Source organism: Hoplias malabaricus, chromosome 12 (assembly GCF_029633855.1).
Source record: "Hoplias malabaricus isolate fHopMal1 chromosome 12, fHopMal1.hap1, whole genome shotgun sequence".
Classification (NCBI taxonomy): domain Eukaryota; kingdom Metazoa; phylum Chordata; class Actinopteri; order Characiformes; family Erythrinidae; genus Hoplias; species Hoplias malabaricus.
The window spans coordinates 15,244,262-15,366,157 of record NC_089811.1 but is presented as its reverse complement, the minus strand read 5'-3'; the positions used below and the strand labels follow the sequence as shown (position 1 = coordinate 15,366,157).

Genomic DNA, 121,896 nt, shown 5'->3' with positions numbered 1-121,896 from the left:
CTTATCCAAAACAACTGATCTAGCATGATATTATACATAGTGAGCTGGATCAACTATCTTGGAAATGAGGATTATTGAAAGTGTGCAAGTCAGAAGATCTCCAGAATTGGAGGCTAGAACAAGTGGTTTAAACTGAACTGAAACACAGTATATACTTTCAGTTTGTAAAAATAATACAAGTAAAATGTGCAATACTATATATCGTATAATAACTACATTTATCAAAATATTGTTGCCCTGTCATGAGGTCTCTAAGCATAAAGAAAATCGATATTTTACATACCTTCGTATTATATTGCACTGTACTCAGAGTTTTTCCTTATGGTTCACAAAGTTTGCCATTCAATCAACAATCAACCGTGTTCATGTGAATTTCAGTAATGTCTTCTAGCAATCTAAAAGGAAGATCCACTAAATCAGCCATAGATCCTTAGCAGGTATAGCTTGAAGATGCTCTGCTGATGTTAATTATTGGATTCTGGACTAGTCTCTCCATCATCAATTAGAGCCTCTTTGTTCATGAATGTATTTGCCATTGAGGGTCCAATCCTTGGTTTAACAGGGGCCATCTCTGCAAGGATAATATTGTCACTTCCAACAAGGGTTGTCTTGTCCATTATTTCTTTGCTATGCTTTGAAACTACAGCATCCAAGAAGTCATATTTAGGAGAAAGCGTGCCACTCTCAAAAAGATATTTAGCCAAGTAGGAGAATGCTGCATTGCTCAGGAGTGAGGCCAACATGGCAACTGTCTTAAAGGGAAACTTCTGCACCACAATATGCTCCACTTCTTTTGTCACATAGTGCACCTTCTCTTCCTGTTTCCAGCCTGGGTAGTAGATGAAAGGTGGCAGCTTAAGATAGGGTTCCCCTCCACCGATGCGCAGAAGCAGTCCAAAGACATAGGCAGCTACTGAGCCGTAAGTGTTGGTACCCTTGATGAAGAGCACACTAATTAGCTGGGGGAAGATGATGACATAGACCAGGTCAGAGCTCAGGTACCACAGACCATACACAGTTCCTGTGAGGAGAGCCATGGCAGTTGCCATAGCACCAAACACAAAGATGGTGATCCTCATCACCCAGACAATCTCTCGATCAGATGCCTGCCAAGAACAACACAAAACAAAGACAGTTGTAATATACTGTTGTATCAACGTTTATAAATTAAAGGAGCAAAGATTGCTCTTCAGTTGATTAATCACATTATAATACTGACACTTAATAAATTATATGAGATTATACACGAATCAACCATAACATTAAGACCACCTCCTTATATACACCACTTATACTAGTGCAGGAGTCGGCAACCTTTACCACTCAAAGAGCCATTTGGACCTGTTTCACACAGTAAAGAAAACACTGGGAGCCACAAAACCCTTTTGAAATTCTAAATGAAATAACACTGCATATAACAGGTTTTGTCACGCCCTCGTCCTGCCATGCCTGTTTTCCCCGCCATGTGCTCTCTCGGCACATGGCTCTGTCTGTTGTTGTCCTTGTCTCCTCCCATGTCCCACCTTTGTTCCACCTCCTTGTCTGTGTCTCATTTGTTACCCTGCCCCCTCGTTATCTGTCTCAGGTGCGTCTCGTCTGTGTTTTGCATTTAAGTCCCCTTCTCTCACTTCCTCTTGTCGGACATTTCACCTTTGTTTTGTGCTCTCCGGTCTGTCTGTCTTGCCTATTTCTCATGCCCTCCAAGTCAGTCTTTGTATCTCTTTTGTCTCTTTGTGTGTTTACTCTGTTTATGTCTATGTTCAAGTTTAGTCTGTTTAGCTTTCTTTGTCTGTTTAGTTCTAGCTGTTCCGGTGTCCATTTAGCTCTGTCTAAGATTAGTCTGTTTCTCTCTCTGTATGTTTAGCCCCCTCTACCTAGGTTTCTCTGTCCAGTTCTCTGTCAGTCCAGTTCCCTTTTTTCTCTGTTTCTCTGTCTCAGTCTTTCTTTAAGTATTCTCTCTAGTTATCTTAGTCTGTCTTTGTATGGTTATCTTGTATTGTAAATAAAAGTTACTGTGTTTTAGCAAGTGCGTCCGCCTCCGTCAGTCCACCCCGTGATCCTGACAGGTTTTTTGTTGCCTTTGTGCTATGTATAAACAAACTATACTGTGTTACATTTTATGAAATCAATGAACGACTGCAGAGAATATGAAATAACTTTTCTGCATGCAACAACATTTTTAACTCTGAAAAAAAGACGTTGGGTTGAAGGTTAAGTAAAATACTTAATGTCTATTTGAGTCCTTATAGTAATGGAAAAAAATGCTGAACTTAAATTATCCACTGTCAGCAAACAAAAATGCTGTCCTCTCTCTGTGTGCCGTCATCCTTTTACTGGCGCTGTGCAGTCAACTGTCAAAAAGTTCAAGAAACCGCACAGTGACGGGTATCGCACATTGGAAGTTGTGACGTGTATTAAGGGTGACAAAAATATTTTAAATATTAAAATATTTTAGATGTTACAAGATCACCATCATCTTCATAGAATTACATTTTGAAAATGAATGCACTAAAATAAAATACATTTTAATTAAATACTAATTAATAATTAATTAATTATTTTCAAAAGCTGAGCCGCATCAGAGGGATCAAAGAGCTGCATGCGGCGGGTTGCCGACCCCTGTACTAGTGCAACACACACTAACACAACACCACCACGTCAGTGTCACTGTAGCACTGAGAATTATCCCCCATCCAAATGGTCCTGATCATTGGAGAACAGGGTGAAAGGGCACAAATGAAGTATGTAAAGCAAGACATGAACTACAATATAATGTAATTGTAAAACTTCAAAATGCTCCTCTTTGTTTACTGGAGCTGAGGAAATGAACTGTGAGTGTTCAAACAAGAGGTGGCCATAATGTTATGGTTGATGGGTGTATGTTATACTTATTTTAAATATTACCATATAGGTGAACTGCTTTATGGAGCATAAAGTAGATCTCTCAAGAACTACATGGAAAACTGATTTCTAACATCATGTGGGTTACATTTTATTGGTAAAATTCAGATTAGTAAATAATTTTCACAAATTTGTTTTTGCTACATTGTAGTGCTAAAATGATTTATTACTTGTGTGTTTTGCTTTTTGGTAGCACTTCAAAGCTAATAGTGTGGTTTCTGAACCATGAATATATAGCAGTGCTCTTTTTTTCAGCTAGGTAATGAACAGGACTGGGCCTCATTAAAGTGCCACAATTAAAGTGAACAATGATGTGAGCACATTCTTTTTTCATATAGAAATTACTGCCTTACACTTCCACTTTTCCACCGGATTCCACCGGATTCCAAAAAAGTTGGGACACTAAACAAATTGTGAATAAAAGCTGAATGCAATGATGCGGAGATGGCAAATGTTAATATTTTATTCATAATAGAACATTGATGACAGATCAAAAGTTTAATCTGAGTAAATTTAACAATTTAAAGGTAAAATATGTTGATTCAAAATTTCACAGTGTCAACAAATCCCAAAAAAGTTGGGACAAGTAGCAATAAGTGGCTGGAAAAAGGAAATTGAGCATATAACGAACAGCTGGAGGACCAATTAACACTAATTAGGTCAATAGACAACATGATTGGGTATAAAAAGAGCTTCTCAGAGTGTCCGTGTCTCTCTGAAGCCAAGAAGGTAAGAGGATCACCAATTCCACCATTGTTGCGCAGAAAGATAGTGCAGCAATACCAGAATGGTGTTACCCAGCATAAAATAGCAAAAAAACTTTTAAATTATCATCATCAACCGTGCATAACATCATCAAAAGATTCAGAGAATCTGGAACAATTGCTGTGTGTAAGGGTCAAGGCCGTAGAACTCTACTGGATGCTTGTGATGTCCGGGCCCTTAAACATCACTGCACCTCAAACAAGAATGCCACTGTCAAGGACATGGGCTCAGGAATACTTCCAGAAAGCACTGTCAGTGAACACAATCCACTGTGCCATCTGCCATTGCCAGCTAAAACTCTACAGTGCAAAGAGGAAGCCATTTCTAAGCAAGTTCAACAAGCTCAGATGTTTGCACTGGGCCAGGGGTCTTTTAAAATGGAGTGTGGCAAAATGGAAGACTGTTCTGTGGTCAGGGTCACGATGAGTCGCGATTTGAAGTTCTTTATGGAACACTGGGACGCCATGTCATCCGGACCAGAGAGGACAAGGATAACCCAAGTTGTATGGGGTTGCATGAGTGCTTGTGGCATGGGCAGCTTGCATGTCTAGAAAGGCACCATTAATGCAGAGAACTATGTTCAGGTTCTAGAACAACATATGCTCCCATCTAGCATATATCTCTTTCGGGGAAGAGATGCATTTTTCAACAAGATAATGCCAGACCACATTCTGCAGCAATCACAACATCATGGCTACATAGGAGAAGGATTCGGGTACTGAAATGGCCAGCCTGCAGTCCAGATCTTTCACCTATAGAGAACATTTGGCGCATCATAAAGAGGAAGGTGCAACAAAGAAGTCCCAAGACGATTGAACAATTAGAGGCATGTATTAGACATGAATGGGAGAGCATTCCTATTTCTAAACTTGAGAAACTGGTCTCCTCTGTCCCCAGACGTCTGTTGAGTGTTGTAAGAAGAAGGGGGGATGCCACACAGTGGTAAAAAAATGGCATTCTCCCAACTTTTTTTGGCATTTGATGACACCATGAAATTTTGAAACAACATATTTTCCCCTTAAAATGATACATTCTCTCAGTTTAAACTTTTGATCAGTGATTTGTGTTCTATTCTGAATATAATATTAGATGTTGGTACCTCCACATCATTACATTCAATTTTTAGTCACAATTTGTTTAGTGTCCCAACTTTTTTGGAATCCGGTTTGTACAATTAATTATTTGAAGCTCCATATATACACACTAGCATAATGCTACTATACAGTGCCAATATTTTGCTAAGAACGGTCCACCATCCAAATAATATTAGGTCAGCCCTAGAATTCACACTTCAGCTAACTCTAAAACAAACCTGATCACCAACTAATGACTACTCTAGGCTAGACCTGTGGCAAGAATACCTACACTATATGACAAGCACTGCAACATTCATTCATTCATTATCTGTAACCGCTTATCCAGTTCAGGGTCGTGGGGGTCCAGAGCCTACCTGGAATCATTGGGCGCAAGGCGGGAATACACCCTGAAGGGGGCGCCAGTCCTTCACAGGGCAACACACACACACACACACACACACATTCACACCTACACACCTACGGACACTTTTGAGTCGCCAATCCACCTACCAATGTGTGTTTTTGGACTGTGGGAGGAAACCGGAGCACCCGGAGGAAACCCACGGGGATACACAGCACTGCAACATGATAAAAAAAAAAAATTAAAAAAAAAGTGAAAGTTGCTCTCATTAGGATTGTCTGCAAAATGCTGCAAATTTAAAACGTATATGATCATGCTGTGTTATTTCACATCACTGTACACCAAGGCTATCTAATGTACTTTGTCACATTGTCTGTTATTCTCACTTCCTACACTTGGCATACTGAGCCACCAGAGAAAATAACTCAGCATTTTTAGACATAAAAGAATAGTAGCTGCTTAAAGGGTCAATTAGTCATTTTACCATCAAAACTAAATGTATTAATGTGATTATCTATAATCTTTTACTACATTAAAAACTAACCTTATCTTAAATCAGTGCCTGTTGTTACGACCCAGTCTAGGGTTGAGCCGTAACAGAAGGAGGTGTGTTTTGAAATGAATATATGTGAAGGGATTGACTGTAACAGATGTAAATGGTTAAACAAAAGGACACAAACAGAAACACAGAATGGATAATGAATAGAATATATATTGTAAGTGTGATATGTACAATGAAACCAAACACCAGTGAACTTCAGGATGGCCTTAAGCCGACAAAAAAAACAACAAACAAACACCCCTCCTAACTGACCCACAAACAACTCTAACTTACCTAAGTGTAAACAAAAGGAAACAAAAGACAACACCTTACCTTACTCCCTATCTATCCACAAAAACACACACAAAACCCACTCCCAAAACAAACGGCAGCCAAACCTACTCTGGTGAAATATATACAGTGTTTACAACAATTTTCAAAAGATAGATCTAGCGTCAGTATTCAAAAAGGGCAAAAACAAACTCGTAGTCGAAGTAGGAATGGATCAAAGTCAAAACATGGTAAATAGAATTCAATATACACAACACAAATCACAGAGCACAAAACAAAAGCTCTCTAACAGCGTACACAGACACGTTTTTATGACTCCCGCCGAGATGACGTAGACGGAAATGGTGACAGACACAACACATGGACTGGATGGTGGACCGGACTCATGACGACGAACAAATACACGAATTGGAATATGGAATGAACTCTAGACGGGTGAATCAACATGGACTGGAACAGATTGCAGAACCTATAAATTTACAGAGATAGTGAGAGAGAGAGAGAGAAAACACACACATACACAGCGCAGCGTAACAATGTTCCATAGGGGACCATATGGAGATAGTCACAATATAATATAGGTTTGGAATAGGTAATATAGTCTTAGTGTAACCATAAACTGGTTTAGAAAATGAAAAAGGGGAGGAAATTACTTTCAAAACAAATCATTCAATAAAGGACTACTCATGTTTTGTGTCTCCACATGCTCGTTTTTTTCACACTCTTTCTAAAGCCAGTGCTCTAAACCCATTTGGGTCATTCTATCATCCTCAACAGTATGTAGTTCACAATGAAGGTCATAATTTTGTTTTCTGCACTCAAATATGCATTGTATGCCAGATAATTAAATCATTTATATTGAGTGATAGGTTTCACTGCTGCCTGTCTAACATTTACTGCACTGTCAAGGTGTAGTTTAATAATCTGTGAAGTGGCGGCACGGCGGCCGGTTTCCTCCCATGGTCCAAAAACACATGTTGGTAGGTGGACTGCCGATTCTAAAAAAGTGTCCATAGGTGTGAATGTGCATGTATGTGTGTTGCTCTGTGCAGGACTGGTGCCCCATCGAGGGTGTGTTCCTGTCTTGTGCCCAATGATTCCGGGTAGGCTCCGGACACCCCTGACCCGGAACTGGATATGCGGTTAAAAATAATGAATGAAAGAATAATCTGTGAAGTGCAGTATGTAAGGAGTAGGGCGCTATTTGGGACAGAGTGTATTTTACAGGCAGTGTCAGAAGGAAAGGAACAAATACAATGCTGGGACATTTAATTTTTATAGTCCTATATAGGAAAATAACCTTTTTATTTATGTCATCAGAGCATTTATTTTGGTATCTGGAGTTAAAGTGTATTTCAAGAAAAAGAAAAGAAATATAAAGACACTATTTTACAGTGTGAAAAGTGTATACTGATCAACAACATAACATTTTGCGGTTCGTGAATATTCCTTACAGACTGACGAAAAGCTAGCTGGTAGATGTTCCGTGCAAACATGGAGCTAGCTGAAAGGATGGAGGAATCTGCTGATGACATCACAGCAGCTGACACTGCTCCCAAGCCAAAGAAGGAGACAAAGGGTGGGCAAAGGTGTTGGAGTACAATGGGCAGAATCATGTCTGATTCATCCTTCTCCATCGGTGGTACAGACCCATAGGACGTCTGGTTCCAATCTGCCTCAAACAAGATACAAATACAAATTTGACCTATGGAATGACTTATGATATGATTCATTGTTAAAAACACCTACACCACAGTGAAAATATTTAACTTTATTGAAGCCATTCACTGTCCATTTTTAATGACCACCCATGGAGGTCCATTCACTACCCATTTATTTCTCACATGTCATTGTTTTGCTCCACTCACTGGCCTAAAGTCTAATCATTGAATTAAAAAAGTCTCAGAATTTGAAATTTCCTTACAACCACAATTTAAAAATAGGGGCATTTTGTAAATTGCAATAAAAACAAAAAAAATCTGGGACAGTGGAAAATAAGAGTGAAAAGTATTTACAAGATTCAAGTTAAAACATAAAACTATGCATATGACTATAAAAGTTACACAGCGCATTCACAACAATTTAAAGAATACATTTCTCAGCACAAAAGATAGGTATTTCAGAATATATTTACAAGTATATAATATTGTGAAAAAATACAGATAATGCAAATAAATCTCAGCCTGTGTACAAACCGGATTCCAAAAAAGGGACACTAAACAAATTGTGAATAAAACTGAATGCAATTATGTGGAGATGACAAATGTCAATATTTTATTCGTAATAGAACATTGATGACAGATCAAAAGTTTAATGTGAGTAAATGTAACATTTTGAAGGAAAAATATGTCGATTCAAAATTTCAGTGTCCCAAAAACGTTGGGACAAGTAGCAATGAGTGGCTGGAAAAAGGAAATTGAGCATATAACGAACAGCTGGAAGACCAATTAACACTAATTAGATCAATTGACAACATGATTGGGTATAAATAGAGGTTCTCAGAGTGTCAGTGTCTCTCTGAAGCCAAGATGGTAAGAGGATCACCAATTCCACCATTGTTGCACAGAAAGATAGTGCAGCAATAGCAGAATGGTGTTATCCAGCATAAAATAGCAAAGACTTTTAAGTTATCATCATCAACCGTGCATAACATCATCAAAAGATTCAGAGAATCTGGAACAATTGCTGTGCGTAAGGGTCAAGGCCGTAAAACTCTACTGGATGCTCGTGATCTCCGGGCCCTTAAACGTCACTGCACCTCAAACAGGAATGCCACTGTCAAGGAAATAACAGATTGGGCTCAGGAATACTTCCAGAAAGCACTGTCAGTGAACACAATCCACCGTGCCATCCGCCGTTGCCAGCTAAAACTCTACAGTGCAAAAAGGAAGCCATTTCTAAGCAAGCTCCACAAGCTCAGACGTTTGCACTGGGCCAGGGGTCTTTTAAAATGGAGTGTGGCAAAATGGAAGACTGTTCTGTGGTCAGATGAGTCACAATTTGAAGTTCTTTATGGAACACCGGGACGCCATGTCATCCGGACCAGAGAGGACAAGGATAACCCAAGTTGTTATCAACGCTCCGTTCAGAAGCCTGCATCACTGATGGTATGGGGCTGCATGAGTGCTTGTGGCATGGGCAGCTTGCATATCTGGAAAGGCACCATTAATGCAGAGAACTATATTCAGGTTCTAGAACAACATATGCTCCCATCTAGACGTCATCTCTTTCAGGGAAGACCCTACAGTTTTCAACAAGATAATGCCAGACCACATTCTGCCGTAATCACAACATCATGGCTACGTAGGAGAAGGATCCGGGTACTGAAATGGCCAGCCTGCAGTCCAGATCTTTTGTTCAGTCTCCGAACTTTTTTGTGTGTATATAATTATATATATACTTTTTATAAAATTCTAAGGATTCCTCACTATTTGCTAGCTCTCCTCGCTATACCTCCACTGCCGGTGCAGCCTCAAGCCTCCCATTTCCTCTTTCTCCAGCAAAAACTACAATGGGACTATTTTGTGCTTGGGGAACGCAACTGCTACCACTGCTAAAAGCTTTGAAGCGTACCTGCTCCTGCAAAGACACTTTTCCTGCTGCGACTGAAGCTTCCTTTTTCCTCCTCTCCAGCTGAACAGCCATGGTGTTTCAGTAAAGTGCTCTGAATCTATACTGTCCTCTTTGCTCATTCAGCTAATGAGGGGAACCTTCTCCTTGTCTCTCACCTCCACTGCCATATAGAGCCCCTGCACAGTGATGCAATGATGTTGTGGGGGCTAATGGGCCATTATCTTTGACAGTGGGGAGGGGATATCTCACCAGTGTTTCACACCTATCCTATGAATAGTCAAAGTGTGAGCCACAGGTATGGAGAAAAACAGTGTAGCATCAGATTCATAGCAAAATAAAATACCATGTGTAGCCAGCACCCATCTCTGCCATCCTTGAGTCAACTTTCTACCCTGCCACCATGATTGAGCTCCTCAGCTCCATTCAGATTCTGTATATCTTTCAGGGTTCGCTCTCATGTGATGAGCTGCCTCCTCTCTATCTCTGTGTTCCTGCAGTGCTGACGGTCAGCTCCCCTTTTGGGGCTTCTTATTTTGCCTCACCCGTCATCCCTCTATATCATACTTCTTTCTCTCACTTCCTCTTTTAGTACTCAATGATTTTCTAGTCATTTTCCACTTTTAGTATTCAATGACTTATAGTCATCAGAGTTGATCTTAGGACAGCTATTGCATTGCTGTGCTGCACACTTGAGGACTGCAATGACCAGTCACACCATCCCCCTTCATTCTAAAATTTCTGTCATTATAATCAATAAAGGATATTCAATTTACTCAACCTAATGCTATTCTAACCCCTATTCACTCACCTACTCACAATCCAGGACACCAACCAAACCTTCGACCAAACTACCTCTCAACCTTGCCATTCTGTAGCACTAGCTTTCCTGCAATGTTTGGGGTATGGCTATATATATATATATATATATATATATATATATATATAAATATATATATATATACTAAACCTCATGGAATACTCTGAGGCAAATTAGAGAAATTCCCAAAGTGAACTGATTCATTTTAAAGCACTTGCTTTCATTATCTTACCCGTAGATGCCCCTATGGCTCCAATTAGAATGGAAGGAACAGCCATAATGATGCAGCCGAATGCAGCCAGGAAGGAGAGAACTTGGGCATATGTTGCTGAAGAGGCAGAAAGAACACGCTGAAAATATACCTGCCAGGGAATGCCCCCCAACATCTACAAAACACAAAATCACAACAGAGATACAAATAACTCAGAAAAGCACACAGTGGGGAAGAATATAATTAATATTTGGACATCATATAAAGGTCATCCAGAGTTTCCAGATTATTAAATAAATACTTACATACTGCACATGGATTTATATCAAATCAAATCAAATTTATTTGTATAGTGCGTTTTACAACTGATGTAAAAAAAAAAGATTTGACATGAAATGTAAAAAAATGTAAAAAACCCCTAAGTGAGCAAGCCAGGGGCAACAGTGGCAAGGAAAAACTCCCTCAGCTGAGGAAGAAACCTTGGGAGGAACCAAGGCTCACAAGGGGTGACCTATCCTCCTCTGGTCAATCTACTGGTAATAATAGTTAGGAGTTTGTGAGAACTTCAGTGTAGGGGCAGCTTTATACAAACCATAGGAAAGAAGAGAAAGAAATCACCTTAATATATCCTCACTTTCTTCTACTTTGCTCCACTATAGTTGAGGTCAGATAGAAATTTCTTCACTTCTTTTGAGGTTCTCTCCACCATTATTACAAATCCAGTCACAAAAAAGGACACATTTTTATTATGTAACGTTTACAGAACACTGGGGCCTTACTCAGAATTTCTTACAGAATTCAGTGATTTCACTGCAAACCTAGCTGTGCGCAATAGAGTAAGTTCATAAAGTTATAATTGTAGGAGATTTCAATATCCATTTTGAGAAGGCAGATGACCCACTAAAAAAGGCATTTACTTAAATCCTAGACTCTATTGGTATTATTCAAAATGTAACAGGGCCTACTCACTACTGTAGTCACACTTTAGACTTAGTTTTGACACTTGGTCTTAACATAGACAACATTAATCTCTTACCACAAACCTCAGCAATCTCCGACCATTACCTAATTTCATAAGAACTACGTCTTAGCCATAATATATGTACGTCCCCTCCCTATTCTACAAAGCGTATAATAAAACCATCTACCATCCTATAATTTATAGATAACCTCCCAGAACTACCAACCCAAGTTCCCACTCCATGAGACCCAACAAAGCTAGATGTACTAACTGACTATTTAGAAAATACCTGTCGATCTACTTTAGAAAATGTGGCAACACTTAAAAGAGAAAATTATGAGACAGAAAAAGCTCGTCGCATGGTACAATGATAAAAGCCAAACCTTAAAACAAACATCACGGAAACTAGAGCAGAAATGGCGATCAACCAAGCTGGAAGTGTTCCACTCTGCCTGGAAGGACACCCTTATAAAGTATAGAAATGCCCTCACTAAAGCTCGCTCAGCTTATCTGGCCTCGCTGATCTCCAATAATAAAAATAATCCTAGAGTACTGTTTAGTGGGTTTTCCAGAATTTAAAAAAATCAGGTAGGTTCTGATAAACAAATTCCGGCAACTCTCACCAGTAAAGTCTTTATGGACTTTTTTAATAATAGAATTGAGAATATTAGACAACAAACTCAACCCATGGTATTAAATTCGACCTGGCTGCCTCCCGATGTGGCTAATATAAAACAAAACGTAATCATAAAAGTAAGACTTGAAACCTTTTACCCACTCCCGCAGTTAGAACTAGGGAAGATTATCATCTCCGCAAACTGTATAAATGGCACACTTGATGCAATTCCCACAAAATTACTTAAAGATATACTACCAGCTATTATCAATCCTCTTTTATCTATAGTGAACTCATCCCTTATCCTGGGCTATGTACCCAGAGCTTTTAAACTAGCAATTATTAAACCCCTGATCAAGAAACCAAACCTTGATGCTAGCACATTGTCTAATTACAGGCCTATTTCTAATCTGCCATATTTATCCAAGATCTTAGAAAAAGCTGTGGCCCAACAACTTAGTTCATATCTACATAAGAACCATATATATGAATAATTCCATTCTGGATTCAGGCCACATCATAGCACTGAGACAGCTCTAGTCAAGATAACAAACAATCTTCTTCTTGCCTTTGATCAAGGCCACGTATCCCTGTTGGTGCTTCTTGACCTCAGCACAGCTTTCGATATGATAGACCACAATATTCTCCTAGAAACTTTAGAAAACATGGTTGGAATTACAGGGACAGCCCTATTATGGTTCAAATCTTACTTAACGGAACGTTATCAATTTGTAAAAGAAACGATTTATCTTCAAATGATTCTAAAGTAAGATTTGGAATACCGCAAGGCTCTATTTTAGGACCATTGTTATGTACATTATACATGTTACCGCTAGGCACAGTTATAAGAAGCCATGATATTAATTTTCACTAACGACACGCAATTGTATATTTCAGCCAAGCCCGATGACAAACCAAGATTAAAGAAAATAGAGGACTGTGTAAATGATGTGAAAGGCTGGATGTTGCATAACTTCCTCATTCTAAACAGCAACAAAACAGAGGTTCTACTTTTGGGTCCAAAGGTGGCACAAAATAAATTATCAGATTTAATTTTAAATCATGCAGATTTTCCAGTTAAACCTGGTTCAGCAGCAAAACATCTTGGCATCATAATTGACCAAGATTTATCATTTGATCAGCACATAGGCAGTAATCACTAGGACAGCTTTTTTACATCTTTGCAACATCGCCAAGTTAAGAAATGCCTTTTCCCTGCAGGACTCATGCAGAAACATTAGTACATGCCTTTATTACTTCAAGGCTTGACTATTGTAATGCACTACTGTCAGTATGCACAAGCAGAAATGTAAGTAAACTTCAACTAGTTCAAAATGCTGCAGCCAGGGTCCTCACTAAAACTAGAAAATTTGAACATATCAGTCCAGTTCATCACTTCATTGGCTGCCTATTAAATTCCACATCGATTACAAAATTCTGTTATTAATGTATAAAGCCCGCCCTACATGGGCTCGCTCCTGAATACCTTCAAGATACTATTTCCTATTATGAGCCTCCACGATTACTCAGATCACAGAGTACTGAATTTTTAATTGTTCTCAGAATTCGGGACTCAGACACAGTCACGGTCTTCAAATCTAGGCTAAAAACTCATTTGTTTAGTTTAGCTTTTGGTAATTAATGCTCCCCAATAGATAAAGGTGGCAGATCCAGGGGGTCCATGGACACAGAGAACTATAGTAAACTGAGTGGTGGTGTCATCCTGCCGTTTCACTCGATCACTCAGATTTGTTGACGGTGGAGCGGAGGAATGCCAGTGCTTCAGGAAGCTCCCGCGTCTGTGTGTCCTTCTGGTTCTCTCCTTTTAGTTAAAGCTGTCAAAGTCAGATCTGCCAGAGTCATTAGCCACACTCTGGAAATGTTCACATTATCTGCTTTACAAACACCAGATTACAACTAATTCCATCCCTTTACTTTTTTCAGAGTAAACGACTGCCCACCTGTCCGGCTGGACACTGATGGATGACTGTCGAGCTCCTGCTCCAGACTTCAGACCAGCTGCCTATGCTCCAGCCACCACCAAGTGCCTCGGACCTGCCCCTACACTGAAGTTTTCACAGACTCCTAACTATTCTTACCAGTAGATTGACCAGAGGATAGGTCACCCCTTGTGAGCATTGGTTCCTCCCAAGGTTTCTTCCTCAGCTGAGGGAGTTTTTCCTTGCCACTGCCATCTTTACATTTTTACATTTAATGTCAAAACTCTGTCTTACCAGAATTCTGTGAAGCTGCTTTGTGAAAACATCAGTTGTAAAAAGCGCTATACAAATAAATTTGATTTGATTTGATTTGATAAATCAGATCAAGCAGAATTATGTTGGACTATAGTCAGAGAGAATATTGCTGGACAACAGACATGCCCAGACAGAATCTTGCTGAACTACACTTAAGTTCAGATGTAAACCAAATGAAGTTCAAGGGAGATCTTGAAATCTCAGTAAAATTCACACTGTTCTTATGGCTGACTTATGAATATACCTATAGATCATTTTGGAAGTGAGCTTATTGTTTGTTTCACTTTTGGAATTTGGAAAGTGGATATTTTTGCCCATTCTTACTTGATATAATTCTTCAGCTGCTTAACAATCCATGGTCACCACTGAATGAGTGTCTTTAAGATGTTTCAAAAGAGACAGACATGGACTGCAGAAAGGACAATCTTGCACATTTACTTTATGTCTACAAAGCCAACCTGTTGTAGCACATATAGAATGAGGCTGAAATAACCAAGGACTTGCAAGAAAAATGTGTCACCATGATGCCAGCATATGCTTTAATAAAATCCCAATATATGCCTGCGACCCACAAAAATAGCAGGACAGAAAATTAACAAAAGTAATAAACTTATAGAATTCAAGAGTTAAACCATTCCACAATAAGCAGGTGAATTAGTAACTAGTAAGGGTATTATAACTCAATATAAATAGGGCAGGTGGACAGCCGGTAGTGTCACAGTAACACAGGTCCAGGGACATGAAGGTTATGTGTTCAAGTCCCACTCCAGGTGACTGTCTGTGAGGAGTTTAGTGTGTTCTCCCCGTGTCTGCGTGGGTTTTCTCTGGATGCTCGGGTTTCCTCCCACGGTCCAAAAACACACATTGTTGGGTGGATTGGCAACTCAAGAGTGTCCCTAGGTGTGAGTGTGTCACGCCTTCGTCCTGTCAGTCTGTTGTCCCCGCCATGTGCTTTATTTGCACATGGCTATGTTTTGTTTATATCCTTGTCTCCGCCCTCGTCCCGCCTCCTCGTCCGTGTCATGTGTTAGACCGTCCTCGTTATCTGTCCAGGTGTGTCTCGTTTGTGTCTGTATTTAAGCCCTCTTGTGTCACGTCCTGTTTGTCGTTCATTTCATTCACATTTCTCGTTTCTCCGCTGTCATGTCGGTCATGTTATTTGTCTGTCTCCGTAGTTTCCCTCGTCGTCGTTTCGTTCCCCAGTCTAGTCTGTCTCTGTGATAGTTTCGTTTCATTTCTTGTGTTATGGTTTCCTTTGTAGCTTGTCTTTGTTTTGTCATACATTTTGTTATTAAATACCCTCCGTGTTGTAGCAAATGCGTCCGCCTCAGTCAGTCCGCTCCGTGATTCCTGACAGAATGAACGACCGCAAGGACGCAGCTAGCGCGGATTATTATTTCAAAGGGTGTGCCGTTCGCCGGACTCCATTCCGCACAGGCCCCAAAGATCCTGTGGGGGAGGCTTTGAAAGCGGCCTCGGAATGGAGTCGCCGACTCCAGCTCCTGCCTGGCACTGTTCCGGATCCTATAGCGGAGGAGTCGACTCGGGAATCGAGTAGTTGCGCCAGTGGGAGTCGAAAGAGTCGGCGGAAGAACCGTGCTGGAGTTCCCCCCTCGCTGGAGGATTACCCCCTCAGGTCCGGGGAAATTTTTGGGGGGGCGTTAAGGGTAGGGGCTGTTAGCCTCACCTCCGTAGCTCTGAGGTCTGAGGCTAACAGGGGCGCACCTCGAGGGGATCTAATGGGTGCGCCTGTGAAACCCCCTAAACCCTTTACAGCTCCAGCGCGAGCCCGGCGAGCAGCACAAACCCCTGTCCTCGAGAGCGCGGCGCGCGCCTCTCCTGTCTTCGTGAGCGCGACGCGCGCCTCTCCTGTCTTCATGGACGACGTCGCAGATTCATCTGCCTCCGTGGACGTCGTCGCACATTCTTCAGTCTCCGTGGACGACGTCGCAGGTTCCCCTGCCCCCGTGGACGACGTCGCAGGTTCCCCTGCCCCCGTGGACAACGTCGCAGGTTCCCCTGCCCCCATGGATGACGTTGCAGGTTCCCCTGCCCCCGTGGACGACGTCGCAGGTTCCCCTGTCTCCGTGGACGTCGTCGCAGGTTCCCCTGTCTCCGTGGACGTCGTCGCAGGTTCCCCTGTCTCCGTGGATGTCGTCGCAGGTTCCCCTGTCTCCTTGGACGTCGTCGCAGGTTCCCCTGTCTCCTTGGACGTTGTCGCAGGTTCCCCTGCCTCCGTGGACGTCGCTGCAGGGCTTCCTGTCTCGGTAATGGTGGCACCCGCCGCTCCTGTCTCGGTAATGGCGGCACCCGCCGCTCCTGTCTCGGTAATGGCGGTACCCGCCGCTCCTGTCCCCGTGACTGTGGCTACGGCCTCTCCTGTCCCCGTGACTGTGGCTACGGCCTCTCCTGTCCCCGTGACTGTGGCTACGGCCTCTCCTGTCCATGTCCATAGGTCGGCCCGAAGGACTTCAGGGCCGATCCCCAGAACTGTGCCCAGGCTGGTTCCTCAGACTGCCCCACAGACATTAGCCAGTCCTGGGCACCCCCCTGTTATATTGGTTCCCTTGTCTGTCCCAGTCTTGGTTCCTGTCTCTGTCCTTGTCCCTGTGCCCGTGTCAGCCTTTGTCTCTGTCCCTGTCCTGGTCACTGTGTTTGTGTCAGTCCCTGTGAATGTATTGGTCCCTGTTCCCCTGTCAAGTCCTGTCCAGTCTCCGTTTCAACCCCCTGTTCAGTCCCCTGCTAGTCATGTCCAGTCTCCGTATCCGTCCAATGTCCAGTCACCCGTCTTGTCTCCGGTCCAGTCTCTGTTTCAAATCCCTTTCCAGTCTCAAGCCCCGTCTCCGTTTTAACCCTCTGTCTTGTCTCCTGTCCAGTCCCCGTTTCAACCCTCTGTCTTGTCTCATGTCCAGTCCCCTGTTAGTCCTGTCCAGTCCCCGTTTCCACCCTCTGTCTTGTCTCACGTCCAGTTCCCGTATCCGTCCAATGTCCAGTCACCTGTCTTGTCTCCGGTCCAGTTTCCCTTTCAATCCCCTGTCCAGTCTCCAGTCCCGTCTCCGTTTCAGTCTAGTGTCATGTCACCTGTCCAGTCACGTACCCCTGTCCAGTCTAACGTTCCTATCCTGTCCAGTGTCTTGTCACCAGTCTCTGCTCCCGTCCAGTCCCAGCACCAAGTCCTGTCACCTGTCCCGTCTTCTGTCCAGTCCCTGTTTCCATCCAGTGTCATGTCCAATGTCAACAACCCTGTCAAGTCCCATGTGTCCACTCCTGTCCTGTCCAGTCCGTTCTCGTCTCTTGTTGCCCCCCTTTGTCAGTCTCCTGTCATGTCCCATGTCCCGTCTCGTATATTCGGTCCTGTCGTGTCCCCAGCTCCTGTGTCTGTTCCCGTCCTGTCCTGAGTCCTGTCACCCGTTGGTTTGTTGTCCTGTCTTGTTTTCCGTGCCCTCTCCTGTGCCAGCTCCTGGGGGGTTTAGGAGTACGCGCCCGGGAGTTGCGCGTTCTTGGGGGGGGGCATCTGTCACGCCTTCGTCCTATCAGTCTGTTGTCCCCGCCATGTGCTTTAGTTGCACATGGCTATGTTTTGTTTATATCCTTGTCTCCGCCCTCGTCCCGCCTCCTCGTCCGTGTCATGTGTTAGCCCGTCCTCGTTATCTGTCCAGGTGTGTCTCGTTTGTGTCTGTATTTAAGCCCTCTTGTGTCACGTCCTGTTTGTCGTTCATTTCATTCACATTTCTCGTTTCTCCGCTGTCATGTCGGTCATGTTATTTGTCTGTCTCCGTAGTTTCCCTCGTCGTCGTTTCGTTCCCCAGTCTAGTCTGTCTCTGTGATAGTTTCGTTTCATTTCTTGTGTTATGGTTTCCTTTGTAGCTTGTCTTTGTTTTGTCATACATTTTGTTATTAAATACCCTCCGTGTTTTAGCAAATGCGTCCGCCTCAGTCAGTCCGCTCCGTGATTCCTGACAGAGTGTGTGTCGCCCTATGAGGGACTGGTTCCCCCTCCAGGGTGTGTTCCTGCCTCGTGCCTGGTGGTTCTGGGTGGGCTCTGAACCCACCGCGACCCTGAATTGGATAAGCAATTTCAGACAATTAATTAATAATTTGGGCATCCACCAAAGGTTCAGTCTTTGCAATCACAGTTTGTGCCAAACTTTGTGAAAGAATTGATAACTGACACAAAAGAAATCTCAATGCACAATTGTGAAGAATTTAGGTCTTTCACTCTAAATTCAGAGTGATCTGGAGAAATCATAGCTTTATAAAATTTTATACAAAGCATATTAAGCTGCATCTTAATTTATAAAAGGTGATATATAAATAATAAATTAAGTTACCCTAATTATACTGTAATGTATATAGGTGCTGGTCATAAAATTAGAATATAATGAAAAAGTTTATTTATTTCAGTAATTCCATTCAAAAAGTAAAACTTGTGTATTAAACTCATTCATTAAAAACAGACTGATATATTTCAAGTATTTCTTTTAATTTGATTATTATAACTGACAACTAATAAAAACCTCAAATTCAGAATCTCAGAAAATTACAATATTGTGAAAAACTTCAATACTGAAGACACCTAGTGCCACACTCTAATCAGATAATTAACTGAAAACTGCTGACTTGACAGTTGTCCAAAAGATGACCATTGACACCTTACACAAGCAGGGCAAGACACAAAAGGTCATTGCTAAAGAGGCTGGCTGTTTACAGAGTTCTATGTCCAAGCTCATTAATAGGGAGGCGAAGGGAAGGAAAAGATGTGGTAGAAAAAAGTGTACAAGCAATAACCATACCCTGGAGAGGATTGTGAAACAAAACCCATTCAAAAATGTGGGGGGGATTTACAAAGACTGGACTACAGCTGGAGTCAGTGCTTCAAGAACCAACATGCACAGACGTATGCAAGACATGGGTTTCAGCTGTCGCATTCCTTGTGTCAAGCCACTCTTGAACAAGAGACAGCGTCAAAAGCATCTTGACTGGGCAAAGAAAAAAGGACTGGACTGCAGCTGAGTGATCCAAAGTTATGTTCTCTGATGAAAGTAAATTTTGCATTTTACAGTGCAAAACCTACCAGTACCTGGTTTAAGGACCATGGTATCCCTGTTCTTAATTGGCCAGCAAACTCGCCTGACCATAACCCCTTATAAAATCTATGGGGTATTGTGAAAAGGAAGATGCAATACACCAGACCCAACAATGCAGAAGGCCACTATCAGAGCAACCTGGGCTCTCACCGGAGCAGTGTCACAGACTGATCGACTCCATGCCACGCCGCATTGCTGGAGTAATTCAGGCAAAAGGAGCCCCAACTAAGTATTGAGTGCTGTACATGCTCATATTTACCATGTTCATACTTTTTAGTTGGCCAGCATTTCTAAAAATCCTTTTTTTGTATTGGTCTTAAGTAATATTCTAATTTTCTGAGATACTGAATTTGGGATTTTCATTATTTGGAAGTTATAATCATCAAATTAAAAGAAATAACCACTTGAAATATATCAGTCTGTGTGTATTGAATGAGTATAATATACAAGTTTCACTTTTTGAATGGAATTACTGAAATAAATCAACTTTTTCATGATATTCTAATTTTATGAAGAGTACCGTACATTTCTGTTATTACAGTGCATCAGTGCCCTTGAGCAGGAGTAAAGCAGCATCGTTTTTTCACAGGGTAGTCTTTATTCAGGCAAGACAATGCCAGTTATCATTTTGAACATGCTGCAAGGTGGCTTCGTGGAAACAGAGAGCATGTGCTCATTTTGCCTGCCTGCAGTCCAGATCTGGCTTCTATTGAATATGTATGGCACATCATGAAGAAGTGACTCCGGAAACTCCAACCACAGACTGCTGAGCATGTGATGTCTTGTATTAAGCAAAAATGGATAAAAATTCCACTTTTTTTTAACTGTAACAATTAGTATTCTCAGTGATTAAAGAGTATAACTAAAAGATGAACTGTATCCAAACCAATGTCAAAAGTAGAGGGCGCAAAAACACCAGGCACAAAATATAAACCTGAAAGTCTTAATATTTTGCGTGTGTAAATAATCCCATTCGCAAGTGCAAATGTGAAACTCACAAGCACAGAGAGAGGAATTGCCCATGCACTGGTCGTAATCTCACATTCAAGCAGTCTTTTCAAGGTTCCATCTTGCGCCAAGCTCTTTTCACTCTAGCTTTCACAGGACAAAGGGAATTGTGGTAAACTGAGTAGCTGGTGCTGTCGTCCTCCTGTTTGCATGCAGTCACTCAGATTTGTGTTACCTTCCAGTTCTCTCCTTTTCAGTTATGCTTTTATAGTCAGAATTGCTGGCGTTATGAACCACACTCTGATCATTTTCACATTCTCTGTACTCCAAATAAATCCAGATTTTCTTTTCAAAGTTTATAACTGCCCACTTGTCTGAACTATCAATAATGGAAGACCTACCACTGGGCTCTCTTGCTACCCAAGTTACCTACAAGACTAACCGTTGGACACTTGCCAGGTCTGATGCCAGAACCTCTGAGCTTTCCCACCGTCTTGTGCCCAGACCAGCTTTCCTGCATTTTCAGGATACATTACCATATCTCTACTTTACTAGGATCTTTGATGGGACTGATTTAACTTTTGCTAATTTAGGATTATTTATTATTATTATTTATAATAAATAATATAAAATATATAAAAAATAATTTTTTATACCAGAGAATATACCAGAGAGACCAGAGAATATTAAACATACTTTCATTAAGCTGTTAGCAGTGCATCTGTTGACTAGAAGTAAGACATCATCACCATCATCATCATCATCATCATCATCATCACCATCATCATCTTTTCCACTTGTCCATTCAGGGTCGCGGTTAAGACAGCATCTTTAGAGTTAATTTATCATTAATAAATTTATCACCAGACTCTCAGTTTAATTTATTTAAGCACTCATTTTGTCTCTTCATTATAGACTACATTGACATATTTGTAGGCATTCAGTTGACAGTAAGTAAAATGTAAAAGACAAAGTTTAGTCATCTAGTTATCATCAAAGACTATCATAGACTATCATCAAACTCTGTGTAAATTCTGTAGCTGTGCTACAATAGTAGCATACCTGTTAATATTTCAGTAGAATATTTATTAATGTTTCAGTAGAATGCATGTAGGCAATTCAGTAGAATCAATGTAGAAATTCCCGAGCTGTCAGTGTTATCTCTGTAGATGTGTTACAAACTATCTACAGACTGTCAGTAGCATACAAGTATACATGGTAAAATCATGCAAGTGGAAATGTGAGTGGTAAACGTAGCAATTCTCAACACGTCATCATTATTCCTGTATATGTGTCTCAAACTACCAATAGACTGTCTGCAGCATACACATTGATATTTTAATAGGAGACCTATTAATTATTTAGCAGAATGCATATAGATATTTCAGTAGAATTAGTGTGAGAATAATGATGCTTACTAATGGAATGTCACTAGAAGCACACTGGGTCTGGCTCAAGTAAGCATCTGTAGACATGAATTAGGACCATCGAAATAAAGTGAAAGACTGTCTAATTAAGTATACATAATTTGTGCCATTCTTAAGGTTCTAAAGACAAACTAATAAACATTGTAGATTTACAGATACATAGTTGGCCATCAATGAGGTTTCAACTGATGTTTAGAGACTGTGATAAAAATAATTATGTATTATTTTCAGTTCACTAAAATCTGCTAACACTGAACTCTTAATGTAATAACTAATACAGCAGTATTTTTAGCCAATACGTATTTAAATACATTTTAAGATAAGACTTTATTGATCTCGCAAGTAGTGTCACAGTACTGTACATAGTGCACAAGGGAAGACATACAGAAAGAAATAACAATAATAGTGCAGGATATACTTGTAGAAGCGGGTTACAGAGGTAAAAAAAAAAAAACTAAGGTGTGGTACAGTCCTATGGACCTTAATATATTAGAGTTGAGAAAGGTCTATATACATATCTGTTCTGTACATGACAAAAGAGCAGTCTTAGCAGGTATTGCACTAAGAAACATAAATGATAATATTACAACAAGTAAAAAATATCTATGTACATAAAGAGAATGCACATGTCTAAAACAGAGCAGCATAATCATTATTGCACTAGTGGTGTTCAGACTCAGTAAAGTTGTCAGTAAATATATTCTTAGTACTAGAATACAGAGAGAAAAATGGTCAGTCCAGAGAGCAGAATAATAATGTGGACTAGTAGCAAATCAGAAAAAAGCAGTGACAGTGAGTGCATCATGATAGATAGTATGAACTGAAACTGTAAGAGAATGGTGTAGTTCAGCACAGTTCAGACAGTAGAAGATCAGTCATGTCCCTGCAGAAAGGAGACTTGTTGTAAAGCCTTATTGCTGTGGGAAGAAACGGACAGACAGACGGACGGACAAAGTTTACAATTAAACCAGTAAGAAGAAAGAAGAGGGCTTGCTGTGTTTGTGAACAGCAGGTGGTGTAACCCTGGTCACATCACAGTGAAAGAAGGGATCTGTCAAATGGACATTGAACACTGTAGTGGGAATGTGTCAGTACTATTTGGCAAGAGAATTCACAAAAGTAGTACTGTGTATATTCCACCTTCTGCCACTGCAGACACAGCATGTGAAGTCATCCACACTACCATGACAAGAGCGCAGAACCAGAATCCCAGTGCATTTATAGCAGTGTCTGGAGACTTTAACCATGTTTCTCTTTCATTGTGTCTGTCCACTTTCAGCCAGTTTGTGAAGTGCAGGACCAGAGAAAACAGGACCCTGGACTTGTTGTATGCTAATGCTAAAGGAGTATACAACTCCACAGCTCTCCCTCCACTGGGCTGATCTGAACACAACCTTGTACTTCTCAAAACACAGTATAAGCCCTTGGTCCAAGGACAGTAAGCATCCACCAGAACAGTGAGGAAATGGTCACCTGAGGTAATGGAATCACTGCAGGCATGTTTTGAGGTCACACAGTGGGATGTTCTCTGTGAACAACACCATCAGGACATTGATGAAATTTCAACATGTGTTATGGACTACATTAACTTCGGTGTGGACTCTGTTGTACCCTCTAAAACCATCCAATAACCCGTCCTTTAAAACCTTTGGTCACAAGCAGCCTAAAATCACAGCTGAACCAGAAGAAGAGAGCCTTTAGATCAGGGGACAAGGAAGAGCTGAAGAGTGTACAAGCAGAACGCAGAATAAGGATAAAGGAGGCCAAGCACTAACTAACTAACTAACTAACTAACTAAATAAATAAATAAATAAATAAATAAATAGGGTAAGCTGGAGAACAAATTGGAGCAGAACAAGGCATGTGATGTGTGTAAAGGCCTGAATGGCATCACTGGCTTCAATCCATGCAGCTCTAGAAAAACAACAGAGGGCAGCCATGAATGATTAATGAGTTTTTTCTAAACAAGTTTTTCTAATGTTTGACTGACTCTCCTCATGCCCCATTGTCTACTCTGTCTCCAGTGGTCTTGTGTAGTGGAGTATGGACCAAAGATAGAAATGGACAGAATATAAATGAAGAAATGAAAAGTTTTAATTAAAACTTTTCCATTCTGAAGAGGACCTTTCATCTGGTCCCGAAGTCAGCATTCCACGAACCACAGGGAGCAAAGGCCTTGCAGCCCCCACACACACGCACCCACCTAAGAACACTTTCAAGTGACACATGGCCAGGAACTGTCGAGATAACCAATTTTTATAATGCTCTTAAGAGACAGGAACCTCAAACAAAAGGAAGGGTTATAATCCCGTTTATGACGAAGTGGCACCTCAATGTCTCTCGTTATCTCCCACGGGAATCAGATGTTCAGAAGGGGTGACCTCGAGTTGAACCCCATTGACTCATCTAAACGACAACCTACACATGGACCAACAGCGACCCCAAATGGACACTGGCGAAACTACGCCTCGCTCGGGGTCGCCTAAAACAATAGCGGAAAATTGTTTCTATCATGACAAGAAGTTCTACCTCTGAATAAGAGAAAACGGATTAATATTTTTTTTTCCAGCGTATCATCATGAATTGGACGTAAAACAACGTACTAAAGATGAAACCTTATGTAACTGTTTGATATTAATAACCCAGTATACTCATTGTTGTATGTTACTAATACGAATAGGAAATTTCGATACGGGAAATGTCTTATTACTTATTGTTTAAAAGATCTTTGATCCAGCCTTCCCTCTTTTCTGTCTCATAAAGTCAGTCACGTGAGCCTGAACTTGTGCCAATCAGGAAAGGACGCCTCCCATTAGGGCGTGATCGCGCTGACTTTGAAAAACAGCAGCTCGACTGCTCAGTAAGCAGTAAGAAGAAGCAGTAAGCAGTTAGCAGAGAAGAAGAATCACGAGAGCTCGACAGAACAGAAGTAACAGTTCACGGAGAAGAGAAGACGACAACAACAGCGAGAGAATCCGAGAAACTTTGAAACAACAAAGAAACGCTTTCTTCTCCACGCCGACAACGAAACAAAGAAAAATCTCAGACTTCAGAAAAAGCTCACAAGAGACGTCTTGAATTAGCTGATCGTATGAAGTTTTAATAATGCGTTGAGCGTTTTGAATATCTCTTTTCTTTTAATCTTGTTTATGTTTTATTACCCATCGAAGTGTGATCTCACGAGTGATCAAAGTAGGCGAAACTTATTCGTGGCCAGAATAAGATATCAACCTTTTGATTAGTCGATAGCAGATATATTAACGTTATAAGCTGATTTCTGAAGACATTACTCCTGGAAAACTGAACAACGAGACGAGCTAATACTCTGAAAAAGCCGCTCCACTCCGGTGGAAAACTAGCCACGCCTGTGAAAATCCAAAGAGGGGAAATCTTGATCGACGCGGCTCAGCCTGAAGCCGAGAGTTTTCAACTCAACCGGAAAGAGATCTCCTCCATAAGTGGGCCAGTCTCTCACCACGTGGACGAGAAACACCCCAGAACACGAAGATTAAACAGCAGGACGCGACGGCTCGGTGAAACGGCAAACGAGTAAGCTAGCGTATTTCACACTTTTCCAGGAGCTGATGTCTAAGTAAATCCCTTTATAATTTACCATTTATTAAACCTTAGTTAGCAACAATTTAATCACAAGCCAGCAGCGCCTAGCCCACCTTAAGGTCAAAATCGGTTTTCCCTGTGGTGATACCGTGAGATTGCAAGGCTACGCTATGTTAATTAAATATCTTCTCTTTATTAATAAAACTCTCATTATTTGAAATCACAGTGTTTGCAATTTGTTCATTATTTTCCTGAAAATCCTGACGTACTCATTTAGCATGATTATTATTCATTCATTATTCATTCAATGTTTTAATTGCCTAAGCCAATTATAAATTTTAATTAAGATCATTAAGTCAAATATCAGAGATTGGAGGAGTTTGAATAAGGTCAACGCTATAAAAACAAATTATAAATCTATATATATATGTTACACTACACTTGCCTCTTAACACCTCAGGAAGACAACAGCTACCCCCATTCTCAGCCCATTCCTCCTCCACACCAAGCATTTACACCTTATCTGATTTCATCATTTCTCTTCAATTTACATACTGTGATGGCATTGGAGTGGATGATGCGGTGATCAACCTGCTGGACAAGGTGTACTCCCATCTGGACACAATGGGCAGCACTGTGAGGATCATGTTCTTAGATTACTCCAGTGCATTTAACACTCTACATGCTGTGTTACTCTGCGAGAAACTGCAACAGATGGCATTGGAGTGGATGATGCGGTGATCAACCTGCTGGACAAGGTGTACTCCCATCTGGACACAATGGGCAGCACTGTGAGGATCATGTTCTTAGATCACTCCAGTGCATTTAACACTCTACATGCTGTGTTACTCTGCGAGAAACTGCAACAGATGCATGTAGACAAATCCATCATCTCATAGATGATGGACAACCTGACTGGTCATCTTCAGTACCTGTGGCTGCAGGGCTGTGTTTCAGAAACTGACATGGACAGCATGGTGGCCCCCAGGGGATTGTTTTAGCTCCATTCCTGTTCAATATCTACACTTCTGACTTCAGATACAACTCCAGCACATGCCATCTGCAGAAATTCTCAGATTTTCATTATGGGGTGTATCAGGAAAGGACAGGAAGCTGAATACAGGGAGCTGGTGTCAGATTTTATCAGCTGATGTGAGCTGAATCGTCTGCAGCTCAATATCAGTAAGACGAAGGAAATGGTGGTAGACTTAGGATACTTAGACTTGTCCCGTCACCAGTTACCATTGATGGAGTGGAAGTGGAGGTGGTTGGTAGTTACAAATACCTGGGCGTGCACTTGGACTACAGACTGGACTGGAGCTCTAATACCTGTGCAGGGTTCAAGAAAGGATAGGAACGTCCACTAAACTCCTTTGGACATCCTACCAGTCTGTTATTGCTAGTGCTATATTCTATGCTGTTGTGTGCTGGGGCAACAGCATCAATAAAAGTGCACTGAACAAACTGAACAAATTAATCAAGAAGGCAGGGTCTGTTGGACCTGAACTGGACACTCTGGAGGTGGTGGCAGAAAACGGACTCTTAACAAGTTGCTAGCCATATTTCACAATACTTCACACCCCTTGCACACAGTCTTCCACTGAATGTGCTTCTCTGTTTGTCCACTGTATCCTGATAAGAGCATAAAGTTTGTCAGTTTTATTAGTCAGTAACCACACAGTCATTTCCCATGATGATAGAAGGGAGGCAGGGTTTGAATCCCCTAATCCTGTCCCGCCGGTTGTTTCCCGCAACCACAGTACGGCCGCCTCAGCTCCGGCAGAGAGGTAGCAAAGCCGGCGCCATCCGCAGCGCAAGCAGCCGATCCCGCGAGTAAACAATTCTACGATTCACAGCATGACCAAAGTCCGAAAGCTCTGTAAAACTAGTCATTCCATCCTGCAAAAGTGTAAAAACTTCTAGTAAATATCAATATAGATGGGAAATGTTCAAGGTAAGACAAAATCACTAGAAACAAACAAAAAGACACTAAAACACGGAGCAAATGTGACTGGCAGCTATCTAATTCTTAATATTTAGGTACCATGTTTACAAGTATTATGCAACTACTCATTAAAAGGATACAATGTTACTATCTTGGATTTAAATATTATATTACTTTATTTATTTATTGCTCTATATATCTCTATTTGATAATTTATTTATATATCTTTTGTTATAACCTGTTTATTGATGTGCAGATCAAGCTATTAACATGAAGCATTTTATTTAGCTGTAACAAACACTCTGTAACCACATTTGGATTCATGGCACATTAATGGTTATTGATATCACTGAGCTGAATGGTATTTTATTATATTTATTTATTTATATTTTTAATGTGAGTTAAATGTTAGCTTGAAAGACTATTTTTTGCCTTTTGTTGTCTTAAATTATGGTTCTGAATTTATTTAAATACAACTTGGCTAAAAATACTGCTGCATTATTCATTACATTAAGAGTTCAATATTAGCAGATTTTGGTGAACTGACAATAATTATTTTCAACACAGTCTCTAAACAACAGTTGAAATCACACTGAAGGTCAAGAGTGTATCTGTAATATACAGAATATACAAAATGTTTATTAGTTTGTCTGTAGAATCTTAAGAATGGCACACATGTTGTATATAATCTACTTAACTAGACTGTCTTTCACTTTATTTGGATGGTCCAAATTCACATCTACAGATGCTTACTTGAACCACAACCCTGAAATGGATTAAGTGGCAAAGAAGATGATGATCATGATGCTTACTTGAGAGACCCAATATACCTCTAATGACATTCCATTATTATTGTATTATAAGCCTCATTATTTCCACATTAATTCTACGGACATATTTATATGCATTCTACTGAAGAATTAATAGGTACATTGAAATAAAATATACGGTCACGTTTTTGGCAATCATAAATTTTACATTTAAGAACTGTTTTGTTTGCAGTAGTTTCCTGTTAAAAAAAAACACACCATAAAAATAACAAAGAAACATTGTTTTGCCATAAAATTAACATGCAAATTGTGTGACAAATAAGAGAATGGTGTTTGAGATAAAGCCATATTTAGATATTGTCAAACCACATCCTACACTCAGCTACACTAAAGGAGACATTGCCGAAAGGACCAAAGAAATGTGCAGTATCTGGGTGCCACACTACAGCACTCGGAACACAGGCTTTCCTGACCAACACACATTTCATTATATCATGCACACAAACACAAACACATACACAAATACACAAAAAAAATCAACCTAATACAACTCAAAATTAAAAGGTTTCAAAAACAGAAAAAAACAAAGAAACTCTGAAAATCACAGAAAATATGGAGAAGCAAGGCATGCTGGGTGCTCCCTATTGAGTCTCAGCTCCTCCCAGTACTTGGACACTGGTACTGCCCCTAATGGGTTGGCGTTTAATGGTGAAATAATGTATTTTTTACAGTAAAGAGATGTAAAAATGTGTATTTTGGCTGATAAAAGTATCTACAGTATTTCACTGTTACAGAAACGTTTTTTCAACCTTTTTAGTGTTTAGTCATTTACTGTCATGATTTTCCACCATAAAATTCACAGATATATTTTACAGTCTATCCTACTGAAATACCAATGTGTATGCTACTGACAGTCAATTGGTAGTTTGTAACACATCTACAGGAATAACGCTGACAGCTCGGGAATTTCTAAATTCATTCTACTGAATTGTCTACATGCATTCTACAGAAACATTAATAAGTATTCTACTGAAATATCAACAGGTATGCAGATGCCTGTTTGTTGATAGTTTGTAGCACAGATTCAGAAATTACACTGATAATGTGACGATAGTTTAGTGATGATAACTAGATGACTAAAGTTTGTGTTTTACATTGTACTGACTGTCACGCCCTGTTCCTGTCATGTCTGTTTTCCTGGCCATATGCTCTTGCACATGGTTCTGTTTGTTATTGTTCCTGTCTCCGCCCTAGTCCCACCTTGGCTCCGCCCTCTCGTCAGTGTCCCCACATGTGTCTCATTTGTAATCCTGCCCCCTCATTATCGGTCTCAGGTGTACTTGTGCGTATAAGTCACTTTGTGTCTGTGCCTGTTTGTTGGACATTCGTTTTGCCACACTCCAGTCTATCTCATCTGATGCTTGATCCCTTTCCTTGTTTCGTCTTGTTCTCGCTCCACATTCACTTGTCTGTCTCTGGTCTGTTTGTCTCGTCTGTTCCTCATTCCCGTTCCTCTTCAAGTCAGTTTGTGTCTCTCTCCTCTTTCCTGTAACCTCTACTTTCGCTCATCTGTTTGTCTTGTATGTTCCTCGCTTCGATTTGCTTCCCTTTGTATGTCAGTCTGGTCTGTCTGTTCCTTCCTTGTGCTTTGTGTTCTCGTTTGGTTTACCTGTTTGTATTTCTTTTGTCTGTTTGTGTCATAACTCAGTGTAGTTCTCTTTGTATCTGTCCCTCCATGTCTAGGTCTCTGTTTAGCTTTCTCTGTATGTTTAGTTCTCTCAGTCCAGGTTTGTCTGTATCTGTATCTCAGTTTAGTTCTCTCTGTATCAGTCCTCTGTCCAAGTCTTACTCTGTCTAAGTATCCTGTTATCCAAATCTGTCTTTGTTTTGTTATCTTGTGTATAAATAAAAAGTATCCTGTGTTATAGCATGTGGGTCCGCCTTCATCAGTCTGCCCAGTCCTGACAGTCAACTGAATACCTACAAATATATCTTACTATATAATAAAGCAACAAAATGAGTGCTTAAATAAATTAAACTGACAATCTGCGGATGTATTTATTAATGATAAATTAACTCTCTATTGATGCTGTTTTACATCTAGTCAACAGATGCACTGTTAACAGCTTACTGAAAGTATGCTGAATAGCTACAGGGGGACCATCAAAATGAAGTGTTACCCATTTTGGGTGTGGAGGCATTTCTGTGAACTAGGAGCCTGTCTTTTTCTGCTCTACATTTAACAAAACTGAAACTTCCTCTGTCCCTATGACCCCACAAATACATGTACAAAACTGAGTGTTACTGACTTTCTGACCGGTCATACCTATAAATGAAATGTAAATATTTATGCATAAATGTTTGAATTCCAGTGATGCCCTATGCGTTTATCAAGCATTACTTCTGGCTAATAAAACACGGTGCTTGATTTTAGTAACATTAAAAAATAACATAGTTAAAGTTTTCTAGTTTAAACAACTCGATCGTCATTTCAATACAGGGTCTGAGTTATGTATCTTTGGTATGAACAAAAAAAACAAGCTTTCTGTGATCATACACTTTCAGGAACTGTATAATAGTTTATTTATTATTATTGTTTATGGCCAAATGTTTAGTGGAAAAGAAATTTTGCCATAAAGTCGTTTGTTAGTTATTTTGTTAAAGAGCATCCCTTTAAGTTAAATTTATCAACTTTTACATTCAACACTGGCCCCATGATGCCAACATGCCACAGTTGCCCATTTTTTGAAAACCAAAATTACATGCGCACTGCAACTCAAAATGTTCTTGTTAATTAAATAATTTGTTGAATCTGTTGTGTTGGGATAAATGAAAACAATAAATGTGCAGAGCAGTGTGCCTCCAGGACCAGGATTGAGAAACACCGGCCTAATAAACACACTAACACTTCACAGGTGCCATGGGAATGAGGGAATGGTATTCACGACAACTATCAATGGTTTTAATGTTGTTGCTGATCAGTGTATAGGAATTAATATAAAACCATTTGATTTGACAAACCAAACAAAAAAGGTTATCAGAGCACTCACTAGGAGACAAAAGTTGTCTGCCCACATCCAGCCATCAGAAGACTGGATTTTTCCAAGCCATGGAGTCTGAAATACCTTCTTCACTGCCGTGATTCTGATATCTGACACTGCAGGATTGGCTAATGCAAAGGGCACACTGATCCACTGAGAAGAAAAGAAAGAAAGAATAGATATTATTATATTTTTTAGCATCTAAGACCTTCTAAGAGAATTCACCAGTATTAAATCAACACTATTAGTGTTAAATTTAAACTGTGAGTGGTACCATGTAACATCCGTCAACACACTGATTGTTAATTTAACACTAATAGACTTTTCTCATTAAATAAGCAAGCAGACATTTTCTGAGCTAAGTCTATTTAAGGCTGTAAGTATCAATATTAGTCCACCCCCACCACACACACACACTGTCACGGCTGATGGGAGGACTAGGGAGGCGGACATACACGCAAGGAATCTCTTTAATAGCATAAACAAAAGCTAACACAAAATTACACAAACTACAATACACAGAAACAAACAGAAAACAACCATGAACGGGTGTGGATGCACTCAAAAGCACATATCGACACACACAAGACTAGACAAGGGAGCACTGAAACCAAAGGGGTATATATAAGGAGCACAGACAAGAAACACCTGGGAAGGACAAAGAGAGAGCAGGACCACAAAGGAGACATAGGTGGGAACACTAATTGCAGGAGCTATGCGAGGAGACTGGAACAAAACCAAAATGGAGCCATGTAATGACAAGGCAGAAAGAATAACAGTAACCCCCACCAGAAAACAGGCTAATGGTACTTTTCCACTGCATGGGTCTGGCTCTACACGACTTGACACAGCTTGCTTAAAGTTGTTGCTTTTCCACTGTCAGGGCTCCACCACAAAACAGAGCCAGTGGCGTTGAAAAACCCTGTCTCTAACAGAAATCGCTGGCTTTGAAAACCACAACAATAGGGGGTTGGTAAAGCTAGGCACTGTAAACTCATCATGTATTCGCATGTCATTTTTATTCTTTGGATTTTGGATCTGCGCCTCAGTTCTTATATATCAGTTTTACTTGTTGCACATTTAGATTTCACTGCAAATTTTCATCAGCTATCGGCTCAAGGAGCATTAAAACTTCTACAAAACACCTTGAGGTAAAGTTACGAGCTGCAGTTGCCAGTCCGATAAAAATAAAAGTGAAAGCCACTGTAACTTAAGAGATTTTATAAGCGGTGGGTTTGTGCTGGATTTGAATAAGCTCTGCATTTTGTGGCGATTGACATGGCTCTAGCCAATCAGCAGTCTGCAGGGTTTACACGTCACCATTTAGTACCTACTCAGCACGTTTAGAACCCGGAGTGAGCTGGGACTGAAAACTTACCCGGTTCCAGGGACCAGGTACCAAATTAGGCCAGTGGAAAAGCGGTGCTGAGTCGAGTAGGGTTGTGTAGGTTCCATGCAGTGGAAAAGTGCCATAACAGAACAAGGGACAAACAGGACAAAGCAGAAGCTGGGACAGGCAACTGAAAATGTGATTGGTCTCTAAATAAGACACTGGACTGGAACAGACTTCACAGGAGAGGAAACAGGTGAGAGGACTTGGGTCAAGACACAGTACTTAAGTGGTGACTGGAATGGAGACTGGACTTGAGGTATAACAGGAACAGATACAAGAGACTGAAGACAAAACAGACAAGAAATACCTGGGAAGGATAACGAGAGGACAGGACCACAAAGGAGGCACAGGTGGGAACACTAATGAAAGGGCAGGGCTAAGGCGGGGCTAGGGCAGAGCTAAAGGGGGATAATGGAACAAAACAAAAACAGTTACGTGCACCTAAGCACATGGAAGACAAAGGAAACAAGGGACAAGGCAGAAAGTGTGACACACACTAGGCGGGACCTGCTGTATGGAAAATAACCTGGTATAATCTTTCATTCTTTTAATAGGTAATCATATTTTATGCTACCTTTTGGTATTAAAAATGAATTATAGCCACTTAAATATGACATGCATTTAGTATGTCTATTGACACTCACCAGACCTACAAAAATGCAGAAGAGTTGAACCACATCTGTGTAAGCCACAGAGTACAGCCCACCAACCAGTGTGTAGAAGATAGCGATAAGGGCTGATATCATGACAGACATGCTGATGTTGATATCGACAATTACACTTAAGGTGGCACCTGTTGAGAAATTAAAAAAATGGAATTATGATGGGGAAAAACAACATCAAGGACATTTCAATGGTCTTTTTAGGTAAGTGTATGTTCATAAGGCTACATGAGAGCTGAATGTAGAAAACAAAATGTAATTGTTCTACTTGGCTTTCAACACCTGTTATAACAATAAGCACCCATTCCTTCCAATAAAACATTTCTATTTCTTTGTTTAATGTGAGAATAATCCTATTATCAGAAGCTGAATAAAAACATTTATTTCCGCCTCGTTTGTGCTGTTAAAAGAAATATTATATTTTAATTCTTGAGTTATTAAACAATTTATATTAAAAGCATGATGTTGCCAGACCCTCATGGATGTTTCTCTTAACTGCACAAACCTGTACAAATGCTGCACTAACGAATGAGAGGTGCAAATAAATGTTTCTTAGCCTACAACACAAGAAGTAAATGAGCACAAATATTCCTTTTAATGGCACGAACCAGCTCAAACACAGCACTGAATGACTAATGAATGACACCCCTTTGGCTCGATTTGGCTACTAATTAGGGGTTGAGTTCCATAAAAAGTAATAAAATTAAAGATTAATGATTTGTCTTTTGTGACTTTACCCATTTGAATACTATGCACTTTAAATATTAAAAACGGGATTTTATTTCCCCATATGTAAATGACATACCTAAAGCTGACAGAATGGCTGCTGACCAGAAGATCTCTCCCATTAAGGCTGGAATGAACAGAAGACCACCCATCCTCTTCCCATAGAGCTGCTGGAAAGGGTCCAGCATCGTCACATATCCCCTAGTGCGCATTGGCTTTGCGAAGAACAGACCACCTACAGAAAATGAAGGGAAAGTATGAGAAGAGACGTGATGGGAATGGAAGAGAATTCTTAGTGTCCGTCATACATATTTTTCATATTTTAAGACTGAATTTAGGGTAGCACTGTGGCATAACAGGTAGTGTCACTATTATGCTCCTAAATTCTTGGGTTGTCGGTTCAAGCCCCAGCTCAGGCCATTGTCTTTAAGGATGTATTCTATAAATATACATGTCAGTAGGTGGATAGGCCTTTTGGGAGTGTCCATAAGTTATAAGAGAGAATATATGAGGCACTATTTGTAACTTCGTGTTGACAGGTCATTTGGGTCAATCAAGCCCTGCCCCCTTTTGAGAGGGAAGTCCCGCCCCCTTTTGGGAGGGATGTCCCGCCCCCTTGTCCAATCAGAAGCGTCAATTCGACAGGAAGTCCCGCCCTCTAGTCCAATAAGAAGCGTCTATTTGATCGAAGTCCCGCCCTGGCATCGACCAATCATAAGCGTGTATTTTCCCGCCCTTGCTCAAAAGTCTCGCCTTCGCTTCGTCCAATCACAAGCGTGTATTTTACCCCGGAATTCCCGCCCTTCCCTCAACCAATCATAAACGTGTAATTTAACCGTAATTACCGCCCTTTCTCTACACACGCGCGCACACGCTCTGTTTTATTACAGGTATCTACGATCTACGACCCCCCACGATGAACCCCTTTATCGCGCACACACGCGTGCACAGGCTCTGTTTTATCACAGGTATCAAGTCACGAGCTACGCTTTATCAGGCGCACACGTGCTACCGTAATCGCTAACGATCAACCACCCCCCACACCCTTTTATCGAGCATGCGCGGTTTCATTACAGGAAACGCCCAACGGTCTCCCAACCCCCACCAAACGGTCATGACACAAACATACCCACACACACAGGAGGGGTATACGTAAGTAAAATTTAAATTGTCTAACTTCAAGTTCTAAATGAATAATGGTGTTTTAGTGATTAAAGATTGTTTTAAAATCGTTCATTTTCTCCCCCGTTCAAAAAACGATCTATGACCCTTGCCCCAAAAACATACTGTTTTCATACGATAAAAATGACATCTGAAGATGTCTTAATGCTGCCCCCTCCTAAACCCTCCTCCTCGCTGTACATCAGATAGTTTACATAAGTGACTCAGTATATATAGGAGCTCATTAACTGTCAAAAATCTACACATTACACGCTGACATACAGCTTTGTCTGACATACAGCTCAGACTGGAACCAAAATCTTCAGGTAAGATCTGACATTCTGTTATTTATCACGGAAAATAAGATTAATTTAAGAATATTATTTTATATTTGATTTAAAAATATGTTATTTATTTATATATTTATTTATTTTTTTGTATTTTTGTTTAGATTAAGAACAAAGAAGAACAGACACGATGGCTAATATTTTACAAGCTCCAAGACTAAGTCCTTAGGGTATGTAAAAAAAAAAAAAAAAAAAAATATATATATATATATATATATATATATGGCGTCCCCTCCAGGGTGTATTCTCGCCTTGCGCCCAATGATTCCAGGTAGGCTCTGGACCCCCCACGACCCTAAATTGGATAAGCGGTTACAGAAAATGGATGGATGGATATATATATATATATATATATATATATATATATATATATATATATATATAAGTGTATAATATGTATTTTATAATGTTATTCATGAAAATTTTCGTATCTCTTTAGTCAAGCGTCCTAAACAGTTATGAACTGGAGACACCTCCTTGAACACATCCACTTATGATGAAGCTCTTCCCTGTAAGTAAAGTAAAATATGTTATTTATAATTTTGTGTGTATTTCCTAGTCCTAATTGAAACTTTTTTTTTTTTTCATCTTTAGATTTCAGTAAAAACAATCTGACACTATTATGATGCTACTTTCTACAAATGCTGTTATCTGTGAAGAGCCATCGACTGCTAACTCAAGAATGTAATACTTATTTTATTTGAATGTTTATTTATTCATTTTGCGTTATGGTATTAGTCAAATGGCGCAAAAACGCCCTAACAATGAAGTTTTAAACAATGAAGCTAAGAAGTCTAACATCAGTCCTTTTTCACATGATTTAAATTGTGAAATTGTTTATGACCCGCTTTGACTTTCCTGAGCGCATAAAACCACGAGATGCTCTGTTCGGTGGTCGAACAAACGCATTGCATCTCCATTATGTAGCACAGCCCGGTGAAAGGATTGATTACTATGATTTCACGTCCCTCTATCCTTATGTAAATAAAACAAAGAGGTACCCCGTGGGTCACCCTACTGGGTTGGGTCATATTCCGTGATTTTCAACCGTTGGAAAAATATTTCGGGCTCATTAGAGCAAAAGTTCTCTCCCCTAAATGCTTGTGGGCCCCTGTTCTCCCTTATAGGGTGAAAAGCAAACTCTTGTTTCCTTTGTGTCGAACGTGTGCTGAACAACAAATGCATAATTGTAAACACACGGATGAGGAGAGGGCCCTGACAGGTAGTTGGTTTAGCGTTGAGGTGATGAAAGCCATCAAGAAGGGGTACAGAGTGTTGAAGGTGATTGAAATATGGCACTTCCCTAATCATTCGAAATATTTGTTTACAGAATACATCGACAGGTTTCTACAGACAAAACAGGAAAGTTTAGGTTATCCCTCCTGGGTGGTTGATGAGGTCGATAAAAAAGAGTACATTCAAAAGTATGAGGAGAATGAAGGGATTAAACTAGAACAATCACGCATTGAAGTTAATCCTGCACAGAGATCTGTGGCTAAACTAGCGTTGAATTCTTTATGGGGAAAAATGTGTCAAAGAACTGACAGGACAAACACTACACTGATCAAAGACCCTAGTGAGTTTTTACAATTCATATTCTCGGATATGTATAATGTAAGTCATTTCTCCTTTCTGAATCAGGAGGTGGCATTGGTGCAGTGGCGTTACGCAGATGATAGGTGTCTCAAACCGGGTAATGCTAATGTATTTATCGGTATTTTCACCACAGCCTATGCTAGACTTGAATTATACAATGTGATAGATCGACTACAGCAGAGATGCTTATACACGGATATATGACAGCGTCATTTTCAAAAGTAAAGAAGGTGACTGGATGCCTCCTCTAAGTGATTACTTAGGAGGCCTTACAAGCGAACTGGACACAGGTGATCAAATAGTAGAATTTGTCAGCGGGGGGTCCGAAAACCTATGGTTACCGCACTCTCAAAGGTAAAACTACGATGAAAGTTAAGGGTATTACTTTAAACTACACTAATGGTGAAATTGTTAACTTGAAATCCTTGACAGACCTGGTTAATGAACATGTGAAAAATCCTAATTCTGATGTGGAAATTATGACTACCCACAACCAAATTGAGAGAGATAAAAGAGGCTTTCACTTAAAAAACAAATCACTGATGAAAAGATTCAGAGTTGTGTACGATTAACGTGTTCTCTTACCTGATTTCACAACATTACCATACGGATATTAAATAACTAACTAAATTAACTAAAAATGATTAATCCAATTCTAGACTTCAGCTTCCCTTTTCTTGTATAGTGTGTGGACCAAGCAGTAGTGGAAAATCTTTTTTTTCAAAATGTTTTTGTAAAACTTGTACGGATTCCATGTCAAAAATCCCGGATCAAATTGTATGGTGTTATACATGCTGGCAACCTCTCTATGATGAACTGCTGAACAAAATAAACATACGTTTTGTTCAAGGAATATTCGACTCTTTGTGTGATGATGAACTATTTCCACCACACAAAACAAATTTATTGGTAATTGATGATCTGATGGAAACAGCTAGCAAGATCGAGGAGGTAGAGAAGGCCTTTACAAAATATACACACCACAGAAACCTGAGTGTCATCTATTTGGTTCAAAATCTGTTTTTTCAAGGAAAAAGTAGCAGAACCATCAACCTAAACACCAACTATATGGTGCTTTTTAAAAATCCTAGAGATAAGCTACAGATAAGCATACTGGCACGTCAAATGTATCCGGGAAACAACAAGTTCTTTTTAGAATGTTACCAAGAAGCAACTGCTAGACCTTATGGGTATTTATTTGTAGATTTAAAAGCATCAACGCCAGATGAACTTCGTCTTAGGTCAGGTTTGTTTGCATGGGAGAATCCTGCAGTGTATATTCCAAAGAAAAAAAAAGTACTGAAAAATGTCTGCGCGTCTAAAGAGAAATTTTCAGATGTTGACATCTCTATATCATGCTACCCCTGGAGAAAGGAAGGTTATATTATGTAAAGCTTCCTCAGATCTCATATTAGCCATCTGTGAATTAGCCCTAAAATCTATTGAGAGGAAACATTCCTTTAACGTCTCGTCAATATCATCAGTTTAAAAGACAGAAAAAATTAATTAAACTATTTGCTAATAAAAGAACATCTGTGGAGGATAAAAGAAAATCTGTTAATCAATCCGGAGGTTTTCTTCTGCCTTTATTAAGTGTCGCAGTCCCCTTCTTCAGCAGTTTAATAACATCTGGTCAGAGATAACATAAGAGATAAGCTGTATTTGGTGCCTCAACACCAATTGCATAAACTTAAAAACATGACGAGTGGAAAAGTAACTGTTAGAAAAATGGTGGAAAATGATATAGACGATGTGATGCGTCATATATTGAACAGATCTTATTTGATACCTTATGAAAAGGCTAAACTTTATGCATCAGCCTTGCAAAGATTTTTAAACATTGTCAAACAGGGAGAAGAGGAAACGTCTCAAATAACCCTTTCCCTACCTGCTGAAAATAAGCCTATGACGGAGGCGACTGAAAATAAACCTTTGACGGAGGATTTACAAACAACCAAAGATGAAATTATTAAAGAGGTTATAGCAAATGTTCCAGCCAGAACCCGAAAAAATGCTTCTTACATTATGGAGAATATATATATGGAGAAAGTAGATGATGTAGCTTCATGGAATGATGAAGGATAATTTATTTTCAATGGTCAGACAGTCAAAGGATCACACATGTTGGATTTGATTGAAAATCTCACAGCTCCTCAAAAAGTATCTGATGACCGGAGACCGTTAGGCTGGGCTGAACTGTTACAAACTGTCGCTAACTTAACCATTTCATTTTCAACCATTCCTAATGCAGGGGTTAGATGAAAAATATCTGATGTTAAAAAATCAAAACGTTGTATTCTCACCCTGCTTCCTCCCCTAAAAGTTATGATTCCTCTCATCTTGAACCTGCTTTTAAATCTCCTAGAGTTACCGCTTCAAACTGATTGAATTTTTAATTAATCATATTGTAATTTTATTTAATAAATGATGAAACTTTGTAACAATTAATCATGTAATGTTTTTCTTCTAGGGTACATTTTTTTAACAAAAGCTCCAACCATATCATCATTTCTTTTTAAATCATCACTATACATAGACATAATTTCATTTAAAGTATAAACTTTAGGTTTATGATATAAAAAGAATACACAATGTTGTCCGCAACAAATAGATTCGAACCTCTGAACTTGTTTAGAGTTATGTATTATTTCCAGACAGTTCCTTTTTAAAAAATAATAAATAGATTCAGGAAAGATGGGGTAATTTGGATGATTTCCGTATGAATCAAAAAAATATCCTGTGGCTTCATCGGGTGTCAGATATAAAGCCAACCAGTGTCCCCCGGGCATGTGATTCGGATCAGTATTTGCGATGAATAACGCAGGAAACTGCGTCAATATGTTCTCGGGTAACTCATCACTAGCAAAAACACCGTAAAAGACTTTTCTTAGAGACGGACAACTTCTCATCAACTCTGTAAGATCTCCGGTATCCATGGTTATTGATAATCTATGAGAATGTTTCGATGACTATTGATTTCCAAAATTGAATCAAAACTGGCATACACAATTAGATTCACAGTCCTCGGAAGAGGGTTTCGAAATCTGAGTTCCAATCTCATATTATCCGACTTTAATAAAGATAGATGCTAGATAGTCATCATCGGGTGTCAGGTTGAATGCGACCAAAGTGTAACCTTGGGTGTAGTCTTGTCTGTTTATAGACAACCCCTGATCTTTAAGTTGTTTTCCTGAAGCTAAAATAAACGAATGAAACTCAAGGACCACATTCCCGTTTTGAAAATCCGGCTGGAATGGCTTTGCAGGGTGTTGTGTTCCGTCTACATAGAGAACTATAAACTCTGTATCGTAATGTTTAAAATTAAACTGATTTTTATTCTATACCCCGCTGAAAGCGTCATTATCGACCATTCCGAAAATTAATGTTTTAGGAAGGGGTCAGAGGAACAGGTTCTCTTGGGTACAGATACGACTGCCTGCGGGTAGACTGAAGGTTTTCATAGAGACCCTCTCTAGCGGATATTTAGCTGTAGCGTTAAGTAACGCCTGCGCATGACCCAGTTTCACAGCCAGAGAAACTGTTAATTTTTTCACAAACAGTGATGCTGAGATTAATTTCAGTTTGTAATCCCTCGGTCCATCTTTCATTAGACAAAATTCCTCTTTACTTTGAACCATTTTAATTTTTAAATGAACTCCGTTTAGTAAAAGTTTATCTTGAAAAAATATATTAGAGTGGATGTGCCCGATCAAATCAAAGGTTTTACTTTCTGAGCTAAAAAGAGCCCTGTTTTTTAATCCATTATTACGACCTTGAGGGTCAGTTACATCCATCTGACCGGCTGTATCTTTGTAAAACAACCCGGTTGAAAATTGCGTTTGCAAGACGTCTGCGCCATAATTCATAATACACTCCTTTATTGATCTGATAGGGTAAGTATTGCTTGATTGACTGATGAGGAGATCCCCGAGCATAACATCTACTTGTGAAAATAGAGATGGTATAGGGTAGTTAATAATTCCGACCTTGGCATCGTTAGCAATATTTGACCCGTCAGGATTTGTAATCTTACATCTTAGATGTAAAAAGGTGTTGTTGAAGTCCAGGTAGTCTTCCCCATTTCCTGCTACGTAAAACTCCAAGGGTCCGTTATCCGTCAAGGCGGAAAGTGGCGGTATTTCGACATAAGTATATTTTTCAATACTTGTTTGAGTGTAAGGTGTAAGAGGCCTCTTAACATTCTTGCACGCAATTGCAGCAATTCCTGATCCATCCTGTTTTTGATTCCTGCTAATAATATTGCTTATGACGTCACTTACTATGCCTTGCACAGCTGTTTTAAAATGTGGTTTTACAATCAATATACCCCTTTTAATAACAGGCACAGCTATCCTAAAAAGCGCTTTGAAGATTCCGCCTAACCCGGAACCATACATAGTCGGTGTTCCTTGATACCCCGGCAGACCACTTCCTGCTTGGTTTGTATAATATTCTATAAGATTTCTGGGGTCTGTGTAGCTTATACCGGTCATTTTCAAACGCGAAATGAAAGTTTTGCGGGTCTAAATTGAAGTTTAGCAATGAATTTTCCGTAGAGAAAAGGAATATGTTGATTTAATTTCAATAACTATATCGTTTAGAAAACTCTTGCTCACAGGTACGTAGTGTGGCTTGTCATAAGTTATTGTGACAATTTCGTTGTTCTCACCGGTTATATGTACACATCTCAACAATGGTACAAAACTATCCCCTACCCTTTGATAATGAATAATGTCTGTATACACGTACAGGGTATAAAATCCTGCACGGACGTCTACCGGATAGGGAGCCTCAGGTTCATCACGTGTAAGATTTTTTTTTGGTTCCAGACCTAATATAATTGATAGAATCCCGTGAGCCCCCAGCGAATAACTTTTATCAGTTACCATACGTATTTTGTATGTATTAACATTATATTGGATTTTTATTTCAAGAGCTAACTTTTTTATCACTCTATTCATTTCCTGAACCAGAGCATCTATGTGGCTGCAATACCCCATGTATCTGACATGTATCATGACTCATCTGGCAGGTATAAAAATCTTTTTTTTATTCCGTCATCGAAATGGACAAAAAATATGCTTTCCCATGAATGAGGATATTGTACTTCAGTGAGAGCCACCTCCCAGTCTCCTGTCAATTCAATAGGTTTGGCAAATTTGGTGGTGTAACATGAATTCTTGTTTTCAGGATAGATGTCTTTGGATGCGTTGCTCGGGAGAGTCACGTAGAACCCTGTCTCTTCCATGACTATATGATTATGATTTTCAAGGCGTTCCTATTAAATCTTTTTAAACTTTGATGTCAATCATGTCCTTTGCAGGAATCCAAGAGTTAAACTTTTCAGGCCACCCCATCCATTTCACTAAACACATCTTTCTCCTATTTTGTATTTTTTCATCTAAAATTTTCTCAATTTTATAGGTTTTATTTTTTCCGACTATAATTTTTTGTAGCTCCTGTTCATAAAATGCCCCATCAAGGTTTTCACCATCCATATCTTGCAGCTTGTAAACCGGAGGATCTCTCGGTATCTGTTCCGAAACCATGAAATTTTCATTCATATAATTTTGTTCATATCCTTTTTCAAAATGTCTTTTCACACGTGAAATCTTTACAATGTCCCCGATCTTAAACTTAAAACGTAGTTTCTTGGTTCTTGAAGGTATCAACCCGTACAAGTTTTTAAAAGCTTTGAATGAATTTGATTCATTAACATCAACGGGTTTCATTTTGATAGAGCTGTGTTAATTATTATTGTAAGCAAGGACCATATCCCACATCAACGTATTTTCTCGTGTTAACAGCTGTGAAATATTTCCACATTTTATTTCTAAGCGTCTTGTTAAAACGTTCACAGACCGAAGCTTTCTGCCCTGCGTCTGTTGCAAAATGTACGATATTATACCTGTTCATTAATCCTCGAAAGCTTTTATTAAAAAATTATTTTCCTTGGTCAGTTTGCAGATTTTTAGGAACTTTCGTTTCGCAAATCACACACAATCGTTTCAAACGACCCCAACAATTTTTCTAAAGATGGGAGATGAATGTACCCACAGAGATGCAACACTCTCGCTAAGAGAAATTTAAGACACGGGCGATAGAGTTTCTTGAGAAGCCTTTTAGCGTTGACGTGTAGGTAAAATTCTTCCGGATCGTAGAGGCATGAATGTTGGTGTTGCGACGGATGGTCAACGACACAGCTGTTGCAGTTTTCAACCATATCCTTCTGAATCACCTTCTCAAGGAGGTCCGCTGTGAAAGCCCGAATGACGGAGAGCATAGACGGGGTCACAAACTCGTCATCCTGAGCCGTGGTTTTGAAAGATTCTGAAGTTCCATCCTCACCCGTAGTTTGAAAAAGTTCTGAAGTGGCGTTGTCACAGTTTTGAGCGTAGTACAGGTTGACATATTCCTGAGTCATTTTCAGCAGATGTTGCGTTGTCACTTTCTGAGACACAAGTGTCTTGTTGAGAGAGAGAGAGAGAGAGAGAGAGAGAGAGAGAGAGAGAGAGAGAGAGTGTAGCTTGTTTTTATCTCTCAAGAGTTTTGGGTGTGTACTTTGGCACCTCCCCCAACACCCCATACAAGGAAAGCTGGTATCGGATTCAAAAATGGTCGTCTAATCTTATTTTTAATCTCTGAAGACATTTAATCAATTTGGTTTCTTCAAACAATTGTTCAATGTTTTCAAACCATTCTTTATATATTTTTTTCCAATCTTCCCATTCTATTTTCATGCAGGAATCACGATGTGAAGAAAATCCTGTATCAGGTGCATTTCATTTGTGACTGTATAACATCGACAAGCAGACAAAACATGTTCCTCTAACATTCTTTACAATTTGGAGAGCAAAAGTGTGCAATGTCACAGCTCTTGTTGAATTCCAAGGTTTGATGAGGATCTTGAATTGTTGCGAAGAATACAAATTACCGGACATAATTTTAGTGTTGAGCTCGTAGCAATGGTTAGTGAACCTGTCCCAATCATTCAGATGAAGCGTAAAAACTTCTGTGGCATCTTTGCAACTCTCTGTTGAGCTGTTGAAAAATGATACGCTGTCTCTCTCATGATCAAAATTAAATCCTAAGTACAATCCATTTCTTAATTGAAATGTTTTATCCTTGTCTGATTCAGAGATCCGTGAAGAAGTACGATTAAGAGATGATGAGGGTAACTTTTTTGGAGCTTGTAAATTATTAGCCATCGTGTCTGTTCTTCTTTGTTCTTAATCTAAAAATAAAAAAAAATTAAAAAATAACATATTTTTAAATCAAATATAAAATAATATTAATCTTATTTTCCGTGATAAATAACAGAATCTCAGTTATTGTCAATGTCTTACCTGTAGATTTTGGCTCCAGTCCGAGCTGTATGTCAGCCAAAGCTGTATGTCAGCGTGTAATGTGTAGATTTTTGACAGTTAATGAGCTCCTAGATATACTGAGTCACTTATCGTAAACTATCTGGCGTACAGTGAGAAGGAGGGTTTAGGAGGGGGCAGCATTAAGACATCTTCAAATGTCATTTTTATCATATGAAAACAGTATGTTTTTGGGGCAAGGGTCATAGCTCGTTTTTTTGAACGGGGAGAAAATTAACGATTTTAAAACAATCTTTAATCACTAAAACACCATTATTCATTTAGAACTTGAAGTTAGAAAATTTAAATTTTACTTATGTATAACCCTTGTGTGTGGGTATGTGCGTGTGTCATGACCGTTTGGTGGGGGTGAGAGACCGTTGGGCGTTTCCTGTAATGAAACCGCGCGTGCGCGATAAAGGGGTGGGGGGTTCGCATATGTGTGTGCGAGATAAAGGGGTGGGGGCTTCGCATATGTGTGTGCGCGATAAAGGGGTGGGGGGTGGTTGATCGTTAGCGATTATGGTAGCACATGTGCGCCTGATAAAGCGTAGCTCGTGACTTGATACCTATGATAAAACAGATCCTGTGCGCGTGTGTGCGCGATAAAGGGGTGGGGGGTTCGCGTATGTGTGCGCGATAAAGGGGTTCATCGTGGGGGGTCGTAGATCGTAGATACCTGTAATAAAACAGAGCGTGTGCGCGTGTGTAGAGAAAGGGCGGGAATTACGGTTAAATTACACGTTTATGATTGGTTGAGGGGAGGGCGGGAATTCCGGGGTAAAATACACGCTTGTGATTGGACAAAGCGAGGGCGGGACTTTTGAGCAAGGGCGGGAAAATACACGCTTATGATTGGTACTTCCTGTCAAATAGACGCTTCTGATTGGACAAGGGGCGGGACTTCCCTCCCAAAAGGGGCGGGGCTTGATGACACGCTCTGATTGGCCCAAATGACCTGTCAAAACGAAGTTACAAATAGTGCCTCATATATTTTCTCTCTGTTATAGGTTAAGCGGTTACAGAAATTCAATGAATGCATTAATTAATGAATATCCAATCCCATAACTGCACAATGTATTTTTTAGTAAATTGATTCCCAATGTGCAGAAAAATCCAATCTAATTGTTCATAACAATAAAGGGTTTAAAACAGATGAAGAAAACAATTAATAAATTTGTATTAAAATTAGGTTTCCCAAAACTCATTTGCCAATTACAAAACACGTACATAGAAAACACAAATAGAAAACCAGAAAAGTTGGCACATTTTTTGAAATGCTGTATGAGAATTAGATTCACAAGGATCCCTTGAACATTTATTTAACTGAAAACAATGACAAAGGATTAAGTTACAATGTTTTTACCAATGAAGAAATTTGTATTTCATTAAATATAAACCCATTTTGAATTTGATTTCTTTAAATCAGAAACATGTTTACCACTGTATTTCCAAACATGTCTAGAACCATTGTAGTTTGAACTATGGTGGTTCAGGATAAGGGATGAGTTTACTAGTGTTAAAAGAGGACTGATAATAGCTGGTAGTACTTTTGTGGGAATTGCATCGTGTGCAAGTTGTACAGTTTGCAGAGGTGATAATCTTCTCTAGCTCTAACTGTGGGAGTGGGTAAAAAGTGTCAAGTCTTTCTTTTACAATTATGTGTTATATATTTAGATATTCGTGGATAGTCGTCCATGTAGGGGCCAATAATATTCGTCTGCAGCAGTCTGAGTTAACTAAAGGTAATGTACAGAGGTGATTAAACTGGCCCAAATGATGTCTGATGCCATAATCTGCTCTGGTCCCATCCCACATTCTACAAAGTGTCCAGTAAAACCAATTAAAGTAAAACCCTACAATTTATAGAAAACCTCTCAGAACTATCAACCTCACTTCCCACGCTATCAAACCCAATGGAACTAGATGAACTAACTGACTACATAGAAATTATGTTTCTATCTATTTTAGAAAATGTGGCACCACTTAAAAGAAAAAGGATAAATTAGAAAAACTTGCCCCATGGTACAATGATAAAACTTTTTTATGCCCACAGTGTCACGGATCACGGGGCGGACTGACAGAAGCGGACGCACTTGCTAAAACATAGGATTTTTAATATAGAAATATAACAAAACAAAGAGACTTAAACAGAACGAAAACAAACAGGGAGCCAAGCAGGCTAAATTAAACACGGGGAGCTAAACAAGGCAGACGGGACTGACAGACTAAAGAGTTAACAAAATAACGACAAAGGAAAAGAAACTACGACATGAAACAAGGACTAGGAAAACAATCACGGAGAAACTGTGGAGACAGACGGACGGACTATATAACACGACCAACTAGACATAGGACAAAGGAGAAATGTTCGACAAGAGGATGTGAGACAAGAGGGCTTAAATACTAGACATAAACGAGACACACCTGGACAGATAACGAGGGGACAGGTTAACAAATGACAGACGAGGAGGCGGGACAAAGGCGGGACTAGAATAATAACAAACATAGCCATGTGCTAAAAGAGCACATGACCGGGGAAAACAGACATGACGAGACGAGGGCGTGACACACAGCTACAACAAGAGAAGATCATCACCTCTGCAAATTGTACGACTTGCACACTTGATGCTATTCCCTCAAAATTACTCAAAGAAGTTATTATCAATCCTCTTGTATCCATAGTAAAGCCATTGCTTAGCCTGGTTTATGTACCAAAGGCTTTTAAACTAGCAGTTATTAAACCTCTGATCAAGAAACCAAATCTTGATGCTAGCGTACTGTCTAATTACAGGCCTATTTCAAATCTACCATTTATATTTAAGATCTTAGAAAAAGCTGTGGCCCAACAACTCATTTCATATCTACATAAGAATCATATATATGAAAAAAAAATTCAATCTGGATTCAGGCCACATCATAGCACTGAGACAGTTAAGATATCTTCTTCTTGCCTCTGATCAAGGGCACATATTCCTACTTGACCTTAGCAGAGCTTTCGATATGATAGACCACAATATTCTCCTAGAAAGGTTAGAAAACATGGTTGGAATCACAGATAAAGCCCTATCTTGGTACAAATCTTACTTAACGGAACGTTATCAGTTCATAAAAGTAAACGATTTATCTTCCAATTATTTTAAAGTATGATTTGCAATTCCACAAGGCTCTATTTTAGGACCATTACTACTTACTTTATACATGTTACCATTAGGCACAGTTATAAGAAGATCATATCAGTCCAGTTCTATCATCACTTCATTGGCTGCTTGTTAAATTCCGTTTAGATAACAAAATCCAATTATTGACATATAAGGCTGTACATGGGCTTGTTCCTGAATAACTGCAAGACCTTTTTTCTATTACAAGCCAAAACAATTACTCAGATCACAGAGTACTGGCTTTTTAATAGTTCCCAGAATTCAGAAGGATTTAGCTGGTGGAAGAGCCTTTTCTTATAAAGTCCATAAACTCTGGATTGATCTTCCAGAAAATGTTCAAGGCAGGAGTGGAGGGATGCCAAAGTTTCTGGAAGCTCCTGTGTCTGTGTGTCTGTCTGGTTCTCTCCTTTTAGTTATAGCTGTTATAGTCAGATCTGCTGGAGTCATTAGCCTCATTTTAGAAATGTACACATTCTCTGTTTTACATACACCCAAACAGATCAAAACTAATTCCATCCCTCTACCTGCTCTCTGCCTTCCATTAACTCCATCTACAATTCTCGCTGTCTCAGTAGGGCCAGGAACATTCTGAAGGATAACACCCACCCTGGCTTCCACCTCCTTAACCTGTTGCCTTCTGGTAGGCGCTACAGGTCCATACCAGCCAAAACTAACAGACTCAGGGACAGCTTCTTTCCCAAAGCCATCACGCTACTAAATGGGTATCTGCACTAACTGACATTTACAGTGTGTCATCTGGTTTGTCTGTCCTACTTGTTTATAGGGTACTTATACAGAACTTTGTTCTAACTTTCTATTTAAATATTGCACTGTGTGCACTTTTTTTAAGGAGCAGCTTCCAATTTCGTTGTACTATGTATACTGTGTATGCTGTGTATAATGACAATAAAAGCTTTCTATTCTATTCTATTCTATTCTATTCTATTTTTCCAAGTGGACGATCACCCGCATGTCTGGCTGGATGTTGTTTGGATGACTGTCGAGCTCTCCTGCTACCTGCTTCAGTCCAGCTGCCCATGCTCTAGCTACCGCCACTTGCCTCGGACTACCTGCACACCCTACATTGAAATTTTCATGGACTCCTAACTATTTCTTCTACTAATACTATTAATAAGAGTAATAATAACATATTCATCATCATTGCTTACATTATATATACTATGATTGTATCAGTACACACAAACAGCAGACCTATGTGATATATAGGATCCTTATTTTTGTCAGTAATTTGCAGGTAGATCAGACCAGAGGATAGATCCCTCTTTGTGACCTTTGGTTTGTCCCAAGATTTGTTCCTCAGCTCTGAGGGAGATTTTCCCCTGGCTTGCTCTCCTGGGGCTTTTTACCTTGCATGTTAAAGCTTCTGTCTTTACTGGAATTCTGTTAAGCTGCTTTGTGACAACATCAGTTGTAAAAAGAGCTATATAAATAATTTTGATTTGATAGTTCATCCTCTGCCTTGTGTGGATATTCTTATCATCCTACTATGTAAGGCATGCTTTGTGAGTATACTTGAGTTCATCAAGTTGTACTGGCATGAGGCCTTCTCCTACAAGGCCCACCTGAGGACAGCATTTTCCACACCTACTGGTAATTCACATGGTGCTCCAGCCACTTCCCCACCTCACCAAGCTTTTACCATTGCCTACGTGAATCATTATCCACTCAGGTACAGAACACATGGTCCATCTGAGGAGTGACTTCCAAAAAGCTGGACTCATGGATAACCCTATGCCATTTTTGGCTTATTGAAGGCCACTACCCAGAGTACTGGGCTGAGTGGTGATTGTGGTGGCCCAAAAAAGAAAAGTGGAAGCAGTCCTCAACTGCACATGGTCATGTACTAAGAACATGGTATGTACTTTTGTGGGGTTGGCAGGGTATTACCAGCTGTTTATTTCCAGCCTTTCAGATCTCACCAAGAAAGGCAAGCCAAGAACGTTAACATGGACCAAATGCAGAGACAACCTTCACTCATCTAAATTTTACTATGGACCTGGTTTTCAAAAGGCCCTTAAAGGTGCAGATAAATGTGTTGGAGTAATGTCAAGGAGACAGTTTGGAAAATCTGGTGTTGTATATCAGCCACAGGAATCCTGCATATCTATGTGCTATGATGATAGCAAATCATAGAACCTAGACCTTCTCAACCCAGCTGACCTACACACCAACCCACATGAACTTCAGCTGGGTGAGTGATGTCAAACACTCCGTTACAGAGAAAAATATTGTGTTTTTTGTTTACTTCTGTCCTGGCTTCTGTTTTCTCTCACACTCTCTTTTTCTCAGAGGACTGAGCCATGCTTCGCTAAACCCAAAAGGCTGGAAGGCATTGCAACTCCCCTTCACCGGCTCCCAAACAACCTCTCCCAGACTGAATCACACATTCCTCTGAAGGAAAAACATTTTGAAGATTTTCATATTATATTCTGCTTCAGGATTTCTTTTCTCTTGTGTGAAAAGCTGAGAGTCATATTTGAACATAAAACCTTTTAATTTCATGCACACTGTACATATGATATACCTGTACACTGATTCGTGCTATGAAACAAACTGTTCAAAAATACAATGTTAGAATTTGGTGTTACTGTGTTTGCAATACATCTTCTGGCCTACGTATTTGGTTAGAAAGTGTAACAGCAGACATCCAACAATTTATTCCAACTCCCGTGGTGTGGAGAAATTTGACAATGAGAATTTTGGAAAGATTCTGTGGTCTCTAAAAGCAATGAATGTGTGAATATATAAACATAAAATCACAATGTAATTATCAATTAATTAAATATATAGCATTTCTATGTGAAAATCAATATAAAGAATACAGAGAACACCGATGATGGACACAAATAAAGATTGTTTACCCTACCCAAAAAATGTTTACTAGAGCCTATCCCTAGAGCTAGGCCTCAGGGTAGTTCAATCTGGGCATTGGACTCTGTCAGGATTATGCTCTGTCTCCACTCTTTTTCATGATATTCATGGATAGTGTAGCAAAGCAATGTCTGGGACAGACTATGCATTCTGCCCATTTTAATTTAGGAGGGCATGAAGCTTTTCAAGAAGAAATAAACCTTTATAGGCAAATTGCACGTTATGTACAGTCCAACTTAGTACAACTTGCAACATTTCACACAATAACGCAGATTGCTAAATTTCATGCTGAATCCAATGAGACCTCTATATTTCTGTAAATACTTTGTCTAACAGGGTGTTAGAATCTCATATCGAAATCTTATTTTTCTTTACAAAGTGTCCAGCTGCTAAAAGAAGGGGGTGAACTGTGTCTACTGGCAGCTCTTCTGATGTGTTAGATAATCACCCATTTAAATTAGCCCCAGAGATGTGTCAAGTAAAGCACCCAGTTCCTCAGGGAAACTGTCTAACTGCTGTCCTTATAGAAGAGATTTCTGCCTCTGTGCACACTTTGGAAAATATAGTCCTACAAAGCTCTTAATGGTGCACATCAATTATAGTATAGAAAAAGTCCAAAGACCAAAATACTAGAACAGGAATGCATGGTCTTCTGTTGGATGCAGACAAGTATGAGGCAGGGAAAAAAATCAACATTATGGATGAAGCTATGGCTGGTAAAAAGTAGATGTTCTTTTTATATTTTGCAAGAGGAGCTGGAAGAATGTGTCACAGTTGGCCAAAGGGACAAGGAGGTGGTACTTTATTAAAATAAATAACAAAACCAAAAACAACACATAATCTGAAAATAAACAAGAGCAGGACACAGTATATAACTTAAACAGACTTTTCAATACTAGTCATAAACAAACAAAAAACAATCATGAACTGATGGGAAGAGAAGCAAACATTCACAAACATACAATACTAGACCAAGGAACACTGAAACACTGTTATGGGCTGAAGTGTATCCACTCACTGACTGTGTCATAGTTAATCTCACATTAGAGGACTTGCCCATGGTTTCAGACAGAAAAATGAAACAAGATTTAGAATATTCTGATCTCCTGACAAAGAATTTTTTTTCTATGGAAAAATGTGTTGGAATGGCAAAACTGGGCTTAAAATCAGGCTAAACATCTCATAGTGTGCACTAGACCTTTGCATCAAAATCATTCATTCATTCATTATCTGTAACCCTTATCCAGTTCAGGGTCATGGTGGGTCCAGAGCCTACCTGGAATCATTGGGCGCAAGGCAGGAATTCACCCTGGAGGTGGCTCCAATCCTTCACAGGGCAACACACACACACTTTTGAGTAGCCAATCCACCTACCAACATGTGTTTTTGGACCGTGGGAGGAAACCAGAGCACACGGAGAAAACGCACAAGGACACAGGGAGAACACACCAAACTCCTCACAGGAGTCACCCGGAGTGGGACTTGAACCCACAACTTCCAGGTCCCTGGAGCTGTGTGACTGCAACACTACCTGCTGCACCACCGTGATGCCCTTGCATCAAAATCAACATAAAATGTCCCTACCTAATCATGAATCTCAGCAATTTGGGTAACTATAAATACTTGTACTGATGAGTTTATATGCAGGCCAGAATGGTGGAAGTGTCTTAACACATTCAGAGTTCAAAATTGTAACCATTTTTGCTACTGTTAGTTATACACATACAAGGAAGAGAAACACTCTTTGGGTGCAACAAGAGATCAGGCCATAACAAATTATACCTGAACATGGTGATCATAATACTCCATACATAGGTAGGCCACAGGTGAATAAGCTCTTTCTTAAGCATCTCAGAAGATGTGGAAATCAGCTGCAACTGCAAGGGAATCATCCCCAAATGGAACAGAGCACCAAGGATCATTGACTCTCTGGAAATCAAGTAACTCACTTTCCCAGGCTCACCATAGTGGGAGAAATTCAGAGATAGGCTCCTCACATCCTCTTCCCTTTCTCTACAGAGCTTGAAACAAACTATTTGCCTTAATGGTAAATGTGTTTATATATCCCAACAAATCAAATCAAATTCATATGTATAGTACTTTTTACAAAGTAGCCTCACAGAAATCCAGTAAAGACAAAAGTTGTAACATGAAATGTAAACAAGAGCCAGCCAGTGGCAACGGTGGCAAGAAAAAACTCAATTAGGTCAAATTATTGACAAATGGTCACTATGCCACCACATAAGTCTACTGTTATGCTCATTGTTAACATATAATAATAGTATATATAATAAATAACAAAAGCAATGATACTGGTGGTAATAATAATAATAATAATAATAATAGTAGTAGTAGTAGTAGTAGTGGTATGTTCCCCATGGTATGCTCATAATTAGCCAGCTGCCAAAGTTTGTAACTCAATGTGTCCAATGGACAATGCCAGTAAAGGATTTCTAAGGGTGAACTTTATCTGTTGCCAACCACAATTCTTATAAGGCCAAACTTGCTTTAGACAGCAGATGGAAAAGAACTTCAGGAACATTACTTGCACACTATCTTGCATCAAAATCACATTTGGAAAGCAAGATTCTCATTTTATTTATAAGCTCTTTAACAAAATGAGGCAACAGGAGGCAACTGTACTTATAGCTTGATGCACCAACTCATCTATGTCGTCACTGGTTTTTGAATGGATATGTTGCACAGCATATGTTTATGTGGTCTCAAAGAGCAACACTGACCAGTGAAATATGACTTGGATCAATTTTTTTCAACATCCTGCCAGAGAAAATGAAAAAATCACTCAACATCCAGTAGGAATCTCACTTTATCGCACATCATTGATATGTCTCCACTGATGTAATATCATTCTCCTCAAACTTAAGCAGCATTCTCAGCTGTTAGAACCTTAGGCCCTAGAACCAGTCCTGGCATCAGGTTATCATTTAAGGTAATATGTTTATAGTACTTGAAACAGTTTAGACCCAGGTCTAGAAGTACCTTATACTTACAATATTCTGTCTTTGCCTGAAGGGAATGTGATTAGATTTGGTTTTTAAATATCAAATGAGAAATGTGAGAAATTTGAGTTATACATACCAAAGACAAATAAAGTACCATCTGGTAATTTTATCAGCAAAAAAAACAAAAAAAAAACGGGTGCATTAGTGACCATGGTATGTGTGAATGTACCACAGATGTGGCATATATTGAAATATTAGAGACATATGCTGCTATCAAGGGAATGCCATTTCCTTGTAGAGCCATGTCCAGATCTTGTTCTGCATTTACTACAACAGCGTGCTTTCAAAGATGAATAAAGTGCTTTCAAAAATGGGCACACACCCCACATTGCTAGTACAGACCACGCTCTTTAAGGATGAAATGGGGAGGAGTTCAGGGTGGCTTATGAAGCTGTACCCCAAAAATGACAGGAATGCTAGTCATTAAGTGCTGCAGAACGGACAGGTTACCAGTACCAGTACTTTGGTGAAGGGTTTAGTTGGTGTCGTGGATCATGCATAGGTGAGTGAAAGGATTTAGTGAGTCCACAAAACACCTACCTTTAATAAACTGGTACATGACTGAGCACTGTGTGTGACGCTTGAGGAATAGAATTAAGTTGAGTAAACTAAACGTCCTTTATTGATTATGATGACAGAATATTCAAGTGTGAAGGGGATGGCGTGACTGGTAATTTGAGTCCTCAAAGTGCAGCAGCAATAAAGGGGTAGTGGTTGCACAATATGATGGAGATGTGTAATGCGAGATGTGCAATGCGATTCAGGTTTTAAGACAGCTAATATCTTAAAGAAGAAGCCTCAAAATGGGAGCTGACCGTCAACACCGCAGGAACAGTAAGACAGGAGAGCAAACTCTGAAAGAGACAAATCCAAAAGATGCTGAGGAGCTCAAGCATGATGAAGAGGTAGAAACCTGACTCAAGGATGGCAGAAATGCCTAGATGGTGAAAAGCAGATGCCAGAGGAGAGGCAGCATGTGAGAGGGTGAACTGAATTTGAGGTGGCACTGGGTGCCTGGGGTGCCGGGCAGGGGGCTGTGTCCAAGGCATCACCTGAGGAAAGAGCATGAGCTGGTATTTAGGGGCCAGAAGCAGTGCGACTGCAAAAGGTCAAGTTGAAGGCCCACAGCAGCTGGAGGAGACAGTGTGAACTGTACTATAGGAGTCTGGGTGCGGTGCAGTCGCTAGAGTGGAGATACAGACGAAGGTCGTAAGTGGCACAAGCTGGAAAGTTAGAAGCTGAGAGCAGTGTGGCAGCTGAGAGGAGAGGATGGGACAAAGGTCCACAGCAGTACATGAGGACAGAGTGAGGGCCAAAAAAGTACAGGTAGCCGGAAAGAGAAAGGGTGAGCAGAAGGTCTGTGGTAGGAGAAAGTGCAAGCTGCAAAGCAAAGGCTGGGAGCAGCGTAACTGTGAGCAAAGAGGCAGGAAATAAAATAGCAGGAGAGAATGCAAGCTGATCAACGGATGCAGGGCGCTGCTTGTTTGGAAGCGGGACGGCATAGGGACGAGGGTCCACCACAGTCTGGCGCGCAAGCTGCAAAGACAGAGACGGGGGGCGGTGTGGCCGCAAAAGCGAGGGATCGGGATGAAGGTCCATAGCATGAGAGAGGATGGGCTGTAAAGAAAGAGGCAGGGTGAAGCGCAGCAGCAGAAGGGCCTGGACGAAAGCCTGCAGAATCACCTGAAAAGATAAAGTGATAGTTGTAAAGTTAGAGGCTGGGTATGTCATGACCGCAAAGGGAAGGAGTTGGGACAAATGCCCCCAAAGTACAAAAGCTGTCAAGTTAGAAGCTGGGAGGATAAGGGGAGGGTGGGCTGATAAGAGTGCAGAGCAGGCCCACAAAAGCACCTGGGTGGTATGATAACGGGAGAGGTGGTATGATGTGTAGAGACAGAAGGAGAGAGGGGCTGCATCTAAATGAGTGCAATGCTGTCAATAAAGGCAGTGTTTCGAGGGAAGAAGATGCCAGTTTAGAATGAATGCTGAAATGTGCTGCCTGCTTTTTGTGCCAATATTTTCAAAATTCAGTCAGTTTAGTGAGCACTGTAGGTGAACTAGTGCCTTGGTAACGTGCAGAAGTATTACAGATTACAAGCCTTTTTCTAATGCAGCTTAGGTAAAGAATATTAGTTTCAAAAGCAGCCCTTTAATGCACAGACGTGTAAGACAGCAAGGACAATAAGACATTGAGGCTAAAGCTATCCAGCTCAGACACAACCAGGAAGAGTAATAGGAAGATGAGGAACACTCCAACAGGGGGAGTTGAGTTGGGAAAGAACAGGTAGTGACATCATCATATTGCAGTGCAGGGGCTCCGTACGCTAGCAGTAGAGGCGAGAGACAAGGAGGGTTCCTCTCATCAGCTGAATGAGTGAAGGGGACACCATTGTTTCAGAGTATGTTACTGGAACACAGAGGCTGTTCAGCCAAAGAGGAGGAAACGGGAGGCTGAAGGCCACGTGGGCAGATGTAGATGCAGGTTTCACGCAAATCACAGCTGGAGGAGAACAGTCTGTGCTAGAGCAGGTGCGCTAAAAAGTTTTAACGGTAGGACTCATCAAACACAAGGCCATAGCTTAGGGTGAACAGACATCTTTTTTTTTGGGACCTAAAAATGCGTCCAGCTGGGATTTCAAAATCGCCAAAATGTCCGGAATTTGCTGTCTGCAGGCTTTCCTTTGTCACATTTCTTACTATAAACCATAATTCCTTTCTTGAAGTGTTCACTGTGATGACGTTGTTGAAAGGTGAGCAGAAGGCACAAGGATTGAAATGTTCAAGTGTTAAAGAGTTGAATCGGGACACACTCATGACACATAAGCGCTGTAGATCCACTGTCCACCACAGTGAGCACCTCAATGTTTTACTGGAGCCTTGAACAGAAATGTGTTGAACGTTGTTGGGGTAATATTTATTATAGTCTCTTCTTTATGTTTGTTGAATGTTTCTGTGACCCAGCCTTTTGTTTTCTACTACATATTTAACAAATATCCATACATACATTTCTAGTTCCTTTATCAAATATTACTTGGTTAATAAAATGTTATGGTTGGTTTTAGAAATGTTCAAAAACTTGTTTGTTTCTGGTAAACTAGTTGCTGTAATGTTATCTCAACACTGTTTCAGTTTTGTAGAATGGTATGAAAAAAACTTTACAGGTTTTATTATTTTTTACAGGCTGAAATAACTGTGAGCAACTGAAATATGTTTATTATATATATATATATATATATATATATATATATATATATATATATATATATATATATTCAACCTGAATATTTATAACAAATAACTACAATATATATATATATATATATATATATATATATATATATATATATATATATATATATATATATATATATATATATATATATTGTAGTTATTTGTTATAAATATTCAGGTTGAATGGAAAGGAATATTATCTTTCTGTAAAGGCATGTGTTTGTCGGCCCCAAGTGTTCTCTTTTTTGGAATCCAAAATATGGTCACCCTACCATAGCTGTTATTGCTGAAGAATAAGGAGATGGAAGGTTCAAGGCTGAGCCGGTGACGGAGGCAGAGAAGCCAGAATTGCGCTGCAGAACTTGTAGCAGGTGGAGCAGTGGGGTAGCAGCCATGAGAATGGCAGTTTCGCATTCCCCAAACACGAGGCAGTCCTAGGGTGACCCTATATGAGTTTACTTATTTGATGAGTTTACTTTTTAAGTGCACCCTAAAAAATAAAGCATTGGGTCAACAACAAAAAAATTAAAAAATTTTTTTTTACAAAAATTTGCGTACAAAAGTTGCGTCTTTTTGAGTTGTTTCGACTTCTGGTAAAATTACATTGATCCAACAAAGTGTTTTTAGTACAGTGAGTTACTTTGACAGACGTAGTAAAAAGCATTTTTATATAACATGAACTTACATGTCACCATCAACAGATATTTAGCAGTATGATTACTTTTATTCCGTACTGTGATCACATCTCACATCTTTCACACTTCAAACAGTAAAAAAATAAGTATTTTATGTATACTGTATAAATGTCAAAGTTATAAGGCTTCATTTCTGTCAATTGAGTGTGAGACAATTAAACAATGATGCAAGAACATGAGAACATTCATGTACAGTTATAGAAACTTAACTTCTCTCCCTCTCCGTCTAAGTTGTTGCGCCTTAAGTCTCAAAGCGAATAAATAAATTACAAAAGCACCTGAGGGTCATAAAAGTGTTCTTAGCAGTTGTAACACTGTCTCTTTCAGAGTTAAGGAAAGCTAGCTGGCTAATTCTGCCTATATCCACCAAACACAGACCATCAACACAACAGAAAAATGGGCAAACCTAAACATACCATTAAAATAAACCACCTATTTGGGTCATGAAAATCCCACCCTCACCCTGGTAGATTTTTGTGCCTTATCCACAATAAGGTGTGTCTGGAGCAAACTGAAGCAGCCTTCTCAGGTAAAATTCATCTTGTCCGAGTGGGCGGGAGAAAGCAAATAAATGAGAAAATGGCGTCCAATACAAATAAATAATGATTTTTGCTTTTTAACATTTAATGGAGTATACTGAGTTTTGGTTAGTCAGGAAAGTGAAACAACATTTATATTATTTATGTTACCAAAACTCAATAAAACACCATATTAATATAACAACTCTACCAAAATCCACCGGACCACTTTTGGCCCCCTGAGGGCATAGTTAGAGGTCCACTAGTGTTTTGCACAGTGTTTACTGGGCGGACCACTGGTAATTAAACAGAATTTTAGACAAAATGCCACATTTTAGCACTTTTCCATTCACAGTCTAATTTACATTGTTTTCCTTCATTAGGTTCTTTTGTTATTCTTTATAAATAAGATTAGTAAATAATTTTAAGTTTTAGTGTCAACATTTTTAGCATTTAATCATTTTATATCAGGCTTATACTCATTATTATATCTCTCACAGTTGTTGGTAATATTTGTTTAAAAGTTTGTTTTCCAGAATGAAAGTCTCTGTGAATTTAAAATCGGTTAAAAAAATTAATTATTAAAAATGAGCTATATCCTGTACAGGACAGTAATCTGAGTGGTCCGATGATGGACCAGCAGTGGTCTACAGCAGTGGTGTTCCAGCCTTTTTATGCCAGTGGACCGATATATGCTCGTGTCTGTAATAGCTATAATTCAATCTCTCCCCTGTTCCGGTTTAATGATCCTGGCAGTTGGCCTGTTTTATTCTAAAGTTAATGTTACACAGAAAAACTGTGCAGATGTAACTTGAGTCTGTTGAGTCTGAAGCCATCATTAGCAAAGCTGACCTTATAGCCTCATTAGCTGAGCATAGGTCTGCGCTAATCTCCGAGCTGAAAACATCGTTTAAAGAGGTTAACGACAAACTGGATGTAATCCAAGAGACTGTCGTCAACCACGATCTGCGTTTGACTTCCCTGGAGGAAAACGCAGAATCTCTTCATCAGCGTTTGGCGAAGGTGAAAACCAGCCATGCGAGTTTACAAGCTGACAACGAGAAGCTTAAGGCTAGGCTAACTGAGCTGGAGGGGAGAGGCAGAAGGAGTAACATCCGGCTGGTAGGAATACCTGAAGGTAGGGAAGGCCCACAACCCAGTCTTTTTTTTGCAAAGCTCCTACGGGACGTGTTTGGTCATGACACTTTTCCCACGGCACCGGAGCTAGATCATGCACATCGCTGCCTGGCGCCCAAGCCGGGCCCTGGATCTAGGCCGCGGCCTGTCATACTCTGTTTTCATCGTTTTCAAAATAAGGGGCTCGTAGTTTGGGAGGCCAGGAAGAGGGGGGACCTGAAATACCAAAACATCTCGTTCAGGATTTATGAAGACTACCCCACTGAAATGGTGAGCAAACAGAAGGAATATATGTCTGTAATGTCATCTTTATACAAGATGGAACTGAAACCCTCCCTCCTGTACCCAGCAAGACTTCGCATCACAGACTGACGGGACCCGAACTGCATTTGGCTCTGTGGCTGAAGCTGAGAAGTTTATTGAGGACTTTAATAAATCTTCTTGATTAATATACCTACATGAGTAAGACCATGTCCAAATGTCTCTTAAGTTATACTGACTAAGCTAATGACAGTATTTACTTAATTTATCTGTTCTGGTCTTCCCCTGGTCAAGTGTATTAAAACCACGGGTGTTAATTGGACAACAATATATTCAGTTTGTGTGTGCCTTACCTGTCCTGTCCATCAGCGGGGATTTTGCCATTTTTTTTAAGGAGCAGGTGGAGATGTTATTTAGATAAGATTTTGTAGGGAGGCGATGCAGGTAGATAGGGAAGGTGTGCTGTTTGTTCTCGCAGCTAGTTTCGCCTTGGGGTTTTGGGAAGGGTTTTGGGTTCCTGCTGTCAGTAATAGCAACTCTTTTAGTTCCTTGTTCCAGATCGACCAGAGTAAACTATTTGGTAATTTGTTTTATGTCTATAACCGACTGTATTGGTCCCTAACTTTGCTTATGTCCTAAATATGACAAATCATTTTGGGTTTGTTACTTAGAATGTTAAAGGTTTGAACCACCCTGTGAAAAGAAAGAAAGTTTTCACACATCTTAAAAACTTGCAAATAGGAATCGCATTTCTCCAGGAAACCCATCTTAAAAATCCAGAATATTCGCATCTGAAATGCGGGTGGGTGGGGCAGCTCTTCCATTCAACCTTTCAGAGCAAAGCCAGGGGGGTTGCTATACAAAATAAATTTACCCTTCACACCAGCCTCTTCGATATTAGACCCCAATGGTCGTCATGTTATAGTTATGTCATGTTAGTTAATATGTATGCTCCAAATGTTGACGACCCCCAATTCTTTTCCCATTATTCCCTTGTTTAAACACATATCAGCTTATTATGGGAGGGGATTTTAATCTGTGTCTGGACCCTGGGTTGGATCGATCATCAGTGAGACCAGGCAATGCCACATCCAAATCAGCTTCCTGTCTACAAGCTTTTCTTGATGAATATGGCATTTCAGATATTTGGCGTTTCTTACACCCACTTGATAGACAATTTTCTTTTTTTTCTCATGCCCATCACAGTTACAGTAGGATTGATTATTTTTTTATTGATGATAAACTAATTGTGGATGCTCAATCATGTGAAAATCAAGCCATAGTAATATCCGACCATGCTCCGCTGGTGCTTAAACTTAATATATATACCTAGGAGACACTGGAGGTTTAACTCTCTTTTATTATCTGATGAAAACTTTAAAATATTTTTGTCAGGTCAAATTTCCCTGTTCCTGGATATCAATGTGACTCCTGACGCTATTTCAACTGTTTGGGAGGTGCTCAAGGCATATCTAAGGGGCCAGACAATATCTTTTGTGGCCAAAAAGAAAAAGAATAGTGTAGCCAAACAATTGGATTTGGAGGGTCAGATTGCGGCCATAGATGTTAAGAGTGCACAGGCTCCATCCTGAGAATTGTATATATGAGTTCTATGCCACATTCTCTGCACAACTTACTCCTGTGCTAGCGACCGTGTACTCTGACTCTCTAGCAAGAGGGTCTCTTCCTGCCACTATGAACGAGGCTTGTATAACATTGTTACCAAAAAAAGATAAGGACCACCTGAACTGCACATCCTATCGACCAATATCTCTGTTAAACTGTGACTACAAAATATTAGCTAAGGTACTGGCCAGACAATTAGAGAATGCCTTACCAGACAATGTTTCTCCAGACCAAACAAGTTTCGTTAAAGATAGACGCTCCTTTTTTAATATACGGTGTCTGTTTAACATTATATACACCACAAGTCAGGCTGACTCGGAATGCATTCTCTCCATTGATGCAGAGAAGGCATTCGATAGAGTAGAATGGAATTACCTTTTCGAGACATTCGGTGAAATAGATTCGGTGCAACATTTATTTAATGGATTAGGTTAATATATACCAACCCTTCAGCCATGGTCCTAACAAATCACTTTTATTCTAAATCAAATTTGACAAACTTTGAGTCCTCTTCTTTTTGTATTAACGATAGCCCTTGGCTATAGCTATAAGATCTAGTATTTCTATCCATGGTATTAACAGAGGCTGTATAGAATTTATTTATTTTATTTTAGACCTTCTCACTAAATTTGGGAAAATTTCAGGATATAAATTAAACTTACATAAGAGTGAGCTCTTGCCAATAAACTTATATACCAATAAACAAATATTAGGGTGCCTTTTAAGATTGCTGAGCATAGCTTTGTTTACCTAGGTGTTTCTGTAACTAAGGATTTTGCAGATCTCAAAAGAAATAACTTTGACAAACTACTACTTAGAATCAAACAAGATTTGATTAAATGGTCTCCTCTCCCTCTCTCTATTATATTAACATATATTTGGAATGAGAAAAGGCCACACCTACGAAAAAATCATCTACAGAAATCCAAACAAATTGGTGAATTGGCCCTTCCAAATCATAGATATTAATATTGGGCAACTATTCTTTGGGGTCTGTCATTTTGGGCATATTACTGCTTTGATAAAAGAGGCCTCATATGGGTTGAGATGGAGAAGCTGTCCTGTAACCCTCTATTTTTATCTTCAGTAATAAGAGCATCTCTACCTTTTTTCCATAAATCGGATAATCATTAACACAGTAGTTAACAACTCTATTAGAATCTATTCACAATTTAGGAAATATTTTGGCCTTCGAAATATGAACCTTTCTAATTCAAAAGCATCAAATGTGTATTTTTTTTCCCCGTCGATGCAAGACGCCACTTTTAACATCTGGTTCAAAAAAGGCCTGAAGTACTTAAGTACTGAAGTAGATCTTTTTGTTGAAGATAAGTTTGCCTCTTTCGCACAGTTGTCTTCTAATTTTCTCACTTCACATTTTTTAGGTACCTACAAGTTAGGCATTATGTCTCACGTTCCATTCCAGGGTTCCCAGATAAACCAGACAATAATATAATTGATGAACTGATATAATTTAACCCAACTAAGAAAAGAGCGATTTCTGCCATTTTGAGACTTTTCCATTTGCATCTTCCTCCCACCCCCGCAGTAAAATTAACTTGGGAACAAGACTTGCAAACCACAATTAGTGAGACAGTTTGGGATAAAATATTAAAAAGAATCCACTCCTCTTCCATGTGTGCAAGACACTCCCTTATTCAATTTAAAGTTGTTCACTGGATGCATCTTCATAAATCTAAACTGGTTAAGATGTATCCAGAAGTAGACCCAACCTGTGCTAGATGTAAATCTGAGGAAGCCACTCTAATTCACATGTTCTGGGTCTGTCCTAAAATACAAGAATTTTGGGGAGGTGTTTGTGAAGCCCTTTCTGCTGTTCTTGCCACTGAATTGAACCTAAATCCAAATTACGCTCCTTTTTGGGGTTGTTCCTGGGGGGTTGTTCCTGTACCTGTTGGGGGACACAAGATGATCGCCTTTTCAACTTTGCTGGCACGCCATATGATCCTTCTGGGGTGGAAGGATGCTGCCTCACCCACAGTATCACACTGGATAAGGGATGTGTTAGCTACTTTAAAACGGGAGAAAATCAGATGTGTAATAAAAGGCTCAGAAAGGAGATTTTATCAGACTTGGAATTCCTTCCTTCTTTTCTTTAATCAACCCTCAACACAGGTTCAGTAATAGGGTTTTTTTCTATTCTTTTCTTTTCTAGCTATACTGATTGATCTGGTTTTATCCAACAGTATATACTGTTCTACACCCTTTGAATAGTATTTCATGACAGCGAGGACTGGGTTTGTTCATTATTAGGGAGTAGGGCCTTTTTGTTTGTTTTTGTCATGTTTTTTTAATTGTATTTTTTGATATAACATATATATATATATATATATATATATATATATATATATATATATATATATATATATATATATATTTTTTTTTTTTTCCTTATCTCTCATGGGCATTTATTGAATACTTATCTTTGTAAAAAGCTTTTATAATGTAAAATTTTCAACAAATATATTAAACACAAAGAAAGGGGGAATTGGAGGCTTGGTGGGTTTGAAGATGACCAAACGAGGCTCTAAATATATGGCAGATCAGCAGAAATGAACCCATAGCAGAGGAGCCAGCTCACATTGTGAAGCTGTCAAGATGAGATCTGTCCCATGAGCCAAATGCAGCAAGTTTGTCCAATGTGGAAATTAGGTGAGTTTGTAGGGTATATATAGGGCTGAGGGGAGGAGTTTGGGCATGGTCCTACTCCCAAAATTGTCTTATTACATAACTTCAGTTATAAGATTAAAAACCCATGCAGACACAGAGAGAACACACCAACTCCTCACAGTGATCTGAGGCAGGGCTCAAACCCACAACCCCAGGACCCTCAAACTGTTGGACAGCAACACTACCTTTTACACCACTGTGACACACACTGATGGTAGAGTCATTTAAGCAAACCTTTACTAGAAACATTTTGTATTTTTGAAAGTAGACTCTTACCTACAACCAAGCTGAGAGCGTAGCCAAATGGTGCTTGAGCCCAAGCCAGACCATAGCTGGGCAAATACACATATTCTGCTGTTCCATTGATATATCCACCTCCAACCCAGGTGGCTATAATGGGTCATGATTCCATACATTAGCTCCTTATTTTTCTTCAATGTCATGGCAAAATGATAAAATAATTCATGACAAAAATATAATACTTGATGAATACCTACTGTATACTGTACTCAGTTATGCTCTCTTTGCAATTAAACATGCAGTTAGCCAGAGTTATTTAAAGGAAAATTTAGATAGATTTTTCTTAACTTTATTAGCCCATTACATTCACATCTTGTGGCATAAATATATTAGAGATTCTTTCCTAAATATCCTTTATTCATGGCAGCTTCCATATTGGGGTCTTTATGAAACTAGTACATTTAGCTCGACAAGGAAATATATTTTATTGTTATCATAATAAAAATCTTAGTAATGTCATAATCTACATTTCTCAGCATACATGAATATTGTACTTACAAGGAGGAATACGTCATTTTAAGAATTTTACAAAACTAACACTGAATAATAATCAATGTGTTAATTCCATTACATAATAGTATACATTTAAAGCTTTTAGCAGAAGTTCTTAACCAGTGAGACTAATAAAACTGCTTTGTCATCTTGTTCTCAGAATAAATTCTTACCAGTAGAAAGGATTAGAATTCAAAAACTATTGTACTGAGGCACCACTAGATACATGAGTAATGCCAAATTCTCAAGTAAAATACAAAATAAACGGAAGTGCAAAAACAAAGCCATGACCAGCTTGGGATTAAAAAACAATTAAATGCATTATGAAAATTCAACATGATTTGATAAGTACCTAATAGGATACAGGATTAGTGCTAATGATAATATATTCATATAATATGATGGCACTACAGGTTTTTTGTGTAAACCTCAAACACCATTTCTGGAAAAGTTGTTAAATTATGTAAAATGCAACAAGAACAGGAATCTATGCTTGGTTCATTCTTTTGAACAGTTATTATATTTATTATTACAATTATATATATATTGGTAATAGTTCAAGAAAAATCTTCTAGTGTTTTCACAGACCACCTTGAATGAATTTGTAAATATAAACAAATTTATAATTGAATGCCTGCAAATCACTCACACCCATTGGGACAACTGCATAGTTACCACTGTTTGACATCACCTTTCCTTTATTTACGCTTCTTCGTTTTTGATCTAAGGATATAAATAGTTCGAATACCAAATAGCAAATGGAATTTTTGTTAATTTTATCCCAATTCAGCATTGTCTGATCCTTCTCTTCAAGATGTGCCATAGGAGACAGATCAAGATTGCAGAAATACTCAGTGTCTATAAAACCTCACTGTTGTAGAATATGTATCCTGGTATTGTCATAATGAATAAACATGGAATTCCTATTTCTCATAAAATACTGTCTAAGGACTTGAAGTTCCACATTCAGCAGAAGTTTCCAGCCTTCCCTTACATTTTAATTTTTTTTTATTTTAATTACATTACTAAATTTTTTCACAGTATTATCTACTGTAGATTGTTATCTAATTTCTTGCTTTTTTGTAGCTGTATTAAGTGATTGCATGTGACCCATCTTCACTTGCAAGCCTTTGATGGATGTTACTTTTATACCTTGTATATTCAATTTATAATTTAATGTTTTACTGAAATTAGTTTGTATTCATAATTAATGGATTTTAATTTCATTTATCCATAGTTTGTAATAAATACACTGTAAAATAAATTGTAACATAAATAATTGTCTCTAGTTTCCTTTGTATAATATAACATTTTTTATAAAATAAATGCTGTAAATTACAGCTTTAACTGCAATATGCACTTGTGTAGAAAAACAAGGTGTGTACATTGTTACAACAATTAATTTAATAAATAAATACCCCTGCAATTATTATATCTACAGGAAAATCTATATCATTTATATTACATTAAACTCTTCTGTAATTATATCAATATCCAACCCATTCTTCTTTGCTAGTTAATGTTTGTTTTAACTGCCCTAAAAATAAACCATTCAAAATGTTCTAATACAAGTACAGCATACAGATCTCCTCTCCTCCAAAAAGCATCAAAGGATGCAATTAACATTCTGAAACATCATAATTAGCTTTTAGAATGAGCTACTCATAATGGGTCAATAAAAATTACTAAGCATTAGGTCACATTGTTTAAAACTGTTGAAGCACACATTTTTTCTTGAGAATGTGGAAAGGGAATTGTAGAATTATATAGGGTTCTAAACCACCATATATGCTTCTCAAAGATTTGACCAAGATGTGACAGGGTTCTACAAAACACATATGTTACATCTGAAATATTACACTTAGTCAACAGCTCTGTTATCTTTCCATTGCTAATACTCACTCATCAGACTATTGGACATACATATATGCCTTTGATGACAACTGTCAACACTCACTTGGGACTATGACCCAATATTCAGCAAGTTGGTTTGTGGGGGTGGGGGGTAGGACAAATAAATAAATTAAATAAATATAAGTTGAATTGTCATAAATCAAATAAAACATTTGTCATAATCAGCCATAACATTAAAACTTACTGCCTAATATTTTTGGTCCCCCTTGTGCCAAACATAACCATAAAATGATAGACCATGGACTCCAAATGTCCTGTGGTGGGGTCTCCATGCAGCAGACTAGTTTTCCAGTACATCCCAAAGATGCTCAATTGGACTATGACCCTATATGCCAAACCAACACAGTACACTGTCATGTTCCTCAAAGCATTCCTGAACTGAACTTTTCGTTCAGTGTAGAAGGATGCCTTTATTTTAAAAAAATCCTGTCCACATGCAGGAAGAAACCTAATTCATTCGATTAGGGCACCTTTTCCTTAGGCACTCAAGAATCTGATGGTGATTGCTAGTTGGTTTTACTTTAAGGACCATTTTGACAGGTACTAATCACTGCATATTAATAACATCCCAGGAGATCTGCTCTGACTCGATTGTCTAGCCTTCACAATTTGAGAAAGTCATATACTTGTCCATTTTTCCACCTTCCAACACAACTTCAGGAACCCACCGCTCACACCGGTCTCAATGTTAAAAAAAAAAAAAAAAGATAAGCAATTTCATTCAGTGAACCTGTCAGTGGTTTTAATGTTGTGGCTGATCCGAGTATAATCGTTTGTTATTATTTCTGTTTTGGAATATATAAAAATAGTTTCAATATAAAAATGATTGGGGAAACAAGTCTTTTTCATAATGTTCTCGAGCTAGGCTTGTATCCTTATGAAATAACACCGTAACGTATTCATAGCGTAATTAAATATGATTTTCAGTTATATTCTAAGCAAGCACTATTTGTATCTTATTCATATGAGACAGAAATTAGGCTGAAAAACGTTTAAGTACTGCTTATGAATAGGAAAAACGACCAACTCACCGGTCATGGTAAATCCTCCAACAAACAGTCCAATATCCCGTCCCCCCACCATGATCGACTCACTTTGAGCCGCACCTCCTTCTACTCCCGAGTTCTTGTTCTTCCATGCGGCCCATATCCCAACGAAAAGGATGAGCACGTAAAACAGGACAATGGCCAGCAGTCCTTCAAAGTGTAAAGCCATCTTTTGCGCGCGCTAAGCTCAGTGTGGGCAGCTGGAGATTTTCAGCGACTGGACGCTGTCGACAATGGAATGTCAGTTCACCTCATAATGTTTCAAAAGAAGGCGAAAAAAAACTGCAGATACAGTCAAATACATCAATGAAAATAAATAGAAAAGTGTATATATATATATATATATATATATATATATATATATATATATATATATAGAGAGAGAGAGAGAGAGAGAGAGAGAGAGATGTTGCTGTATATGTCGGCTCAACATTTCTAGAACAATATTAAGAAAATATGTTAAATGCAAATCAAGAAATAATGTTTCAAAATATATATCATATTTTAAATAACTTGACTACACATTTGGGGTGGGTATAGAAAGGTACATTAACAACAAATAATAAAAGCACTGGAATGGTTTACCGTTTAGAAATCGCACCTCGAACCTTGACAGAGACGGTAAGACTTGAAAAGTTGGCAGCCTTCGTAAGGCGCTCCAATTCGCCGACAACCAGAGAGCATTGTGTTGTTCACCACAAGTCTTGATATAGGCGGGGCTTGCCGGAATAGCGGTGCGTTTATGATTGATTTCCCCAGAAAAAAAGAGACGTCACTGGCTTTTTAACCCTTACAGCTTTCGAGCTGTTTTTGCCAATATGCTAGACACACGATCAATAAATCAACACTATTCGTGTTCAGTTAAAACTAAGAGTGTTGACAAGTTTACATTTTTACACCAATGGTGTTGATTTAACATTGGTGAATTTGCTGTGTATATACATTCTTAATAGACATGTACGTGTTTGCATTTTTTTTCATCACTTAATCAAATATCTACTACTTGTGGTATGGAAATTTTTACATTAATCACGGTCCAAATCATTTTTCCACAGGTTTAAATGAGAAATAACTAATGCAAATAATATTGTTGTATTACTGTCTGCTAATATTAATTCTTCTAAAAGTTGCATACCATATATGTTAATGTTATTTTATGTATATGTTAGAGTTAGAAACTGCCTAGAAGTCTCAAATAAGATCACAAATCACAACTGTTTACTAACATACCTTCAGGCATATATTTAGATTTTCAAAAATCCTTTTTCTATAAGGGTACCAGACTGAAAATTAACAATAGACAATAGATTGCAAAGGAGAATTTGCTCATTCCTTTTTAGGTTATTTTGTGCCAGCATATCCAAGCATGTTCAAGCCTAAGCATTTTGTTTGTTTGTTTGTTTGTTTTTTGTTTTGGTAGAGACCCTATCTTGCCTGACTCATCAGTCATTGCTGATGTCACAGTATAGTGTTTACTTGTTGTTGTTTGGTCTAACACATCCAGAAGATTGTCCGACCCTGCATTATTAGATTACATGTCCTCAGGTATATCATGCTAAAAGGATATTACTGATAACATAAGCTATAAAAAATGTATGTCTGATGTGATTCAATATTGCCATCTTTAAAACAGAATTATTGAGCCTTAGTGAGTTAGTTACATTAGTTTTTGCTCCAAAATCATTGGACATTTGTCTGAGAATAGATACAACCTGAGTGGGTACTGTCCTCATTGAAATAATTTTTGTTAAACACTATACAGAATTTCACCCTAAACAGGAGAAATCTTAAGTGGTTAAGATCAATGGATGAATGAATGAATGAATGAATTTTGTTCACACTAAGTCTAGCTTGTACTTTTGTTGCCACCCTATGTTGATCTTAATTTTTATTTAAGAAATGTATGTTGAAAATCTACAATCGAAAAGATATACTGAAGATGTGAACATCACTGCTTTCCATGCAGCAGACTAGGGTTCAATTCTATTATAAACTTTTATATTTTAACCATTGGCCAACTTTAAAGGAGCAATCTTTAAGATACTTACTGTACTTAGTCATAAAATGTCCAGGGTATGTTATCATTGATTAAGAAAACTGTCAAAGCTAAAACACTGGTGCCTCTCATAGCATTGCTGAAGCAATATTTTCTCTTTGAGAAGTGCCCAGTCCAGAGCGGAGCTCCTGCCTGTGATCCCGCCCTCTGTCCAATTAGAGTAAAGCTGACCACTTTTGGGTTGTCAGGCACAAAACGCAATCCATGACAAACTGCGTGCTGCTTCCATGGAAATGGGCAAACAAACTGCTTCAGCTGAGATTGCCTTAGATTCTAAACTACCTAAAATGCTTAACGACAAAAGGTGGAGATAAACTAAATATTTGCAATGCCTTTGGAAGATGGAGGTAGTGTAGAGACAAGAAGAACTTGAAGACTGATGCAGATTTGGCTACTTTTCTCCTTAACAGGTAAATACTGAGCTTCAGCTAAAGTATGCTGGACTTCACTAGTTAATCTATCATAGCCACTGGTAAGGATTATTAATTAATCACAACGTTCAAGTATCTGCATTGATACTCTGTGGTCCATGTGCACTTAATTTATCAAGGAAGTACATTTTATGGCAGATAAAATGTCCTACAGAAAGAGCTAGTTTCACTCTATATTGACTCATTTTACAAATCATTTTACCCTATACATTGAATGATTTAAGATGTCCATACATGGTAACGTTACACATGCCCATCCCTAATAACAGAAGCCATATACCCATCTTAGAAGAGTTTATTAAGGGTTTTGATTTATTTTGTTTTTTTGTTTTTTAAATCAATGGACATGCTCAAATTCCTTTTGCATATAACCAACCTATTTACACAGTAATTTGTTCAGCATCTGACAGACTCCTAGATCATTGTACTATAAATGTATGAGTAGACAAGTGTCTAATGTCTATATTAACAGTAATTACGTTGCACATCACAAATAATTTTTATAATATACTGTATATTAGTGGTTCTCAAACCATGGTATGCGTACCACTACTGGTACGTGAAGCAGCAAGAGGTGGTACGCCAAATGACCTAAAAAATGTACTACGTCATTAAGGAATTTATTCATAACTGAAAACCTAAAATTTTATGTGTAAATTATATATTATTTCTCGTTTTCATAATAATGCCCCAATGAAATTAATTTGTGTTGTAGAAAAATACAACGTGCTACGCATGTACTGTAGTTCATTAAATCTGTAAGGGAAAGGCGGGACAGCATTTCTCGCTTTTTTTCCAGGGAAGGAACGCGATTCCCCAGTTTTTTGAGAAGTCTGTACAAAGAAAGCCCAGTTTCGGTTGCTTATTGGATGTAAGCAAAGACTAGAGACAGACGCGAGCAATGGATTTGATTATAACAAGGTCAAAGCAAAAACGAGAAAAACAAGCCGAGACCTAGCAAAGAAATACTACAAAGCCCAGAAGGACTAAATCCAGAGGCAAAAATAGAGAAAAATTAAGCGAGAATTCTGTACATGTGACGTCAATATAGAAGAAAACATTCCGCTGATGGTAGAGGTGGGCGAATCGATCCAAATATTTATAATATCGATACCAACGCTGATATTGATATTGAGCAATACTTGTGTAAAAAGATCGATACTCAAGCTTTTTTTTCTCTCCCGCACGCAGTGACTGCTGCGCATGCGGATTCATGAAAGCCTACTCTCTGTCTTTCTGTGACACAGCGGAGAGCAGCACACCCCTCCCCTCCCCCCGCCCTGTACTGGCCCTGTATTTACTTGGAATCGAATCGATACCAAAATTCCCGGTATCACCCACCTCTGGCTGATGGTAAACGTGGCAGTTCTTCGAATAATTACAGCCCTAAAACAAGATTTATCACAGTGCCGCCTACTGCTACTAGTGCAGAGAGCCGCTGATAACACCTGCCCCCGGCCGCGGTGTTTTCACCTGTAGCCTATTAAAACACCTAATATATTATATTGACCTATTCACATTTTTATTTCTTTCAAAACCTTTATTACCCATGATGTATATTTAAACCTAAGACCTTAAGTGCAGCACTAAGAGATGTTCACTGTTGTGTATGTTTAGACGTAGGCTCTGTGTATGTGCTCCAAAGAGGGTAATGTTTAGGATAAGCTGTCAGTGAGGATAGGAGACTATACATTTTCCTCTCCCTCAGTCCCTTGAAAGTGCAAATGTAGACCAAATTCCATAATACTATATTTGGAAAGGTAAAGAACCATATAGATGGGAGTGCAAGCCAGGAGAGGAGAGAGGGAGAGAGGCGAGCGCGCTGAATCAGACACCTCTCTCACAGGATCCTTAAGAACCCGTAAGACACTGTTTCTGTAAAATAAAGATGTATTTACACCTTTAACCGTGTCTGTGGAGCAAGCGCAAATCAGGAGAGACACTGATATTTAACGACCCATTTTTAATGGTATTTATTTTAGCTAAATAAAACACAGACTTGAGGCTTGAGCCTTTGTATGACATCAGTTGATGCCTTGATATATATTATCGTTTTTTTTTTTTTTTTTTGCCATGTTTTCTTAACAAATTAGTCCAAAATACAGTAACTACATTTTGGTCTTAAAACTGCAAATATTCTCCATGCTGTGCCAGAAAGAATAATGATTCCCACTGGAGTAATTAGAGATGCAAATCCATCGTCATATTGACTTATTTGTAAAAAGATTGTTGCACTGCAATGAGTTGTATACTGATCGGTTCTGTACATGGTATAATACTATACATGGTGGGTCATTTATATTGAAACACCTTAATAAAATGGGAATGGTTGGTGATATTAACTTCCTGTTTGTGGCACATTAGTATATCAAGATGGGTGGTGACCATGGTGGCCATTTTGAAGTCGGCTATTTTGGATCCAACTTTTGTTTTTTCAATGGGAAGAGGGTCATGTGACACATCAAACTTTATTCTTTCATGAGTTATTTACAAGTTTCTGACCACATATAAAATGTGTTCCAAGTGCTGCCCATTGTGTTGGATTGTCAATGCAACCCTCTTCTCCCACTCTTCACACACTGATAGCAACACCGCAGGAGAAATGCTAAAACCAAGCACACCATTGTTTTTACTGTGAAATTCTGTGAAAACTGTGAAAAGTTTGATGTGTCACATGACCCTCTTCCCATTGAAAAAACAAAAGTTGGATCCAAAATGTCCGACTTCAAAATAGCCACCATGGTCACTACCCATCTTGAAAAGTTTCCTCCCTCCCATATACTAATGTGCCACAAACAGGAAGTTAAACATCAACCATTCCCATTTTATTAAGATGTATCCATATAAATGGCCCACCCTGTAGTTTTAATTTGTATGATGTATCAGAACTATAAAATCACAACCATTTTAAAACAAATTTGTAGCTTTGTAGTTTTATTTTAAGTTTGTACTTTTTTTAGGTTTATTATAAATTTACAAATGAAAATTGAAGACCTCGATGCCGCCAGTGGTAGGGTATTTACTTTTTAAAAGTGAGAGACAAAAACCAGTGTAACCCCTGAGGATCAGCTCTGGCTCCCTGGGAAAAAGCTGAACTGCCAGTGCCTGGAGATCCACCTAACTTGTCTGATACATGAGTATCTAGTTAAACAAATCACAGATGCAACCACATGTGATACAATCACATTTTTGTAGCTCGTTTTGTGCTTGGTTGTGTAAGTTTAGTTCTCTACCCTCACTGGTTCGGTTTTCCTCAATCTGGCAACACGAGCTTCTAGTCTTGGGGGGAGGGGGAGGGTGCACAGAACTCTCTTCAGTGTTTTGAATGGAAAGTGTAATACACAATTTAAACGCTTGCTGTCAGAATTAAAGATTGGTCCTTTAAAAAAGTATATTTTAATTTAATAATAATTCATTATAACTGACTCCGCTACATACCTATTATGAAAATAAAAAATATATAAATATGCAAGTTTACAAACCATTCTTTTCCAAACCCTGTCCGTTGAGAGACTGATCAAATGAGAGATAAAAAAAAAAAACCTAGCAAAAAATTTTATTGAGCTTTTAATTTGTCAAATGTTACATTCCATTTTTTGAGGGATAATGTAATTCTGATCTATAAAGAAATGTGCAGCTACAGGAAGGAAATGGCCATTAAAAACACTTTTGTTATCAGTCATTTCAAAAATATGTCATGAAAGTGATCGATTTGTTGTTGGTTTATTTGTTGTTTTTTGTTCAGCACTCTCATGTGGTGAGGAATTGAAAACTCAAATCGCCAGTGTACACTACACAGAACCGGGGCTTGCCATGGATAAAAAGATTCAATTCAGAATCTCAGAAACATCCAGCCCACTGGGTGTCAGTGTAATTGTTTCATAATATGAAGAAAAATCAGTGGAGAAAATGATTGATTGCTTTTAAACTACTCATTGAGAGTATTGAAAATATAAAATATTGTGGCAGTTTGTTGAAAGAAGGCAAGGAAAACCTGGAGATTTATATCTAAAAGCTCTTTATTAAAAGACAAACAGAACACTCTAGTGTTATCCTCTACTGAACAGTCTCTTAACGAAGTGGGGGAATGCATCATGTAAGCTGTTCCCCACAGCTCCACACTTAAAACCCCAATGACATGAAGGGACCAGGGCTGATGCCACACAGCCCTCCTCCAGGAGGATTTCAGATGGAGTGAAGCAAAGTGGAAGTGTAATCAATCAAAATTGTAAATTCTTTTTGGAAATCATGGAAGCTACGTACTCTGGACTAAAGAAAAGAGAGGGACCATTCAGCTTGTTATAAGCACACCCTTCAATAGCCAGCATCTGTGATGTATTGGTGTGTATTGCTGTATATGGCATGGGTGACTTTCATATATGAGGACACTGTTAATGCTGAATGATATACACAGGTTTTGGCAAAACTGTTGCCATTCAGACATCTATGTGTAATGTTTTGCACATCACTGCATTATGTTTCAATGTCTATTTTGTCCAGTGCCCCAACTATTTTTGGAAACTGGGTTTGTATACTTACAGGTTACATAGCCTGCATTTTTTTTTCTTAGAGGCAATTATTTAAACTCATATTGCGTTCTGTTAATGAGATGATTGCTTGTATTCCCTGTCTTTTCTTTATAATGATAGATGACTAGTAATTAATGGCTTCATATATAAATACCCCATTGCAACAGCATGTTACGACTAACTAATTACAATACTTATATTTACTACTATATATATACACATTATACTATATAATTCTATACATTTTTCTTATTAATCACTCAAGTAAACATTGAAACGTTAATGATAATATATTATACATCCAAAACATTTAATGCTGTGAAAATCTGGTTTTAAAACATTAAATGTCTCCTTGACTGCTCTTTGGCTTGTCAACCAGACATTAACCTCAATATACTTTTAATTAACCACCACTTTTAAGGACCCATCATTTAAATAAATAGCTCTGAGGAATTGAGGAAATGACAACTGTGTTTTTATAAGGAGCTTTACAGAATTCCATATCTAAATCCCAAGTAAGCTTACTGAAGCAACAGTATCAAGGGAAAACTCAAAAACTGAAGAAACCTTGAGAAGAATGAAGACTCAAAACAGGGCCCCATCCTCCCCTGCTTGACACAAGAGCAAATCAGGCTAGATCTGTATAACCATAGAATTATTGAGATAAAATGAGTATACAGTAGTCTATAAAACAGTGTTTTGAGTATGTTGAGAGCTGTGTTAAAAAAGTACAGTGAGGCAGGAAAACGATGACCAGTTCTATTTAGAGTAAAATCTCAGTAAGTCTGTGGGCATAAATGTGAGACACTCCATGGGAAGATGGGGAGATGGCTCCATGGGAATTGAGAAGGCATCCTTTCCTGCATTCTTACATAAACATGAGTAAAGCAGGCAAATACAAGAAACAAGGAGGAAGCATTAAAAAAATTAGATACACCTACTATTCTATTGTGTTTTCATCTACATTTCTTAAGGAGCTGTTGGTCTTATCTGTGTTGGTATTAACATTTCTGCAATAAACAAGCAAAAGCAAAAAGCGGACAAGAGTGCCTTGGTTTATTCTCCATTTCATAGCCTCTGTCCATCTTCTCTGACAACTCCTTCAGACATCATCTCTGCTAATATTCCCAGAATCATGGTCTGTTCTATGGGAAGTGTGAGCTTGATGACCTGGGGCATTCAGGGCTAGTGACTTTTGGGGAGGATAATTTTTCATGTCACAACAAGTTACACACAGTACCACACCACCAAAAATGCTAAAGATGGCAGAGGCAAAGCCAATGTACACACAGAGGCCAGCTTCATACTTCATGCCATTGGTGGAGAAGGGGTCATAGGTGTTGTTTATTATAACAGTTGTGGTCCAGGACATGGTGATTAGACACAAAAGGCCAGACATTATAAAACATGCTCCTCCAATCACAGCAAGAACATGCTTGGCCGGGGATTGGTGGAAGAATTTAGTGCACTTCATCCCGGGAGCAGAGATAATGGAAGCCATGGTAGAGGTGGCTGCGGAGAGCACCATAAATGCTCGTGCCACCTGCAAATCTTGGGGCAAAGAAAGCATTGACCGATGGACCTCACATTGGTAGATGCCAGTTGTAAGGGTAACACACTCCATCCATAGACCCTTCATGTAGGACATGGCTGTGATGAGGTTGGAAGTGAAGTAGGCTGTATGGTGCCAATGAGGCAGTGCCATGGCAACCAGTGTCCCTATCAACCCCAGAAGAGCTAAGAAATATGCCAAGAGTTGAGTAGTCATGCTAGATTCTGCCATGTAAATGTTTATGGAGCAATACTAAAATTGTCCAGTTTGAAATAGAATCCCCTTTACAGTTCCTTTTTAGTCAGGAGTGCTCATCATTAGCATGACTAATGAGACATGCTTGATTTGTTTGCATCCTCTTGTGAGTATGAACAGCTTTCTTGTTATATCAGCACAAACCCTATGAAGCAAAGAGAAAAAAGACAAAACATACTTTAAATGTTTTTCTTTTCTTTTTTATGTAACATTAGTGCAAAAACGAAACCTGCAAGAGATTTGATACATCATCATCATCTTTATCTTTTCCGCTTGTCCATTTCAGGGTCGCGGTGAGATTAGATACAGTAGATTTATATTGCCCCATACTATATATCTCCCCAGTATTTCATCCCTGTCATCACTGAACTATTTAATTTCCTATATTGCATATCATCATTTTCCAAAGGAAAACATGTATCTCTATTTATGTGGGTTTTTAGTTTACTACATCATTTGAACACAGCAGCTATCCTTCACATTGCGTGAACATTTCATGATGAATGGACCAATAGAAATGCTTCAAAATTAATTTAAATAAAATCTTTTTTACATTAACTTCCACAGAAAATTAAGAAGGTGTTTTCTTCTCTTGTAAAGTTACTATTTTGGAGATAACTGTTTTTCTTTGGACAGTGAAGATATGCTCAATAAATGCTGAGACAATAAATCATGTGTTGACTGGTCAAAGCACTAGAGTATGCGTCTGAGATTTGTTCTCACAGAATGAATTTTTGTATAATTTACTTGGGGTCTTATTTACAAACCATATATACTACATGTATTGGTGAAAAACTCCAAAGTTCAGAATAACAACAATAGTAAAAAATAATACATTGTGCATTTCATGTAAAAAACATTGGAGCACACCAGAGTAAAGCATAAGGTACTGTTATCTTGTTGCAATAGTTCGGTATTGCATTCTGGACATCAACAGTAATGCTTTGAAAAAGAATAAAATATATACCGTACAATAAAAACAAGAGGTGTCATTGGACTTTATGACATTGTACATTATGAGTTTTTTCTGTGCTAATAACGCCACCTTGTGGGGGAAATATTGAAATAAAGTAATGTGTAAAATTAAAAAAAAATTTAATTGACAGAGTGGGGCTCCAGGTAGTCATAGCTCACAAAGTGGGTGCAGTGAATATTTATTTATTGGACATCAAATCTGTCAACGTTGTGACGGTCCCCCAGCAGATAAAGGAGGAGGGGAATATTTCAGAAGTGTATTTATTTCAACATTACCACTCTAGTGAATATTAAATATTGTACCAATGACGTAGATTTGCTCTTAACATATGGGGACCTATGAATCATTGAAAAAAAGAAACATTGCTTGTTTCTTTTTTTTTCATTTCCTTTGCTCAGTGATAAAATAATGTAAGAGAACGGACATTTGGCAGTTTGTTGTGCAGTTAATTTTCAAACCATGTTATTCATAGCTACAGACGATTTTAGCCTGCTGTTATTATGATGGACTCATTTCATTAGCAAACTAGACTTTAAGTGAATTACATGTTTCTTTGAAAAACAGCTCCGTATGTCCACCTTCTTTTTTGCTGCCATCTTCACTCGCTTTTGACACCCGTGTGTCACCCAATGCACCGGAGTCTTGCACAGTAATACTCGCTTATGACTGGAAAGTTTCCTTCCAGTTTTGGCGCGCTGCTAACAACCAAACTAGAGACTCACGTGACAGCAGGAAAAGGCACAGCCAATCACACTGGCCTTATGTGTTACGCGGAGGTAGGACTTGAGTAGAGAACGTGATTTAACCCTTTCTGCACCTATAGGTTCCCTGTGGGCACAGGTCAGTTGGAAAAGAGTCATCGTTCCCTGACATCAGGTGACGGTCGAAATATAATTGAATTTTGAAGTTTTTTTGGACATATTTTTCCTGAAGTCTTATGTCCGAAAGGTAGTTGTTTAACAAGTCATTTTTGACGTCTTATTTATTTAATTTTAATAACATGTTTATTTAAATCCATACTCTGGTCATAATTTGTACTATGTATTTAATGTTTCACACCAGAAGTCTGTATTTAGAAGATCACATGAAAACATAAAGAATGTCAAATATATAAGATCTAAAAAAAATAAGTTTAAAAATACATAGGTGATACGTAGTCACTATCATAGCAAATATGTGAAAGTGCAGCACCAATACACAAATATACACAGTGTGAAATTAAATCAGAATATTACTGTATTTATTACATGAAAACTTTTACAAATATATTTCAAATAACTTTATCGCACAGTTATCGCTACATCATGATGCGAATCAGATTTGCTTATTAGTGGTTTTAATGTTATGGTTGATCTGTTTATAACGTACTAAATAAATAAACGCTCTTTATTTCTCACTCCTTTACACACACATAACGTTACACAGAATATTCCTCCTATGCCTTCCTCCTCCACCGAGTCTCTCCGGGGTAAACCACGAGTTCCCTTGAAAACATAATTGCAGTATTTTACTCACCAGCCGTTATATAATATTGTAAGTTTATTATATATTATACATTTTGTTCTTACCGGAGAAACTAAACGAAGTCTCCGAGCACTGCCTCCCTAACCAGCCTCTGAAGTAAATTGAACGGTTTAGAACTCTCCTTTGTTTTTATTTGAACGGCTGTTAGACGCTGATCTCCAAATCATTTCCCACCGCAGCTGTGGCCATGTATGATTTACAGAGCAGGAGATCTGTCGCCTAGTTTTTAAGTGGGGCACTTGAGGAGTTTAATACGAATGGCAAACATTGAATAAAATAGTGATAGCAAAGGCTTGAAATGTTTAGAAATATGCTAATGGAAATGCTGTAGATAAGAACTGGATCCTTCAAGCAAAATAACAGTTGCAACCCCAACCAAAATTTTAATTTAAAAAGTCTACAAATTCAAGTCGCATTTGAACGTTATGTCGACGTCATATACACAACCAAAATCTCGCATAAATTCTTAATGTTGAAAAGAAAAGTGAGTGTCTTCGGGTTATGTGACGTCACGACCAGAATCCAACCAAAAAAACGTTTTTTCAATGGCATTCCCACTCACTGTGTACAGATATAAACAAAATGCAGGTTTTAAGTAATTATGATTTAAACCATCCCAGTAAACATTTAGCCGTTGATTCAACGTTGAAATAACGTAATGACAGCCGTCTAATCAACGTTCTCTTAAGGTTGAAAATGAAAGTTGAAAAGACGTCCAAACACAGACATTGAAAAGACGACTATTAGACGTATTTTGGACGTCCATTGACGTTATCGATTGGTCACCAGTTAACTAACTTATTAAGATGGAATTTGGACGTCCATTGACCTTTAAAATATGTCCTTGACGGACAGACTACTATTATACCTATTTTGAACGTCCAGGGACGTTCCTTGTTTACTGGGATATTATTCCAGCCATTTACTTATTTATTACTTTTACTTTTTCTGTCGGGATTTCGCCACGCAAATCAAGAAAATAAATTTCAAGATCATTTTCCATCCCTCATTTGTTTCATTCACTCACGTTCATTTTCACACGTGCCTAACCCATAGTGTCATTAGCTCAAAAGCCACCAGAATTAATGAACTCCATCACTCGTTGCTCAATTTCACTCCCATTTTCAACTACTTGGAACACACCTGGAACCACTGAGTAAACAACAATTAAAGCAGCAACTTGGCAATTACCTAGCAACACCTTAGCAACCGCTAATGTGCTGTGTAATTATCTATATACATTTTTTATTAAATTATTAATGCATTACTTTAAATAAGAAGGATATATATTTTGGACTCACATGAATGATTTCCCGTACTGAAATATCTGTCATGTTTGTGTGAAAAAAAAATGTTTCAGCTGAAAGTGGTCTGGTAAAATCAGCTTTGTTTGTAACAGATGAGAAAATTTATTTTGATCTGATAGATTTTAATTTGGTTTTTGTAAATAAACCCAACATGTATTCAGGATTGGATGCAACTTGGTCACTAAAAATTATAAGCAAATATAGTGATTATATTTATCAAGATATAATAGTCATTTCTATTCCTGAGTTGTATATCAGAAATGGATAGACAAAATATTTACACATTGCATAAAATAATAACAATCCTGTGCTTCCTAAATCAAATTTTAAACACACTTAAAATACTGATTTATTCTAAAAAATGTAAAGTGTAAAAAAATGTTTTGTTTTTTTTTAATTATTTGGTGTCTTTAATAAAATGTATATGAATGGGATCCAGAGGGATTGTAGGGGGTGATATAGTTTTAAATTATTTTAATCTATAATTCAAGCAATTGATGAAAAATCCTTAATGCCTATAAGTATTTTGAAATGCTCACTTCCCTTTCAAGTGGTTAAATGAAGCGGACTCTGCCCAGGAGGTCTGGCAATTATAGACTGCTTTTAAATAAACAAACTTCAAATGTTCAGCTGATGTACAGAGAGGGGAATTAAAAATAGAAAATCCAACATCAATTCTGAAATATCTGGTTCAGTCATTTTCAGTGTAAAAAATATTAAGAAAAACTTAATGAACTTCAGGGGCACAGTTTTATTTTCAAGTAATTTCTGTACAAAGTGTATCCAGAGCAGTTTCTGTAAGTGGGATTATTGTATTATTTATTGTAGTATCTGATTTTTTGCTGATTATAGATATGAATCCTAAATAAAAGTTAGTGTGAAATACAAAATCAAGATCCAGGACCTACTTTTCAGGTTTTATCCAACTACTTTGCATTTAATTTGTCTGATATTTTTTGAAAAACTGTCCACTGCAGCAGATGATAAATTGGGCTCTTAGACATAGGTTTATTACCCAGACAATAAGGATGTTACGTGCCTTTGCAAGTTGTTTTGCCATGTTGAAGCTGGAGTTTGCTTTGGACATTTATGTTAAATCTTCACACTGTGAACGACTTTAAGCGTTAGAATGAGAGTCAGGAAACAAATATCCTATTGTGTCCAGCTGGGAGGAGGGCAGCACAAGAGTGGAAAAAGAGAAAGCCTTGTGTTAAAGGCATTGTGCAAAATGTAGATTAGAAATAGCTCTAATGCTTCCTCAAATTCCTCGGCAACTGAATATTTCTTCAATGACTTAAACCATGTTAGCACTTAAATGAGATAAAATATGGGAACAACATGTGGACCAAATAGTCTGTGTGAAAATATATGAATCACAGCCTCTTACCTATTGTGCAGATTTTGGTCAACAAGGGTGGAGTAAGAACTGTGTCCTGTTCACAATATGGTCCCTTCTCCAGCTGTGGTCAGTGCTGAATGATTTCTTTCTGGCATTTCGGATGAACAGGTTATTGTATTGTCAGATGCTTGTTAGTACATCACTCACAGGCATTTCCTGAGCTGTCAGGCACATGAAATACATCAACACCACAATGGCTCAAAAAAAGGCCCTGGAAACACAGGCTTATCAATGCACCTTTATTTTCACTGACAAGCAGCAAACATTTCTGTACTGCTGGCTTATTCCAGGCTTCTGGTTTTGACATAGTCTAGCCATTAGAGGCATATGCTTACAATGGATGTCTGGTTAATATATAATATAATAAAATTGTCTGTATTGCAAATGTCTTAATATAGTACAGTCTCCCCCAAATGTTTTTCTTTTAATTACTTTGTTATATCTTATGTGTCCTTCACATTTTTAAAAAATATAAACATCATTTTAAAACAACATATACATTTGGAATAATTTTGTTAGCAAACAAAAGCATGAAACCACTCATATTCACAGTAATTTACTGGAAATTTTTACAGTGCATTTCTAAACAAATGATGTCACACTTTGACACTTTGACTTTGCTCATGATTTTGTTTGTTTAATTATGTGCTTTCTAGTCACATCCATATGGAGAGAGATTAGTCTCAAAATACTTTACAAACGCATAAATGCTAATCCACAAATTAAACAAAAATACAGTACAGTACAAATACAGTTACATTCATAAAAACATGTTTTTGGTTTTAACAGATATACCATAATTTTATGCGAAAATAAATACATTTGTTTAAATTTACATTTTTGGATTTTTAGACTTTCCTTTCTCATTTCACCTGATCCAAATACAATTGCAGCCTCATCCACAGTTGTGGCCAGCAGGCGAACAAACCACCACTATTTTGAGACTAATCTCTCACCATTTATCCCTGCATCTTATTAAGTGATTGAAGATATCCCTGTTTGTCTGGGTATTTAAGCTTTGTTCTTTAGCCCTTGTGTGTTTCGTCAATATATGTTTGATTTTGTTCCAAATTTTTTTGTAGTTGTTTTGCTTTGTTTCGTACTATACTTACAGTATACTCCTTTGTATCAGTTTCATAGTCCGTTTCCTTGCATCATTTTACTAAATAAAATAATCTATGCACTTTCATATATCCAGCATTACAACTGCCTAGAAAAACACTGTAAATATTTGTTTGAAATTGCACGCTTTATGCTGGTTTCACTTTTATCATAGTGTTCATGTCACATATTTGGAGTGTTTTAATAAATGGGGTAAATCTTGGTTATGTCAGATTTGGAAGATGGGGATATGGCATAGCTGGAATATTTACAATTCACAAGAATAAGACCTTATTTAAGCCAGCACCTATAGCCAGGAATAGAGGTGATTACTTCAATGAGTAGTTTGAATTCTGTGCTAATGCTCATGAGTATTTCAAATGTCTTCCTGTGGTAATGTTTATTTATGTCCAGAGCCTACCTCAGGGGTGTATCATAATTTTCATAAGTAGGGGTGTTCTGGGAAGTAAAATCCTCTCTGAAATTATCATAGCAAAATTATAATTAAAATCACGACCAATTATAATCCAGAATTTCTATATGTTATGTACATCTAGTCCTAAGGAAATACTGTGGTTTATGTTAACATTTTGGGCAGCATGGTGGTGCAGCAGGTAGTGTTGCAGTCACACAGCTCCAGGGGCCTGGAGGTTGTGGGTTTGATTCCCGCTCCGGGTGACTGTCTGTTAGGAGTTGATGTGTTCTCCCTGTGTCCGGGTGCTCCGGTTTCCTCCCACAGTCCAAAAACACATGTTGGTAGGTGGATTGGCTTTTCAAAAAGTATCCGTAGATGTGAGTGTGTGTGTGTCTGTGTTGCCCTGTGAAGGACTGGCGCCCCCTCCAGGGTGTATTCAGAATTAAAATCAGTAACACGCTTTATTAAAACTGAATATATGCAAAATGTGGACAAATTTCAAGTACTACATAACATGTTCAAATCATTTATGTTTTTACTTGAACTTAATATTTTTGCCCCTTATGGTATTTGCTTTTTTTTTCTAACCAAAAACACTTCACAATATCCAATTACATTATTGCCTTGATGAATTACAAGAAAGGTGCCCAAATCTTTATAGTAAAACATTACGTTATATCACATGACTTTTGATCTTACCAGACAACACAAATAGTGACCGTAAAACATCATGAAAAATGTAATAAAAAATATGTAATCTGGATTGCTAAAACTTTGTATTTCAAATATCATCAGTGAACCCAGCATGTTACTGACTTAAGAGTCAGTTTTGTGTTGAACATGACCCTTTAAATACAAACCGGATTCCAAAAAAGTTGGGACACTAAACAAATTGTGAATAAAAACTGAATGCAATGATGTGGAGGTGCCAACATCTAATATTTTATTCAGAATGGAACACAAATCACAGATCAAAAGTTTAAACTGAGATAATGTATAATTTTTAAGGGAAAAATATGTTTTTTCAAAATTTCATGGCATCAACAAATCCCAAAAAAGTTGGGACAAGGCCATTTTTTACCACTGTGTGGCATCCCCCCTTCTTCTTACAACACTCAAAAGATGTCTGGGGACAGAGGAGACCAGTTTCTCAAGTTTAGAAATAGGAATGCTCTCCCATTCATGTCTAATACAGGCCTCTAACTGTTCAATCGTCTTGAGCCTTCTTTGTCGCACCTTCCTCTTTATGATGCGCCAAATGCTCTCTATAGGTGAAAGATCTGGACTGCAGGCTGGCCATTTCAGTACCCGGATCCTTCTCCTACGTAGCCATGATGATGTGATTGCTGCAGAATGTGGTCTGGCATTATCTTGTTGAAAAATGCAGTGTCTTCCCTGAAAGAGATGACATCTAGATGGGAGCACATGTTTTTCTAGAACCTGAACATAGTTCTCTGCATTAATGGTGCCTTTCCAGACACGCAAGCTGCCCATGCCACAAGCACTCATGCAACCCCATACCATCAGTGATGCAGGCTTCTGAACGGAGCGTTGATAACTTGGGTTATTTCTGTCCTCTCTGGTCCGGATGACATGTTCCATAAAGAACTTCAAATCATGACTCATCTGACCACAGAACAGTCTTCCATTTTGCCACACTCCATTTTAAAAGACCCTTGGCTCAGTGCAAACATCTGAGCTTGTGAAGCTTGCTTAGAAATGGCTTCCTCTTTGCACTGTAGAATTTCAGCTGGCAACGGCGGATGGCACGGTGGATTGTGTTCACTGACAATGCTTTCTGGAAGTATTTCTGAGCCCATTCTTTTATTTCCTTGACAGTGGCATTCCTGTTTGAGGTGCAGTGATGTTTAAGGGCCCGGAGATCACAAGCATCCAGTAGAGTTTTACGACCTTGACCCTTATGCACAGCAATTGTTCCAGATTCTCTGAATCTTTTGATGATGTTATGCACGGTTGATGATGATAACTTAAAAATCTTTGCTTTTTTACACTGGGTAACACCATTCTGGTATTGCTGCATCTTTCTGCGCAACAATGGTGGAATTGGTGATCCTCTTACCATCTTGGCTTCAGAGAGACACTGACACTCTGAGAAGGTCCTTTTATACCCAATCATGTTGTCAATTGACCTAATTATTAATTGGTCTTCCAGCTGTTCGTTATATGCTCAATTTCCTCCTTTTTGCCACTTATTGCTACTTGTCCCAACTTTGTTGGGATTTGTTGACACTGAAATTTTGAATGAACATATTTTTTTTTAAAAATGTTACATTTACTCAGATTAAACTTTTGATCTGTCATCTATGTTCTATTACAAATAAAATATTGACATTTGCCATCTCCACATCATTGCATTCAGTTTTTATTCACAATTTGTTTAGTGTCCCAACTTTTTTGGAATCCGGTTTGTAAATAAAATTTATTTCAAAGTCCATCAGTTTCTTTAAAGCAAGGATACACACGGATGCATGGTTCAGGACTTCTTGGTTGCTCTCTATGTTGACCACCCCTGGGGATTTGTACCAATGAGGCGTCTATAAAAACAAAAATTCCACAGTTAGTAACATAGCATGTGGAAATAAAGGCACAAAAAAGTTGCAATAAAAATTTTGTACACAAGAGGATACAGTAAGGGGAAGATCAGATGACATCATGGGCAAAACAATTTTTAAAACTAAACATAGCACAAAAATAAGGATATTTTTGTTTGATAGATTATATCTTTGTTGTAACAATGCTCCTTGGCAATAAATCTTATACTGTTGGAATCATGTTAATTTCCCTTTGAAATGGTGCCACATTTCTAAGGAACATGCATTTGTGGGATGAGCAGTAGAGATGAGTATGTGGGTTGTGCCAATGAAACATTAGCCCAATCCTCTCTGCCGATGCCAAAGAGCTTATTCTGCCATTGACTCGTTTGGTGAGTTGTGACTGGCTGACTGAAGTTTGAAGAAACAAGACATATTGGCAATTTAACAATGTATTCTTTTAACAAATAGGAGCTTCAGTAGCGTGTGGAAGAACCATAAACAGCCAAAACAGCCCAGGACTTTCTCTTCATGATGGTCACCATCCTGGTTACACACTGCTGGTCACACATGTGGTTGTGTTGGTCACTGTGGCATGAACAGCACGCCCAAGCTTATCCCACAAGTGTTCATTGGGGTTGAGGTCAGGAGCTAGCAGGCCATTCCATCCTCTCCACTACCAAATTCTTGAGGTAGTCTCTGATAAACACCGCTCTGTGGGGGCAAGTGTTGTTATTTTGGAGGATAGAGTTTGGTCCCAGACTGTGGAGATATGGGATTGCCACTGGTTGTAGAATTTCATCTCAATATCTTTTTCTGCATTGAGATTGCTTGCAATGACGATAAGCCTCATTTTTCAAGTGAAGGAGATGCCACATCACACCATCACACAAAATAAGCTGTTTGGCACTGGCAGTGAGTATTTGACAAATTTTTCCACTGGCGCAATCCACATACTCAGCTCTACTGCTCATCTCACAAAAGCATGTTTCTTACAAATGTAGCACCATTTAAAAGAGAAATTAACAGTAATGGTATAAGGTTTATTGGCAAGAAGCACTGTTACAACAAAGAAATAATCAACCAGGCACAAATTTCCTTACTTTTTGTGCTATGTTTATTTTTCTGCAAGTAATCAGAGCAATTGAGTGACATAAAGGGTGAATTACATTAATAATTACAGTTAGATAATGCAGCATGTCCTATTTGGTGCTAAAAATAAACACTAATACTTTGACATTGCCGCGACCCTGAAATGGAGAAGCGGAGAAGAAAATGATGATGATGATGACTTTGACATTGTATTTTGTTATGGCTTTCATAATGTCATATCGTATCATATATCTCCATTTCTTTTAGACATATCGAGATATGAATTTTTGGTCATATCGCCCAGCCCTAGTTGTCGCTTGCTCACACTTTTTGCAGTGAAGACTGAGGATAGATATTAATACGAACTCAACAAAACCATTTTTTCCAAAAGTACTGCAATTTCAATTTGATACCTGATCTAAAAGCCATGTATACTGATATGCTATGCAATATTTCAATGTATCATAGTAATCAGAAAATCCTGTATTTGACCTTTAATTTCACATATCAAAAGCACAAATTTCAACTGCATCAAATGATTCCCACAATGACCCTGATTAGAATTAAATGGTTGCAACAGATGAATGAATGACAGTAAACAGTAACTGCCCTTCATAATAATTTCATAAAGAATTATCCAACAGAAACGGGTCAAAATATTAATAAGCAATTACGTTCAGATAATTTTAGAATTTTTTAATCCATTTTCATACATGGGGTTTCTGCATCAGTAAAGTTCATATTTCAAGGTTTTTATATATATTAATACTTTTAATTACAGGTAAGATAACATGAAATAGAGGCTAGTTTAATTCAGAGAAGGAAGTAAACAAGTAGAGAGAGAGAGAGAGAGAGAGAGAGAGAGGGAAAGAAAAAAAATACAAAGAATACAATTTTTTACTTCTGGATTAACCCAATTATACGTTAAATTTCCTGTCGATATTGGAAATTGAAATTTTAGTACAAGGTGAATAGGGCTGCCTTTCCAGAAATTAATGAGGCTTGAGCAAACATAGGTCACTTGTCCTTCCACTGTCAGCAAATATCTTGCATTGGTCAAAAATTCCACTGTAATTAATTCAAATGTTAAACTTTGGAGTCATTCTGGAATATCCTGCAATTATATATACATAACATCTGAGGACTCACAAGCAGGTTAAGGGTTTCAAAATCAGCAACTGTGGCACTTGCCTAAATGATGAGAATATAAATTCTTTTAAGTCTTCAACATTTACCATTGCAGTTTTCAATGGCATGTCAAATTAAAACCTATATGATATAGCCTAGGTCTAGTTTCAGTTTTGCTGTTTTAATGATACCTGTAAATGTGAGCCTTAAATGCAGCCAACTTCCTGAAAGTCATGTCACGACGAGACTCTCCACATTTAAAACATATAGTACAGAGAAATAAGATGTAATTACACATGCATTACAAAAACCAACACACTACATTTGTGATCACAGAACTGGTAGCCAACATTTAGACACTTTAAATGCAATACTCTTAAACTCTGATAAACAATTAAAATGTACACACTATATAAACTAAATAACAAAAATGGGAGTCTCAAATCAGATTTGGAATGGTATGGAGCCCCTAAAGGGACTGGGGGAAAAATAAAAAAAGACTATTGATTTTGTGTTCCCTTGCAAACATTATTGCATTCCCTCGCAAATACATTGCGCTCCTTTGCAAATGTTTTATGATACACAATTGTCTTTGTTACGGAGCCCCTAAAGGGACTGGGGGAAAAAAGACTTTGGCGTTCCTTCCCAAACACAATTGCGTTACCTCGCAAATACTTTGTGGGCTCCGTAGTACTGTGCTTGCTGTTGATTATGTGCTTGCTGTGCGTGTCAGGTGAACTATGGAGCAGCTCGTTGAATTTTACTTTGATCTTGGACTGAAATATAAAGACATAGCATTTCTTCTCAGCAGAGAACATGGACATGTTATTGGGGAGCACCAACTGAAACGTTTGATGCTGTGTTGTTAATTGCTTAGCAAAGAGGATGAGAGAATTTAAAGTGCAAGCGCATGGACAAAGGTTACGTGAAAAGTACAGAGACACAGACAATGAACACAGTTTCCAATCAGTGGGAGAGAAAGGAGAGTGAACACCTAAATAAATGTGTAGCTATTACTCCGGTAAAGTTGGTTTCATATTCGCATATTCAGATTTCTTTCTTCAATAGCTCTCAAACGGTGCATGCAAATGACTTAATACTTGCAAAGTATTGTTTTTGGGATGCAAGACAAGCAACTACAACTCAGTTTATGTCAGAAATGTTTGCCATTTAAAAAACACAAAATATATTGTTTTCTATGGGCTGCCGCCATCTCCGCGAGAGCTAAGGGACCGTTTACAAACTACACTACACAGTAAAAACGAAGGTGACGAACCTCACACATGATGTATGCTACATCTCCTACCTTGATAAATTTAACCATTACTGGCCCGTGGTGATACATTTTTCATTACAAATTTCAATAGCTTTTGAACCTTTGATGATATTGTTTCAAAACAAGTTGTATTTGATCAAGTGCCACCCACATGACGTACTACACCTGTTATTTTGGTAAATTTAACTATTTCTGGCCCATGGTGATACATTTTTCATTACAAATTTCAATAGATTTTGAACCTTTGATGATATTGTTTCAAAACAAGTTTTATTTGATCAAGTGCCACCCACATGACGTACTACACATGTTATTTTGGTAAATTTAACCCTTACTGGCCTGTGGTGATAGATTTTTCATTATAAATTTCAATAGCTTTTGAACCTTTGATGATATGGTTTCAAAACAAGTTGTATTTGATCAAGTGCCACCCACATGACGTACTACACCTCTTATTTTGGCAAATTTAACTATTTCTGGCCCGTGGTGACACATTTTTCATTACAAATTTCAATAGCTTTTGAACCTTTTATGATATTGTTTCAAAACAAGTTGTATTTGATCAAGTGCCACCCATATGACGTACTACACCTGTTATTTTGGTAAATTTAACTATTTCTGGCCTGTGGTGATATATTTTTCATTACAAATTTCAATAGATTTTGAACCTTTGATGATATTGTTTCAAAACAAGTTTTATTTGATCAAGTGCCACCCACATGACGTACTACACCTGTTATTTTGGTAAAATTTAACCCTTACTGGCCCGTGGTGATACATTTTTCATTATAAATTTCAATAGCTTTTGAACCTTTGATGATATTGTTTCAAAACAAGTTGTATTTGATCAAGTGCCACCCACATGACGTACTACACCTCTTATTTTGGCAAATTTAACTATTTCTGGCCCGTGGTGATACATTTTTCATTACAAATTTCAATAGCTTTTGAACCTTTTATGATATTGTTTCAAAACAAGTTGTATTTGATAAAGTGCCACCCACATGATGTACTACACCTGTTATTTTGGCAAATTTAACTATTTCTGGCCTGTGGTGATATATTTTTCATTACAAATTTCAATAGATTTTGAACCTTTGATGATATTGTTTCAAAACAAGTTTTATTTGATCAAGTGCCACCCACATGACGTACTACACCTGTTATTTTGGTAAATTTAACCCTTACTGGCCCGTGGTGATACATTTTTCATTATAAATTTCAATAGCTTTTGAACCTTTGATGATATGGTTTCAAAACAAACTGTATTTGATCAAGTGCCACCCACATGACATACTACACCTGTTATTTTGGCAAATTTAACCCTTACTGGCCCGTGGTGATACATTTTTCATTATACATTTCAATAGATTTTGAACCTTTTATGATATTGTTTCAAAACAAGTTTTATTTGATCAAGTGCCACCCACATGACGTACTACACCTGTTATTTTGGTAAATTTAACCCTTACTGGCCCGTGGTGATACATTTTTCATTACAAATTTCAATAGCTTTTTAACCTTTTATGATATTGTTTCAAAATACGTTGTATTTGATAAAGTGCCACCCACATGACGTACTACACCTGTTATTTTGGTAAATTTAACTATTTCTGGCCCGTGGTGATACATTTTTCATTACAAATTTCAATAGATTTTGAACCTTTGATGATATTGTTTCAAAACAAGTTGTATTTGATCAAGTGCCACCCACATGACGTACTACACCTCTTATTTTGGCAAATTTAACTATTTCTGGCCCGTGGTGATACATTTTTCATTACAAATTTCAATAGCTTTTGAACCTTTTATGATATTGTTTCAAAACAAGTTGTATTTGATAAAGTGCAACCCACATGACATACTACACCTTTTATTTTGGTCAATTTAACCATTGCTGGGCAGTGGTGATGGGTTTTTGAAAATAAATTTCAATAGCTTTTTAACCTTTTATGATATTGTTTCTAAACAAGTTTTATTTGAACAAGTGCCACCCACATGACATACTACACCTCTTATTTTGGTCAATTTAACAATTAATGGCCCATGATGATGCATTTTTGAGAATACATTTCAATAGCTTTTGAATGTTTATTGAAATTGCTCAGAAAGAACATGTAGCTGTTTGAATGAAGTAATGGTGGGGTAGGCAATAAATTGAGCAGCTTTTTTAACAGGTTTTAAAATATTTTTATTGACCAACTGTCAATATTTTGCAGAATGTAAGTATATACACACAAAACAACAGCAATAGTTATAATCCAAAAAAATTACTTTCAATGTAAAAATTAAGTTGTCTGACTCATGAGAGACATAACTTTTGCCAGAGGTGTACATACAGTAGGTGTATGCAAAATGTTGGTGTATCCACAGGATACATTTAAAGAAAGCTGGAGCAGACATTCCCAGAAACAGAGACTGTTTGTCTGTAAAGGGCCATTGTGGATCTAGGACATTGTCCAAGACAAGTAGCAACACATCTCATGTTATGCATTACATAAGGTAGTCTCTGTTTCTGGGTGTGTAGTTGCTTGTCTTGCATCCCAAAAACAATACTTTGCAAGTATTAAGTCATTTGCATGCACCGTTTGAGAGCTATTGAAGAAAGAAATCTGAATATGCGAATATGAAACCAACTTTACCGGAGTGTAGCTATTGGTAGTGTATTGGAGTAATGTGTGTAAAAGTCAGTCAGAAAAGGGTATCCTGTTTTTACTGCAGCTTTATTTAAAAAAAAAATTCCCAGATAAAACGAAATGCATGGTGTAGCAACCGGCTCTAGCTCCACAGCCGTGTCTGGAGTCAGCGCGCTGAGCCACGTCTCTGTAAAAATTAGTCCGCAGTGTGCCCTGATATCTCTGTGTGTTGCGCCTTACACCCTCCATCTTGTTATTGAATGACCGGATTTTTAAGAGTCTTTGCTAGGTAAAGGTTTTTCGTTAACATTCTTAGCTTGACCCCTACCCCAGTCAATAACAATAAAAAAAACACAGCCGTCCACACTTTTTCTTTCTTTCATGAAGCAGCCTACGTCTCATACACCCGTTACTATGGAAATACGGCGTTCTGACTAGAACTTTCAGGATGCTACATAACGTATATAAACCTGTTGCTGACAACTTCTGATGTTAGGCAGTTCCTTACAGATGTATACAGATGTATTCCTTACAGACGTCGCACTGGCAACGAAACTGTGTGTTAGTAGAGATAAATAAATACATATATAATATCTGTTTCAAGTGGCTGGATTTCACTGGAAACTGCAGTGTCCTGATGTGTTAACTGAGCCACAAAGACAATTGTGTATCATAAAACATTTGCAAAGGAGCGCAATGTATTTGCGAGGGAACGCAAAATCAATAGTCTTTTTTCCCCAGTCCCTTTAGGACTGCGGTTAAGCCAGCCGCCGTTTGAGAAAACACGGTTAAACTAGCCGCACGTCAGATTTTAGTGCGCGTATACTAGTGACAAAGCGGTAATACTCAATGCGCGTGAAAACCTGAGCTTATGCCCTTCATTTTAAAGAAAGTAACAGCATTTAACCGGTTTATATATTGGTCATTTCTAGTAAGTAGTCCAAACAATCAACAGATATCAGTTCAGGGTTTACTACACTATGTATCTATGAAGTATGAAGTGATTTTACTGTAATCTCTATAATTGTCCATTGTTTTTAATGTTAACTCAAGTTTACTGCTTTATAAAATGGTTATTTTGAATAAGTAGTCCACACAACCAATATATATCAATTCAGTGTTTGCCATACTATGTTCCTATGACATATGAAGTGATTTTACTGTATAGTTTGTATGTAAATGACATTCAAAGTCCCCATAATTGTCCATTGTTTTTTAACATGAGTCAAGTTCACTGCTTTATAATATAGTCATTTCTAATAAGTAGTCCACACAACCAACAGATATCAGTTCAGAGTGTACCACACTATGTACCTATGAAATATGAAGTGATTTTACTGTATAGATTTTGAGTAAATGACATTCAAATCACAATTAATCTCCATTGTTTTTAATGATGACTCAAGTTTACTGCTTTATAAAATAGTTATTTTGAATAAGTAGTCCACACAACCAACAGATATCAGTTCAGTGTGTACCACACTAGGTACCTATAAAATACGAAGTGACTTTACTGTATACTTTTTGAGTAAATGACATTCAAAATCACAATTAATCTCCATTGTTTTTAATGATGACTCAAGTTTACTGCTTTATAAAATAGTTATTTTGAATAAGTAGTCCACACACCCAACCGATATCAGTTCAGTGTGTACCACACTATGTACCTATAAAATATGAAGTGACTTTACTGTATACTTTTTGAGTAAATGATATTCAAAATCACAATAATTCTCCATTGTTTTTAATGATGACTCAAGTTTACTGCTTTATAAAATAGTTATTTTGAATAAGTAGTCCACACAACCAACAGATATCAGTTCAGTGTGTACTACACTATGTACCTATAAAATATGAAGTGACTTTACTGTATACTTTTTGAGTAAATGACATTCAAACTCACAATTAATCTCCATTGTTTTTAATGATGACTCAAGTTTGCTGCTTTATAAAATAGTTATTTTGAATAAGTAGTCCACACAACCAACAGATATCAGTTCAGGGTGTACCACACTATGTACCTATAAAATATGAAGTGACTTTACTGTATACTTTTTGAGTAAATGACATTCAAAATCACAATAATTCTCCATTGTTTTCAATGATGACTCAATTTTACTGCTTTATAATATGGTCATTTCTAATAAGTAGTCCATAAAACCAATAGATATCAGTTCAGTGTGTACCATACTATGTACCTATAAAATATGAAGTGATTTTACTGTATAGTTTTTAAGTAAATGATTCAAATCCCTATAATTGTCCATTGTTTTTAAAGATAATTCAAATTCACTGTTTTATAATATAGTCATTTCTAATAAGTAGTCCACACAACCAACAGATATCAGTTCAGAGTGTAAAACACTATGTACCTATTAAATATGAAGTGATTTTACTATATACTTTTTGAGTAAATGACATTAAAAAATCCTATAATTGTCCATTGTTTTGAACATGTGTCAAGTTCACTGCTTTATAATATGGTCATTTCTAATAAGTAGTATTAGATAAAACCAACAGATAGCAGTTCAGTGTTTACCACACTATGTACCTATCAAATATGAAGTGATTTTACTGTATAGTTTGTATGTAAATGACATTCAAAATCCCCATAATTGTCCATTGTTTTTTAACATGAGTCAAGTTCACTGTTTTATAATATAATATAATAATATAATATTTTATATATATTTTAATGTCATTTACTCAAAAAGTATACAGTAAAATCACTTCATATTTAATAGGTACATAGTGTTTTACACTCTGAACTGATATCTGTTGGTTGTGTGGACTACTTATTAGAAATGACTATATTATAAAGCAGTGAATTTGAATTATCATTAAAAACAATGGACAATTATAGGGATTTTGAATATCATTTACTTAAAAACTATACAGTAAAATCACTTCATATTTTATAGGTACATAGTATGGTACACACTGAACTGATATGTGTTGGTTGTGTGGACTACTTATTAGAAATGACCATATAAAGACGTACACGATTCATCATTAAAAACAATGGAAAATTATGGGATTTTGAATGTCATTTACTCAAAAACTATACAGTAAAATCACTTCATATTTTATAGGTACATAGTATGGCAGACACAGAACTGATATCTGTTGGTTGTGTGGACTACTTATTCAAAATAACTATTTTATAAAGCAGTAAACTTGAGTCATCATTGAAAACAATGGAGAATTATTGTGATTTTGAATGTCATTTACTCAAAAACTATACATTTACATTACATTTACATTTATGCATTTGGCAGACGCTTTTATCCAAAGCGACTTACAAAAGAGGAGCTAACATTCGAACTACAGCACAAATTATACAAAATACCTTACATTAAGTGCAATATGCCAGGAAGTAATAAGTGCATTAAAGAAAGACATTCAGTGCAAAAGATACTCTCGGAAGAGCTGGGTTTTCAATGATTTCTTGAATGCAGAGAGGGTTTTCTTTATACAGTAAAATCACGTCATATTTTATAGGTACATAGTGTGGTACATCCTGAACTGATATCGGTTAGTTGTGTGGACTACTTATTCAAAATAACTATTTTATAAAGCAGCAAACTTGAGTCATCGTTAAAAACAATGGAGATTGATTGTGATTTTGAATGTCATTTACTCAAAAACTATACAGTAAAATCACTTCATATTTTAAAGGGACATAGTATGGCAAACACCGAACTGATATCTCTTGATTGTATGGACTACTTATTAGAAATGATCATTTTATAAAGCAGTAAACTTGAGTCATCATTAAAAACAATGGAGATTAATTGTGATTTTGAATGTCATTTACTCAAAAAGTATACAGTAAAATCACTTCATATTTCATAGGTACATAGTATGGCAGACACAAAACTGATATCTGTTGTTTTGTGGACTACTTATTCAAAATAACCACTTTATAAAGCAGTAAACTTGAGTTAACATTAAAAACAATGGACAATTATAGGGAATTTGAATGTCATTTACTCAAAAACTATACAGTAAAATCACTTCATATTTCATAGGTACATAGTGTGGTACACCCTGAACTGATATCTGTTGGTTGTGTGGACTACTTATTCAAAATAACTATTTTATAAAGCAGTAAACTTGAGTCATCATTAAAAACAATGGAGATTAATTGTGATTTTGAATGTCATTTACTCAAAAAGTATACAGTAAAGTCACTTCATATTTTATAGGTACATAGTGTGGTACACACTGAACTGATATCTGTTGGTTGTGTGGACTACTTATTCAAAATAACTATTTTATAAAGCAGTAAACTTGAGTCATCATTAAAAACAATGGAGATTAATTGTGATTTTGAATGTCATTTACTCAAAAAGTATACAGTAAAGTCACTTCATATTTTATAGGTACATAGTGTGGTACACACTGAACTGATATCTGTTGGTTGTGTGGACTACTTATTCAAAATAACTATTTTATAAAGCAGTAAACTTGAGTCATCATTAAAAACAATGGAGATTAATTGTGATTTGAATGTCATTTACTCAAAAAGTATACAGTAAAATCACTTCATATTTTATAGGTACATAGTATGGCAATCACAGAACTGATATCTGTTGGTTGTATGGATTAGAAATTACCATATTATAAAGCTGTGAATCTGACTCGTGAAAAAAAACAATGGACAATTATAGGGATTTTGAATATCATTTACTCAAAAACTATACTGTAAAATCACTTCTTATTTTATAGGCACATAGTGTCGTACACACAGAACTGATATCTGTTGGTTGTGTGGACTACTTATTCAAAATAACCATATTATAAAGCAGTGAACTTGAGTCATCATTAACAATGGAAAATTGTGATTTTGAATGTCATTTACTCAAAAAGTATACAGTAAAATCACTTCATATTTTAAAGGGACATAGTATGGCAAACACAGAACTGATATCTGTTGATTGTATGGACTACTTATTAGAAATGACCATATTATAAAGCAGTAAACTTGAGTCGTCATTAAAAACAATGGAGACTTATTGTGATTTTGAATATCATTTACTCAAAAACTATACAGTAAAATCACTTCATATTTCATAGGTACATAGTGTGGTACACTCTGAACTGATATCTGTTGGTTGTGTGGACTACTTATTAGAAATGACTATATTATAAAGCAGTGAACTTGACTCATGTTAAAAAACAATGGACAATTATGGGGACTTTGAATGTCATTTACATACAAACTATACAGTAAAATCACTTCATATGTCATAGGAACATAGTATGGCAAACACTGAATTGATATATATTGGTTGTGTAGACTACTTATTCAAAATAATCATTTTATAAAGCAGTAAACTTGAGTTAACTTTAAAAACAGTGGACAATTATAGGGATTTTGAATGTCATTTACATAAAAACTATACAGTAAAATCACTTCATACTTCATAGATACATAGTGTAGTAAACCCTGAACTGATATCTGTTGATTGTTTGGACTACTTACTAGAAATGACAAATATATAAACCGGTTAAATGCTGTTACTTTCTTTAAAATGAAGGGCATAAGCTCAGGTCTTCACGCGCATTGAGTATTACCGGTTTATCACTAGTATACGCGCACTGAAAATCTGACGTGCGGCTAGTTTAACCGTGTTTTCTCAAACGGCGGCTGGCTTAACCGCAGTCCTTTACGGGCTCCGTAGAATGGAGCTCAAAATTCTGCAGCAAAATACAGTAGCCTATAATTCTCAATACAGCACAAAGTAAAATCTATTTCACAGCAAAATCTCCCCCCATCTTGCACCTCATTCACACCTGACACTCCAAATATATATTAGCTAATAATCTGGAATGGAGTTTGTCTGTAGCTAACATTACATGTTCTACGTTTACAATTCTCTGTTATAATGAACGTAGCAAATTTTACCAAACTGACCAATATCAATGACCAGAATCCCTGTCCATCTCTATGTTTATATTTCCCTCCGTTCTCTTCTTTAAAAAGCATTACTCTGCTAGCTAACTAAAACTCGAATAGTACCCGCAAGAAGCCCAAAACTGGACTTTGAGTTTACAGTTGTTTGTACAGTTAAATGATCGTTCTCTACCTGGTGGTCTCTACTACGCTAAATATAAATAAATAATGCTACGACTGACCCGTCCTTTCACCGGCAGCCTGTTTCAATGGAGCAGAACCCTCTCTTAGTTTTCTTCCCGCCTCTTCTCTCCTACCTTTCCCTCAGCCTCCTGCTTGTAAGCCGTCACAAAACTGGTGATATCTCCGGCTTCAATCCCCATCCAACGGACTAATTTGAGGGGGGAAAACGCCAGTTGACGATATCTGCGACGATAAAACTTTAACATTTTTTGGGAGCAAACAAGTGTGCAAATGTAACAGAGTTAAAATATATGTATTACAACCTAAAAAATTACACAAAGCTATTATTATTAAAGTGGTCTTTTTTGGTATAGGGCAGCTGTATTTTGACGTCTCTTCTCCTTCATAAAACTCCTCCCCCTTCCCTGCCTCTCCCCTTTTTTTACTCATGTGTAATATGGAGAGGTAGGTTTCAGGCTTACTCCATAATTTATCTTTTGTAATCCTATGTTTCTAGATTATTTTAAGTCACCAAATTATTTTATATACTTCATGTGTCCATTATTAATCATTATGTTGAGATATTTTCTGATGATGGTGTGTCTTATGACAAATATGCCCATTTTCATATTGCTATTGTCACACCGTATGCTCTATGCTAAGAGTCTAATTCTGATCTCTTACGGGTTTTTTTATATTCATGTAAAATCACAGAGGAGATACGAGGAGAGAAGAGATACACACTGCCTGTCTAATACTAAAAGGCTGTTTATTTCTGTTGTCAGGTATGGGGAATTTAATATGAACTCTGATAGACTCTTATGTATTCACTTTAGCAAATATATATGCTCATGCTATTATAGTGAAGTTCAGTAGAGTGACGTCATGACTGTACCCACCCTATCCAGAAATCTTAGCAATTGTTAAGTTAATATGTTTTAAGTTAATCATTTATTGCATTATCGTTAACCTGTAATTGATTCATTAATGTGATATACATTCTGAGGTGCATTTCTTTCTCTCGCCGCGCGTCCCCTTTTTTACTCATGTGTAATATGGAGAGAGGAGATACGAGGAGAGAAGAGATACACACTGCCTGTCTAATACTAAAAGGCTGTTTATTTCTGTTGTCAGAATAAATCCTCAACGAAAAAAAAAAAAACACAACGCAAAGTCTCTGTTTATCCGTAACCACCGGTTACATTTGGTGCCGTGACCGTCCTGGATTTTGAGGATCATCGCTTGCTTGATCGCCGCGGGTTGCTATCGTCCTGCTCGCGCTGCTCGGTCCGGGTATGATACGAACAGTCTTCCCTGCTCCGCAGTCAGCGCACATGATCCTGCGCTCACGCAGATGAAATCTCCGGTTTTCTGAAGGAAAGTATTTACTCAATTGGTCACGTTATCTGCTAATATCCTTTAAAATATATATATATATATATATATATATATATTTTTTTTTTTTTATTTTCCTATATGTGACAAGACTTAAGGTTTCTAAACAGACAGGGAAAGTAAGAAAGGAATACATGTTATATGTAATTAAGCTTTCGAGTTGATGTCAATTACATTTATGTTGATGGTGACTGTCAAGTGTTAATTTGTATTTGCCTATAGATATATTTGTCTGATTTTTTTTTATACATTCATTGTGTAAGATCACAGTATGTCGGGGACTAATAGCACTGATGTTAAAGAACAAAGTCCTTTTTCTCACAATGTGACATTTGCAATAGGGAGGGGTCAATCAGTCACAGGTTATGGGAGAGGCAGACCTGCAGCATCCTCCTTTATAGTAAATCAGGATGACACAGTTTATCAGTTAGTGTCAGATTGTCATAAAGGCCCAGCAGCAGTTTCTACACCCATTAGCCATGAAGTTTCTCAGCCCCCATCCCAAATAATAAGCACAGATGTTTTAAGTAGTGTCATGGCTGACTTAGCGAAGCAGATAAGTGACAGCATCACTGCCAGTATCCAAACCATGCACCAACACACAGATTCCCATCCCCGGTCTCAGAGCCAGCAGTCACAATCTTTCATTGATGCTTCTAAGCTGAACATAACAGTCCAATCAGACGTAGAGCCACCTCCCTTCTTTCGTGGTGATGGAACAGATAACCTTTCTGTCCATGAGTGGGAGGACATGATGATGAACTATCTTCGCAGAGTAAATTATGCGAAAGATGAGATTGGTGAGTTTATCATTAGCCGACTGACGGGTAAAGCCAAAGACATGGTGAAAGTCTCCTTACGTAGCAATACACTGCTAAACTCCAGCAGTCCAACTTCTATATTTGATATTCTAAAACGGCACTTCAGTGAGCTAACATACTCCAATATGCCTATGAGAGATTTCTATAATACTATCCCTATGGCTGGTGAAAGCGTGATGGAGTACTGGATTCGTCTCAATAAAGCAATAGATGTGGCGGATGAGTGTTTGAAGAGGAGGGGTAAGAGCGTGGAGGACCCAAGCGCTGAAGTTGTGATGATGTTTATATCTCATTGCCCAGACCCGAACCTTGCTTTATCTTTCTCTTTCAAGTCTGCTGAAAAATGGACTGCAGCTGAGGTCCAAGAGAGGCTGGATGACCACCAGAGGGACATACGGAAAGGAACAGCCCATGCCCCACGGGTGTCATTTACAGCAAGTAGGCCAGGTCTGGCAACAGTCACCCAATCCCTTATCAAACGGGATGAGTCACAACAACCTGTTTATGATGCTTGTTGTTCACAGCCATGCAACACTTCTCAGATGCAACCAATTCCTCCTTCTGATCGAAATACGCCAGAACCAGGGCTCAAACAGGTAGTTAGTATGCTGGATAAGATTCTTTCATTGTGCACAACCTCTCATTCTTCAAGTCATGTACAAGGCAGGCAACCCCATAGTTCTCAAGGTCAAACCCGTCAGCCTTGTAAAGTTTGTGGAAAAGTTGACCACTCAACATATGATCATTGTAAACTTCATCGTCTGTGTCGTCACTGCCTGAAACCAGGTCATTTCAAAAACGAGTGTCCGAATACGAGCCAGCCAATGGTGAGCAATGCACAAACTTCCAGTAGTCCTTTAAACTAAATAGCCCATGTAGAGAGAGGGGAAACATGGGCAACACTACTGCAACCCTCAGAGTACCAGACCTTGAAACAATCTATATTAACAGCTGTGCCCTCTTACCAGTAGATAAGACAGTGATCTTTGTTGGCACACAGAAACTTGAAGAGGCCAGCGAATTGTTTTACACCCCAGTATTGGTTAATGGCCAAGTAACAGTAAATGGGCTATTAGACTCTGGTTCTATGGCATGCACAATCAGTGAAGAGGCTGTACAGAAGATAAGAGATGCTGGTGTTTGCCTTAATTCAATTCCATCTTTAAATAATATTGTGCTCATCGGCTGTGGTGGCTTAACTGCTCATCCAAAGTGCATATATGAATTGAATGTTGAAATATGTGGGTTCAAATTTTTAGTACCTGTTTTAGTTGTCCCTGGTCAGCGTGACGACTTTATAATTGGTACTAATGTGATAAAACCTATCATTCAGAAGATGAAGTCTGATGAGAAATACTGGACACTCGTCTCATCCAGTACAAGTGATTCTGAGTGTGAGCGACTACTCGAATTGCTAAGCTGTGTCTCACGTGCATCAAACATGGAGTCTGTCAATAAAGTTGGCACAGTAAAGCTGCAACAAGCAGTTACTTTGCTCCCAAAGAAGGAATATTTGGTATGGGGGAAGCTGCCAGGTAATGTCAGTGTGTCCCCTGGAGCCACAGTCATTGTCGAGCCTACTACGTCTCGAGCAGGTACTAGGAACATTCTGGTGGGCAGGGTTTTAACACCCATGTGGGGTGACCACTGGGTACCTATGAGGGTTCTGAATGCATCCCTGAAGCCTGTCACACTGCGACGTAACACTAAGCTAGCAGATGTGTCCTACTGTCTTGCTATGGAAGATCTGCCAGTCACTCAAAGTTTATCTCGGACCCACCCTGTCCATTTACATCTCCCAAATCATCATGGGATGTCTCTAGCTGACAGTAAGCAGAAGCTTGTGGATTGTGGGCTGGACAATATTGATATTGATGCATGCGAAGTCTCTGAGGCTTGGAAAATTAAACTAGCTGAGTTACTAGTGAGATTCCAGGATATCTTTTCCAAAGGCAAATTAGATTGCGGTGAAGCAAAAGATTTTGTACATCGGATTCACCTTTCTGACGATCGGCCTTTCCGGCTTCCTTATCGCAGAGTCCCCCCTGCCCACTATCATAAGTTGAGGGAAGTACTAAATGAGATGGAGGAGAAAGACATTATTAGCAAGTCAGTGAGTGAGTATGCATCACCCCTCGTCATGGTCTAGAAGAAAAATGGAGATCTAAGGATCTGCACTGATTTCCGTTGGCTCAATGCCAAGACCATTAAGGATGCCCATCCTTTGCCGCATCAGGAGGATTGTCTAGCTGCACTGGGTGGAAACACCTTTTTCAGTACAATGGATTTAACATCAGGATTTTACAATATCCCTCTTCATGAGGATGATCGGAAGTATACTGCTTTTACGACACCATTGGGATTGTATCAGTACAACAGGCTTCCTCAGGGTCTTTGCAATAGCCCGGCTTCTTTCATGAGAATGATGCTTTCTATTTTTGGTGACTTGAATTTTTCCACCCTTTTATGCTATTTAGATGACTTGCTGTTAATGGCTTCTTCTGAAGAAGAAGCTCTAAAACGTCTTGAGGTTGTACTGGGGAGACTAAGAGGTAACAACTTAAAGCTGTCACAAGGGAAATGCCACTTTCTTCGCCGGTCCGTGAGGTTTCTCGGCCATATAATAGATAATGAGGGTGTCTCTGTTGACCAAGAGAAGGTGAAGGTTATCACTAGCTTTACGGTTAAGGACCTGATGATGGAGGATGGCTGCACCCCATCTCAAAAACGAATAAGGTCCTTCCTGGGAATGGTGCTTTACTATCAGCATTTCATTCCTGGATGTTCATCTGTGGCAAAACCCTTGTTTGCCCTGACGGCAGGCCAGAAACGCAAATGCAAAGGTAACAGAGGTGGCAAAAGACCAGGCACATTTCGTGAGCTTCAGCCTTCTGACTGGACACCAGCTTGTGAAACAGCTTTTGGAGAACTGCAGTAAGCTCTCTTGGATAATGTAGTGCTGGCTCATCCAAATTTCGAAAAGCCTTTTCTCCTTTCTGTTGATGCTTCTCTTGACGGGCTCGGGGCCGTTTTATCACAAGTCCCAGAGGGTGAAGACAGAGCTCGTCCAATAGCCTTTGCAAGTAAATCTCTGAGCCGAAGTCAGGTAAATTATCCAGCTCATAGACTAGAGTTCCTGGCCCTTAAATGGTCTGTGTGTGACAAGTTTAGTCACTGGCTCAAGGGTCACAAATTCACAGTCTGGACAGACAATAATCCCCTCACATACATTATGACCAAACCTAAACTTGATGCATGTGAGCAGCGATGGATTTCTAAACTTGCTCCATATTGCTTTGAGATCAAGCATGTCCCAGGCAGACAAAATGTTGTGGCCGATGCCTTAAGCCGAGACCCATTTGCGAAACCCATAAGCAAGAGACTCTTGTCTGAACCATACACTACTCTGATGGAACAAGCATGTAGACTAGAGGATAGGTGTGTGCAGGAGATGTTTCGTCTGACATGTCAGCCACAAATACTTACTAGCTTTTCCACATGTGATCCAGATTCTTTGTCCATGTCAGAGAATGATGTTGCTTGTTTTCTTAGATCACATGAGGAATGGGATGCTGTGCCCAAGCAGAGAGTTGCTTTTTTTGCAAATCACGTGAACACATTAATTCCTGGGTGCCAAGACTCTTTTCCTACATGGACAACAGAGGACCTGAGGTTGTTTCAACTACAGGATGCTGCTCTCGCCAGAGTGTTGTTTTATGTTGAAAGAAAACGCAGAAACACTCTGTAGAACAGAGCAGTGCCAATAGTCTACATGGAGAAAACCCTGTTGATGGTACCCTTGCTGTTAATTATGCTAGTGACAGTGTCTACCCATCATTTCACTCAAGTACCAGAGATTCCTCGGATACAGATATGCCTGATCAGACTCATGATCATCTCACTTCTAGATTCGGGAGAGTTATAAAGCCAGTATGCAGATTAATAGAATCCATGGTCCAGTTAGAAAGTTTGTTTGGGGCTCATGAAATAAAGCATACAGTGGTTCATGTCTAAGCCAAATATAGTTGAAGTCTTTTTCATTCTGAAATTTTGTCTCGGTGTAGCCAGAGGGTGTATAGGTGTAATAGGCACCTTATATATCTGTATGGGATGGATGGAGGGCTGATCATCCTCTGTTCCCCATTAGCCTTTAATTAGGTAGCTTTCGAGTTGATAAACACACAGGTTTTACAGTAGATGTGATGCTGGCTGAACAGATTATTATTTTTTTTTCCCTTTCTCTCTTTTTTTCCCATCCTTTTATTACATGACTTTGTTCCTTTATAATTATGTTACAGTTTAGGGAGTTTGTGTAATTTTTGGGGGGTGGGTGTAACAGAGTTAAAATATATGTATTACAACCTAAAAAATTACACAAAGCTATTATTATTAAAGTGGTCTTTTTTGGTATAGGGCAGCTGTATTTTGACGTCTCTTCTCCTTCATAAAACTCCTCCCCCTTCCCTGCCTCTCCCCTTTTTTTACTCATGTGTAATATGGAGAGGTAGGTTTCAGGCTTACTCCATAATTTATCTTTTGTAATCCTATGTTTCTAGATTATTTTAAGTCACCAAATTATTTTATATACTTCATGTGTCCATTATTAATCATTATGTTGAGATATTTTCTGATGATGGTGTGTCTTATGACAAATATGCCCATTTTCATATTGCTATTGTCACACCGTATGCTCTATGCTAAGAGTCTAATTCTGATCTCTTACGGGTTTTTTTATATTCATGTAAAATCACAGAGGAGATACGAGGAGAGAAGAGATACACACTGCCTGTCTAATACTAAAAGGCTGTTTATTTCTGTTGTCAGGTATGGGGAATTTAATATGAACTCTGATAGACTCTTATGTATTCACTTTAGCAAATATATATGCTCATGCTATTATAGTGAAGTTCAGTAGAGTGACGTCATGACTGTACCCACCCTATCCAGAAATCTTAGCAATTGTTAAGTTAATATGTTTTAAGTTAATCATTTATTGCATTATCGTTAACCTGTAATTGATTCATTAATGTGATATACATTCTGAGGTGCATTTCTTTCTCTCGCCGCGCGTCCCCTTTTTTACTCATGTGTAATATGGAGAGAGGAGATACGAGGAGAGAAGAGATACACACTGCCTGTCTAATACTAAAAGGCTGTTTATTTCTGTTGTCAGAATAAATCCTCAACGAAAAAAAAAAAAACACAACGCAAAGTCTCTGTTTATCCGTAACCACCGGTTACATTTGGTGCCGTGACCGTCCTGGATTTTGAGGATCATCGCTTGCTTGATCGCCGCGGGTTGCTATCGTCCTGCTCGCGCTGCTCGGTCCGGGTATGATACGAACAGTCTTCCCTGCTCCGCAGTCAGCGCACATGATCCTGCGCTCACGCAGATGAAATCTCCGGTTTTCTGAAGGAAAGTATTTACTCAATTGGTCACGTTATCTGCTAATATCCTTTAAAATATATATATATATATATATATATATATATTTTTTTTTTTTTATTTTCCTATATGTGACAAGACTTAAGGTTTCTAAACAGACAGGGAAAGTAAGAAAGGAATACATGTTATATGTAATTAAGCTTTCGAGTTGATGTCAATTACATTTATGTTGATGGTGACTGTCAAGTGTTAATTTGTATTTGCCTATAGATATATTTGTCTGATTTTTTTTTATACATTCATTGTGTAAGATCACAGTATGTCGGGGACTAATAGCACTGATGTTAAAGAACAAAGTCCTTTTTCTCACAATGTGACATTTGCAATAGGGAGGGGTCAATCAGTCACAGGTTATGGGAGAGGCAGACCTGCAGCATCCTCCTTTATAGTAAATCAGGATGACACAGTTTATCAGTTAGTGTCAGATTGTCATAAAGGCCCAGCAGCAGTTTCTACACCCATTAGCCATGAAGTTTCTCAGCCCCCATCCCAAATAATAAGCACAGATGTTTTAAGTAGTGTCATGGCTGACTTAGCGAAGCAGATAAGTGACAGCATCACTGCCAGTATCCAAACCATGCACCAACACACAGATTCCCATCCCCGGTCTCAGAGCCAGCAGTCACAATCTTTCATTGATGCTTCTAAGCTGAACATAACAGTCCAATCAGACGTAGAGCCACCTCCCTTCTTTCGTGGTGATGGAACAGATAACCTTTCTGTCCATGAGTGGGAGGACATGATGATGAACTATCTTCGCAGAGTAAATTATGCGAAAGATGAGATTGGTGAGTTTATCATTAGCCGACTGACGGGTAAAGCCAAAGACATGGTGAAAGTCTCCTTACGTAGCAATACACTGCTAAACTCCAGCAGTCCAACTTCTATATTTGATATTCTAAAACGGCACTTCAGTGAGCTAACATACTCCAATATGCCTATGAGAGATTTCTATAATACTATCCCTATGGCTGGTGAAAGCGTGATGGAGTACTGGATTCGTCTCAATAAAGCAATAGATGTGGCGGATGAGTGTTTGAAGAGGAGGGGTAAGAGCGTGGAGGACCCAAGCGCTGAAGTTGTGATGATGTTTATATCTCATTGCCCAGACCCGAACCTTGCTTTATCTTTCTCTTTCAAGTCTGCTGAAAAATGGACTGCAGCTGAGGTCCAAGAGAGGCTGGATGACCACCAGAGGGACATACGGAAAGGAACAGCCCATGCCCCACGGGTGTCATTTACAGCAAGTAGGCCAGGTCTGGCAACAGTCACCCAATCCCTTATCAAACGGGATGAGTCACAACAACCTGTTTATGATGCTTGTTGTTCACAGCCATGCAACACTTCTCAGATGCAACCAATTCCTCCTTCTGATCGAAATACGCCAGAACCAGGGCTCAAACAGGTAGTTAGTATGCTGGATAAGATTCTTTCATTGTGCACAACCTCTCATTCTTCAAGTCATGTACAAGGCAGGCAACCCCATAGTTCTCAAGGTCAAACCCGTCAGCCTTGTAAAGTTTGTGGAAAAGTTGACCACTCAACATATGATCATTGTAAACTTCATCGTCTGTGTCGTCACTGCCTGAAACCAGGTCATTTCAAAAACGAGTGTCCGAATACGAGCCAGCCAATGGTGAGCAATGCACAAACTTCCAGTAGTCCTTTAAACTAAATAGCCCATGTAGAGAGAGGGGAAACATGGGCAACACTACTGCAACCCTCAGAGTACCAGACCTTGAAACAATCTATATTAACAGCTGTGCCCTCTTACCAGTAGATAAGACAGTGATCTTTGTTGGCACACAGAAACTTGAAGAGGCCAGCGAATTGTTTTACACCCCAGTATTGGTTAATGGCCAAGTAACAGTAAATGGGCTATTAGACTCTGGTTCTATGGCATGCACAATCAGTGAAGAGGCTGTACAGAAGATAAGAGATGCTGGTGTTTGCCTTAATTCAATTCCATCTTTAAATAATATTGTGCTCATCGGCTGTGGTGGCTTAACTGCTCATCCAAAGTGCATATATGAATTGAATGTTGAAATATGTGGGTTCAAATTTTTAGTACCTGTTTTAGTTGTCCCTGGTCAGCGTGACGACTTTATAATTGGTACTAATGTGATAAAACCTATCATTCAGAAGATGAAGTCTGATGAGAAATACTGGACACTCGTCTCATCCAGTACAAGTGATTCTGAGTGTGAGCGACTACTCGAATTGCTAAGCTGTGTCTCACGTGCATCAAACATGGAGTCTGTCAATAAAGTTGGCACAGTAAAGCTGCAACAAGCAGTTACTTTGCTCCCAAAGAAGGAATATTTGGTATGGGGGAAGCTGCCAGGTAATGTCAGTGTGTCCCCTGGAGCCACAGTCATTGTCGAGCCTACTACGTCTCGAGCAGGTACTAGGAACATTCTGGTGGGCAGGGTTTTAACACCCATGTGGGGTGACCACTGGGTACCTATGAGGGTTCTGAATGCATCCCTGAAGCCTGTCACACTGCGACGTAACACTAAGCTAGCAGATGTGTCCTACTGTCTTGCTATGGAAGATCTGCCAGTCACTCAAAGTTTATCTCGGACCCACCCTGTCCATTTACATCTCCCAAATCATCATGGGATGTCTCTAGCTGACAGTAAGCAGAAGCTTGTGGATTGTGGGCTGGACAATATTGATATTGATGCATGCGAAGTCTCTGAGGCTTGGAAAATTAAACTAGCTGAGTTACTAGTGAGATTCCAGGATATCTTTTCCAAAGGCAAATTAGATTGCGGTGAAGCAAAAGATTTTGTACATCGGATTCACCTTTCTGACGATCGGCCTTTCCGGCTTCCTTATCGCAGAGTCCCCCCTGCCCACTATCATAAGTTGAGGGAAGTACTAAATGAGATGGAGGAGAAAGACATTATTAGCAAGTCAGTGAGTGAGTATGCATCACCCCTCGTCATGGTCTAGAAGAAAAATGGAGATCTAAGGATCTGCACTGATTTCCGTTGGCTCAATGCCAAGACCATTAAGGATGCCCATCCTTTGCCGCATCAGGAGGATTGTCTAGCTGCACTGGGTGGAAACACCTTTTTCAGTACAATGGATTTAACATCAGGATTTTACAATATCCCTCTTCATGAGGATGATCGGAAGTATACTGCTTTTACGACACCATTGGGATTGTATCAGTACAACAGGCTTCCTCAGGGTCTTTGCAATAGCCCGGCTTCTTTCATGAGAATGATGCTTTCTATTTTTGGTGACTTGAATTTTTCCACCCTTTTATGCTATTTAGATGACTTGCTGTTAATGGCTTCTTCTGAAGAAGAAGCTCTAAAACGTCTTGAGGTTGTACTGGGGAGACTAAGAGGTAACAACTTAAAGCTGTCACAAGGGAAATGCCACTTTCTTCGCCGGTCCGTGAGGTTTCTCGGCCATATAATAGATAATGAGGGTGTCTCTGTTGACCAAGAGAAGGTGAAGGTTATCACTAGCTTTACGGTTAAGGACCTGATGATGGAGGATGGCTGCACCCCATCTCAAAAACGAATAAGGTCCTTCCTGGGAATGGTGCTTTACTATCAGCATTTCATTCCTGGATGTTCATCTGTGGCAAAACCCTTGTTTGCCCTGACGGCAGGCCAGAAACGCAAATGCAAAGGTAACAGAGGTGGCAAAAGACCAGGCACATTTCGTGAGCTTCAGCCTTCTGACTGGACACCAGCTTGTGAAACAGCTTTTGGAGAACTGCAGTAAGCTCTCTTGGATAATGTAGTGCTGGCTCATCCAAATTTCGAAAAGCCTTTTCTCCTTTCTGTTGATGCTTCTCTTGACGGGCTCGGGGCCGTTTTATCACAAGTCCCAGAGGGTGAAGACAGAGCTCGTCCAATAGCCTTTGCAAGTAAATCTCTGAGCCGAAGTCAGGTAAATTATCCAGCTCATAGACTAGAGTTCCTGGCCCTTAAATGGTCTGTGTGTGACAAGTTTAGTCACTGGCTCAAGGGTCACAAATTCACAGTCTGGACAGACAATAATCCCCTCACATACATTATGACCAAACCTAAACTTGATGCATGTGAGCAGCGATGGATTTCTAAACTTGCTCCATATTGCTTTGAGATCAAGCATGTCCCAGGCAGACAAAATGTTGTGGCCGATGCCTTAAGCCGAGACCCATTTGCGAAACCCATAAGCAAGAGACTCTTGTCTGAACCATACACTACTCTGATGGAACAAGCATGTAGACTAGAGGATAGGTGTGTGCAGGAGATGTTTCGTCTGACATGTCAGCCACAAATACTTACTAGCTTTTCCACATGTGATCCAGATTCTTTGTCCATGTCAGAGAATGATGTTGCTTGTTTTCTTAGATCACATGAGGAATGGGATGCTGTGCCCAAGCAGAGAGTTGCTTTTTTTGCAAATCACGTGAACACATTAATTCCTGGGTGCCAAGACTCTTTTCCTACATGGACAACAGAGGACCTGAGGTTGTTTCAACTACAGGATGCTGCTCTCGCCAGAGTGTTGTTTTATGTTGAAAGAAAACGCAGAAACACTCTGTAGAACAGAGCAGTGCCAATAGTCTACATGGAGAAAACCCTGTTGATGGTACCCTTGCTGTTAATTATGCTAGTGACAGTGTCTACCCATCATTTCACTCAAGTACCAGAGATTCCTCGGATACAGATATGCCTGATCAGACTCATGATCATCTCACTTCTAGATTCGGGAGAGTTATAAAGCCAGTATGCAGATTAATAGAATCCATGGTCCAGTTAGAAAGTTTGTTTGGGGCTCATGAAATAAAGCATACAGTGGTTCATGTCTAAGCCAAATATAGTTGAAGTCTTTTTCATTCTGAAATTTTGTCTCGGTGTAGCCAGAGGGTGTATAGGTGTAATAGGCACCTTATATATCTGTATGGGATGGATGGAGGGCTGATCATCCTCTGTTCCCCATTAGCCTTTAATTAGGTAGCTTTCGAGTTGATAAACACACAGGTTTTACAGTAGATGTGATGCTGGCTGAACAGATTATTATTTTTTTTTCCCTTTCTCTCTTTTTTTCCCATCCTTTTATTACATGACTTTGTTCCTTTATAATTATGTTACAGTTTAGGGAGTTTGTGTAATTTTTGGGGGGTGGGTGTAACAGAGTTAAAATATATGTATTACAACCTAAAAAATTACACAAAGCTATTATTATTAAAGTGGTCTTTTTTGGTATAGGGCAGCTGTATTTTGACGTCTCTTCTCCTTCATAAAACTCCTCCCCCTTCCCTGCCTCTCCCCTTTTTTTACTCATGTGTAATATGGAGAGGTAGGTTTCAGGCTTACTCCATAATTTATCTTTTGTAATCCTATGTTTCTAGATTATTTTAAGTCACCAAATTATTTTATATACTTCATGTGTCCATTATTAATCATTATGTTGAGATATTTTCTGATGATGGTGTGTCTTATGACAAATATGCCCATTTTCATATTGCTATTGTCACACCGTATGCTCTATGCTAAGAGTCTAATTCTGATCTCTTACGGGTTTTTTTTATATTCATGTAAAATCACAGAGGAGATACGAGGAGAGAAGAGATACACACTGCCTGTCTAATACTAAAAGGCTGTTTATTTCTGTTGTCAGGTATGGGGAATTTAATATGAACTCTGATAGACTCTTATGTATTCACTTTAGCAAATATATATGCTCATGCTATTATAGTGAAGTTCAGTAGAGTGACGTCATGACTGTACCCACCCTATCCAGAAATCTTAGCAATTGTTAAGTTAATATGTTTTAAGTTAATCATTTATTGCATTATCGTTAACCTGTAATTGATTCATTAATGTGATATACATTCTGAGGTGCATTTCTTTCTCTCGCCGCGCGTCCCCTTTTTTACTCATGTGTAATATGGAGAGAGGAGATACGAGGAGAGAAGAGATACACACTGCCTGTCTAATACTAAAAGGCTGTTTATTTCTGTTGTCAGAATAAATCCTCAACGAAAAAAAAAAAAACACAACGCAAAGTCTCTGTTTATCCGTAACCACCGGTTACACAAATTCCACAGGAGTTATCTGGTTAAATGTTCACGGCTATCATAACTAGCACCATCTATCTTGCTAAAAAGCAATACCAAGACAATGTGGTTGGAAACGTTTAGAGCTGTATGATTAAAACATACATTTACTCATTACTTTTGTTCCAAAATCCCTTTCTCTTTTTTATTTGGACGAAAAGTATTCACTTGTCCTGTTCTGGTTTTGTTTTGTAGTGAGGCCTACAACTGACGTTAAAAAAAATTAATTGTACCATTGCCTAAAGGGGGGGGGGGGCTATATTTACGTTGTCAAAACATTAAAATAAGTGATAAATAAATGGTGTAAATAAGTTACTCACCTTTAGATGCCTTTTGCAGTCCTCAGCCTCCCCAGCTCACGATAGTGAAATACTGTAAAACTAGTTGCTTCATTGCTGCTTCCAGTCTGTTACCCAAGATACATTACAATACACAGTAAAATACTGCATTCAAAAATACATTACAATACAGTAGCAAACTCGCTACAGCATTTATTTATAGTGTGTTTTGTATTCTTAAGACGGCAAGCATATACCTGTCAAATGGCTTGAAAATGTTGGCAACCCACTGATGGTAGGCCACTGCTGGTCCACCATTGGACCGCTCAGATTATTGCCCACTGAAGAACATCTCAGTAGTTTTTGATCTCCTAAAACTAATTTTAAATGATTTTAATGATTTCTTATTCTATAATTTTACATTTTGGTCATGGTATCTCGCAACTGAATTTTGTTATGTTATGTCAATATGGCATCAGGATAATGTTTTGAACACACTGCATTTTGGTTTCTTAACATTGCAGCTTGGGGCAGCACGATGGTGCTGCAGGTACTGTCGCTGTCACACAGCTCTAGGTTCCTGGAGTGGCAGGTGACTGTCGTTGTCACACATCTCTAGGGTCCTGGAGCGGCAGGTGACTGTGAGTAGTTTGGTGTGTTTTTCCTGTGTCCACGTGGGTTTCCTCCAGGTGTTCAGGTTTCCTTCCAAGGTCCAAAAACACATGTTGTTAGGTGGATTGGTGACTCAAAAGTGTCCATAGGTGTGAATGTATGAGTGTGTGTCACCCTGCGAAGGACTGGCGACCCCTCCAGGGTGTGTTCCTGCCTTGCTCCCAGTGATTCCGAGTAGGCTCAGGACCCACTGCGACCCTGAACTGGATTAGCGGTTACAGACAATGAATGAATTAATTAATTAATTTCAGTATGGTAGAGTATCAGAATGATGTTTGGAATTTTTTATAAAATTCAACTTGGGACTGCAACAGGTAGTGTCGCTGTCACACAAATCTAGGGTGCTGCAGCTGTAGGTTCGAACTCTGCTCCGCATGACTGTCTGTGATTAGTTGGGTGTGTTTTCCCTGTGTTCATGTGGGTTTTCTCCGGGTGCTCTAATTTACTCCCATGGTCCAAAAACACATGTTGGTAGCTCAGTTGGCTACTCAAAACTGTCCATAGATATAAGTGTGTGAATGAGTGTGTGAGTGTGTGTCGCACTGTAAAGGACAAGTGCCCCACTGATTCCAGGTAGGCTCCGGACCCACTGCAACCCTAAAATGGATAAGCAGTTACATTTAATAAATGAATGAATGAATGAATGAATGAATGAATATTGCATCTTAAACCAACTAAGTATATCCAATATTGTTAGAATGTCACATTGAGTTGACATTTAGATTATGATGTTTATTATACACTGGGTTTTGATTACCAATACCTAACAAATAAATGTAGGTATTTTACATTAAGATGACGTTAAATTTGAAGTACTAAACCCCACGACCTAAAACCAACAAAATATCAACGTCTATTGATGTTAGTCTAATGTTTACCAGGCGTTGGGTTTTGGTCACCCTATATTATAACTCAAGGTTGGCATTTTTTATATCAACTTGACATCAGGATGTGACGTTTGGAAAATGTTGGATTTTGGTTACATAACATCACAACTTAAAACCAACAAATTTTCAACGTCTATTGATGTTAGAATGGCAGGTTGAACTAACGTTAAAATTCAGACGTTTATCAGACGTTGGGATTTGGTCACCATACCTTACAGCTTAATGTTGGTAATTTACATCAATTTGACATCAGGATGTGACGTTTGGAAGATGTTGGATTTTGGTTACATAACATCACTACTTAAAACCAACAAATTATCAATGTCTATTGATGTTAGAATGGCAGGTTGAACTGACGTTAAAATTCAGACGTTTATCAGACGTTGGGATTTGGTTACCATACCTTACAGCTTAATGTTGGTAATTTAGGTAAATTTGACATCAGGATGTGACGTTTGGAAGATGTTGGATTTTGGTTGCATAACATCACTACTTAAAACCAACAAATTATCAACGTCTATTGATGTTAAAATGGCAGGTTGAACTGACGTTAAAATGGCAGGTTGAACTGACGTTAAAATTCAGACGTTGGGATTTGGTCACCATACCTTACAGCTTAATGTTGGTAATTTAGGTAAATTTGACATCAGGATGTGACATTTGGAAGATGTTGGATTTTGGTTGCATAACATCACTACTTAAAACCAACAAATTATCAATGTCTATTGATGTTAGAATGGCAAGTTGAACTGACGTTAAAATTCAGACGTTTATCAGACGTTGGGATTTGGTCACCATACCTTAATGCTTAATGCTGGTAATTTATGTCAATTTTACATCAGGATGTGACGTTTGGAAGATGTTGGATTTTGGTTACATAACATCACTACTTAAAACCAACAAATTATCAACGTCTATTGATGTTAGAATGGCAGGTTGAACTGACGTTAAAATTCAGACATTTATCAGACGTTGGGATTTGGTCACCATACCTTACAACTAAATGTTGGTATTTTACGTCTATTTGACATGAGGATGTGACATTTATTAGACGTTGGATTGTGGTTACATAATATCATGACTTATAACTAACAAAATATCAGTGTCATATGTCGTCAGTTTCTTACGTCAGTTTAACATCGGTATTAGACGTTACCCTGATGTAAAATTTTGGTCATCCGACGTCACGACCAACATTTAACCACATATCAACGTCTTTTGACGTTGGTGGCCAGCTGGGTAGTGTGTGTGGTGCGGGTACGAGTGGATCAGAAAGAGCAGGGTTTAGGGTTGGGCGATATAACGATAATACCATATACCGTGATATTTAAAAATGTGTACAGTATCTCAAAAAGTGGGCAGTAGATATGATGTGTTTGGTCTAATTTCTAATGTGTCTGTAAAAGTCAGCTAAAATTTTGATGTGGATTTAAGAGAGCCACAGGGAGGTGGGGGTGCTGTGGGAGCTCAATGACTGCGGATGTCTCGGTCTGAAATGGTGGGACAAGCCCAGTAGTGCATCACAGTTGTATGTTTAGTGCTGAGTTTGGGTTAAAAAAGAAAGGAAGAAAGCAGCAAACAAAATACTCAGAAAATCAGATCAGAGTCAGAGGATCCATGGTAGTACCGTATATTGCGATAATATTTTGAGACAGTAGGAAAAATGTGGATACCACAGATCCCTAGTGCTGCTGGAGTTTTTAAACCATGTCCACTCACTGCACACTCTGTGAGACACTCCTAAATTGTTGGTCCACCTTGTAGATTTAAAGTCAGAGATAACAGCTGATCTGTATGTATTTATTTATTTGTTTGTTTGTTTATTGATATATAAACAAATATTTGCTGAGGCACAGGCAAAGCTCCCCCAGGCAACAGTAATATCTGATTAGCAAACAGAAGAGGAGGACAATCGCCCGGAATATATCAAAAGGAAAACAGGTCATTTCTATTGGTTCCATTTATATATAACTCTTCAGAAGATATGGTAGATTTATTCTCTAATACTTATTGCTTCTTCATAGTTGTATAGTAGGTGCCTTAGTAACAGCATCAGTCCTGTCAGATTCATTCACACTATCATAGAAAATGTGTGGCACACTGCACACAGCAAATGCAGTGCCTCACTTTCCAAACAGCAACAAAATACAATATGATAAAATGCCTGTGCTCAATATATTTTATTATTGGTAGCAGTCACAGTAACTAATAAACAGTTTTCTGTCTTATGTAGTTTGTATATAGCAAGATTTGGTTGCCAAACACAACAGTAAAATATTACTAAACAATAGTGATTGTTATTTCTTATTTATAAGAGACTGTAGAAAGCTCAGCTCAAGTGAGTGTGAGAATGAGGAACCTATAAAGCGAGGGTGGTCTAGAAGAGAGACAGGATTTGTGTGTAGAAGTGACCAACCAGATTTACCTCCAGCACACCTTTTACCACCACCTCCAGACACACACTGCTCTCCAGCTACCTCAGCCACCAGTGAAGCATCTGCTTGACAGCCTGCACAAACCTAACCCTTCTTCATCCTTTGAGCTTGGGCCTCACTAGAGTTTATGTACATGTATGTATCATACTATGTAAAGTAGACATGTTCTAAACCAGGCATACTTTAATGGATCAAGTATCAGCTATTTCAAGCCTAATCCAGGAGTATTTATTTATTTATTCATTCATTTATTCCAATGTGTTAAATTTTCGTTTACTCAATCAAATGCTTTTCCTCTACTCTTTCACGTGGAACTCAGTAATGCATTAAAGGTGGTTCATTTTTGGATTCAAAGACCACTTACCTACTCAGGATCCACAACATGAACCATACCCTCAACCAACAGACCTCTACATTTTATCACTGTTACATACGCATTCTTGTTCAGGAATGTTCTGAAGCACTTTAACATCTTGCATGCCTGTAATTTTTTGGGGCTTCATGCCCTGTTTCAGCCCTAACGGGTATGGTCTATACTAGCGAATTTCAGTTTGCAGCAGTGAGTATCATCCTTGGATGGCTTTTCCTCAAGATGTTTTTGGTTTTAAACCAATACTGAACTAAAAACAAAATTATTTACTTAAGTGTTATTAGTAGCACATATTACCTATTATATACACATATTATAAATACACCAGTGTTGGATTCTTATTGTCTGATATTTTGTGTTAATGTACTCAGATTAAAGGCAGTAAAACTGGATTGGGACATCAATAATATAAAAATGAGCATACAAAATAATGCCATTAACATGTTGGTGTATAGCATTGACTATAGTTCTTATATTTGGCAGCTGCCATGAAGGAGGTGCTGACCAGATTGGAGATGATCAAAGAACAGCAGTTCTTAATTTTGATGCAGTTGCAGAAACTCTCAAACTCTCAGACAGGCCCAAGTGATCTGCCAGATGTCAGAAGTTGTCGGCTTCCTCTTTCTACTCTTAATGAATTGAAAAGGGTGGAGAACATTTTAGAAAACCCAGAAGAGCGAGTGTGAATATGTTAAATGTAAACAACATTACTAGTGAATGTGCTGTTATTTCAGACGTCATATCTGGGATTTGTTGGTGGAATGACAACAAAGGAAACAGTGTGGAGAGTCTCCAACACATTCGCTAAATCAATGAACTGGAGTGGTGCCAATCCCAAACAAGGCTTTAAACACCTAGTCTTGAAAGATGTCATTATGGGTAAGTTATGTGACTTCAAGAACACATTAGCTATGTAGGCTATAACAAAGTAATATTGAGAGATTTACTGAATTAGTTACTGTGAAACCATGACATGCAGAACCTTGCAGGGTATCCAGTGTGATCTATGTTAAAATCTATTAAAAGCCTAAGATAAAATATGTGATGATGCTCCACTGACTATTGAGTCACACATTTTGTCCTTGCAAACCACTGTGATTCATAAATGTTTGTGTACGTGGTATGAAATCCAGTAAACCGGATTCAGAGATACGAAATTAGCTGCATTTTCTTTTGGATTGATAGACATTTTCATTAAGAATAAATATGTCTTGACTGCACATCATTAATGTATTTAGCTAATGTAAGTAATATTGGTCAGCACATTTTGTGCAATTGTGCAATACTAAAAAAAGTCAGAAATCATTTTAATTGTAATAAAGCATCCATCCGCTACAGCAGCACAGAGACCAGTATGCCATTCCTATATAGGTGTGGGGAAGATAACACTGATTCAACAGCAGAATATATGTTTATTTAAATGTGAATTAATATGTGAATGGAAGTGCATTTTCATGAGAAACCAGGACAATAGGCGCCCCGAGAAGGATTATTCATTTTCCGGGACAGACAGTAAAAAAGGGGAACAATCCTAGGAAAACTAGGACATGTAGCGACACTAGGTACATCCTCCCTAAAACAGGTCTTACGACATCCATGGTGAAACGCAATTTGACAGCAACCTAGATTCCGCCATTAAGCTGGATGGCCTAGACTTATTTTGTGCTGTGGAATGCTGCTCTGATCGGCTCATTTAGTTAATAGTTTATAGTTACTACTCAGTGGAGGTTTTGAGCGAAAATACAGACCTTTCTTACTACCCTGAGAATTCACTACGGTATTCATAGTTATGGTGCACTCTAGTCTTATGACTAATGTTAAATAACCACGTTTGACGGTATGGGACTGTTGCAGATCACATTTGGATGGATTATTTATTGTTGCAAGAGTTTTAATTTATGCAAATCTCATGTTAGTGCTCCCTAAATTTAATCAGCTTCTGAATTTTTCAACGTGCTGGATCTTGTTTACACAAATATCCCCAACACGTATTATTCTTTTATTATGCTAATTTTAGCATACGGACTGCACCTCTGACGCCACATACTGGTGAAATGGTGTAGTAGCTGAAATCCCGCCCAGCAGGAGTAATCTCTACTCCTTGGGACTGTTTTTGAACACACTGTGGGGCATGTTTAGAGACGCTGCAACCAATGCTATTAATCACATAGTGAGGAGAGATGAGAAGATCATTGTTGTTTATCCAATCCATTACAGATATTTACACCAAACTCTACATCTGCGAAGCCTCCAGTATTATCTATGACCCCACAAATGCTTCCTTCCACTGCGATCTGAATATATATACTGTAACATTTCGGCATCCACAGCCAGCATGTACAACAATTTCTTTCAATTCAGGCTCCTAGAAATACAGGGTCGGAACAAACTGACACTCCACACAATCACATTCATTCATTGTCTGTAACCGCTTATCCGGTTCAGGGTCACAGTGGGTCCGAAGCCTATCTGGAATGGAGGGGGCGCCAGTCCTACACAGGGACTCACACTCACATATTCACTCACACCTATGGACACTTTTGAGTCACCAATTCACCTACCAACATGTGTTTTTGGATCGTGGGAGAAAACCCATGTGGACACGGGGAGAACTCACCAAACTCCTCACAGACAGTCACCCGTGCCACCCAAAGGTATCTTCCACACTTAACCCATCTGTGGCACTGAACACACACACACACGGCGGGAGCATTTGGGCTCTCAAAGCCTTGCTCAAGGAAACTTCAGCCATGGATGGTCCTGCCGGTGCTGGGGATTTAACTAGCAACCTTTCTGTACTAATCCGAGTCTCTAATCTTTAGGTTTTAGCGTTCTTTGCACATGTCCCATTATTATATTTGCTACCCCTGTTGTATTCATATTTTACTCTAACCCTAGCATCGTTCCTAATTCTAAACCCAACTCAGTTGGATGTGGGCGATTTATTTACTAGCTGTGTTGTAACGGCGCCATCTTGTGGCAGAACAACTTAATTACAGGGACAAGCGCGAAACATACGTCATCGAGCTGCGCCGGAGCAGCGTGCTTTAGTGTAAAAGTCTCAGTCCACGTGAAGAGACAAGAAGACGGGCAACATGGCAGCGTCGATTCAGCCGGAGATCCTCTTCGCCCAAAGACTCGCGGCTAATGAGAGGAGTACACGGAGTAAAGCCCTGAAAACCCTGAGGAGGTACATCAGCCTCCGCTCGCAGAAAACAGAGGGTGAGTTCAATCGAGCCCGGGCAGTTTCACATTGCGGTGCGTGGAGAGGCTTAGCTTCATGCTAATATGGAAAACAGGCTACTGTATCTTAAAACTCTCACTGATCATGTTTCTTTTTAATAAGCCTTTGTTTCAACTCTTTAGGCGAAACACCGTACACAAGTACATTTACAATTTGACCATGAGAGAATGTTTAGTGTATCTTGAACTAAGGGGCCCATTCCACAGAGCAGGGAGTTATTATTCAAACCTCAAGTCAGTTGTCTCTTATAGGATTAGAGCTAGGAGAATATTTTTTAAAGAAAAGTGTAACATTTCACAAATATAAGCAGGAATGGTCTGCTAAATATAAAACAACATCTCCCAAAGTGTTAGTGAATCTTGAGGATAACTATTAGTGTTTAACCTTTTCCATCGCTTTCAATCAGAAATATAATCAAAAGTTATTCGTTTCTCTGTAAAAATATATTACTCATGAGACCACAACGTTAGAATTTAGCCTCCATTTTTGTGGAATTGATTTAAGGCAAACGCAGGGTTGTACATTAAAATAATAACTCACACATTTAAGATGCATCCTAAATGCATTGTTGAAGTATTATTCAGAGTCTAAGTGAGGTTATTCCCAAGTTGAAAATAAAACCTGAATGCACTGCTGAATTAACCCTGAAATTTTGAAAACATTAAGAAACAAAGGTGGTAGAAAAATGTAGACATTATGAAATAATCTAAATTCTAATAAATCCGTTCCTTGTTTAAGCTTAGATTTAGTATACACCTTTAACATTTTCTTTTGATAACTAATATTTAATTTGCTTGTTTTCTGATTTTAAGGTGGGTTCTCAGGTGAAGACTTACAGAAAATATGGAAAGGGCTATTCTATTGTCTGTGGATGCAGGACAAGCCACTTCTGCAGGTAAGTCGTAATTAATATATTAAAGAAATTCATTTTTTTTTCAAAACCTATGCCTAATTTAAATGGTTATATTAAATTTTAGATTTTCAGAATACTTTGCTAAAAAGAATGCTCTGTGAGGGAAAAACTTGTCAGATCCGAATTGTTCAGTGGTTCATTTGAAGTTCTGAAATGAAATCTTAACTGATGAATCGAATATTCAGATCAATTAAATAGTATAAGTAATATTTCCTGGCAGTATTGGGTAGAAATTCATATATTTTTTTTACTTGACATGGTGAGCCTTAGTTCTTATGGCCAACCCTGATAAATTTTACTTTACCTCCAAGATTCAATTCCACGCATAACTCTGATAAATACGTAGCCTTTATTTCTTCATTCATAGATAATCGTTAAGTTGACTTGGTTTTTGAGCATTAATATGAATGTACATGAATCCAGTTTGTTCTTATTGAACATCTTCCTGCCACACGCACACATTCATCTTTTAAAAAGGGTGTAAATAAGGTATAAATAGCTGAAAATGCAAGTATTGACTAGGTAGTCAGTCTGGTATAGACAAATGTTTGCACTGGTTACTAAGCCAGTGAAACTTGTGACTTGTGTTTGTCATATTTTCTATTTCCAGTTTCTAAACATGTTTAATTACCAAAGGATGGTCTTATTTTTTGTTTGTGGGATTAGTATGCCATGTTGAATGTTTGAAGATCCTGTTGAGTCACGTCCGTCTTCATCAGACTTTGAACACTCTGAGGCCCTTTTGGATTAACTGAGAATAATAGTGATTTTACAGCACTTGTGCTAAAAGCTACAGACATTATCCTTAAAATAGTTCCCCCCTGAACGAGTTACTCTCAGTAAAGAATGGTCCACAGCACATCTCATACTTCTCAAAATCATAGCTAAGCCACACACATTCTGAGGATGGGGGTGGGAAAACACTTTTAGTAGTGTTAAAGCTAGCTTTGTCCCTGAATAAGAATTTACATAGTCAAAGCTTACTGGACATGCATATCAACTGATTATCAATTTTATTATATATATTTTGAATTGTTTTAACTTTTTACCTTTTTTCAAATTCTCATTTGCAACATTAGCATCAGTTGTTTCCCACATCAGGTAAAATGGCTGAAACATACAATTAAATGCTTTGTCTGTGCTACATTTACAGCACTGTCCCAAATCTGATCTTATTCTTTGGCATAGGTGTGTTATGTGGCTGAATGAACAGCCAAAAAAAAAAAAAAAACACTGAATTTGATGCTATTAATTTAGTTAGTTACTTAAATCTGGTATGTTTCTTTGTGATATGAACTCAGGAAAATGTCTGGGGAATCAGGTCCACACATTTCCAGAGTTGCCCTTTCGTACATTTACTATACAGCTGGAGGTTTTCTGTGTCACATACATTTTTACTACAGGAAATGTTTCACATTGTTTGGGCATGGGGCTGTGCCTGTGTAACACTTTAGGCTGTGTGAATAGAGCAGGTAAGTTTTCAAATTTGTGCTTTTCCTCCTTAATTACCTGGACATCATATTAGGGGCCTGGCAGGATATTGTCTGGTTAATGTTGGGTTCATGCATACAGCTCATCTGGGTGATGTAAGGAAAGGATTACATTCCTGAAAGGGGCTTATGTCTAAACAATCAAATCAGGCTTTCATCAGTTTGTCAAATAGACAACTAT

The 121,896-nt window shown here is 38.4% G+C and overlaps 5 protein-coding genes across 19 annotated transcripts in view; 3 read left to right on the top strand and 2 right to left on the bottom strand.

The window, feature by feature from the left end:
* Positions 1 to 464: 464 nt before the first annotated feature.
* Positions 465 to 67,549, bottom strand: LOC136664221 (high-affinity choline transporter 1). The gene is made up of 8 exons (XM_066641322.1): positions 67,366 to 67,549; positions 63,905 to 64,018; positions 34,005 to 34,160; positions 33,182 to 33,330; positions 31,154 to 31,297; positions 10,558 to 10,711; positions 7,390 to 7,607; positions 465 to 1,106 (listed from the first exon to the last, which is right to left on the bottom strand). Exons 1-8 carry the CDS (start codon positions 67,547 to 67,549, stop codon positions 465 to 467), a joined length of 1,761 nt encoding a protein of 586 aa, XP_066497419.1.
* A 6,378-nt stretch (positions 67,550 to 73,927) lies between these two features.
* LOC136710584 (claudin-14-like) lies at positions 73,928 to 82,234 on the bottom strand. Of its 6 annotated transcripts, none has more exons than XM_066686232.1 (2): positions 81,398 to 82,230; positions 73,928 to 76,348 (listed from the first exon to the last, which is right to left on the bottom strand). In XM_066686232.1, the coding sequence occupies exon 2, from the start codon at positions 76,177 to 76,179 to the stop codon at positions 75,499 to 75,501; it is 681 nt and encodes a 226-aa protein (XP_066542329.1). In that variant the 5' UTR covers positions 76,180 to 76,348; positions 81,398 to 82,230; the 3' UTR covers positions 73,928 to 75,498. The 6 variants fall into 6 exon arrangements, 4 of the variants coding, with proteins under 4 accessions (XP_066542329.1, XP_066542328.1, XP_066542327.1 ...); XM_066686231.1 differs by lacking the exon at positions 81,398 to 82,230 and adding an exon at positions 79,731 to 79,848; XM_066686230.1 differs by lacking the exon at positions 81,398 to 82,230 and adding an exon at positions 78,748 to 78,820.
* Positions 82,235 to 99,307: 17,073 nt separating this feature from the next.
* Positions 99,308 to 105,319, top strand: LOC136711035 (uncharacterized). Of its 4 annotated transcripts, XM_066687001.1 has the most exons (3): positions 99,308 to 100,345; positions 100,432 to 100,503; positions 104,661 to 105,319. In XM_066687001.1, exons 1-2 carry the CDS (start codon positions 99,358 to 99,360, stop codon positions 100,470 to 100,472), a joined length of 1,029 nt encoding a protein of 342 aa, XP_066543098.1. In that variant the 5' UTR covers positions 99,308 to 99,357; the 3' UTR covers positions 100,473 to 100,503; positions 104,661 to 105,319. The 4 variants fall into 3 exon arrangements, 3 of the variants coding, with proteins under 3 accessions (XP_066543098.1, XP_066543096.1, XP_066543097.1); XM_066686999.1 differs by having other exon boundaries at positions 100,432 to 105,319; XR_010804698.1 differs by having other exon boundaries at positions 99,308 to 104,411.
* A 243-nt stretch (positions 105,320 to 105,562) lies between these two features.
* On the top strand, positions 105,563 to 111,340 carry LOC136663959 (uncharacterized). Of its 4 annotated transcripts, XM_066640937.1 has the most exons (3): positions 105,563 to 106,600; positions 106,687 to 106,758; positions 110,917 to 111,340. In XM_066640937.1, exons 1-2 carry the CDS (start codon positions 105,613 to 105,615, stop codon positions 106,725 to 106,727), a joined length of 1,029 nt encoding a protein of 342 aa, XP_066497034.1. In that variant the 5' UTR covers positions 105,563 to 105,612; the 3' UTR covers positions 106,728 to 106,758; positions 110,917 to 111,340. The 4 variants fall into 3 exon arrangements, 3 of the variants coding, with proteins under 3 accessions (XP_066497034.1, XP_066497032.1, XP_066497033.1); XM_066640935.1 differs by having other exon boundaries at positions 106,687 to 111,340; XR_010795049.1 differs by having other exon boundaries at positions 105,563 to 110,666.
* Positions 111,341 to 119,076: 7,736 nt separating this feature from the next.
* Positions 119,077 to 121,896, top strand: part of LOC136710583 (ribosomal RNA processing protein 1 homolog B-like) — a 31,085-nt gene continuing 28,265 nt past the window's right edge. Inside the window, exons 1-2 of one of the 4 annotated variants that reach the window (XM_066686225.1) lie at positions 119,077 to 119,290; positions 120,125 to 120,207. In XM_066686225.1, coding sequence (XP_066542322.1) covers positions 119,164 to 119,290; positions 120,125 to 120,207 — 210 coding nt within the window. In that variant the 5' untranslated portion in view covers positions 119,077 to 119,163. The remainder of the gene's footprint in view (positions 119,291 to 120,124; positions 120,208 to 121,896) is intronic. The other 3 variants (XM_066686227.1, XM_066686229.1, XM_066686226.1) reach the window with 3 other exon arrangements.

What these genes read in the sequence shown, in the direction of transcription:
- LOC136710584 (XM_066686232.1), bottom strand. Translation starts at nt 76,179, where the DNA reads ATGGCAGAATCTAGCATGACTACTCAACTCTTGGCATATTTCTTAGCT.
- LOC136711035 (XM_066686999.1), top strand. Translation starts at nt 100,800, where the DNA reads ATGGGCAACACTACTGCAACCCTCAGAGTACCAGACCTTGAAACAATC.
- LOC136663959 (XM_066640935.1), top strand. Translation starts at nt 107,055, where the DNA reads ATGGGCAACACTACTGCAACCCTCAGAGTACCAGACCTTGAAACAATC.
- LOC136664221 (XM_066641322.1), bottom strand. Translation starts at nt 67,549, where the DNA reads ATGGCTTTACACTTTGAAGGACTGCTGGCCATTGTCCTGTTTTACGTG. An exon ending in CGCTCTCAGCTTGGTTGTAG is followed by an intron (nt 34,161 to 63,904) that starts GTAAGAGTCTAC and finishes CATTTTCTGTAG; the next exon opens with GTGGTCTGTTCTTCGCAAAG. An exon ending in AGCCATAGGGGCATCTACGG is followed by an intron (nt 7,608 to 10,557) that starts GTAAGATAATGA and finishes TGTTTGAGGCAG; the next exon opens with ATTGGAACCAGACGTCCTAT.